The following is a 144,179-nucleotide window of genomic DNA, read 5'->3' as shown; positions in this document are numbered from 1 at the left end:
TGGGAGAAAAAAGAGGATGAAAAAAGAGAGAAGTCATGTGTATGGGGTAATGTGATAAAATAATGGAATTTGGCAGACGCCCAGGGGTCCCACCTGATTGATTTAGTATTGTTTGAATTGGGTGATAATGAGAAACTGACTAAGTACCTACTTGGGAATGATTAGATATAGGTCACACCTGGCCTGCCCTGAGTGACGTATACTGCTGACATCAGCACGGGGACCACTCTGAGCCATGCAACTTAAAGGACCTCCCTTTTGGGGGAGGGAGAGGAAAAAGTAAAGAAAGGAATAATTGCTAAGAGGAGCTCTCTCTTTCCTGTTGGTGAGCTTCCGAGAGTGGACTGGAGAGGGGCTGACTCCCATAGGAACTATGGACCCTGGGTGGTGAGTTAATAGAAACGAGGCCAGCTCTTCGAATTAGCTGAGCTGGAAGCAAGTTTGGGGATTGAGTTAATCTTTGCTAGAGCCAGGGAGCTTATTCATTTTTCTCTTCCCCTATTCCCTTGCCACTGGCTTTATTAACTTCACCTGTGTTGTATATTTTATTCCTATTAATAAAACCTGATTTGTTTGTGGAAAAGAGGCTGTTAATCTCCTTTCTTACTAACCTGGGAGAAATAACTAAAAAACGCAGTTTGGAAGAGAGGAAACTTTGGACCTAGAGGTCCCTCATTATTTTCTGAACCCCAATATTACGCAAGCCACCCAATTAACTCTCCCCATATTAAATTTGGCCCTTACAGTAGACAGGGTGCTAACTCACATGAGAGAGAAGTCAAAGCTTCTCAGTGTTTATTGTCTTTCTGTTTTCTCTACAAATAAGGACCTTTATACAAGAAATAGCAAAACAACAATGAGTCAGTGCCCAAGATAAGTTGGGAAATCATAAGATGAAATCTAGCTATGAATGTTGTTCCAAATTTCAAAAAGGATACAAGCACAGAATCTGCAAACTAAGCTACTGAGCTTGACATTGATTTGTGCAAAAATTCTATAATAGAATATTTAAGAGATGGTTATCAAACATCCAGAAAGAGAGGCCTGATGGTATAGACCTATCATCCTTGTTACTAGGATGACTAGGGATGGTGAATCTCTTAAGCTCAGGAGTTCTGAGTTAAAGTAGGGCTAAAGGTCATCAGATGTCTGCATCAAGTCCAACAACAATATAATTAGGCCCCAGGAGCAAGAATTCACTAGTCTGTCTAAGGAGAGGGAAAGAGGCCCAGGTTGGAAGCAGAACAGGTCACAACTTCCATGCTGATCAGTAGTGCTATCAGGCTCTTGAAGATCTGCTATACCTCCAACCTAGGAGAGATAAGGGGAAGAGAAGGGAGGAGAGGAAGTAGGAGGAAGAAGAGGAAAAAGAAATCAATTATAAAGAGTCAATCAAAACATGCCACACTAACCTCATTTCCTTTTTGGACAAGGTTATTAACCTAGTATATAAAATATTATAAGTATATAAGTACATAGATTTTTATCAAAGCTTTTGCTAAAGTATCTCATACTTTTCTTTGGGAGAAGATAGAGATGTGGATTAGACAATGAGACGAATTCAGAAAGGTTTGAATGTCCAGACTCAAAGAGTAGTTGTTAATACTTCAATGTCAGTGTGGATGGAGGTTCCCAGAAGCCCCAGGGATCTGTGCTTGTCTCTGTGTTCTTTAACATTCTTATCAAGGATTTGGATAAAGGCATAGCTTGTTAAGCTTATCACATTTATAGACGACACAAAGTTCTGAGGAAGAACTAACACAGTGGATGACAGTTAGGATGCAAAAAGACCAGTTTGAAAGATTAGAGCAATGAGCAGAATCAAATAAAATGAAATTCAGTAGGGATAAAAGGAAAAAGTCTAACACTTGGATATAGAAATCAGCTTCACAAATTTAAGATGGAAGAATGCATAGACATCAGTTCCAAGAGGGATCTAGGATTTTTAGTGAAGTACAAGCTCAATGTTAGCAAGTAATGTGAGATTGCAGGCAAAAGAAAATGAATATGATCTTGCACTGGATTATGAGACAGAACCTCCAGAACAAGGAGGTGATCATCCAACTGTTTTCTATTTTATTAGATCTCATATGGAATGCTGGATTCAGTGCTGGTCACTAAATTAAAACTGGAAATTGTCCAAAGGAAGTCAACCAGGACAAGTGTTGTTGTTTGTCCATTATTCTGGAAGAGGACCGTGACATCAGGAGGTGATATGCAAAGTCACCAGCTTCACTCTCTCCTCCAGAGTCCTCTGGATCCAGTGGCAAGACATCAAGATGACTGAAGATGACCCCAATGCAGTGGGAGACCTAAGGCCTTTCACAGGTTTGCCTGAGGCAATGCCTGCTCAGTACTTAAGTCTAGGTAAGAAATGAGGCAAAGAAAGACCTCTTTTACCAAGTGGGAAAGAAAGTAAATAAATAAATAGATGGTAGGGGAGGGGGTGACTCCTTAGGGTTTCTGGACATAATAAAAACCATTGACCTTTAGGCCCACTCTGAGGTATCAAGAGGCCAAAAGATGGCCAAATGAGGCCTGGTCTGAGACCTATTGTTGGTCAATCAATGAGAACAGGAGTTATTTGGGTTTAATGAGTGGTCTTTAAAAGAAATCTAGCACTCAACCCCAAGACATTTTGTGGGCTTTTGATAAAGAAACATATTTCTTTGGGGAGAGGATGGATGGATGGATGGATGGATGGATGGATGGATGGACGGATGATGGATGGATGGATGGATGGATGGATGGATGGATGGATGGATTTGTGTTGCCCAACTGGACCTGGCCAGTTGGGTCCCCAGTGGGACAGCTTATTACTCACAGAATATTGGTTGTTGCTTGTCCTTCATTCTGGAAGAGGAACATGACATCTGGGTGATGTCATGACTTGCAGTGAATTGGATTTAAATGAGGTAGGGCTGATGAAAGGCCTTGAAACCATGAAATATGGGAATCAGTTGAAGGAACTGGATTTCTTTAGCCCATAAGAAATAAGACCCAGTGGCACCACGATAGTTTATTTTTCAAGTCTATAAAGGGCTGTCATGTGGAGGAGGGACTCAATTTATTCTGTTTGGCCTCAAAAGACAAAACTAGGATTGATGCATAGATACTGTAAAAAGGCAAACTTAAGCCTGATGTCAAGAAAAACTAAGAATTGGAGTTGTCTAAAGTGGAAAGAACTGCCTTGAAGGGGAATGGGCTCCCCCTCCTTGAAGGTATTCAAACTAAGGATGAAGGATCACTGTCTGGTATTTTAGAATAAGGATTCTTTTTTTTTTTTTTTTTTGGTGAGGCAATTGGGGTTAAGTGACCTGCCCAGAGTCACACAGTAAGTTGTCAAGCATCTGAGGCGGAATTTGAACTCAGGTCCTCCTGACTCTAGGACCAGTGCTCTATCTACTATACCACCCAGCTGCCCCCTAGAATAAGGATTCTTTTTGCATATGGATTGGACTAGATGGTCAATGAGGTTACTTCCATCTCAAATGACATAATTCTGTCATTCAGTTCTACAAGTCCTTTGTTTGCTGATAGCTTCCCATTTATGCATCTTATCTTTAAGCTCCCAGAAAATGGAGACCATGTCTTATTCATCTTTGTTCTCCTCAAAGTGCCTTGAATAGAGTCTTTCACCTAGGATCATAGAATTGAAGATTCAGATCTAGAAGGGACCTTAGAGTCCACCAAGTCCAACCCCCTCATTTTACAAATGGGCAAACTGAGGCACAGAGAAGTTAAGTGATTTGCCAAGGGTCATTAATGTCTGAGGCATGATTTTAACTTTGGTATTCCTGACTGCAAATCCAGTGCTCTATCCACTATGCCATGCTGCCTCTTAATGATATTTGTTGAAGAGCAAATGGATGGAAAAAATGAACAGAGGAAGTATGCCCTCCCCATAAAGTAGGTGGAATAAATGGTAAATCCTATAGAAGAGAGGTTCTTAACCTTTTTGTGTCATGGACCCCTTTGGCAGTCTGATGAAGCAAATAGACCTCTTATTAAGAATAATATTTTTAAACATATAAAATAAAATACATAAGATTACAAAGAAAACTAATTATGTTGAAATCTAGTTATCAAAATATCTCAAATAAGTTCACATACCCCCAGGTTAAGAATCCTTGCCATAGACAGATCGCATTATTTGAAAAGATAATGGTGCCTCTGTCATGGTTCCATGACTTTTGGTGACAGAATTCGATATCTCTTGCACAGGAACAATCAAAATAATAAGGGAGGGCTAAAAAATGTTGTCAGTGATACAGCTGTTGCTGACACACACAATAAAGGGAAGAATATCAGCACAGAAACACAGGAAAAGAATCATTCAAGGACAGTTTCCCTAGAACCAAGGCAATCTACCACACACAAATTTCACTTAGGGTTACCAAAATAAAAATCCTGTCCATAACATAAAGTATCAGGAAGAAATAACTGGCTTTGGGGGCAGCTAAGTGGCGCAGTGGATAAAGCACCGGCCCTGGATTCAGGAGGACCTGAGTTCAAATCCAGTCTCAGACACTTGACACTTACTAGCTGTGTGACCTTGGGCAAGTCACTTAACCCTCATTGCCCAGCAAAGCAAACAAACGTAGAAAGAAAGAAAGAGAGAGAGAGAAAGGAAGAAAGAAAGAGAGAAAGAGAAAGAAAGAGAAAGGAAGAAAGGAAGAGAGAAAGAGAAATAAAGAAAGAGAGGAAGAAAGAAAGAAAGAGAAAGAAGGAAGGAAGGAAGAACTGGCTTTGCCTAAAACAAGCCAACACTAGTCATTTGACGACCTTGGTCTCAGCTGGCTCTCAGCCAATTAACCATTCTCCTTTCCTCTGTTCATTCCTCCTTTTAAGACAATCATTTCTGAGACCACAGTAGAGTGGACCAGACAAAAAACACCAAGCACAGTGTGCTTCTGTCTGTAGGCAGCTCCAGAATAGGAGAAAGTGTGGTGCTGTGTTCAGGGCCATTACCCACAGCCTCCCACTTGCTGGCCCCTCTGTTCAGCTGCCCTGGCTGCCTTAATGAGATAACAGCCTCTAATAAAAATCATTTAACATTCAAAATTTAAAATATTTCTGTGCTTTCTGTCTTGGTTTTTCCTTGATGTGTAAATTGATATTTAAGCAGCAGATGGTATTGTGAATCACAAAGCTAATCAAAGGCAAGATTGGATAATTTTAACATTTCGGGGGAAAAAAAACAAATCAGTGAGTTTTGGAAATGTTGTGCTATTTGTAGAATCTTAGAGTCAGAAAATAACTTAAAATTTTAGTCCACCCTCCAGCTCAATGAGGGAATCCCCTCTATTCAACAACAGGTGTTCATCTAGTCTCTGCTTAAATTTTTTCATTGGCAGAAAGTTCAGCACCTTATAAAGCAGCCCATCCAATTTTGTTGTTGTTCAGTCATTTTATTTGTGTCCAGCTCTTCATGACCCCATTTGGGGCTTTCTTGGCAAAGATCATGAAGTGGTTTGCCATTTCCTTCTCCAGTTCATTTTACAGATGATGAAACTGAGGTAAACAGGATTAAGTGACTTGCCCAGGGTCACAGCTAGTATCTGCAACTGGATTTGAACTCCAGTATTCCTGACTGCAGTCTCTTTGCTCTATCTTCCATTCACTTTAGAACAGTTTTAATGGTTCTGAAGGTCTTTCTTAGGCTGAATAGAAATCTTCCTCACAATAAATTTAAAAAGAAAAAACCTATCCATATGCCAATGCAATTTTCAATACTCTAAACACAAAACCTGAAAGGGCATGTGGGACTCTCGTGTGGCATTTTGCATACACCTCCAGGGAGGTCAATTCTACTCATTAATTCTAATCCTTCTCTCTGGAGCTATGCAGAATTAGTCTAATTTCTCTTCCATATGACTGCCTTTTAAATGTTTTCAATTCAATTCAGGAATCAATTTAGTATCTACCATGTGCAAGGGGGTTTACAGGTATTCAGGGAAGATGAGTACCTCTGACATGAGGGCTGCTGGGCCCTTTTCAGGGCTGCTCATCCACCTTTGGTGTCTACCTGCCAACCAACTCTCACCTGTAGCTTTAAGAAGCTGTAACATGTACCGCAACCACATGCTGCTAAACCATTTCAGCAAACAGGCTAAACCCCGCTGAGCATAACCAACAGACCTCGAACCCTTTGGTGAGTTAGGGGGGTGTCTACCCAAGCATGTGAAGACTTCTCCCAGCAGAAGGGGAAGGTGAGAACAGCTTGTCCTAACAGCCATGAAGGCGGCTGAAGCAGCAGCTGTGGAGCTCTTAGAGTTTGGTCAGACATCAAAGACACCAAGGTCACCCACTGCATCCTGGGCCATTACCAGTCATCTTGACTTTTGTCTGGCCACTGGCCTTTAACAACTCTGGAAGAGAGAGTGAGGCTGATGACTTCACACACCTCTACCTCACTTAAATCCAATTTATGCATGAGTCAAAAAATATCACCCATAACTATTTTACCATTCTTTTTTATATAGCTTTTTTTTTTTTTTAGTGAGGCAATGGGGGTTAAGTGACTTGCCCAGGGTCACACAGCTAGTAAGTGTCAAGTGTCTGAGACTGGATTTGAACTCAGGTACTCCTGAATCCAGGGCCGGCGCTTTAACCACTGTGCCATCTAGCTGCCCCCTATTTTACCATTCTTAAAAGAAACAGATATACAAATTTAGAGATCTCCACATCTCCTAATGTTCATATGGGCTGTTTGTGCCCGATCTGTAGTAGAGTCTTCTAAGCTTATATTGGTCTGATCAGCCACAATCAGCCACACTGTACCTTGACCCCAACACACTGATATCATTTTGGTCTTCAAGTACAAAGGACAACAACCAACCAACTATGTGCAAGGTACCATCAGTCAGCCAGTTGATAAACATTTATTAGGTAAACCTGTGTTAGACACCATGCTAAGCACTAGGGAATACAAAAACAAAAACAAAACAGTCCCTACTCTCAAAGAACTTGCATTCTATTTGGGAATTATTCTGGGTTGGGGGTGAGTAACCAGTTTCAAAGAGATAACCAATAGCAGACACCCAACCACTGTAATTCAGATTGTTTATGTGGTAAGCCACATCAGGGAAGTAAAGACTGATCATTCCTACATGCAACACATCCTGAAGAAATTTTACTTAGGGATATTCAAGAATATCATAGCCTTGCCAGATCTTGAACAAATTAAAAGTGCAGGGACACAGCTGAAGGACCAAGGCCAGTACAGGTGCTTCCAGGACAGGGGCATGTTCTGCCCTGTCCACTAGACTGGTCACACACTGATGCAAGCACTAACATCTGGGTGAGATTCATAGGATAAAGCTGAAGTGCAGGCTTACTGTCCACATCTGTCATGTTCTACTCACTTCTAGAATGTTAGTTCTGAACTTTGCTTCAAGTTCTCCAGAATTCTAGGTAGTGAAGATATAGGTTTCTATTTTTTGCCTTCATTTTCAAATCTATGTCTTGGAACCTTTGGAGAAATTATAATTAGTTGAGGAGATAAAAAGGGAATAAGTAAGTGCAACCCATGATAGGGCTTGAATGTTTTCCATATACCTCAAGGAAATGGGCATCTGCTTACAAAGCCTTGTAGGTAGATTCATAAAATCATGGATTTAGATCTGGAAGACACCTTAAAGGCCATCAGATCTAGGACTTCCTTTTAAAGATAAGAAATCTGAGGCATAGAGTGGTTAAGTAACTTGCCTAGGGTCATGTAACTATTAAGTGTCTAAAGCAGGATTTGAACCTAGGTTTTCCTGACACTAAGACCAAAGCTCTATCCATTACCTATACAACATAACAATTTGGGAATCTTGAATAATACAATCAGGAATGTAACAGACAAGAAAAATACATCATTTGAGATTAGAATACTCTATGTTGGGGGCAGCTAGGTGGTGCAGTGGATAGAGCACTGGCCCTGGATTCAGGAGTACCTGAGTTCAAATCTGGCCTCAGACACTTAATATTTACTAGCTGTGTGACCCTGGGCAAGTCACTTAACCCCAATTGCCTCACCAAAAAAAAAAAAGAATACTCTATGTTGGAAGAGTTGTGGAAAGACGGGCCTGCTAATATCTTATTGGTGGAGCTGTGAATTGGTATAAACAGCATAGAAAGCAATTTTAAATTGAGCAAAGAAAATGACTAAATTGTTCATATCCTTTAGCTCAGATATTCCACTGCTAGGTATAGACTCCAAGAAGACCAATGAAAAAAAGAATAGCTTTATATACTCCCCAAATCTTTAGAGCTGAATTTTTCTGGAAGCAAAGAACTCAAAACAAAATAGATGCCTGTCAATTGGGGAATAGCCAAATAAATTGGGTCCATGAATATAATGGGATGTTACTGTGCTGTAAGAAATAATGAACGATGAATACAGAGAAGAATGGAAAAAACATATGAACTGATGTAAAGTAAGAAGAACCTGGAAAAAAAATATTCACAATGACTACAACAATGTAAATGGAAAGAACAATAATAGCAAAATAATCAAAACTGAATGCTGAGAAATTATATTGCCCAAGCTTGGTCCCAAGAGATGAGAAAAGGTACTTCTCCCCATTTCTTGACAGAAATGGGGGAACATAACTGTGGAATGTTACATATAACATCAAGCTTTTTTTTTTTTTTTAACATGATGGCTAGTTTTGTGGAAGTTTTTTATCTTTTGAAAATTCATTATTATAAGAAATGGCCTTTCTAAAAGGAGGAAAGGAAAAAGATACAGTGGGAAATGTAGATGATACAAAAACAAAAGCTGTAAACAAAATTATTTTAAAATGTATTCTATTTCACATTTAACAAGGTGAATATCTTTTATTTGAATACCTGTTATTATTAATACAAATAACTCTTACCTTTACTTGAAATCTATAAATAAGGTTTTACTCCTTGTTCAATCATTTCAGTCACATCTGACTCTTTGTGACCCCATTTAGAGTTTTCTTGGCAAAAACAAAAACCCAAAAAACAAAACAAAAAAACCAGAATGATTTGCCCTTTCCTTCTCCAGCTCATTTGACAGATGAGGAAACAGAGGCAAACAGGATTAAGTGACTTGCCCAAGATCACACAAGGTGTCTGAGGCAGGATTTGAACCCAGGAAGATAGGTCTTCCTAACTTCAGGTCCAGAACTTTAGCCACTGTACCATCTAGCTGCTCCTGCAATTCTATTACATACGCCTAATAATATAGTGCCCAATACAGGATATTTATCTTACACAACAACTTTATGTATATTTCTGTAGAATCCCCTATAAGGCTGCAGTTTCTAAGAAAACAGACTTAACAAGAAAAAGATTTTCAAACATTTTTTGCCCAGATGAGTACCAGACCTGGAGTCTGAAGTTATAGGAATTGCACAGTGGTTTGGCTTAATCTTAGCTACTACTTCACTTTGGCAGAAACACAGAGAACGTAAAGGGGAACAATATGAAATATCTAGAAAGGTAGGTAAGAGTCAGATTGTGGAGACCCTTAAATGCCAGGTTAAGAATCTCCATTCAATTCAGTTATAAAAGCACTAATTACTCCAAGCAAGGGACTGTATTGAGCTCTGGAAATACAAAAAGAAAAACTACTTGTCGAACGAGAAATTCTAAAGAAAAGAAATGAGATGTCATCAAGGAATTGTATAGTGGTCCATTAGACTGAGAACTTTGGGAGCAGGGATTGTCCCTTACCTTTCTTTTTATCCTCAAAGCTTAGGGCTTAATAAGTGTTTATTGACTGACCACTGACCAAATGATTGGAAAAAAAAAAAGACAGGCTGGTCAGGTGGCAAGAGCGAGGATTGACAGATGGACAAAAAGACTGCTCCACTAGTGCCTATTGAGATGTCCAGAGAAAGTGAGGAAGGTCCCCAGCATGAGGAGAGCTCTTACCCTCAAGGAGGTTACCTTCTATGGGGGTTGAGGGGAGGAAGAAGAAGGTGAAATACATACACTGAACTCAGATGGATCTATGATTTCATAGTTTTGGAAGTTCCCTCCAATAATGTGGAACTCAATCCATCCATGCCTACCTATCCTATGCAACTTTTGTCCGTGTCTTCCCATCAGTCCGCCACAGAGGGTTGATCCAATATTCTTGAAGCCTTCTTCTCTTTTTCCTAACATCCCAAGGGTACCAATAGAGCACTTTGACCATCCATCTTGTGGAAATTTATTTTGATTTGAGGACTCTACCTTTGGGCTGAGATTAGAAAGCCTTAGGCCCTCAGGGTCTCTTCTGTGTGGGAGGTGCTGGTGCCCCTCCCCCTCTGCTTCAGCTGAGCTAAAAAGCTCCATGGGCTGTACAAGATGCCAGGTCAGACAGCTGGGGGAGGGGGCCACAGCTCCCTCCAACCTGAGAGAATCTACCCTAGAGATCCTGGGCTCGTCCAGGCAGGGCTCTGGCATAGCCCGTGCCGAGGTCCCAGGTGCACAGCAGGGGGCATGGGCCCCTGGAGTCCTGGGTGTGGTATGCACAAGAGGCTTGAGCGCCACCCCCCCCCACCAGCCGCAGCTCTAGCTGGCAGATTAGCTTGGTGTGTATGGGGGTGCAAAAAGCCCCAAGATTTGAGTGGACAGAAGTAAGATATATATAGACCTGGGAATCAGGAGGCAAGGGTAGCCAAAGGACAAGATTGAGGGGGGCTGACAAGATTAAGAGAGCAGAAAGCCTGGAGCACTAAGAGACGGGGGAAGGAGAAAAAACTAAGAGCAAGAAAGGACAGGGGCCAAAAGACAAGATTAAGGGGGGGACTGACAAGATTAGAAGAACAGAGGAGAGGCCAGAAGGTTAAGAGGTTGGAGAGGAATGGACAGAAAGGGGCTACAAGGAGGGAACGGAGACTAGAGATGCTTGGAAGGAAGCCAGAAGATTAAGAGGAAAGTTAGAAGAAAGTAGCTGAGCAGTGAAAGTGAAACATACCCTAAGGCAAGAGGTGGCAAGGGCCCTTATTGTATTAAAAAAGTTCCAGGCTCAGCAGGTAGAAAGAGCTGCGCCACAATGCAGTCAGGTTGTACATTTTATTTCCCTGTATTCTTAATTTTAAATAGTATCTCATAAATAAACTCTGCTTTGATTATTTAGTTAAGAGGCTTCTTAATCTTTTGCTTATCAATTTGGGAGCAGTGTGGTGGAACTTTTTAAACGGCCCATATTAACTTAATAGCAGTCAGATAGCCCATTAGTCAAAAGTCCCCAGATTAGTCCTCCAGTCAGATTAGGCCCCCTAAATTAGCCCTAGTCAGTCAAAATATTTCTACATTTGAATGGCAACCCAGATGGGACTTTCAGCCCAATTATAATTTTTCTAAACTTATAATTTTTTATATAGCACACAATTATAAATCTTCCAGATTAGATCAGCTAGTTATAATTAATTTTTTTACAACCTGTCATTCTTTGTTGTTGCCACATGACCAACCCATGTTCTTTTCCTATCATACAGTTCTTTGATGACCTCTTTTATTCCTGTTTTCTTCATATATTATTATACGTGAATATATACTCATTATATATATATGTATATATATATATATATATTTCAGTCTGCTCACATCTACCATTTGCCTGTCCATTGTCTTTTGTATGATATTCATTTATAATTCTACAGAGACTATTGTGTGCCATGTCTCACTGGAATATAACAATACTGTTAGAATGCTGGTATTAAAAATATGGGGACTAATATGTGTGAGATTAAAATTGGATATTAGATCATAAATCTACCCTACTTAACCTTTCCCTTAATTTATCTCCCAGACTAGTAAATGGAAGAAGCTTCTGGTTTTCTAGATAGAACTTTTATTGTATGGTAGTCACAAGGTGATGTTGATTAGAAGGATAGGAAAGTAGAAATACAATACAAATTGTCTTAAGTCTAGGCTTAGTCTATATTCCGTATAAAACTCACCAAAAGCAGAAGGCCACCTTTGGGGCGAGAGACCGAGTCAAGCGCGTGCTGTTAACCGAGAGCCGGGCCGAGTCAAACTCCAGTCCGCGTCTGTCTGTGCAGCACAGCCGGGAGACCAGCGGAGCAGGCAAAAAGGCCCCACTTCCGTTCTCTTCTTGCCTTTTAAGCTCGCACCCCAGAAGTGAGTGCTCAGCAGGCAATCTGGTGTGCGTCGCAGGCGGACTGGTGTTCGTAGCTCATGCTGTTGGTCTCCTCCCCAAAAGGGTGGTCCTAAAAAAAACTGGCATCTCTCCATTATCTAACCGACTGTTAAAACTTTTTACCACATATGGAAATGTTTTGTGTGATTATACATGTATACCAAATTGCTTGCTGTCTCAGGGAGGGGAGGGGGAAAATTTGGAACTCAACATTTTTGTTTTTTGCAGGGTAATGGGGGTTAAGTGACTTGCCCAGGGTCACACAGCTAGTAAGTGTCAAGTGTCTGAGGCCAGATTTGAACTCAGGTACTCCTGAATCCAGGGCTGGTGCTTTATCCACTGCGCCACCTAGCCACCCCCTAGGAACTCAACATTTTAAAACAACAAATGTTAAAATTTATCTTTACATGTAACTGGAAAAAAAATATTATTTGAAAAATAGGACAAAAGACATCACATTCTTGGTGGTCTTTTAAAAGCAAGATACTCTCTCTAATAAGGAATAGTGGCAGGAGATACAATTCTGAGTAGGCCTTCTGACAGCAGAGAAGAGAGGCAACTATAGGAGGAAGAAGTCAGCTCTTGACAGATGTAAGCAGCTAAAATTCTGGCTAGGCTGTCTAAAAATCTAACAAGTGGTTGCCAATAAATTCGAAGCTTTAGCAAGAGTTTAGACTTTTAAGCATTTATTAAAGAGCATTAGGATCTAATGATCAGAGAGAAAGGTAAAAATCTAACTATTTCTGTTTTTGTTTTTTGGGGGTTTTTTGGTGGGGCAATGGGGATTAAGTGACTTGCCCAAGGTCACACAGCTAGTAAGTGTTAAGTGTCTGAGGCTGGATTTGAACTCAGTTACTCCTGAATCCAGGGCCAGTGCTTTATCCACTGTGCCACCTAGCTGCCCCTTTTTGTTTTTCTTTTAAAATCAAACTATTGGGGCGGCTAGGTGGCGCAGTGGATAAAGCACCGGCCCTGGATTCAGGAGTACCTGAGTTCAAATCCAGCCTCAGACATTTGACACTTACCAGCTGTGTGACCCTGGGCAAGTCACTTAATCCCCATTGCCCCGCAAAAAAAAAAAAAAAAAAAATCAAACTATTTCTAAGAGACCCCATCATCCAACCTGCCATGACAAGGTCAAGAACAAAAAGGACCCAATGCTTCCTTCCTCCTCCCAGAAGCCTCTTGTCTGAACCAGACACATCAAACGTTACTTCCTGACGCCAAGGAACTGACCTTTCAAGCCACATGGCTTGCCCTCAGATGCCTTCTCCTCATGGCAGGGCTTTCCAACAGTAACTCTCCAGCAGGTGGCATCACTCCAATTGTCACACAGAGAATCATTTTCTCTGGTGGAAGGGAGGTGATTTCTTTCTTTCTTTCTTTCTTTCTTTCTTTCTTTCTTTCTTTCTTTCTTTCTTTCTTTCTTTCTTTCTTTCTTCTTCCTTTCTTCTTCCTTTCTTCTTCCTTTCTTCTTCCTTTCTTCTTCCTTTCTTCTTCCTTTCTTCTTCCTTTCTTCTTCCTTTCTTCTTCTTCTTCTTCTTCCTCTTCTTCTTCCTCTTCCTCTTCCTCTTCCTCTTCCTCCTCCTCTTCCTCCTCCTCTTCCTCCTCCTCCTCCTCCACCTTCTTCTTCTTCCCTACAAAAGGCCATGCTGCAATACAGATACTAGCCAGGTTAGAGACAACATACCTAGCAGGGAGAAGATGAGTCAGGAAAGACAGCTCCAGTGACCCTACAGTGCTAAAGGTTGTGTGTTAGTTTCCTGGACTGTGTGTGTCTATATTATTGTGTTTTATGTGTCTACCCACTCCTCCCAATGATGCAGTATACATTTGTGTAGTTGTGAGAGTGTATATCCCAGTTTTATTGAGAAAAGTGTTTTTGTAGCTACTATTCTTTTTTTTTTAGCTACTATTCTTATGATGTCATCTGAGTAAATACCTTTCCTTGGAGCTAGTTGTACTTTCTGACTAATAAAGGTAAACACATCAAGGAGAATCTGTGAACTATAGTTTTAGGATTGCAGACCCTCAGAATACCTTGAACTTGAAAAGAAAAGACAAGGGGAGCCTAAGTGAGTAATGGTGACAATAGGCGAGAAGAAGACTTGGAGGTTTTTGTCCTTATCTTGCCCAGAGGAGATAACAACCAAAGACCAGAGAGTTCTAGAAACTCACTCTTTTTGCCTGAGAAGTTGTTTGGCTAAGAAAGAACACTAAGTGGGACAGCTAGGTGGCGCAGTGGATAGAGCATGGGCCCTGGAGTCAGGAGGACCTGAGTTCAAATCCAGCCTCAGACACTTGATACTTACTAGTTGTGTGACCCTGGGCAAGTCACTTAACCCCAATTACCTCATCAAAAAAAAAAAAAGAAAGAAAGAGCACTAAGCAATAGCACAAAATTGGAGAGACACTAATAATTGTCATCCTGCCCTCAAACCTTTGGGAGGGAGTATTAAGCCAAGTAAAGCTTATGAGATTGGGCTGGACCAGTCAGAAGAGCCTTCATATTCAGGATTGTTCTTGACTCTGGAGACTCAGATATGTCTTCAGGACTAATGGTTTCTCATTTAAGGGTATCTATTGTAGTTTACTTTCTTAATAAAACATTCTTCTCTAAGATTGTGAACTGGGAGTTCGCAAGTAAGGAGTAGGTTTCAGTACACTGAATGCCATACATATATTTCCCCAGATTTCCTAGGTAGAGGCCATGTGAGAAAATGTCTCATAGGGAGCACCCGAGCTTTTGGGGTCATTAGAATCTTTTGACACAAGTGTTACTCATTTATTGTGAGGAAAATGCAATGTAAGCTTTAAAGTGCTATAAAAATGGGAACCAGGGGTGTTGTTTTTATTATTCACTTTCCCCACAAGTATGAAGTTAAACAAATAACAATCTTGCTAGGCTTTAGTTTAAGTAATATGTACCTACCTCCCATGGTTGTGAGGAACGAACTCTGTGCAATGTTGAAAGACTTCAGAACTTTAATCATTGTGAAAAATGCTCTCCACATTCAGAAAAAGAACTGCTGGAGTCTGAATGCAGATCTATGTAGGTTTATTTTGCTAAATAAAACAACTTTGAGAGGGGCAGCTAGGTGGCGCAGTGGATAAAGCACCAGCCTGAGTTCAAATCTGACCTCAGACACTTGACACTTACTAGCTGTGTGACCTTGGGCAAGTCACTTAGCCCCCATTGTTCCCCCCAAAAAACAAACAAACAAACAAAACCAACTTTGCTAAAGTTGTTAATATTTTCAAGTGGCTTTTTAGTTGATTCTTTAGGATTTTCTAAGTATAACATCCAATCATCTGCAAAGAGTGATAGTTTTGTTTCCTCATTAGTGATTCTAATTCCTTTAATTTCTTTTTCTTCTCTTATTGCTAGAGCTAGCATTTCTAATATAATATTAAATAATAGAGGTGACAATGGGCATCCTTGCTTCACCCCTGATTGTATTGGGAAGGCAGATTGAAGCATACTATTAACTTTCTTCAGTTTTTTGTTTTTGTTTTTCTTTTGGTCTGTCTTCTTTCACAACATGATTAATGTGGAAATATGTTTTACATGATTGCACATGCATAACCTATATCAAATTGCTTATTTTCTCAGGGAGGGGGAAGGGAAGGAGGTAGGGAGAAAATTTAGAACTCGAGATTTTTTAAAATGAATGTTAAAAATTGTCTCTACATGTAGTTGGGAAAAGATAAAAGATTATTTAAAAAAAACTTTAATCAATGCAGTGAACAGTCATGACTAGTGGACTGGTAGTAAAAGATGTCTCTTGGAGAAGAGGTAGTGGGCTATAGGTACTGAATGTTGTCTACATTATCTGTCATGGGCAATGTGTTGATTTGTTTTCTTTGACAGCATGTACTTGTTAACAGAGGGCTCTCTCCTGGGGGAAGGTCATTGGAAAGCAATAGTAATATATTAAAAAGAAAGGAGCATTGGGGGCAGCTAGGTGGCACAGTAGAAAAAGCACCAGCCCTGGATTCAGAAGGACCCGAGTTCTAATCTGGCCTCAGACACTTGACACTAGCTGTGTGACCCTAGGCAAGTCACTTAACTCTCATTGCCCCACCAAAAAAAAAAAAAAAAAAAGGAGTATCAATGGAACACTTGAAAGGGGGAAAAAAAAGTTTCCCTTGAAGAGCTATAGAATTGTTAATGGTTGCCCAGAGGAGGAAGCTGAGGAGAAACACCAAGGACGTTGGCCATGGACTCTACCTTGGAGATACCCCTGCTGCTCCTTTTCCTGTTGATGGCACTGAGAGCCTTGCTTTCTGTCTATCCCATCCACCAAACAGACAGTCCCCTCTTATACCATCTAAAATTCTTTTTCAGAGGCTGGCAGAAAATTTAAATTTGCTCAGGTCCTTGAACTGCTTCCATAGAGTTGATGAAGCCCAGCAAAAACCAAAGCTCTGCCAGTTTGGAGGGCAGAGGGGAGAAGCCGATTACCATTTCCCACTCTAAGGAGAAGGATTTCAACAAGGCAGCGGAGGTTTCCTAGGCAACAGTGACTTTGGGGGCACCCAGCTGGCTTCTACGATAACTGGCTCTGACAGCTTTGATTGCAATGAGAAGGTTTATGGCCTCAATTGGCTTCCTCAAATTGAACCCTCCCTCCTGGAGTTTCTTTATTTAGAAGTGTTGCTTTGGATGCAGAGCCTGAAATGCTGTGGGTGCTGAGATAAGAGTTCATTGTGCTGTTCAATTTGTTGGGGCTGCTCACAGAATCCCAGAAACTAATAATGGAAGCACCTCAGCTACCACGTAGTCCAACCTGTATCAGAACAGGAATCGTTTTAAATGTTTGAAGAGTGTCCATCCGCCTTCTATCTGTTTCAGTACTTCCCAAGCTAACTCCAATGGTGAGGAGGGTTTTCCTTATATAGAGGTGGTTTGCTTTTCTGTAACTTATGACTATTTTTCTTAGTTCTTCCTTTCAAACATTTGAAGGCAGTGAGTACCATGCAGATCAAAAAGAAATTAAACACCCCTAGTTCCTTCAGTTGCCCTTTGGTGGAGCTTCCTCCAGTCACATTGTATGAGTTTTTGGTCCTCAGGATACAAAGAGGTCAGAATTAAGAATCAAAGCAAATATTCTTTTTTCAACAACCCAAAAGGCGACTCTATACAAGGACATCAACAGATGGTCAATATCGAAATCAGATTGATTATATTCTTTGCAACCAAAAGTGGAGAAATTCTATGCAGTCAGTTACAACACCACCTGGAGCTGACTGTGCCTCAGATCATAAGCTTATTGTAAAATTTAGACTTAAATTGAAGGAAATAAGGAAAACTATCAGACTACACAGGTATGTTATAGGTAAGGCATATCCCTTATGAATATGAGGTGAAAGTTATGAATAGATATAAAGGATTAATTCTGGTAAATCTGGCACCAACTTGCTATATGACTTTAGAGGAGTCATTCAGTTTCTCTGCACACTAAATGATTTAAAGAATTGTGGTGGGGCAGCTAGGTGGCATAGTGGATAAAGCACCGGCCCTGGATTCAGGAGTACCAGGGTTCAAATCCGACCTTAGACACTTGACACTTAACTAGCTGTGTGACCCTGGGCAAGTCACTTGGCCCTCATTGCCTTGCAAAAAAACCAAAAAACAATAAAACCCCAAAGAATTGTGGTGAACATCATAGAGTGCTAGAGATCTTTCCTGGCCCAGATGTTAAATGATGTTAAAGGTCACACAGGTCCTCTGACTCTTCCAGGGCTCTGTCAAAGAAGGCCACACAAATCCATTGTATATATGAAAGCATCTTGCAAATCGTCAAAGGCTGTCTAAATGCAGGGTGCCGATATTGTGATTGTCAGCTACTTGACTCACATACACTCTACCAGAACCAAGTCCTGGATGAATGAGCCGATGAATGAATTAATTCATTACTTTGCCTGCCGAAAGAGCAGCCAGGGCCTCTTCAAGCCCCAGACTTTATTTTCTTCAAGTCAAATCTTGAGACAAGCAACCACAAAGACCTTTGCATCATACCCCTGACCTACACGGCTGCTCTGAGAACTGACTGGCATATATGTTTAAGCAGAGGAGGCTGCTAGCAGTTTCTAACTTGCCCCAACACCGCCACCTGGTGGCCAACAGAGAGGACACAGTAAAGAATATCTGTAATTAAGGGAATGAATTAGAAAGGACTTTTCAGACACATAGCATAGTATAGTAGAGCTGGAAGGGGCCTTAGAATATAAAATACCTATTGGTGGCATTGGCAGACGGATTTAAAAGGTAGAATGTTGAAAGTTGGAGTGACCTAAGAGCAAAGAATCTTAGAGATGGTAAGGACCTTAGAGGTCAACTAGTCCACCTCCTCCGTTTTACAGAGAAAGAAACTGAGATCCAGAAAGGGGAAATGACTTGTCCTAAGGTCAACCAACTGGTAACAAGCAAACCTACCCCTCAAATCCAGGTCTTCTGATTCTGAGTCCAATTCTTTGTACTACACTGTTTTGTGCTAGGGCTGAGAGGTCCAGGGTCACATGGCTAGTAAGTGTCTGAGGCCAGATTTGAACTCAGGTCCTCCTGACTCCAGGGCGGGTGCTCTGTCCACTGCGCCAACTAGCTCCCCCGCTTTCTTTTTTCTTAATAGGATAGGGGGAAGTGGAATAAAGAAAAGGTAGATTTTAAAATAAAATTTTAAAAGGTAGTTTTAAAATAAACTAAGATTTCATTTTCAAAAAGAAATGGTATAGGGTATAGGTTTAGAGAAACCTGTGCAGACTACCCACTTGGGTTGGACAGGAAAAGGAGGAGACAGTGAATGAACAAAAGAAGTGTAACAAAAACCAAAAGCATCAATGCTTTCTCTTGAGTTTCCAGGCAGATCAGAATTTCTCATCCAGAACCACTGACACTGGGAGGTTTGAACCAGTCCTTTAAGACAATCAACTCCCGCCGTTAGAAATATTTATTTTGTGACATCACTGCAAATGACAAACACAGGTCTGAGTCACAGGACTTAAAGCAAGCAAAAACAAAAACAAAAACACAACCTAGAAATAAACAAACAAAGGTGTTGGCTAGAATTCGTTACCCCAAACAATGCCTGGTACAGACTGAAGAGTAATAATCAGTTTCCTCCCTAACCTCAAACCTGCCCAGCTTCATTCTAAGCTCAGTTCAGGTGCTACCTCCTCCACAAGCCCTTTCCTCATATATACCCAGCTGTTAGTCTTCCCTCCATTTTAAAATCTCCTTGTATTTACATGTGTAGACATGCTGAAACAGGGGTACAGTGGAAAGAATGCCATACTTGCAGTCATAGGAGTTGCACAATTTTGCAACCTTTCTGGGCTTTTGTTTTGTAATAATCTGCAAAATAATGAATGAATGAATGAACAAACAGACAGAGACAGACAGACAAATAGATACACAGACATGATAGATAGATAGATAGATAGATGGAGGAATGAATACACAAATACAGAATAAATAGATTATGAAATAACTAAATAAATGATCACCCATAAAATGAGAGGGCCTAACTAAATGGCTTGTAAGGGCTCTTCTAGGGCAGCTAGGTGGCACAGTGGATAGAATGGTGGGCCAATGTCAGGAAAATTCATCTTTGTGAGTTCAAATCTGGCCTTAAACACATAGTAGCTGTGTGACCCTGGGCAAGTCACTTACCCCTGTTTGCCTGTTTCCTCATCTGTAACATGAGTTGGAGAAGGAAATGGCAAACCACTCCAGTATCTCTGCCAAGAAAACCCCAAATGAGGTCATGAAGAGTGAAACATGACTGAAACAACTGAACAAGGGTACTCGTATCTCCAAATCTATGGTCCAATGATACTGCAGCCTTGCCCTTTGAGGGCAAGGATTCTTGCTTTAGAATAGCAGCATCTTGCCCGTTGTAGGTACTCAATGCATGTTTGTTGAGTAGAAGGAAGACATTTTTTCTGCCCCTCAGAAACTTTGTTTACAACCTAAGAAACACAAGCAACCGATTTCCTAAGAAATCTCTTAAATCATCAGCCTTGGGAGCAGCTAGATGGCACAGTGGATAGAGCACCGGCCCTGGAGTCAGGAGTACCTGAGTTCAAATCCAGCCTCAGACACTTAACACTTACTAGCTGTGTGACCCTGGGCAAGTCACTTAACCCCAATTGCCTCACTAAAAAAATTTTTTTTAAATCATCAGCTTTTTTTTTTTTTCCTTTTAAAAATGAATCTTTGCTGAAATTATCCTCCAATGCCTCAGACTGGCTTGGAAGTGACCTTGGTTTTCATAGGCTATGGTTATTCAGCTAGAATATGGATCTGTTATGCAAGAACCAGCTTGGGTAAATTGACCACCAGGTGATGGCTTTTTTCTTTTAACCACAGCCACCCATGTAGATGGTCTACTAAGGTAAGGAAGGCTTACAATCTGTGTAAGTAGCAGGAGGTTCCACACTGATGAAATCAGTTTTAATCTTTTATTTTAATAATTTCAATAATTAAGTTTAATCTTATCATCACTGATGAAATCAATAACAAAAATTATTTACTTACTTCAATAATACTCAATCCTCCCTCTGTCCTGGGAAGAGAAGAAAAAAAAGTAACCGAAGAAATCCGACTTCATGGTCTATCCTCTCCTCTACCTTTGAGGGTGCAGGGGTGGTGAGCAGGATGCCCAAGTATACTAGCAAGTATGTGTGGAGGTCTCTAACCAATGACCAGGGACTTTGAATCACTATCATCATTTTTTGGGGGTGGGGGGCAGGCCAATGAGGGCTAAGTAACTTGCCCAGGGTCACATTGCTAGTGTCAAATGTCTGAGGCAGGATTTGAACTCAGATCCTCCTGAATCCAGGACTGGTGCTTTATCCACTGCGCCACCTAGCTGCCCAGTCACTATCATCATTAGCAAGCATTTACTGAGCAGCCCCTTTGTGGAGCATCTCGAGATTCACAATTATTTTGTCTTTTGGCATTTGTGCCAACACCTAACACATTGCCTTGGCACATAGAAGGCACTTAATAAATGCTTTTGACTGGTCGATTGGTTGATTGAGGGATCTGTAGTAGGGGCAGAATTATCTCTTCTAACAAGCAGTATTTACTTTGGGGAGTATTTACTTTGGGGATCTGAGGTCAAATCTCACTTGACACTTACAAGCTATGTGACCCTGAGCAAGTCACTTAACCCCAATTGCCTTAAATATCCCAGGGCCATCTCTAGTTGTCCTGATCTATATCTTGCCACTGGACCCAGATGGCTCTGGAGGAGTGAGGTTGGTGACCTTGCACAACCCTCCCTCATTTAAATCCAATTTGCTGCAAGTCATGACATCTGTTACAGTCGTCTTCAAGAATGAAGGCCAAACAGGGCAGCTAGGTGTCGCAGTGGATAGAGCACTGGCCCTGGAGTCAGAGTACTTGAGTTCAAATCCGACCTCAGAACATTGACACTTACTAGCTGTGTGACCCTGGGCAAGTCACTTAAGCCCAAATTGCCTCACCAAAAAAAAAAAAAAGAATGAAGGCCAAACAACAAAAACAACAATATATAGTTGTGTGTGTATTGTAGGGGCCAGATTTAATATGTGGAGAGTTAATTGGGTGGCTCACCAAATATTGGAGTTCAGAAAATAATGAGGGACCTCTAGGTACAAAACTTCCTGCCCTCTGAACTGTCTTTTTATTTATTTCTCCCAGGCCAGTAAGAAAGGAGCTTAACAGCCTCTTTTCCGCAAATGAATCAGGTTTTATTAATGGGAATAAACTATACAACAAAGGTGAAATTAATAAAGTCATGGAAAAGGAAATAGGGAAAAGGAAAAATGGATAATCCCCCTAACTCTAACAAAAGCCTATACAATCCCCAAACTCGCTTCATATGTATATTTGTAGTCCAGAATGTATATACTACTAGATAAGGATACAATATACACACATATGTATTTTATATATATATATATATATAATATACTGAGAAAAAATTATGAATAATCAATGATTTGGGGAGATCAAAAGTTTCCTCTTCTCCTAAAGTCTTCATTTCAAATCTCAGTCTCTGAAGGATGAATTAACTTTCTCCTCAAACTTGTTCAGACCCCACCCAACCTTATAAGGAATTTAATCTAAGGTGGAGAAGCCCATTGTGCTCTGCTCAGGTTTGGGTGGCAATAAATTCTCTGATTGCCCAAATCTGGGTAATTTAGAGATAAATGACATAATCAAAATCACATCCCCCAGCCCTTCATTAGAATAGGTCTAGCTCATTAAAATATTCATTCTCTCATTACTTGTTAACCAGAGTCCACTGTCACCCTCATGAACACCCACTTTTCTAAGTGCATATAAGCACTGAGTGGGTTCCATGAAGGGTCTCTGGCATTTGATAGTATTGCTGAACCTTTTATTAATAAAATGCTAACATTATTAATAAAATGATTAATTACCTAGAAATTATCTCAAACTTTTAAAACTTCACAATACACATACATATATTTGAGTATACTATATACATGCATATATATGTATATAGATGTGCATGTACTACATATATTAGATATTAATGTGTATGCAAACACACATCCATACATGTATGTGGGCCCCTAGGCTGTGCAGTAGAGTGAGCACTGGGCTTGGAATCATGAAGAGTCATGTTCTTGAATTCAAATCTGGCCTCAGATACTTACTAGTTTTGTGACCCTGGGCAAGTCATTTACCCTGTTGGCCTCAGTTCCTCACCTGTAAGCTGGAGAAGGAAAAGATAAACTATCTTTGCCAAGAAAACCCCAAATGGGGTCACAAAGTTGGACATAGCTAAATAACGAAAATGTTGTGTGTATACATATATGCACATAAGTATACACACAGAGCCAGTGGCCTTATAAATTCAAACTGATACTAGAATTGAGTATTAGAAATGGGATGGGACCTCAGAGACTTCTTAGCTGAACCCCTTCATTGTACTTGCCCAACGTTATACAGGATGGGAAACCACCTTTGCTCAGCCATTTGCTTCCTATCTCTCTAAAGCAATGATATTAGACTGGTTATATCATCCCTCCCCTCCCCCTTCACTGTCTTTCTCTGAATATTGGCTTCCTCCTTTGTATGGTCAGGGACATTGAACTAAATGTATTTTTTTAAGGCTCCTCCCTCCTAGTTTTCTAAATTCCAGGAAAATCTTTGGCTATATTCAAGATTCACTCAATTCATAGCTTAGCCAAGTGCTGCATTTTCTAGAACACCGTCCAGTGGTTGCAAAAGTAGTACCTGAGACCTGGCACATGAACCCAGTTAATTACCTTCTGACTTCCAGGTGTTAGAGCAATAACTAGAAGTAGGTGGATGGTGGTGGTAATGGGAATGAGGAGGTGGGGGGAGGGGGAGAGGAGAAGGAGGAGAGGGGCAGTGGACGTGAAGGGGCTTAGCCAGATGACATTAACACCAAGAAGAATTCATTAAAATAGGAAGCTACCTTTTTGAGTTTATTTCTTCCACTCAGTACGCATTAGGCATCTCCCACCATGGGGTAATGTCCTGGAATGTCTCCCCACCCCCAAAATGAATTTTGTTTTAAAAAATAAGACTACCTAGCTTAACACAGGGCATATTTTTGTGCCTGACAGGAGAAAAAATTATTAGTTCCACTTCTGCTGCATTTTATTTCCACTCTGCCAGGAGGCAACTTTTCCTGGTCCCCTCCCCCTAATACAATTCATTTTAATGCCCCAAATAAACCAGCAAAACATTTTGAAGATTTTCAAAATTTTATTAAGAATACTTACTTAACACATTGTACAGGTAGTTTTAAATAGTTATTATACAGAGGACAACATCTTCCCTGGGTTAACCGTGACACAGACAGGGCCTTGGGATCACATTCTGTTACACAGAATGGTTCATTCAAACAGAATTCATTGTAGCTCTATCAGCAAAGCCGTATTAGTGCAGGCTGTCAGCCAGAACCAGGAAATAACATCCTTAAAACATGAACACCTTTCCAAGGGTCTTGTATTTATTTTAAGGACAATTTCATTCTTCAATGTTGATTTAGGCAGTCCACAGTGGACTGGTTTTTTTTTTCCCCCCCAGAATAATTTATAAATGATTCCTAGCTTTCAAGTGAAAAAGAAATGATCATACTGGTCGGAATACAGGCTGGTCTTCTCCCTCAACCCCCAAACAGAGGTCACACCCCTAAAATGAATTATTTTTAAAAGCAATAAATCCATAGGTATACACTAAAAAAGTAACACCAAGGGGAAAGTGGGCTTATATTTGTGCCAATACAGAATCTCTCCTGTGAGTAGTCTTCTTTATACAGCACAGGACAGAATAATCTTTTTAGCAAAAACATCATATTGAATGATCCTATTTATGACTATCCAATGCATGATGGAGAGCCCAACAGGCCAGACCAGCAGAGAGGGGGACATAATGCAAGTCAACCTCTCTCCCTCCTCCAGAGCTCCCAGGTTAAGCTGGGTGGCTGTGGCCATGAAAGTTTCTCATGGGCAGGGACACCAGGTTACGGGGACACCTTTGCATCTCCATCCTAGCACAGCATGGATTATATACTTGGCACTCAAAATGTTTTGTTGATTTACTGCTACAGGGAAAAGTGAAGAGTCAGCTCCTTCCCTAGACAGCATTGCCTCAATCTCGGGCCCTTGGGATAGCTGGGGAAGAGACCCTAAGAAACCCTTGCATAACAAGGTCTTCTGATTTGGAAATCCTTTGAACTGTGCCTCTTCCCTGGTGACTAACTTCCAAGTGACAGGGTAGGAGCACCAAATTCTGAGCTGTGGAGTTCTGGGAATGAACTGACTGGATTGGAACACCAGAGGAGATTAGCTAGGACAATTCACAAAGCCAAAGGACACTTCACAGTTGGTCAAAAATTATATGCAGTTTCCCCTCTAGGCTTCTCCGGGACTTTTCCCAGGATGTCTGCACACCCAGCAGAAGTCAGCCCTGGCCAAACAAATCACCAACTTGCTATCATAGCCTTTCTACTTTAAACAATCAAAACACATGTACTTTTTGGGTTGGTTTACTCCTGGGAGACAACCTACTAGAGTGGGAAGATCTGGAGAGCGAGAAGACCTGGTTTCTGGTCCTGCTACAAAATGTGTTTCCTGACTTTGGGTAAGTCATTTCCCCTCTTTTCACTGGGCCCATTTTCTCTAAACTAAGTGGGTGGTGGTTATACTTGGTGACCATAAGGTGTCTTCCAAGTCTAGCACTCTACCTTCTAAATGCTAACATTCCCTTCCAGCTCCAATGATCTATGTCCTATTACCCCACCCCACTATATTTTAATTTTGTTCATTTAAATCATCTACAATCCCACTAAATTAGTTTTTTTCCTGAAATTACACTACTAGGATTCTCCTATCTACTTAAGTTACATTTTCTCAAGGTCATTCTCTATTATATATAGTTTCAGCTTATAAAAAAAATAAGCATTTCAGAGATTCCCCCCCGGAAACAGGCTTCTAGATTTGTGCCCTTGCAATGCAAAGCACACGGAGCAGCATCTCTTGGCACCCTCATCGTGCCCAGCAGCTTGAAACAAAGACTTTATAAAAACATACAAAAAGTACCAATGGAGGCCGGACTGATAGGGGCCACACACAGTGCTACAGAGATTGCCAGATACCATCTCATGTGACGTATTTACAAAATAAAGCCCAAATACAATCTGCTGGCAGCAAATGGCCCGACTGGTTGCCCCAGAGATTTGGGTATGGGTTTTTGCCTTTTGTTTTTAAGGTTTTTATAATGTTTTATAATATGACCAGCGAGTGGTCATATTATAAAACTGAAACGTGCCTCTGGACCTCTCTCCCCAAGAGCTGTGTATGACATGTCTTGCTGACTGCACAAGAAAACTGATGGGAGTTAGTTGGGACTCAGGGGAATGAGTCTAGTTGAAATGGCTTCCCTTCCCTTTGGCTCTTTTTTCTTCTCTGCTGGATGTTAACTGAAGACTTAATATCTTCTTCCTACCTGGTTGTGAGCTGTAGCAGTAAAAGGAGGGCCCATGAGAGTGAGCTGAGAGGCTCATCAAAGCATTCAAAGCTGAAGCACTCAGATCAAGCTTCATGGCTGTGGTTTTGGCTCCCCCAGGAAAGAAGACAAGACAGCCACTCACTGTGGCTGTGCAGTGGGTTTGCTACCAGTGTCTCCACCCCATGCCCAGCTACTCCCAAGCATCCATACCACCTCAAAGAAGGAGAGAGGGAGGAGATAAGACAAACTAAGACACAGTCACTGTGTCCCTACCTTCATTCATCCTCCTCTTCTCCCAACACATTATGATACCATCCCCAAGGAGCCCCGTTAACTCTGCCTTTCTGTCTTTGTACTATAAAATTTTATTCCCATGGACAGTCTGACCAGTTTTTAGGACTATATACAGAAAAAGAAACTATATAAATACAACACATACATTTCACAAATTCCCTACAATATCAGGATGAAGGTGCAGACTGACTTCACAGACTAAATAAACCTTGCTCTATAAACAGAGTTGGAAAATACAGTATTTTCACTTCTAGAGGAAGGGGAAAGGAAGCCGGCAAACAGGCTCATGGCTTGCGGGTGGCTGAGTATACAGAACCAGGAGAGGCAGCCACCTCCCCATTCCCATGGCTGGGCCTCCAGGTCACTAATTCGAAGCCAGTCCTCTTTTCATTTTTCTGGAGATGCCCAGGATTTCGTCAAGGCTCAGCTGCACCTCAGGCCACAGGGATGTCTCCCGCCTTAGGCCTGGGGTTTGAGGTAGGGATCCAACATTCCCTAGCTTTTGCTACCTCTATATAAGTTGTAGAGGCTAATAGCCCCCTCCACTAAAAAGGTGACACAGCACTGTCAAACATGCAAATGTGAAAGACCCTACAGACACACTGCATGCAGACTGGAGAGGAATCCTGGAGCCCTTGAGGGGCACTAGTATTAATCTTCTTATTCAGTGTTACTATATCATGGAGAGGTTAGTAAAGACTAATGGGTTACTGGCTGTTGTGGGAAAAGATGGAAATTGACTGGACTTGTGAATACAGCCACATGACATTTGGCTTAGCCTTTGAGGGTATGGGTTCTGGGCACTCAACAGAACTCTAGAACAGGACAAAACTTAGGACCATGATGTCCTATCAAATAAAAAAAAAAGGCAAGGGAGTCTGTCTGTGACACAAGGGGATGGAGATTCTGCATGGTGCAAGTTCACTTACAATTTACCAGGTTTTTTCTTCTTTAAAAAAAAAGAAAAGGAAAAAGGAGGTGGCCAATGGCCAAGAAAGCCCCCGACACCTCTTCCCTGGGCTCAGCTGTTTATCGCTGTCCAGCATCTCGGATCCTGCAGGCCACGGCAGTAATGAGAGCAGCTCCCTTCCCACTGCCATCTTCTGACTCCAAGAAGGAAACATCACATTTGGGAGCCAGCTCCTTCACTGTCTCATGCATGACTTTGGCAAAGCTGTAAAAGAAAAAAAGGCAATGAACATCTTAGTCAGGCACTGACCCAGGACACATGCACTGACCAAACAAAAGTAGCAAGGCCCAGATTCTAGTCAATTCCTAACAATCAGCTCTGAGAGCAACAGATTTATCCTGTAAATCTGCCGCAGTGATGCCAACTCCCTATCGTCTCTGGAAGGAGCTGGAGACTGATTGCATAACCTGCTGAGGCATAGATCACCAGGCCTGAATTTAATCTGCAATGTCCTTCCAAGCAATGATGTGCAGACACGAGGGGAGGACCATCGTCCATCAGGGACGACAACAAACGTCTAACAGTGGCTGCTCCACCTCACAACCAAGGAAGCTTCATCAGCTTTGCCTGGGTTATAGGAAAAAGGCTTCTGGCCCATCCAGATGAACAGTGTCACTGTGGTTAATCTGTAGGGTTGTCCTCAGAGAAAGGAGGAAAGCAGGACACTCCGTGGTGCCACCACAGGCAGAATGGGCAAGGGAAACCAAGAGCAGAGCCTGATTTCAGGCCAGGGAATTGACAGTCCCCGGCACACAACAACAACAAAAAAAAACATGAAGAGAAAGTGACCAAAGGCAGAAAGGGAGAGTTCACAAGTACGAGGGAACATTTTCCACTTGGTCTGGTAATTCTCAGGATCCTATGAGTACTTGGAACTGCAGCCACACAGAGACAGGGATCATGAGCCATTTCTGTCTGCATTGCCTTTTTTTTTTTTTGCAGGGCAATGAGGGTTAAGTGACTTGCCCAGGGTCACACAGTGCACTGTCTTTCCTGTTAGAATGCAGTGAGGTCAGAGACTCTTGTTGTTCTTTCTTAATATCCCAGGGCTTAGCACAGAGCAGGTCCTAAATGAATAAAAGGGTCCACCCTTATTGATTGTGGGACAAGGCGCGTCACGGGTTCTTGGATGGTCAGATTTGCCGACACTTCAACCAGGCACCAACTGGCTCCAAATATGAGACAGATAAAAACTTTGGTGTTTGAGGGACAGAAGGGTGAAGGTGGGGGCAGTGGTGAGAAGAAAGGAGGAGGCAAAAATGAAAGAGGGAAAGAGAGGAGAGGAAACATGGGTAGGGAGAGGAGCTTACTGAGGATGGAGCTTGTACAGGGTCCCATCGACACCCACGGTGACTTTGAGAGAATCCAGCTGGCGGTTCTCCCGTATTTTGTCCACTACCGCTGCCATGCCTGCTCCACAAAGCTGGGCGGCCCGTCTTGCCACTACGGTGCAGACCTCCTTGACAATGATACTGTCATCACAGGTGCTCTCCAGGCCCAGGTGCCGCAGGATGGTACGGACTTGAAGCAAGGCCAGGCAATCGCTAGGGATAAGGACACAAAAGGAAAAACGGTTGGGCTTTATTTAAAATTAATAATTACATTAATAACAGCAACAGCAATAATGACAGGAAATTAAAAATAACCATAGGTAATAGCCAGGCATTTATATAGCACTTTAAGGTTTGCATAGAGCTTTACGAATTTTAACTCATTTGAGCCTCGAAACAATTGTAGGTGGTTACCCCCATTTTATAGATGGGGAAACTGAGGCAAACTGACGTTCAAGAAGTGATTTGCCCAAAATCACAGAGCCAGTTAAGTGTCTGAAGTAGGACTTGAACTCAAGTGCCTTCACTTCTATCATGTGAAGCAGCACAGTACAGAGTGCTGTATTCTGAAGACCGGCAAACTCTAACATCAAGGACCTGGGTTCAAATCCTACCTCTTCGACTTACTATGTGTATGACCGTAGGCAAGTAAATTAACCAGTAGAAGCCTCAGTTTCCTCATCTGTGAAATGAAAGGGTTGTATTAGATCTAGAGCTATGACCCTAGAAGCTCAGCAGAATTATCAGAGCTAAATAGCATCCCAGAAACCTACAGATTGGCTCTAATATCAGCTCCCTTCTTTTCCTGCTTTGTACACTGGAGCAAGTCCCTTAACCTCTTAATTCTTATTGTCAAACCAGAGTCCTTAAAGGGCCAGTCACTATAAAAATACAGCCTATTTTAAAACTCAGACACAATAGAATTCCAAAGGAAAGATCTATTTTTCCTTAAAGTGGTTTCCATTTGCATTAGAGGGGAACTTCTAAGGCAGATAATTAGCAAACTAAAATCAGAGAATATTCTCATTTGTTTAAGCAAGTTCCCCAAAGATTCACTTTTTTTCCCCCAGCTTCATAAAATGATAAATCTAGAAGAAAACTTCTGAAGTCGCCTCCCTAACCTTATCCCCTCTCTGATTTTTCAGATAAGAAACATAATTTGCTTGCAGGCTTCCCTGGGGGGTCAGACAACTTAGAAGAGCCTGTGACAAATAAAACCCAAAATTTCCTGATGCTCAAATCAAGATTTCCACTTTACTGGGTCAGCCATCAATAACTCTTGGGTTTTCAAGTATTTTCTAACTGATATTTGACAAATTCTTCTCAATAACTCAATGAAACTTTGTTGAATTGTGGATTTGCTTTATTACTCTATTACCAAAGTTAAAAGAAAGAGTTGCCAATTCAAGCCCAATGAGTAAAATGTTCAACTTGTAGCCAGGAAGAGCTCAATTTAAATCCCACCTCTTTGACATTTGCTAGCTGTGTGACCAGGAGAAACTTACAACCCCTCTGAATCTCAGTTTCCTCATCTATAAAATCGGAATAATATTACCTGTATTTCCTATTTCACAGGGTTATTCTGAGACTTAAATGAAGTAATGTACATAAAATGCAACCTGAAAACTCTAAACCACTATACTGTATAAATGCCAGTTGCCATCATCATTTCTGCATGATTTAAACCACAATACACCTATTTTCTGGGTCTGACATGCAAGCTGAAATTCAAGGATGTCACTCTGACTAGCCTAACAAGTCAGCACATGTAGTGAAAGTCAAACTCACATGATAATAGTGTTCTAAGGTGCTGAACTCATCTTGTGTCTCTTAGCTATGAGACCAATACATAGGTGTGTGCTCAGATGAACTATAAAAGTTCATTCACTTATGAGTTCAACCCCAAAGAAAGCCACAATTACACTGTGAAATCAATCCAGTCTGCCTGTCATTCTCCTGTTCAAAAATCTTCAATGGCTCCCTATCACCTCTCCACCTGCCAATCTTCCTTTACACTTAACACAACAAACTGATTCCAAACTAGCTTTTTCTAGATATAGTTCTTATCAGTCTCCTTTACACATTCCATGTTTCAGTCAAGCAGTCTGTTCCTCTAAACAGAAATCTGATCTCCCCTCAATTTGCCTTTGAAAAGGCTGATCCCTCATGCTTCCTTGTCTCTAGAATCATTCATCTCCTTCTGCTCACCTGTCTCATCCCCTATGAAATCTTCCTTTGTTCTCCCAGTTCTTAGTCCTACCTACCTCCTCCAATCACCTGGCATTTGCTTATATACTGTACCACTGCTTTCTGGTAGAATGCAGATTCCTTTGTATCCCCAGAGAGTAGTTTTAAAAAACTGCACTGAATCAAATGGAAATAAATAAGGACTATGCTTTGGCTAAACTGTTTATCAACTTGAACGGTTGTCCTCCAAGCCAGAAAATGGATACTCAGCCATACCCACTCTTACCTCTCAATCTGAGATAAGAATTTGGTTTCAAATATCCCCCTTGTCTTCAGTCGTTCTGAGATCCGTCCACGGAAGAGCAGCCCCCGTTTGGTGAAGTTGATGAGGATGTTGCGTACAATCTCCCCCAGGTACATGCCACTGATCATCTTCTCAAACCTTCAGGAGGAAAATAAGGTAAGGGAGGTTGAGAAGTTCAGTTTTCAAAACACTATGGTAGGGGCAGCTAGGTGGCGCAGTGGATAGAGCACTGGCCCTGGAGTCAGGAGTACCTGAGTTCAAATCTGACCTCAGACACTTAACACACACTTACTAGCTGTATGACCCTGGGCAAGTCACTTAACCCCAATTGCCTCACTAAAAAATAAATAAATAAAAATTTAAAATTTAAAAAAATTAAAAAAAAAAAAAACCACTATGGTAGTGGCTTCAGTGGGGAATGGAGGTGGAATTCCTCCCAGTTGCATGGAGATGGTCTGTCAATATATGGGAGAGTAGTTACTAAGCCTGCTTTCCCTAAAGCAAGAGGATACTCTATCTGGTTCCCGCTATCCTCCCCAATTTGGGGGCTAGGTTTCTTCCCAAAGACCATAGCTACCAGCATTTCTCTTCAAAATCATTACCACATACCCAGAACCCAACTGATAGCCATTCTGGATGTTCAAGTTTACCAGGTGGTGTTACTGCTCATCTTTGTATGCCCAGCATCTAGTAGAGTATCTTAAGAAATGAGTGTTGAACTCCCTTTGGCTTTTATTATCCACCCTTATTCCTCATAACCTCATTGTTGGGTCAAATTATTCAGAACCAGGATAAGTTCCTGTGTCGTGGACACCATCATTAAAAACCATCACCCAAACCAGGCAACAATCTGGACTTTCAGAAGCTTACCTCTGTCTTCCTGGGTTGAGTGAAAGTTCATCTACAGCCAAGTCAAATTCAGTTCGCATGTCATCCAGGCAGCCATCATCCCCAAAAGCACCCCACTCCATGTTGACACACATCCGCCCCTCATCTCCTTCCACCAGCTCCACATTGTGCATCTCCTCCATGTAACAGGCATTACTACCAGTACCTACAAAAGAAGCAGTGAAAAAAGAAATGAGCCTGAGCTCTTTCCTCGCTTGGCTTTCCCTACACAGGTCTCCATTGGAAGGAATTGTATATTTTGGGATCTTACCAACTATGAGTCCTACTTCACAGTGAGGGTCTTCATAGCCACAAGTCATCATGGTTCCCACAGTGTCATTCACAACAGCAACAACATCCAGATCAAATTCCTGCAGAAGTAAAGTTAGATGTTCAGTCCCAAAGGGTCTGCTATAAAGTTTATCTCCCAAAGAAATGTTCCAGAGATTTTTTTTTTTATGCAACATCAAACCATATCTGTCCCTATATTGCTCCCTTTTGGAATACATTGGAGTTTCAAGCACTAAGGCTGTCAGTACTGAGGCCCTGCACTATCTATATACCTTTACTGCTATTTCCCAAGACCACTATAGCCAAGTTATTCATTCCCACTACCCTTCTGACCTTCAGCACACCATCGTAAAAAGTAAGTTTATGCTCATACAGAATGTAAAATTTAAAAAAGCTGCTAGAGACATTAGGTTATAGAATAAAGAATGTCAGTTCTGCATAGGACCTTAGAAAACAACATAAAAGCTAGATCAGACCTTAAAACAAATAATAAACAATGTGAAAGATGGAATGGCCCCTAAAAGACAGAACATGAATTGTTAAAGTCAAAAGGAACCTTGGAACATAGGAATGTCAAGATATTAGCTTAAACCATTATATAAATGCTAGCCATTATAATTAGGAATAGGAGTAAATAATCATCATCATCCAAGCCTTTATTTTATAGATGAAATAACTTGGAGAGGGAGCTATGCCTCAAGAGGCAGGATCTGAATTCAAGCTTGGTTTCTTTGAACCCCTGACCATGATCTTAGAATGTCCTCCTGTCCATCTCTAGTCTGTTGCCTGTTTTCTGTCTAAATCCTAGTCCTAACAAGGGTCAGTCCTCCTTCTCTTCCCTGATTCCCATGATCTATCCTGTTCCTGAATTCTTTCTTTCTTTTTTTTAAAAACAAGGCAATGAGGGTTAAGTGACTTGCCCAGGGTCACACAGCTAGTAAGTGTCAAGTGTCTGAGGCTGAATTTGAACTCAGGTCCTCCTGAATCCAGGACTGGTGCTTTATATACTGCGTCCCCTAGCTGCCTGCTGAATTCTTAAATGTATGGCATATACATGCTTTGTTAAATACTTTCTTACTAAAAAACAAACAAAACCCCCTTTTTTACTTCTATCTTATAAGGGTGATCTCATTATTGCAATATGAGAGTGTCTTAAGGACAGAAACCAGTGTGGTATAATGGCAACGATAATAAAAAGTTTGTTGTTTTTCAATAGATTCAGTCGTATAAAATTCTGTGACTTCATTTTGGGCTTTTCTTGGCAAAGATACTAGAGTGGCTTGCCAATTCCTTCTCCAGCCTATCTTACAGATAAAGAAACTGAGGCAAACAGGGTTAAGTGACTTGCCCCAGGGTCACACAGCTAGTAAGTGTATGAGGCCAGATCTGAACTTAGGAACATGAGTCATCCTGACTCCAGGCCAGGCAGCCAGGCACTCTTTCCAAGCTGCCCCAACAAAACAAAACAAAACAAAAAAAGATGACATTTCTCTCTCTCTCTCTCTCTCTCTCTCTCTCTCTCTCTCTCTCTCTCTATATATATATATATATATATATATATATATATATATATATATATATATATGGAGTCTCCAAAGCATTTCCCTTAGTGCACCCTTACTTTTTAATATCTTGAAATTGCACTGAGCTTTCTGGGACACCCTGCATATAGTTCTTTATGATCTGCAAAGTGCCTTACATGCTATTTTATGAGATCCTAATACTTTACAGATAGCATGTAAAGTGTTTTCCCCAACAGAACAGAAGCTCCTTGAGCATAGGGACTATTTCTTTCTTTTCTTTGTATCCATCGCCAGAGCCTAGTGCAGGGAATGACACAGCAAACATGTAAATGCCCATTGATTAGTAACAATCCTTGTAAAGTAAGTACCATGGGTATTATTATGCCCCTATTAACCACCCCCTCATCCCCCATCCTCACACATCATGTTTCCTGACATAGAACCCTTTGGAGAAAAAAAGGTATTTCCAGAGGCTCGAGCTAGTTAATGGCCTTAAAAGTTAGTCTCAGGGATAGAAATACTGAAATAAGTGCAGCTCCTAGTGCTAATTTCTCCTGGTGACTTCCCAGCTACCTAAGGAAAAAGTGAGAAAACCAAGAAAGGAAAATGTGTCCAACTGGAATGTTTCTTGAAATTTACTTCTTATAGAGCTGGACCATTCCAGGATCAAAAAACATAAAACAAAACAAAAATAAGAAACACCAAAATCTATTCAGGTAAAAAGCTCTAGAAAGGATGGAAACAACCCTGTAGAAAATTGAGATGACGGAATCTGTTATAAACAGAAATAATCTTAGCAGGACTTTTGGTGATAGAAAAAACAATTGGACACAAAGTAGTTGCCCATTGTCTGAGAAAAAGTTAGACCAAATGTGTATGTGAATGCAATGAAACACTTTCATGAAGTAAGAAATGACAATTATGAATTCAGAGAAACCTGGGGAGATTTATTTGAACTGATGCAGGTGGAAGTAAGCCAAATCAAGAGAATAATATACAAATGGCTATAAGCATTAAAATTACAACCAGCCATTTTCTGATTCATTCATGACTCAAGACACCTCTGAAACCTGGAGACCAGATCAGGAAAACACTCCATGCCTCCCTCTCCTCTTATTTCTGAATTTCAAGATACGGGATTAAGGAATGTATAAGATGACATACTATTAGACACACTTTCTTAGTCATATCTAGAAGTAAATAACTGTGGTGGAAGAAAAAAGGTACCGACACAACTTAAAAAAATTTTGAGTAGAAACATAAATGTGCTGAAAATATCACATGACTGTTTTTAATCTTTTTAGTGACATCCTTTTGTTTTATTGCCTAAATTTCTCGCTTTCACACAGAGAGGCCATCCTTCATCATGAAGAATTTTTGTAAAAAAGAAAAAAAAAAAAACCTCAGCAAAACCAGTTAACATATCAGAGAATAAAAAATCTAACATTACAGGCAATATTCTATACCCATGCTAAACAGTAGGGGTAGTTATTTTTGAGATGACACGAGAATCGTGGCAACTCTTTATAACTTTGTATCTTATAACTCTGCAGTTTTAAACTATCATTTTTTATTGATTTTTTTTCTTTTATAAAAATGCAAATAGGAAGGAGGAATGCAAAGATCCAGCCCTTACTTCCTCATCCCATTTAAAACTATAAGCTTGGGGACAGCTAGATGGCGCAGTGGTTAAAGCACTGGTTCTGAATTCAGGAGTACCTGAGTTCAATTCCGGCCTCAGACACTTGACACTTACTAGCTGTATGACCCTGGGCAAGTCACTTAACCCCCATTGCCTGCAAAAAACCAAACCAAAACAAAACAAGACAAAAAAACCTATAAGCTTGATAGCAGAAAACTATTGGATGCCGTAGGAATCACATAACTTGCATTATATTACCCAGGGGTGATTAACATGTGATAGTAACTGGACTAATCCCTAATGTCTAAGAGAGATCCCTATTCTGGGGAAAAGAGAGGAAAGGTTCAAATCAATTTCCTAAGGGAACATTTAAGTAAAAGGCTGAGCCACTGAGCCAGGTCAGGCAAGAGTCAAGAGTTTCTCAGCACTCTAAAACCAGCAGACTAATAGAGAAATAAGGAATCCACTGATAGAGTGGCTGGAGTGGACATTTCCACTGAAGCCAGGGAGTCCTGAAAAGAAGACAATAAGGAAAAATGAAAATGTAAATAAGGGTAAATGACTGTATGATGAAATTTGCCTCCCCAAATCTTTAGCCTCCTGTGGTGGCAAGTTATTTCCCAAATCCCTCTTTTCTGTGAGCACAGTCATGTGTTTAGAGCAAGCTGTCCTAACTCAGCTGCACCTGTACAATCAATCAGTCACCCACACAAAGACTGTGGAACTTACTCAAGGGTAGCATGTGCTTGCAATTAGCTGACAACAGAAACCCTTAAGGTTCATGAACCCACATTCTTTTTATGTGAGACGGCTTTCTTCATTGATCTCTACAGAAAATGTCCTGGGAATTCCGGTATAAATATGATCACGTATTACAATGCCCAGATCCATGCTTGCCTGAGTGTGGGTGAGTGTGTGGGCATGGGCCCAGCCACTCATGATCCGATTCCTACCTCTCGCCGATGAATAGCTTCCTTCAGTAGGCTGACCACATCCTCTCCCTCACAGCCAGTTGCTTTGAAGCCCTTTGTCCATTTCAGAAGAATGCTCTAAAGAAACAAGATGAACATGAATAAGAATAGGAGAATAGCCTTAATCAATCAGACCCAGGGACTATCCAGGCCAGGATTCTGTCTTCTTGCCCTCGACCTCCCAAGTTGAAGACTTTGTCCCTATAATAGCTTCATTTCCATTTATAACCCATTAATTTTTATTATCTATTCATCTAACTTTACTTGAAAGCATATTTTTAACTTGGGCTGACTCAACAAATAAGACATAACTTCCAAAAGCTGCAGTATTTTTATTTATCCTTTAGGATGAACACCAGGAAGCAAGTTTAAAGCTCTGTGATGAAATATGTTGTTTTCTCTCTAATCCTTTTTTTGTTTTCTAACCATAAAGCTCCAGCCAAAAGTACTTTTTCATCTCTCCTTTTAGCCTCTGGCTTCGGAGACTGAAAAGAAGCAAGATTCTGTGTCTGTGGTCAAATGGAAACCTTTCCACTATCTCAATCTTTATCAATGGTATTCTCTTTGGCTTGTAAAGACCCGAAGGAAACATATTTGAAAGTCCCACACTCAGTGGGAGCACTGATTAAATACCTAAATAGAGCTTTTGCAGGGGCTGCCTGTTATAAAAACCTGACCATTTCAAGTCAGGAAGACCTGGGTTCTGATCAATTCTGACATATTCTTTCTTCTTCCAGGTTCTCCCAGATGTTCTCTTCACTGCCCAAAAGAAATCTCTTTACCTAGTACTACATTGGAAATTCCTCAACCCCTGCAGCCTCTCCCTCCAATTGGCTGGTTCCTCCCAGAACCTCCATTTTAAGGAGGGTGCCTTGGCCAACCATGTCTTCATTCTTCTCCAGGCTTCAATTCTGACCCTCTGGATTTTCTCTACAAGATTCTTCCCACTCAAAAGGCATGTATCTTCATCTCTTTTACATGTAATAGAGAAGACAAGCTCCTTGAGGACAAGGATTGTTGAGGTTAGGGCCTGGCTTTCTTTAGGTATTTGCATTCTCAGTGATTGGTACAGTGTCTGGCATACAGTAAGCACTTAATAAATGCTTGTTATCTAACTTGACCCATCCTGGTTGTGTGACCTTGAAGTGTGTCACTTACTTAACCTTCAAGTGCCATGGACATCTCTATAAGACTCAGTCACATGGCATTAGTAGAGTTTTGAGCCAAATTTAAAAAAAAAATGAAACAAACAAAAAGACAAAAACCAGAGTGCCTGCAGCAGAAAGCTACTGTTCATAGGAAACTGGCCAACATCCCTCCACAGTAGCAATATTAGGAGCTATTCAGTTCAAGGCAGCAAGATGGTATATAGAAGTTAGAGCCCTGGACCTAGAGTCAAGTGAGATCTGAGTTCAAAATCTGTCATTCATACTCAGTTTAACCTCCATCAGCTTCAGTTTCCTCATCTGTAAATTACAATAATAGCACCTATCTCATAGGATTTTGTTGTGAGGACCAAAATGAAGTAATGTATGTAAAGCAGTTTTCAAACCTTAAAGAGCTATATATATATATATATATATATATATATAAATATAAATCCTCTTCCTCCTCCTCAGATGAATGCACTGGGACATTCTACAATACCCATGGCTGCCTCTCCACTTCTTGTCTCATGAATCCTTTGGGATCACTTCTCTACACTGATGGGTAGAGTAGAGGACCCAGTTAGAGAGAACAAGAATCTTTTCTAAGCTTTACCTAAAGGAACGATTACTAATGACCTTCTCCTCTGATGCCTTACTCTGGTGTGAAGCCCTAGGTTCTCAAAGACTATGCCACTGGGGCACCAGCACTGCCAGATGGGTTGGAAAGATTTAGAATACTGGCTGGAGGAAACAAACGAAAGGCCACACATCTCTCATTAAATAGCCAGAGAAGGCTCATCACCGGGTGACCGACAATGAGCACCAAACCACAGCAGCCCATGGAGAAATGCTGAAGGCAGCCTGCATCAGGAAAGAGAGGAGCACCTGACCCACCAAGAAAAGCACTCATGTTTGGAAATATATTCATGTCATAGAAAATATAAGTCACCAGAGAGCCAAAACTTGTAGGAACAAAGACAGCCTTAGGTACTGGTGCTGCTCAGCCTGGGGAATTAATTCTCATTCTCTAAATACAAACTTTCCCCTCTTAAGTCTATTTGGAATTCATTTTTCCATAGAGGACAAGTCATTGGAAAACCCATCTTTTGGCCCCACCCTTGAGGTTTCTTATATAACAAGCACAGGCTGAAGAGAGCCCATGGCCCTTAGCTCTCTGGCTAACTATGACCACAGTTGGGGCTATAGCAACGAACATGACTCGCAAGCTCAAGACTAACATCTAGCTGATTACTTAATTACTGCCTATCTGTAGGTAAGACAGTATTTGGAGAATTTAATCAAATCAGTCAATGCAGAAAGAGATGTCATTAAGTGTGTTCCACAGCCTTAGGGGAATTGCTTGTCAGGAACTCTTCTGTCAATGTGCACAAGCTACATCGCCACAAAGTTGCTCTGAGCATAGGTCCTGCTGATCTGAATGGACCCCAGCTGGCCTGCCATGAACCAAAGTCTGTCACATCCACAGACTTGGTTGTAAACAACAGAAAAGGCTTTGAAACCTCCAAACACTCAGGAAAATGTTTGTCTTGACATCAAAAAGCCAAAAATCTGAATAGACAGCTGATTTAGAAAAAAGAAGGAAAAAAAGAGAGAGGCCAGATAGCAAGCTGTGACCTAATGAAAAGACCCAGGAGGCTACTTGGTTTGCTTCTGTATTTTTAAAGGTGAGGACCACAGGGTGCAAATGATTCATGGCAGGGGGAGTTTCAGACAGCTGAGTCTATGCCATGAACAGACTTCTCCAGGGAGGGAATGTAAAGAAAGCAAGAATAGGGGGGCCAATAGATGATAATTAAGTGTCTTTCATCTCCGGATGTCAAAGCCCTTTACAAACCTCAATTAATGCAACCAGCCCAACCCTCTCTTACCAGGGAGTTTCCTTACTTACTTTAACAAAGGGTTGGGGCAACAAGGAGGGCAGAAAACGAACTGAGTGCCTTGCCCAAGGCCACCCACAAGTCAAGGGCAGAAAGCCAACCAAATCCAGCCTCCTTCCCAGGAGAGCTCTGGAAGTTTCTGAGGAGCTGAGTTTCAGGTGTGGGTGAGAAAAGTGCCAGTACAAAGAAGCAAGGAGGACCAGAAGGAAGCTGGAACTAGGGCATCTTTCTGCTTAAGTTAATGAGTGTGTGCTGATTGATTGGTTAAAATTTATTGCGGGGGCAGCTAGGTGGCACAGTGGATAAACCACCAGCCCTGGATTTAGGAGTACCTGAGTTCAAATATGGCCTCAGACACTTGACACTTACTAGCTGTGTGACCCTGGGCGAGTCACTTAACCCTTACTGCCCAGCAAAAAACCAAAACAAAAATTTATTGCGGCTCCTTGGATTATCAAATGAAATCTAAACTCAGATTCTACTCAATCTGCACTTTCTACCTTCTATCTTTCTTCTTTATTTCAAGACCATTACTATACCTTCTGAGCACATTGCTCTGCTCTACTTTTTTCTCAAACTCTCTTGGCTGATCAGGCCTTTTATGTGGCCTCTCCCCTTTAGAGTGAATGCTTTCATATATCCATATCTATAGTCCCTATCCAGAGGTGGCAACACTGGTGTGGGTGTGTATTGGGGGGGGGGGGGCGGGGCCCGCGGGGAATAAGATTTTCCATGATATAAAGATTTTTTTTCGAGGTAGGTATGAAGTACTTCACTGTACTTAGTACAATGACTAGTACACATAGGAGGCACTTAATAAATGTTTATAGATCAAGTACTGTTACCCTCATTTTTTAGATGTGAGAACTGAGGCACAGAGAAGGGTAGTATCTTGACTCGGCCTCAACCTCAGCCAAATTAATCTGTTGACAATCCCGTGACTTATGGAACCCCTGAATATTAGACCAGAAGACATTTTAGAGAAATCTAACCCCCTCATTTCACAGATGAAAAAAAATGAGTCCTAGAGACACAAAAAGAGTTGGCCCAAGGCTCCTGACCCATTTGCTTTCATCTCCATTCCTTGTTATATGACATTTCCTTCACTTGACTGCGTCCATATGACTTCAAAATATAGCTTCCAATGTACCTTCCCCTAGTAAAGCCTTCTTCTTCTCCATCCCTGAAATCATTTATTCTAAAATGTTACTGTCTTTATTCAATTTAATTCAACCAATACTGGCTGCGCATTTATTCTGATGCCTGGAACATAGCAATCTAATTAATCAACACTAGTTGATTATTTTCAAGAAACTGTACTAGTTATTGAGACTACAAAGAAAACAAAACAAGATAGTCCCTGTTCCTCTGCAAGCTTATTTTCTACTAAGGAATATGCTTTGAGCATTTCATCTTTCCAACTAGTCTTTAGGAAATCTTCAAAAAAGGAATCACACTTTGAACCTGGATTTCCTTCCATGGCATTTAGTATAATGTTCAGATATCAAAGGCTATCAGTTAATGTTTGCCGATAACTTTTGATCAGGTCTGTTAGAACATTTAACTCAAATAAATTTAATTTAGCATCTCATCAATTCTGGACATGAATTCAAATTCTAAGAACAGCTTAAGTGAGTTTCCACTCCTCAATTCCCCCATTCTATAATATGTGAAGCACACTCACACAAACACGCATACATGCCCTTGTGGGACCAGATAAAAAGGCATATGATCCAAAGGGTGGAGTGACTGCAGAAGGAGCCAGGCCACCCCAGAGAATAGAAAAAAAAAAAAAAAAAGGAGAAATCTTCAATGCCAATAACTAACAGGTAGTTTCTTCTGAGCTTAAAGGTTCACACAGATCATTTTCCATCATGACTCTGGGGAACAAAAAGCAGCATTTTAAACAGAGGGTCAGAGAGGTGATGGACATCAGCTGGGACTGAGATACAGGTCTCCCCCTTTCTAACTCATTCTACTACATTCTGTTAGAACTCTCATTTGGAGACTCACCATTAACTTCATAAGGGAAGCAAAGTAAAGTTTCCATGGGTCACACAAAAATCACTGGGGAACACATTACCTCATCCAGACTGTTCTGTTGGCAGGGGAAGGAGAAGGTGAAGCCCAAAGGTAGAGAGACCCCTTTCATTCCCATGTATTCCAGGAAGTCCGCAATGCACTGGACAATGTGATCGAAGAGCTGAAGGCGAGAAAGGAAGGAGCATGTGGGAAAGCATCATAGCTAGCTAGCATCACAGGTCTCCAAAGTTCCTTCCAGATAAGAGACCTCAAGGTGGAAGTGACCTTGGAGGTCAGTCAGCTAGTCCAAACCTTTCATCTTTTTTTTTTTTTTTTTTACATTATGAGATATTTTATTTTTTCCGTTACATGTAAAGATAGTTCTCAACTTGTTTATACATGCTTTACAATTTCAGATTTTTCTCCCTCCCTCCCTCCCCTCCCCAAACCTTTCATCTTATAGATGAGAAAATCAAAGTTCATTGAGGTATAGTGATCTGCCCAAGGTCACATAACTAATACATAGCAGAGGTGAGATTCAAACCCAGCGTCTTGAATATAAATCTAGTGTGGTTTTCCCACTGTCCCACAGGTCAAAGAACTACAGGTGATTCTAGGATTCAGAATTCAAGGGCTGAGGATGAAGCTGCTGGAACACCAGCCTCCTTCTGGGCCCACCTTCTAACTTGAAGAGCCAACCTCACTGGACAAAGTGAGAAGAAATAGCAAACTTAGGAGCCAAACTCTAGGGCAGCCACCTCCTCTGATGCCATGCAGGTAGCACCGGATGTCAAGGGAAGAATAACTGCTTGCTTACACAAAATTTAACCTGGGATTTGTTGGAGTTGGAAGGGTCTCCCTCACCTCATCCCCGGTGCCATGCATGACCTCCTGAGGAATGGCATAGATCTTGTTATGCATCTCTACACCTCGTCTCATCCCATTCCGCACACGCACTAGCAGTACACGGAAGTTTGTCCCACCAAGGTCTAGGGCCAGGAAATCACCTTTCTCTGAAATGAAAAATAATAAATGATGCTCATGACAACAATAATGGGGGAAAAACAGACACTTGGCAGTGGGACAGTGCCTCAAAGCACTTTAACCTCTAGCTTTCTATTTGATCTTCACATCAGCTCTGCAAGGGAGCTAAAGCTGGTCAAATTACCATCCATGGACAGTCAAGTCGCTTGAAGTGGTTCAGAAAAAGTAAACAGCTTTCCCATGTCACTGGCTCAGTTCCAGAATGGGAGCAGGGGGGGATAAGGGCAAATAACAAAGGTTTGAAATAATCAAATAACCAGTAGCAGAAACTTGTTGGAATAAGTGAATACATGGACACTAAGGAAACACCGAATAAGTATGGGAACCTAATAAAAGCTTTCTGGAGAAAGTTCATTTAGATCTAGATCTTGAAGCAAGGAGGTATAGCCTATTGTTGGAGAAGCATAGTCAGGACCAGCCCCACTGGGTGGGGGAAGCACCAGGGACATCACACTTTATTTAAGGCAATGGTTTGCAAATATTTTTGCCCAGGTTCTACTTCTACAGCCAAATCCTGTCTATCCTTCAGCCTACTGTGCACTCCCACCTGACAAAATGAACAAATACTTATCCCCTACCTGTACCATCAGGTGTTGCACACACATAAGTTGGCAGCATCTTGACAGTAGCAGCAGCATGTGTCTCTTTGCCCAGGCCCTGCTCCATTGCTTTTTTCATCCTCTTCTTCACTTCCAACAGCTGTTCGTGGCTCAGCTTTAGAGCTTCCAGGGTCTTCTGTCGAGCCCGGTGTTGGTCTGCCAGACGGTACGCTACTGCTGTCACCATGGCAGCCCCCTTGCCACTGCCATCTTCTGAGCGGAGAAAGCGGACTTCACAGTCTGGCACAAGCCGTCGGACAGTCTTATGAAGACGTTTGGCAAAACTGCAAAGGACAAGATGGAACAAAATAATTTGGGGTCCCTCTGTCTTTTGGCATGTCATTAGAAATGCACCTATGAAAGTTGTTTGGGGTTTTTTTGGCGGGGCAATGGGGGTTAAGTGACTTGCCCAGGGTCACACAGCTAGTAAGTGTCAAGTGTCTGAGGCCAGATTTGAACTCAGGTCCTCCTGAATCCAGGGCTGGTGCTTTATCCACTGCGCCACCTAGCTGCCCCACCTATGAAAGTTTAGTGAATCCTAACATGCATACTAAAGACTGGAAAGACACCATGCCCTCCTCCCCAAGAGGAGAAAAAAAAAGTCACCCATACCCAAGAATCAGTGGCTGGCTAATTGACCAGGATACAGAAGCTCATCCATTCCATTTCGTATGCCTAGAAGATCCACCATGACATGAAAAGGAAGGTGGATATCACCTTCAGAGAGTCTAGAGTTAGAAGGTCACGGTGTCCAGTTTCCTCATTTTGCAGGCCCAGGGAGGAAAAGGTCATGCTCGTGGTCGTGTAGGCAGACCTTGTTGCAGCAGCCACGTTTGACCGAGGCCCTAACTAAAGACCCTAAACTAAACATTAAAGTGCTGGCCATAGCATGCTGCCCTTGTAACACGACCACTTTTCACTAAAAATCAGAGATGGCTTTTTTACCACCTCGGCCAGGGTATTCAGAGTCTAAAGACACAAAGCCAATCTGAACCAGAGAAATGAAGAGCAAACAAACAACAGTCTTATAACAATCTGTCGCCCATACCTGTCAAAGAACTCATACCCAGGAGGGCTCATCTAAGCCATACCCCCTCACTCTACAGAAGAAGCTAAATCTCTAAGAAGGAGGAGAGGGGCAGCTAGGTGGCACAGTGGATGGAGCACCAGCCCTGGAGTCCAAATCTTGCCTCAGACACTTAACACTCATTAGCTGTGTGACCCTGGGCAAGACACTTAACCCCAACTGCCTCACCAAAAAAAAAAAAAAAAAAAAAGGAGGGGAACTTGCCCAAGGGTAGATCTGAAACTCAAAACCAGGGCTTCTGTCTCTGAATCCAATGTGGTTGTTTTGCTATAATAGCAAATGCTTGGTACAGGGGCTGGCAAACTATGGCCCAAGGGTGGAATCCAGCCACTGCCTGTTTTTGTACAGTCCCAGCTTAACAATGGCCTTTACATTTAGTCTAACCTCTCATTTTATAGAACAAAACTAAGGCCCAGCAGAGGATGTGATTTGCCATAAAGATAAACAGAAGCAGAGTCAGGACCAGAGCTTTCCAACTCCTAGTCCAGTGCTCTGTCCTCTCCACCAGCCAGCCTCAGCCCCAAGCCAAGCCACCCAGCCCCAAGGTGCAAACTCACTGTGGATGCTTCTTGTAGACGGAGCCATCCACTCCGATGGTGGAACGAAGACGGTCTTCCCCTTTGTTCTCCTTGAGGCGTCGAAGGACGGCGGCCAGCGTGGCTGCACACAGGTTGGCTGAACGGGTAGATACAATCTGGCAGATGCGATGTGTGGCCACACAGTCTTCCTGGGATGGCTGCAGGCCCAACCTGGTCAGAACCTCAAGGGCTTTCTTGATGCCATCTTTTTCCCTGGAGGGGATGAATGAATAGTCATGGAAGTGAAGATACTGCTGTGGCGAGGGCTATATGTGAAAGGGGATGAAATAAATGGTAGCCAGGAAGGAATAGGACTTGGAATCACAGAAGCACAGATTTGGAACTGGGAAGGATCCTAAAGGTCACCTAGGCCAACCCCCTCACTGGACAGATGAAAAAACTGAGACCCAGACAGGGCAAGGGACTTGTCAAAGGTCCTACAGTTACTGACTATACTACAAGTTATCCCCATACCACACAGTTCCTACATTATTTTTAATTTTGTTTTTTTGGTGAAGTAATTGGGGTTAAGTGATTTGCCCAGGGTCATACAGCTAGTAAGTCGTTTGAGGCCAGATTTAAACTCAGGTCCTCCTGACTCCAGGGCTGGTACTCTATCCACTGTGCCACCTAGAGTTCCTTCATTATTAAAAAAGCAGATGAGGGTGCCCTCTGGTAATGAAACTGTCGCCAATTAGCCATGCAGACAGAAACACTCTTGGGGGTTCCTACTTAATACAGCCAGACTTATACTTGAATCCTCAGCTTGAGAGAAACTGTCAGACCTTGAACCCTCAATGATGCAGCCTTGGGGAATGAGGGGCCAGAACCAAGCCCAAAACTTCAGATGGTATCTAACCAGAGGGTCTAGAATTTCCAATAAAAGGCTTATAACCACCTATGGAAGACTGAAAGCTACAAAACTTGGGAGTGAACAAGTGAAGCCAGTTAATTAATTAATTAAGTTAATTAAGCCAGCAAATTTAAAACCCTTCTGGTTCAACTGAAAATATTAAGAAATAAATTACTTCACAAGTCTACAAAGTCCTTCCCAGATATTTGCCCAATGGGAAACTGGGTAAAATGAGACCTAAAGCCTTCCTCTTAAATCAAAGATTAGTTAATTGAATGAAGAGTGTTCACCAAACTTATTTCTTATCTTATTTGACATTTACCTTCCCCATCTCCTACTGGTCAGTGACCCAGCCAAGGGAAATGCCTATTGCTGTTATTCACAAGGGAAAGCATGAAGAAAGCCTTTCCTTTCAATATTTTCAAAGAAGGAGGTAAGAAGAGGACTGCTCAAGGATGGAAATAGTAGTGACTTAAATGTTCACCCCACCCCCCAAATTGTATTTTAACACATTGTTTTGTTGTTATAGATATTCTGGTATGTTCATCTCAAACTATTTAACACATTACAATATTTTCTTTGTTTAAGATTTCTACAAATGTTCCTTCAGACCATCTTGGGGTAGAGGAGAAAAAGGTGTCTGGTTTATGCCAGCTTGCAGGGGGGTTTTTCCCTAGCATAAAAATGCTTGGATTTAGAAAACTACTAACTCAATAGAATATAATTGTTTCAGAAAGACATACCTAAAACTCAGAGAATGGTATTAGCATTTTTTTTCTTCAACAACAGTCAGGAGACCTAAATATACATTGTGGAGGAATAAAAGAGATAATAGTAGCAGTAAGGCTATAGTATCAACTTGTCTGGACAGCATTTATGTGATCTCACTCTATAGCTGCCTACTCTGGGAGAAGTTACTCTCAAAAGCAGAAGAGGAACTGGGTGCAGAGTGGGGAAAGCTTACCCTTCGATATCAGAAACGTCTTTGGTCTCAAAGCGGCCTGTGGTGAGGAGCTCAGGACTCAGTTTCCCACCAAAGAGCATTTCCTCCTTGGCCATCTTCACCAGGATGAGTCTGACAATTTCTCCCATGTACATACCACTGATCATCTTCTCAAATCTGCAAGACATCCCATGGTATGAATTTATTAAAACCATATCATTTCTAAATTACTTGTAAAATTCCAAAAATGAGTCATGTCATGATCAAATTCAAATAGTATCAATTATAACATTATGATTTGTAAATATAACAATATCAGAATTGCAAGATATCTAAAGATAAGATCATCTGGTTCTATTTACAAATGAGGGAACTGAAACCCAGAAAGTTTAAGTAATTTACCCAAGGCCAGAGTACTTGCCCAGTGCCCTTTCCATACCTTGCTAGCAAGTATTTATTCAGTACATAAGACATACTCAAACCAACATTTGAGTATTAAACTGCATAGTAATAAAAAAAGCAACAACCACCAAACAACAGAAACTGAATGCTGGAAAGGATAATGGCCAAGTTTGGCCCCAAAGAAAAGAGATCTCCTCCTGATTCTTTGCAGGTGTGGAACACTATGACTTTTTCAATTGGTCATTTTTGCTGAACTTTTTTTCTTTCTCTTTTTAATTCTTAACGACAAGAGATAGATTTCTGGGAAGGGCTGAAGAAGGGATACAGTAAGATATGTAAAAACAAAAGTTATAAAGACCATGGAAGGTGACAAAGGTTGAAGTTAAAGATAACTCAAGCCTGAGAAACTGGGAGAAGGAGCAAAAAATTGGGAATTTGGGAGATGGGGATAGGCTTGATGAGAAAAGACAATGAAATTGGGCACAATGATTTTGACATATCACTATAACATCCAGTTGGATATGCCCTACAGGACAGATTAAGGTGCACAGAGATGTGGGTCCGAAGGTAGATGGAGTTGAGGAGGCTCCACTGGAAATAAAGATTTAGAAATCATTTCAGCAAGTGAAAGTTAAAATCTTAAGGATGGATGGTATCTAAAGAAGAGATCACTAACTGAGAGAACTCTGGAACTTTTTACAGTTGGAGAATGAAAAAAAGTCAGTAAAGAAAATCGAAGTATCAGACGTCTGAGAACTATGCCATGAAAATCAAGGAAGGAGTCAAGAAGCCAAGGAAGGAGTCCAAGTCAGATAGCCATCAGATTTTTAGCTACTCCTTCCCTCTCCTGCATATAATAGGGCAGACTTGGAAGAAGATTAACTAGTCTAGGTTAACTAGTCTAAACCCTTCAATTTGCAGTTGACAACACTAAGGCTTGGAGGTAAAGTGACCTGCTCATAGTGACACCGATAGTAAGAAGTAGAGCTGAGATTAAAATCTCTGGTCCAAATCAAATGCTTCCATTAATCTACACTGCCTCTTCTGTAAGCCATGCCACTCGAAGCACACCACCATCACTGACTGACCTTTGAATCCCACAATAAGAGAGAACCAGTGTCACCTAGAGCATTTAAAATCCCTGACATTTGAGTAAACTAACCTTTATGACCTAACAGTAGTCATTGAGCAAGGAAGCTAGTTAGAGAATTTGATTTCTCAACACTAGGTGCCACTGTTTTCTATGCCTTAAAAACATTCTATTCCAAGCAAGAATGACCTCTCTTTGAAGCTGGAGAAAATGCCAAGATGTCCAGAGTTCTCCAATGGAGAGGACACGGAAAGAGAATCCTCAGAGTCTGCTGAAGCTTGGTAGGAAGAGGGAGAGATCAGGGAACTGCTCAGACAGTAGCTCCCATAGGTGTGATTCTGTAACCTTTTCCCTTCTGAGCACATCGTGTTTCTGGTTCCACTGGACCAGAAGCTGCCATTTTTCACAAAACTCAAGATGGGCTGTTTCAGAAGGAATGGGGCGACATGGAAAAGAGAGCACTGGAATTGGCAGGGGGGGGGTGTTGAAAGTGGGGGGTTTTCAATCTATCACTGTGGCTATCTCCATGACTTTGAAGAGTTCACTTCCCTATCTTGTTCCTCCTCTTGAGAGATGAGAGTGTTGTGCCAGCTGATTCCCAACAATCCTTCTCCCCATCTCAGACTCCTCTCCATCTCTAAATTTAAGGATTGTATGATAGGTGTTGCAGCAATCTTAGTAGATAAATCTGTTGGAAGGGAATATATAGTGAACCCTGCTATAAAAGAAAGAATCCATTAATATGACAAATAACCACACACGGTTGGATGTTTGTTCAGTCGGAATATTTGTATAATGGGTTTCCTTAAAAAACAAGATCCCAATGGTATTCTCCTCAGAAAGCTTCCCCCAGGGGTGGCTAGGTGGCAGGGGCAGCTAGGTGGTGCAGTGGATAAAGCACCGGCCCTGGATTCAGTAGTACCTGAGTTCAAATCTGGCTTCAGACACTTGACACTTACCAGCTGTGTGACCCTGGGCAAGTCACTTAACCCCCATTGCCCCGCAAAAAAAAAAAAAAAAAGAAGAAGAAGAAGAAGAAGAAAGCTTCCCCCAAGCAAAGATATAGGTTTGAAGCAACACTGGTAGCAAGCATATTATTAGGGATAGGCCAAATATGGGGCCAAGACTATGAAGTTAATTAAAATTTTTCTTCCTAAACAAGATACCAAAACAAGGCAACCCTTGCTCAAAATATAAATATATAAGTACATATATAATAAACACATTTACATGTAAATAAGTAAATATATTCATATAAAAACAAATATAATATATAAACATATATATTTAATTATTCCTCTGGCATTGACTCCATAGACTGTAGGACATATCTTAGAATATTCTCTATGCTGGAAAATCTCATTTACTTGAGTGGGGATTTGCTTTTTGGCCAAAAGTCACCACTGGATCCAGAGACAGAATCTAGTCCAACCTTTTCATTTTACAGATAAGGCAACTGAAGGGAGAAGGCAAATAATTAGCCTAAGGTCACACAGGTGGGAAGGCAGATGGTCAGGATGTAAACCCAGTGGTCTTCTGATTCTCAATCTCATGCTTTTTCTATTGTAACACACTTGGGCCTTTCAAAGAATTTAAGGTGAGTGAAAGGGCTTAGCAAACTTCACAGCCTGATATAAATGTGACTGGTGCTCCGTACCACAGCTGGGTGGATTTTTAGTCAAAAGCAAGTGAATAAATACAAAGATATGGGACCATTTTTTCCCTGGATTTGGTAAATAGGCTCTGAAGATAATTCCAAAAGGAGCTAATTTCACAAATATTTGGAATATACTTAGCTCCACAGAAAAGTAGTTGTTTTTTAATGCCCCTTCTCCCTTCATTAGAGAGGTAGAAGACTAGGGATGGGGCATATAGCTGTCAGAACTGCCTTTTCCTCCTTTCTCTTTTAATCCTTCTTGCAATTCTGGATGTATAATATTTAAAAATGAATGTAATGGGGGCAGCTATGTGGCACAGTGGATAGAGCACTGGCCCTGGATTCAGGAGGACCTGAGTTCAAATCTGGCCTCAGACACTTAACACTTACTAACTGTGTGACCCTGGGCAAGTCACTTAACCCCAACTGCCTCACCAAAAGAAAAAAAAGGAAAAATGAATGTGATGTAAAAACAAAATGCATCAATTTTTAAAAAGATAAAACTAAAGAAACAAACATTTGGGAAAATGGCAGCTTTGTTGGAATACATAAAGCACATTCTCAGGGAGTAATATAAAGGGTACAGGATATAGGCAGTTTAGTCCATCCATCATAAAAGTGGCTTTACAATCACATACCAAACAAAGGGGACTGGTAGGCCCGTGGCTGAAGGAAAGGTGGCCTGCCTATCCAAGCAGCAGTGAAAATACCAATGGGCAATACAAACTCTTTTTGGGCCATGTTTTCTTTGTACATATCATGAAGCCTTGGAGTATAGTCAATGTGCTGCAAGCCCACACCACATCACCCAAAACTACATCACACTAATGACCCAATTGTGAATCCACCCCCCTTCCCCAAACTGGAAGATACAAAGAAAGCTCCTTACAGTTGCTTGCCCGGATTGAGTGAGCCCATATCAATCTCCCTGTCAAACTCTGTGCGGATGTCATTGAGCACTCCGTCATCTCCAAAGGCACCCCATTCCATGTTGATGCACATCCTCCCTTCATCTCCTTCCACCGTGTCAATGTACCTCATCTCCTCCATGTAGCAGGCATTGGTACCAGTCCCTTAGCAGAGAGAATCACAGAATGTTAGTGCTGGAGAGATCATCTAGTTAAACCCTCTCGTTTAAAAGAAAGAAACTGAGGTTTAGAGAGAAAGGACTTGCTCCAAGTCATAGTTAGTAAATGCAAAACCAAAGGACTGTGCTTAGTACATCAGGTTTTCCATCCCCTCCAACTATGATGTTTGCCACTTGGCTAAGAGTGGTTCTCTATCATGTTTAATATCATTTTTTTTTGTATCATGTTTAATATCAAATGCAAACTCTTTTGCTAGCTACTTAAAACTCTTCACAACTGTACACGTTATTTACCACAATGAAATGGGATTTTTCCAAAAGTTTTAAGCTTTCATGGCTTTTCACGCACTGACTCCTAGAACATTCCGTTTTAACTTTTGTTCTTGTAGTCCAAGCACATACATATAATAGTGCCTAGCACACAGAAGATACTTAATAAATGCTTGTTCATTGACTGATTATAAAAATATAAAGAGAATGAATGTCACAGGAGGATCTCTGCTGCTCCCTCAGCTGCTAGCAGCATGTTATCCTCTGAGATTAACTTCCATCTTCTCTGTATATATCTTGTATGTATACCTAGTTATGTTGGCTCCCCAATTAGAGTGAGAGGTCATCAGGGGCAAGGATTGCTCTTTACCTCCTTTGTCTAGCACAGTGCTTAGCACTCAGTAAGCTCTTAATAAATGCATTCTGACAGATGTGAATATATATGGCATATTCAGGATCTAAAGGAAATGTGGATTTTGGACACAGTAAATTACCAGGTGCCCCTGACATGTGATCAGTCACTTATTCTACTTCAAATATCCCCTATTAGATCTATCTATATGACATTAAGTATTCACATCTTACATGAGATTTACATGGCTTAGAAAAACAACAACAACAACAAAAAAAAAAAAAAAAAAACAAACAAACCTTATCCTTCTATCATTTTGCTCAAAGGCAAGGTCTGAAATACCCAAGGAAGTGTGGAGGATTTTCCAAGAGAATGGGAGCAATAGGATGTTTCTACTCCCTCATCCAAGTGAGTCCATCAGATCTTCAAAAAGGATAGTGAATGAAAGTTTGGAGACCAGATAAGAAGAATGAAAGACTGCTCCTATACTCTGGGTGAACTCACCCACAATGAGGCCGATCTCACAGTTCTGGTCATCATAGCCGCAGGTCATCATGGTCCCCACAGTGTCATTCACCACAGCCACAATATCAATGTCAAAGTCCTGCAATAATAAAAGAGAAAGATAGCTACCACAGTGACACCAAGAACCTGCTGAGATGGAGAGAGCATCTGTGCCCACAAGAGTGATCACTTAATCAGGAGTCAGAGGACCTAAGTTTGAGTTCTGGTTGGGCCAACTACTGCCTGTGTGACCTTCATCTTCTCTAGGCTTCAGTCGCTTCATCTGTAAAATAAGGAAGCTAGACACTTTGGTCCTTTCCAGGTCTAGATTATGAGCTTATCATCTTAAGATGTTTTTTCCTAACAGCTCCTTTCCTGATCTCCAATTCCCCTCACTTTCCCTGCAACGCGCACGCATGCGCACGCACACACTCATTCTCATTCATTCTCTCCCTCCCCCTCCTTCCTAGTTTTACAGGCAAGAAAGTTGAAGTGTTCCTCTCGTAAACAGATTCCTCTTCAGCCCTTCAACCCAACTCCCTCTTGCCACCAACTCTCAGCTGCTTTCCTGTCTTGTCACCTCACTGAGAGAAAAACCTTGCATGTCTTTCAGTCTCTCCCTTCCCAGGCTCAGAGCACCAAGAACTAGGAGGAACTCAAGCTCCTCATTTTATAAAACTGAGAGTCAGACAGGTTAAGTGATTTGCCTGAGGTCACCGATGTTTAAAATAGAGTTGGGATTCAGATCTTTCCTCTACACTAAGATGTCTTCATAAAAGCATGAGCATCACTAATCAAGTCTTCCGGTTGAAGGCACTTGGTTTTTCTATGGTATATAAACATATATTTATAAAATAAGTAGCCCCTTGAGCTCTCCTGGAAATACAAAATTTACTCTGTTTAAGTATGTCCTGCAAAAGTGAACACTACAGGGGGCTCTTCTGTTCATACCATGTGTGCGTGTGCATGTGTGTGCACGCATGCGTGCCAGAAGCAAGGGAAAAGCTATATTTCATGTTCCTTCCCCATTAAACTTCTTCAGAGGGCACTGGAAACTGTCTCATTCTTTCTGCCAACCTTAAACTCACCCCTCGTCTTTGGATGGCTTTCCGGATCAGGGACACCACATCTCTCCCTTCCACACCACTGGATTTGAACCCTTTAGTCCATGAAACCAGGTAACTCTGGAAAAAGAAAAAAGAATGCATGGACAAGAGGACAGAAATAAAGACTCCTAGGTCAATGTCCTAAAAAAAAAAAAAAAGAAAAGTTGAGGCAAGAGAGGCTGTTTTTAAAGGAAATGCTTTTCAGTAAACAGAATAAATAGGAATGGTGTCTTTTTCAAGGAATGATGGCCTTAGAAGGACAAGCAAGCTGGGATCCAAGAGGCACTGGATTGGAAAAGAAAGACAATAGGAAGGTGAGAGAAGGAAGGATTCCACTGAGTCTATCTTTTCATCTGGTATAACTCAGAGTGGACAGGTAACTAATACCTTATTTGTTTACTTTAATATTTGGATGGGTCTGTGATCTCAGTGGTGCAGGCACTGCTCTTCCACTCCTGCAGAGTACATCCCATTCTTGCCTTCTGATCCCTTGTGATTACTGTCCATGTCCTTCCATGACTCCTCCAAACTGGAGGCCTTCCTCTGGCTCTTTCAATATTGTGGGGATACAAATGGAGCACTCAAGGTATCCCATCCAATCCCATCCCTGAGGGATAAGCCTGCCTCCTTTTCAAGGTAACACACGTCTTTCTGCCTCTTCTGCCTTGGTGACGTCTTAGTACTTGACAGTAAGATCACGGACAGAGGAAAGTAGGGGGAGTGGGAGGAGATCAGAAACCCAGAAGGAAAAGAACCCAGACAAAAAAAATCTTGCTATGACTCCTGATACCCTTTACCTAGGGACCTAATCTATAGAATTGTCTCCCATTAGCCAGAATGTAAATTCCTAGGCTTTCAGGCAAACAAGACAATCTATGTATGTTACAGGCAGAGAAAGGCTGCTTGCCTTCTCCCACCCCCAACCATCTACCACAACCTCCTACTTCCTTTCCTCTTGGGTCTAGGGTCTCCTGATGGTTGTTTCCCTTCTTCCTTCTACCCTTTTCCCACTCCTGTTCCAACCCTCCACCCTGACACCCACCCTCATGCCCCCCCCCCCCCCGGAAAAAAAAAAACCCAACCCCACAAGGTAAGACATTCTAGAGCTTGTCTTACCTCATCCAGCTTGGTTTGATGACATGGGAATGAAAAGGTAAATCCCAGAGGGAGTTTCTTATTCTTGATCTGTAGCTTGTCCATGAAGTTGGCCAGGCATTCAGCAATATGGTCAAATAGCTGTGGATACATTGAGTTATCGGGGTGAGAAAAGGTCATTCAGGTTCACTGGGCTTCCATATCATTTAATTCAGTCTTCTCATTTTAAAGAAAATAATGGGACCCAGAGCAAAGGGTGCCCCAAGGTCACACAGAAGCAGGAAGCAGCACTGTGGTCTTTTGAGTTGGAAACCCAGTGCTTTTTCCACTACACCTTCTATTTCTATAATTGTCCAAACCATCCTTGTGAGGCAGAGAGAATGGTAGCTTTGCCTCGATTTTCTCGTTTTATACAAAGAAAAACTCTGGTACAGAGTGTCATGGGGTACTTAACTTCGGACATGTCAAGTTATTCACTGATTAATCTGGGCCATCCCTTGGTGCTCTTGTCAAAAATAACCCTTGGCTAGATGGGAGATTGGTCTGATATACTATGGCAGCTCTTTTCTTCTGCTAAATTTCTTGTTGCCCCATTCAATGAATTCTCTCAGTGCCACTAAGAAATATTCCGGGCAAAGTCCAGAATTGGCCCAACTGTTGCATAAGTCATTTTCTTTGTTGGCGCTGCTTTAGCAACCCATCAGAAGACAGTAGAATCAAGCATTTCATCTCTTTAGTTCCAAGACAAATGATTTCAAAGGTGTGTTTACCAAAGAGCAATCTTTATTCTTTAACTTTAAAATGCCACAATTGAAACATAAGGAAAAGACTCCTTCTGAAGATATCCTTATAGGCATGGTGCTGGATTATATTCATTCATTCAAATGTTTATCAAAGGATCATAGATCCAGGAGCTGGAAAGGATCTCAGAGATATCTATTCTAGCTGCTACTTTTCCAGAAGAGAAATGCGAAGCCCAGGGATAACTTATCTGAGATCGGAATCAGGATTAAGTTTCTATGGTATGCAGAGTACTATGGCCTGAGTCAAGAGATAAGTTTAGATAAGACAATCTCAAAACTCAGTCTAATAAGGGGAATAAGATATAAATAAATAACTATGATAAACAACATTCGAGGCCAGGCTAAGTAAAGGGGAGATGGCATCTAAGAAGCTAAGGAAGGAGTCAATTCAGAGAGGCCCTGCACACATGCTATGGAATTATGCCAGTGTCATTTAATCACTCAGATAACTACAACACACATATTCTGTGTTAATTACTTCATAGGGGAGCAGAGTGGCTATGACAGGGAAGAGAGCCGGAAATTCGCTGATTGGCAGCTATACAATTAACAATTCTTTCCTAGAAGAGCTGTGAGAAGCAGCACAGAAGGCCTGTCAAGAAGACCTGGGGTTCAAGTCTTTCCTCTGACAGTTCCACACTTAGCTGTCTGATCCTAGACAAGTTACTCTGAATGGTCCTGACTGCTCTTTAAGATTATAAATTACTGGGGTGTTTTTTTTTTTACTTCTTTGTGATAGATTTATTTTGGGTGCAGTTACCTACCACAAGAACTTAAAAAGGTAACATTTCTAAAGTGACATTTCCCCCTTAACATTACATGCCAATTGCTGATAGGCAACCACAGAGCCTAAGGAGAAACTAAGCAATCTCTAAAGTTCTTGAGGTTCCTCCTCAAAAATAAGAATGACTGGAATGCTCTGTGAGGCTTTCCCTGGCTTAAGACTCCCTTTTCTAGGATACAGGTAGAAGCTTAGCTTATTCAAGAAGATAAGAAGTTCTAAAAAGATAGGTATGGGTGACCCCTGAGGTCACTTCCCACACATGGTCTTGCAAATATCTATTTGCATTTGGGATAATGGATTTTGAACTGCAAGGATCCTCAGGAATCCTCTAGGCCAACCTCCTCATTTTCCAGATAAGTAAACTGAGGTATTCAAAGTCACCAAGTGGGGCAAGAGCAGGAATTTTAACCCAGGTTCTTTGACTCCAAATCCAGGCTTCTTTTCACTATACCACATGAACCCTCAGGTTGGATGCTGAACACTGTTACCTCTGCTGGGGTCTTCTTCCTCAAGAGGGAAGGGACATGGTCATATCTAAGTTTTATATGTCCTCTATGGCCCCACCACCCAGCTCTGCAAACAGAAGACACTTCAATGTGCGTTGAATATAAACTCTGAAAATCCATGAGCCTGAAAAGCAAGACTAAATTGAAGTCTCCCTTTTCCACCATACCACATACTCCCTTATAGTAGAAAGCAAAACATACCGCTGAATTGTGAAGCTGTCTCTCCCAGCAGCAGCCCTATAAAGCTCTTTTGGCCCTCCCAGCCCCATCCACCCACCCCACTTGTACACTCAGAGGGGTATAAATAAAATCCCTTAAGAAAGAGGATTAAGGATTCACCCTACCCAATGACATATGCACTTTAAAAGAAGAAAGGGGCGGCCCCCCCCCGGGGGGCGGGCAGGGTGGAGGGGAGAGAACAGTGGAAAAGATTAAGTGAGGGGAGAGGGAAGGCCTTAAGCTTGAGAGCTGGAGTTGGGAAAAGAGCCAAAGTTGACAGTTTTGTATATACCTTCCTGAAATAAAGCTCTATTTTTATTAGAAATATCATATTTATATTTACATATATTATAGGTCATTTATATTTGGACATCAATCTTGGCACCTGACCCACAAAGACCACAGAGTAACCCAGCTGGCACTAACTTTTCTTCTGGGAACATTGGGGTAGAGTGGATAGGCTGCTGCATTTGGAGTCAGAAATCCTGGATCCCACTTGATAATTGTGTGCAAGGGCAAGTCATTTAACCTAGAGAGGTTAGCTCATCTCTGCTCTAAGGTTCAAATGAGGTAACTGCATAAAGTTATCTTGCAAAGCTTAAGTACTTTATCAATCAATTGTCATACTTTTTATATAATTTTAAACATATAAAAAGATTTAGGACCACTTTTTTTTTTGAATTTTTTTATCTACATATTAGGACCACTTTTAAGGAAAAAAGCAGAGAGAAGCTATAGATCATTTGAAAAGTGACTGATAATTGTGGCTCATAAGAGAATATGATTATAATTATACACAAAAAAATATATACAATTAGAAGAGACTTAAGTGATAATTTAATCCAAATCCCTCCCTTTACAAAAGGGGAAAATGAGGCCATGGGATGGCAAAATTAATCTGCCCATGGTCCCACAGGTAATAGGGAGCAGAGTGGGGATTCAAACCAAGGTATTCTGGCTACAAATCTAGGATTCTTTCTACTATGTATTCCATGGTACTAGTGGAAGAACAAAAGCACCTCTTTTGGTTTTTTTTTTGTTTGCTTGTTTTAAATTGTAGACTTAGATAGCCAAGCACACTAGCAGCATGCTAGGAAGGCAGGCTACTGTTAGAACTAAATAAGATAGGTATTAATGAGATGCATATTTGTTTTGCTGAATGCTAATTAGGCACAAATGGTAGGCAATTCACATAAATGACTGTAATTAGCATTAGTCTTTTTTTTTAAGGTGCCCAGGAGGCTGGTTCAAAAGGAACTTTTGCAAAGTCAAAATCAGTTTTCATTCATTTCTTCTTGCTCTCTGAGTTCTCCAGTCTCTTTACTCGCATTAGTGATGAGTTTTCCTTCCTATCAAGGCCATTTCATAATTAAACATCATCTGTCCTTCACTTAGGCCTCATCCTGATCTTCTGGAAGCTGCCTAGGCCCTGAGGTTATTGACCCTCTCTTGAACAGGGAGTCTAGATTCCACTGTTAAACAGTTGCTGTCTGAATAGATTATCTGGTCTTTTTACCTGTAATAAATTATTTTAAAGCTAAAATCAAATTTGCCTTTATTTACTCTTCCTTACATTAAAAAAAAAAGGTTAAGAAACATTCGTCTTTGAAGAAAAATAAAAGTTTTAAACCAGTTTCCGCCCCCCCCCCTCACCACAAAGCCCCCATGGTACTCATTCCTGCTAAACTATACATTTCATGAAGGCAGGGACCAACCTAAACTTGGTATCTTCACCAGCCATAGTTTAGGACTTGGCACACCCCATTCCCCAAATCTCTTTTCCACTACCAGTTCAATTGCCAAAAATCTCTTTAATAAGAGCTAAAGCTTTTCATTCTATGGGGAATGATAAAAGCTTGCACCTTTTTGCAAATACTTGGGGTTGTTAGTGTTTGTTTTTTATCCTGTGTTTGGGTAGCAAGGGGAAATACTGAAGGACCAAGAAGGGGAGGGTGGTGACAATCCACTTTGGATTAGAGAAGGGAGAAACTGGAGGCAAGGAGACCAACTAGGACTATGAAGGAACCTGAAATAGACTGACAGTGATAGCTAGGAGAACGGCAAGATTGGGACAGAACAAGCTGGCTGGATGGGGAAGAATCAAAAACAGGGAAGGCCCAATCTACAAGCTGCCCCTTTGTTGGCAAAGAAACTCAAAAGGAAAGAATGACTTGCCCAGGGTCACAAGGGAAGGAAAGAACAGGTCTTTAACAACTAATTCTGTCTACTATACCACATTGTTTCCCATGAAATATGCCAGTGAGGAAGAAATGTAGCTTGAGAACTCAAGAGACCAGGGATGGAAAGAGATTAATGCTTTTTAAAAAGAAAATGTAGGTAACAGAAGCTCATGGTTTCATATACATTTATTTTACTTTGGGTTTTGTTTTTTGGGGGAGTGGGGGTTGGTATACTGGAACATTTGTGTTTAAGGATGATTAAGTTCATAATAAAACACTTGTTTAAAAAAAAACGAAGAAAGGGGGCAGCTAGATGGCACAATGGATAAAGAACCAGCCCTGGATTCAGGCCTCAAACACTTAACACTTACTAGCTGTGTGATCCTGTGAGGGAGGAAGGGAGGAAGGGAGGAAGGGAGGAAGGGAGGAAGGGAGGAAGGGAGGAAGGGAGGAAGGGAGGAAGGGAGGAAGGGAGGGAGGAAGGGAGGAAGGAAGGAAGGAAGGAAGGAAGGAAGGAAGGAAGGAAGGAAGGAAGGAAGGAAGGAAGGAAGGAAGGAAGGAAGGAAGGAAGGAAGGAAGGAAGGAAGGAAAATGATCCCACTCTCCTCTACCCCCAATATACAGATTGGTAAATTATATACTATAACTAATGCAGGCAGACACCTTGATTGAGTGGGCAGCAAACCGGCCCATTTAGTCCAAAGCTTAAAAACCAGAAGTTTGAGCACTAAAATCCTAGTCTCTCAATCCCTATTTAATGTTCTCCAACCTCTGTGATCTGAGGAAAAGCTTACAGAAGAGAACCTCATACAAAAGTTTATGCAAAGACCTATAGTAAAGAACTTAAAGGTTCTTCTCTGCCTTGAGCTCCAAACCCACACGTCCAACTAAGAGTAGGGAAGTTCTGCCTGGCTGCCCTCATTGGCGTCTCTTAGGAGGCAGAAAGGACACTGGGTTTGGAGACAGCTCACCTCCTGGCTCTACAGTTCCAAAGAGGCTATTTCAGAAAGCAGGCACTTCTGGCATACAGGGCCAAGCAGTGTGTCCAGGAGAAGGGACAAATGAGGCCCAGCAGCAAGGTCCTGAAGTACACACTCTTTGGCTTTCCCCAGAGAGAACAGCATCAGGTGATCCTTAGAATGGGGAGTTTGGGGACCTCCCTCAAGAGACCTACCTGGGTCCCACTGCCACGCATGATGTCCTCTGGAATGGCATAGATCTGGTTCTCCATCTCTACTTTCTGGAGGCCATTGTCTGTTACTCTCACTCGCAGCACACGGAAGTTGGTTCCTCCAAGATCCAGAGCAAGGAAATCTCCGTCTTCTGCAGAGAGGAAAAGAAACTGTATTTCTTGGCACCTTCCTCCGAAGGTCAAAGGGATTTGAGATTTGTTGATTTGATCAACTTCCTCACTCAAAAAACTTCATCAGGAAGGAGATGATTAAGTGGGGCTTCCCTCAGAGACAGCAGGAAGACTGGGAACATGGCCCCAGGAGTGTGTTCAGTGCAATGCTCTCTACCTCATCAACACCAAGGACCTCTCGGTCAATGTTTTCTAGTGAGGCTAAGAGATAGACCACTACAAATATGAGGAACCCTTAACTATGTAAATCCTCTGCCTCCTAGAGGGCTCCACTTTCCCTAGCCCCAGGCTCTCAGCAGCTCAAAGAGAGCTGGTAGAGACTGGAAACTAGGAAGGAGGTAGTTGGAATGGGAAGAACAGAGAAGAAAGAAGGAATCCGTTTTAGGCTTTTAAAAATAAAGACCCTTTACTTTTTAGGGAACAGTACAATTCATCCAAGGAACAATAATTGTTAAATACAGCTTTAGCAAATACAGAGAAAAAATAGAAGGTACAATCTGTGCGGGGTGGACACAGTCTTGTACTGTGGAAAGCCACATAATCTAGGAGGAAAGCCCACCAGATTAAAAAGAAAAAATGTTTATGTAATTGCACACAATGTGTTAAAAAAAAAAAAAAAAAAGGAGATGGGGGAAATCGCATCTTGCCTGAAAAGTCTCTGGGAACAAAGACTTCAATAACACCACCTAACTTTTTGCTGGGAAGAATGGCAGTGTTTGTGATGTAGTCAGGTCTCTACAACAGCCCTGAAAAGTAGGTATCTAGCCTCTGCTAGATACCTCTAATGATGGAGCTCCCAGGCAGTTCATTCCCTTGTTGGACAACAGCTCTAGTTATTTAAAAATGTCTTCTGTATACTGAACTAGAGATAAGGCTTCTGTAATTTCCAGACAGAGGTTCCAGCTCTGTCCTCTAGGGCCACACAGGAAACTGAATGGTTCCCCTAGAACCTGTTAGTAACTTTATCACGAGATCTGAAAAGAAATCTACAGCCATACACTGAAACATAATAGAATTTAGGCCATGTTCACAGTTTATAAAGCCAGTTTTGTTTGTTTGGGGTTTTTTTGTCTTGCAGGAGAAGCCTGGCCTATATTCAGACTAATTCAGAAAGGCTAATCCTGCTTACATGATAGCCCTTAAAATATTGGAATACAACGATTATGTTCTTCCCGTCTTCCAGTACAAATTCTTTAGGTGATAGTATGGAGGGATGAATGGAATGCTACATTTGGAGTCAGGAAGGCCTGGGTTCAAAAGCTTGCTTTAGATACCCACCCTTAACTTCTCAGGACCTCATCTGCTTATCTATAAAATGAGGTGGTGAAATCAAGTCACCTCTAAATGTATGGTCCTAGGACCCTGTAATAATGATTCTAGTTTACATGCACACAGCACTGAGGGTGTACTTTTATTTACACGTTTTATCTGGTCTTCACAACACCAGCCTGGTTGCCGTCCTCTGGACACAATCCAGTTTCTTAACAGCTAAATACAATACTCTAGAAAAGGAAGACTCACTAGTCCAGAATAACCATGGGATCTGTCTTGATCTGGACACCACATTTGTATTAATTAACACAACTTTTATATTAAATTTTTAGTAGCCCCTTTCCCAATGAACCTATAGTTAACTAAACTCCCTAGGACCTTTTTAGAGGGGCTGCACATTAATACCAGTTCTTCCACAGTCTCTAATTGTTCAACTGAGTAAATGCAGGGTGATGGCAGATTTCTTCTTCTAACATAGCCCATGATGCCAGCCTATGGAGATCTTGTTAAGCCTACTAAATATACTGTCAGGCTCACAAAGTTCCAGGTGAGCTCCTCTAACCAATTTCTGTAATCAACCTAAATACTTTAGCTGTAGGAAAAGCAATTCCCAGACTATCTCCCTCCCCAGTAACTCCACCTCTTGTGACAGAGTCAATACAGATTTCAGTGAGAGCTCTCCCACATCTGGGAATTCTTCAGGCCTTCCCTTTTCTGCCCCAAATTGTTCCCTACCCAGATGACCTCTTCAGACAGATGTTCTCTGATCCATACTCAACTAGCTTTGGATCACTGCACTATCAGCCAGCCCACATTGTGTCAACAGAAGTCATGTCAAATACTTTGTTAACACCACAATGCACTATGTCCACAGAATTCCTCTGATCTTACTTCTATCAAAAAGGAAACATTTACCCTGGAAAGCAAATTTCCAAATAGATGTGTTTGGCCATGCCTCTCTTTGGCCGGGCTCAAAGATAAATACTTTTTCTTTCTACTCCATAACCATCTCTTCCATGATACAATTTCACTCACCAATGCCACCAGATAAAAGCAATCCTCTTCAAATTTCTCTTAGCAATTTACAGAGACCTTATCCTTTACACTTAACTGACCTTCCTGTGTATCACAGTAATTAAGTAAATGTCTCCTTTCTCCCTCAAACTCTATGTTCCATAAGAACTCAGTTTGTTCTGTTATTCACATATTATATATATATATATATATATATATACATGCATGTGTATAAATGTTAATACATGGGGGCAGCTAGGTGGCACAGTGGATAAAGCACTGGCCCTGGATTCAAGAGGACCTGAGTTCAAATCCGACCTCAGACACTTGATACTAGCTGTGTGACTCTGGGCAAGTCACTTAACCCTCACTGCCCCATAAATAAATAAATAAATGTGCATGCATTATATATATGTACACACACATACACATGCACGCACGAACAGAAAGACCTGTGCATAGCAGTCAAATCAGTCACAGTCAAGAAGCATTTATTATCTATGTGCTATGTATCAGGCATGGTCCTAAGAACTGGTAATTTCCAGGCAAAGGTTCCAGCTCTGTCCTTTAGGGAGTCCCCCAGAAAATTAAGTTAGTAAAGGGAAAAAAAAAAAAACCCTTGCTCTCCAAGAGCAAGGATGCCCTTCCATATTCTAATATGGAAGACAACATGTAGATAACTAAGTACATACATACGATAACTAAACAGTCAATAGCACTCCCTTCCTTCCCCTCACCTTCTTAGCTGCAGACAATTCTTCATGCTTCAAAATTGGCCACTTGCCAATAGCCCCTTCTCTTCTCATCTCACATCACTGAGACATCCTTCTCCCATCATCTCCTTTATTCTGTTCACAGAAAGGGTAGTCTTTTTTCCCTTGCCAAGGCCAACCCTCTAATATGTTTTCCCTTCTCATTTTTAAAATTATTTTTTTTTGTTTTTGGTTTTTTTTCAGTGAGGCAATTGGGGCCAAGTGACTTGCCCAGGGTCACACAGCCAGTAAGCGTCAAGTGTCTGAGGCTGGATCTGAACTCAGGTACCCCTGACTCCAGGGCCAATGCTCTTATCCATTGCGCCATCCAGCTGCCCCTAAAATTATTTTTTTAATTAAGAAACTGTTCTCTCTATTTCCTTCACTAGAAAAGTGAAAATGGAAACCCCAAATAGGCATAGAGGCAGAGCAGAACAAATCCCCTTGTTGTCCATGTCAAAGAAGAAGAAGGAGGAGGAGGAGGAGGAGAAGGAGAAGAAGGAGGAGGAGGAGGAGGAGAAGAAGAAGGAGAAGGAGAAGGAGAAGGAGAAGGAGAAGGAGAAGGAGAAGGAGAAGGAGAAGGAGAAGGAGAAGGAGAAGGAGAAGGAGAAGGAGAAGGAGAAGGAGAAGGAGAAGGAGAAGGAGAAGGAGAAGGAGAAGGAGAAGGAGGGCTATCTGGGTCCATCACCCTTCTTGTCCAGAAGTGGGTGGGCAGCATTCTAAATCATTGTTTTTCTAGAAATCAATGCATTGATCAGAGTTCTTAAAGTCTTTCAAAAATATTCATGTTTATGATGTGGATATGGTATAAATTATTCTTCTGTGTACTCCCTTCACTATGCATCAGTTCAAGATGAAGTTCAAGTGACACCCACTCCCCCTATCCTTTTCTTGTTTATATAGATTTATATAGATTTGTGAAGATAGATTTATATACCTATAGAATTAAACTTGTACCACCAATATGCCTAGCTTCTTCAACTGATCCCCAGTTTCTTCAACACCCTGGTCACCCTTCTCTGGGCACTGTCAGCTTGTTAATATTCTTTCTAAATGTGGGGTCTTGAACCAAAAATAATACTGTAGGCAGCACAACCAGAGTTTTAGGAAGTGAGGGAAAGGGAACAGGAAAGGGAAAGGTGATAAGCATGTGTAGCTATTGTGCTAGGCAAGGTACTTAGCACATACAAATAGTATCTCATTTGATATTCACAAGGATCCTGGGAGGGAGATGCTGTTATTTTACAGATAGTAAGTGACTTGCCCAGGGTTGACACTGCTAGTATATGTCTGTGTCTGATCTGAACTCAGGTCTTCCTGACTCCAAGCCAAGTGCTCTGTGCACTATGGTGCTACCTTGCTTAGGAACCACCACTGGAACATAAAGAACTATGTTCTGGTATGAAAAAGGAGTGGAGAGACATTAAGTGAAGTCTTAAGCTTTACAGCTTTCTGGGCTATTCTGATCAGTATTGAAAGCTGTCCCAAAGTGGGATAGGCTGAAGAGATAAGTGCCCCATCTATCTCCTCCTAAAAAGAGATCTGTGACTTGAACTGAATTCGCTATACATTATTGACTAATTTTGGAGACCACCTATGGCAATGCCCCAAACACCACCCACATCCCTAACATCCTCCCATTTCATTTCTCTTTGTATGCCAATGCTTCGCACAGTATTTTTCTAATAATTGAACTGAATTACTAAAAGTACAATGCTGTTTTTGAAACGTCATAAGTAATTACTAATTTTCTTCAAGAAAGAAAAGTATACACTGTTGTTACATGAGAACCAATGAAATTCCAGGACAGTTCCGGGTATAGTCAATATATGAACAAATATTGATCAAGCATCAGCTGTGAGCAGTAGACCTTCTGCTATGATGAAAGAATGTGGGAGATAACAAAATTTAGATTAGATATGGAGCTTACAATCTATTTAGGTGTGGAAGACACTGATAACTACAACAGAGAATAAACCAAATAGGCCAAGTTTCTAGGCTCCATTCCCATCAATAACCTTTAAGACTACAAAAGATGTGTGGGGGCAGCTAGATGGCACAGTGGTTAAAGCACCGGCCCTGGATTCAGGAGGACCTGAGTTCAAATCCGGCCTCAGACACTTAACACTTACTAGCTGTGTGACCCTGGGCAAGTCACTTAACCCCCATTGCCCTGCAAAAAAAAAAAAAAAAAAAGACTACAAAAGATGTAGACAGAAACTCAAATGCTGCCCAGACAAATCTTTTGAAGAGCAGACAAGGAAAAGAGCCTGAGGATGGCTCAACGCAACACAACCCCACTACTGGAACTATTCAGAGGGCAATCACAGTACTAACTCTGACCACCAGCTCATGAGCATTTCCTCTCAAAGAGGAAGGAGAACCACTACTCTATAAAGGATAGACGTGCTGGCTGGCACTATTTGAGGGTGTGAACTGTACAGTGAGTCACTTGATTCCTCTGATAAGGAACTTCCAGAAGGGAGGTCCTGTCATAAAAAAGCCCTGGTGACTTATAGTAATGGGCCAGGAAGTTAAAATGGTTACTCTATTTAGTTTAAAAATACACTCTAGATTCCTAGAGTACCTGCTGAGGATGCCAGTAGCCTTGATTGAGAGTATTACGGGGGAGCAATCACAATTTGCCTCTTCATGAAATCAACCAATAAATAATTCTTAACTGCCATCTTTTGTTCCAAATGCTAGAGATACAAATGCAAAGAATGAAATAATCCCTCAGTGTTTACATTCTAATAAAGGAGATAGTACATAGGAAAATATAAAGAGAATAAACATGAAGTTAATACAAATATGTACAGAGTAGTTAAATACATGTCAAGGTGTTCTTCCCAAAGCCCAGATCTGATCACGAAATACCCTCTACTCCATAAACTCCAATGGCTCCCTATTGCCTCTCAGAACAAGTATGTAATACTCTGGAATTCAAAGCCCTCCATAAACTGCCCTGCTTTCCCACTTTTCCCATAGGCTTCCACCTTACGCCCCACCACCCATTCCATGATCCATCTCCCAACTCCAATGCCTAGCTTGCCAGGCTCCCTTCTAGTCTTGGCTAAAATCCCACCTCCTACAGGAAGCCTTTCCTAAGCCCCCTTAATTTTAGTGCTTTCCCTCTGCTAATTATGCTTGTTCAATTACAGCTTGTTTGTACCTAACTGTTTGTGTGTTGCCTCCCCCATCTGACTGGGCCTCTTTTGTCCTTTGTATCCCTAGCACTCAGCACAATGTTTGGACATAGTAGGTGCTTAATAAATATTGACTGACTGGTAGGTGGAGATATCAGGAAGGAAAGGCTTCATCCAGAAGATGGTGTTTGAGCTGCATCTTAAAGGCACAGAGGCAGAAATAAGGATACCTTCATGCAGTCCTGGCACAAGGGACTGACATTATATCTTGTTCCCTACTGCAGATTAATAATGTATTTGACCAATATCTGAGTGCCTTATGTTATTTAGAGCAGACACAAAAGAAGAGCCCCTGCAGTGCTAAGTACAATATAACAAAGTAGCTTCTCAATAAATCTTAAAAAAAAAAAAAAAAACAAAAAACAAAAGCCTTATAGAATGAGTTGGAGAAACCAGCTAGTCCAATTCTACCAAATGACAAATGCTCTCTACAACATCCCTAACAAGTGGTCAAAAGGACCTCCTAGGAGGAGAACTATTTCACTACACCTCCTCTCAAGGCAGCTTTATTCTCTGCTGTGTAGTCCCTACCAATGGCTTCTATGAGAAGAAGAAAAAAATCTTCAGTCTAGCATCTAAAACTCTTTACAATCTAGCTCTCACCCACCAGACTTATTTCCTATTGCTCCTCTTCACATGGAGCAGCTGGTGATGCAATGGATAGGGCACTAGGACTGAAGTCAGGAAAACTCATTTTCATGAATTCAGATCCAACTTCAGACACTTACTAGCTGTGTGACCCTGGGCAAGTCACTTAACCCTGTTTGCCTCAGTTTCCTCATCTGTAAAATGGGCTGGAGAAGGAAACGGCAAATCACTCCAGTGTCTCTGCCAAGAAAACCCCAAATAGGGTCACAAAGTTGGACGTGACTGAAGAACGACTGAACAACTACTTTATATCCTCTTCATTCCAGCCTTGTTAGTGGTTCTCTGTCCATGAGATTCCATCTCCTGCCTCTGTGACTTCTTTACAAGTGTCCCACATGCTCTCTCTCCTTATCTCTCAACTGAGGAATCCATCAACTAAGTTCCCATCAAAGAATAGCACAGCAACCACCCTACTACATGAGGCTTTTCTGGATGTCCCCTCCTGCCAGTTATCAACAGTCTCTCCCTCTCACTTTATCATTGCTCAAGGTCACTTAACTATCAAAGGGCCGAAGATTTAATGACGCCTGGGTCTTCTGTCTCCAAGACCTGCCATTCATGAAGCCTTTCTACTGGACAAGCTGTGGCAAACAACAACACTACATTAATATTGTACATTCCTGGGGCAGCTAGGTGGTGCAGTGGATAGAGCACTAGCCCTGGATTCAGGAGGACCTGAGTTCAAATCCAGCCTCAGACCCTTGAAACTTACTAGCTGTGTGACCCTGGGCAAGTCACTTAACCCCAACTGCCTCACCAAAAAAATTTAAAATAATGTACGTTCCTATAGTGAGTTATGGTTTAAAGAACACTTGTGAGGGTGGTTGAATCAGTATTACATATACATAATACAGATAAGAAAACTGAGGCTGTGTGGTTTGCTCAGTCACATAGCTAGTAAGTAAGTAATGGAGCTATGAGGGAAAATCAATCCTCTCCTCAATAATTCTCAGGAACTCAGCAGCGATGTGACAAAGGCTCTTTCATTTCCTTCTCATGAGAAGTAGGCACCCCAGTGTACAGCTAGTGGGTGCAAAGAAAGGGGGCTGGCAGGCCATTTTATACCCAAGTCCCTAACGTGCATGGACCTTCCCCTTTTTCATCATTGGTCTGATTACTCAAGGGTAACAATCTAAGCAAACCTCATTGAGACCAGGGCTCTGTGAACCATGTGATTTTGTTAGCCTGAGGGGGAGGAGGGGATCTGAGACCTCTGTCCTACAAACAGGTCAGGAGGAGTATGATTGACAGTTATATCCACATTGAGAGGAGACAACTTCCAATTTTCTCACAAGAGCACAACTCAAACCTGAGTCTTGGGGAGCTCATACCAGTGCTTTCCACTGTCCATACCGGTAGAGAATACAAGGGCTATGAATTTTACAGATGGAAGAGACCAGTGTAGGCAGACTGGCTGGGGGTTCTGTGAAGGGAGTAACCCACAAGCAGCTCTTGCCACGGGTCATCCAGTTCCCTCCAGCAGCATGTCTGGGTTCATGGACAGCTCCAGTCCTCTAGGGACATCAAAGAGCTTTCCCAAAGTATCACCTATTGGTTACTTCCTGGTCACCTTTAGCTAAGTTCATGAAGGACAATGGTGATAAGGTGAATTTATATGGATTTAGAGGGTCGAGCAAAAGGACTTTGATACAATAAACCAACAAGCTCATTTAGCATCCAGGCCCTACCTTTCTGTAGCTATAACACTGAGGAAAGGCCTTAAAAGTTGCCTCCCTCACCTCAGGCTAGGCTGAGGAATTTTACAGCTTGGAAGGTTCTCAAATCCAACTCTGAGTTGAGGAGTTTACTGATTGGCCTGTCTAGCTGATGGAAAAACTGGGACTAAAATCCAGATGCCTCGATTTCAAACCCTAGCTTTTGGGAGTTTGAAGAAACCCTAAAATCACCTAGTCACCTAACCAGAGTTTTCAGCATCTCCTAATCTGAGCTCTTCCCACTATACTATACTGCCTTCTGTAGGGAAAAAGCCAAAAGACACCCTGGCACCCAGCATCAAGGAATAGCAGGAGTGAATTTTGGGTTACTGGGAAACAAAGACAGAGAACATATAAATTCTCAGAAATGCAGCCGACTTTGCTCAGAGTGACTGAAATTTTACTCCTCACAGGTCTTGCCCTCCAGTGAACTGTCCACTCCCAGCTTTGGCATTTTTAAGACGCCGTGGAGGGCCCTTGCAATCCCAGTCTTGCTATGGAAAACTTGGGACTCACCCTGGTGTGACTTTTTTTTTTCTTCATCTCCCCCCCCCCACCCCAGTGGCCTGAGGCAACATTTCTGAGTATTCCAGTTCTGAGTTTCCCTGGGTAGTTTAGGCCTCAGTAGGATTCTAGGAAAGCTGCATGCTGGTTGATTAACTATCTGTCATGGGGGATGACAAATAAAAAGAAAGACAAACTGCCTCTATCAGCACTCTTAATTTCTGAACACATTCAATGCGCTGAGCTAGCTACTCTGTGGGGATTAAGGTGGCTGGGGCTGCCTTTGTCCTAGGGTGATACTCTCACGAGGACAGGGGTCCAAACTAAACTAAAGCTGGGCTGATTTAGGAGTCAAACGGTCCCCAGCAGGTTCTGGTCAGAAGTTATCTTCATGACAGAGGTCAATCTCCTTGACCTTCCTAGGCCAAAGAGCAGGGAATGGCTGCCTTAGCCTTTTTGCTGAATTACAGGTGCGAAAAACTAATGAAAAATTACTCTCAATAATTATCCCCAATGTAGAATTTGAACTTGCACAAGAAGGCTGAATGCGGAGTCAGGAGGTATGGGTTTGAAAGCTGGCCTAGGCATGAGCTGGGCGACTGTGGGCAAAGGCACTTAATGTTTCTGAACTAAGCCTCTCTCAGCTTCTTCATCTCTAAAAAAAAAGGAACAATAAAATTTGAAATTCTTACTTCACAGGGCTATCATGAGGAAAGCATTTTTCAAATCGTCAAGCCCTAAGAGCGTTTTTGATTATTCTTATTATAAAATCTGCTATCATATCCTCCTTATTACGTCCTTCCTCTGCACCATGTCGCCAAGATGGAACATTCCTTCCTGGATCTGGTCTAAAAGAAGGTAGTAAGATGCAATGGAAAGTACTTTAGGAGAGTCAGTTGCCCCTGAATGACAAGGTTACATGAGTACGTGACATTCTCTGAATGTCTTCACTTCCTGTCATCACTAAATAACTATTGGCAAGAGATGAAGTAATATTTCTCCACGGGCCTTAAAAGTCCACCTAAGTACTGTTAAAATGACATTCTAACTTTGTGCTTTAAAAAGTAAGATCCTCACCTTGGGACAGAGTTCAATCATCCTCCCTGACTCAAATCTGGATGACTGTAGCAATAAAATGATGAAAAGACAAAGTTAGGGTGTGACAGATTTAGATCACAAGGGCCCCAGTCTATGTAGTAGTTGTTTTAACATACGACAATTTGCAGAAATTCATTAAACTGATCATACCCTCTGACCCAACAATACCCACTATAAAGCCCATAAAGAGGTCTAAAAGAGGAAACAAACATATATAGTGGGTAGAGTTTCATTATTTTCTATGCCACAGTAGTATTCCATATGATCATAATTTATTCAGCTCTTCACTCCAGTAGTTGTGTATTCCCTTAACTTCCAGTTCTTTGCTACGAGAAAAGTGGCTGTTCTGTGTGTGTATGTATGTGTGTGTATACACACACACACACACATATATACATATATGAAAGAGGCAGATTAGGTCCTGGAAAGACTTGTGGAAGCTGATATAGATTAAAATAAGCAAAACTAGGTGAATAGTTTATACAATGACAACTCTATAAATGCAAACCACTAATTTCTGATCAACTAAGTCAACCATGATTCTATAAGAATGATGATATTACTAACCTGGGAATCAAGATGTGACAGAATACAGAACAAGACTTTTTTGGACACATCCAATGCCAGAATTTTTTTTTTTGCTTGAATATATACATTTGTTATATTAAACATACTTGTTTTTCTTACTTCAATGGTTTGGCAGTGCATAAAATTGATTTTTATTCATTGGAAAATACTAATTTAAAAAGATAAAAGTTGAATGTTGTAGATGCCTTTGAAAAAGGCCATGTCTTTTCTTTTAGAAATTATGGTTTTTCATTATTTCCAGCCTGCCCCAATTTCACTTAATAATAATAACAACAAATGACAATTACATATCACTTTATATACATTATCTTGCCTGCTAAGTTACTTTCCCTCTCTAGACCATAGTTTATCTATAAATGTAGGCTTTCTAGCTTCCTATCTTATGATTCCTTGCATGACAGAATTACAATTTGCTGCACAGGAACTACAAGGGATTTTTAAAGGTCGCCTAAACCAACTCTATTATTAGATGAGAAAACTAGAGGCCCCAGAGTAGAAGTCACTTGCCTACTATATCACACAGGCAGCTAGTTAATGAAAAAGACAGGACTGACACCCAGGCCCCCTGACTGCAAATCCATCTCTCTTTTCACTAGACCATACTTACTGTATGCTATTCTGGAACAATTTAGCCTATCCTGAATTTCCCCTCTAGTTAGAAAAAAGAAGTCAATGACGGGGGCGGCTAGGTGGCACAGTAGATAAAGCACCGGCCCTGGATTCAGGAGTACCTGAGTTCAAATCTGGCCTCAGACACTCGACACTTACTAGCTGTGTGACCCTGGGCAAGTCACTTAACCCCCATTGCCCTGAAAAAAAAAAAAAGTCAATGACACAGTAAATAAAGGCATGATGATGTAGCAACTGGTGAGTATGCTATAAAGAGGCTGGAATCGGTCAAGTTTTTTTACATCTATTATGGACCCATCAACGTGTATGCTTTGCATGATGAAGGAAAAATTAGTCTGGTAGGCTATATCCACAAGCCTCTGATTTAGGGAATCAGATAACTCTAGGAATAATTTCCTGAGGAAAACTGATATAGAGGCAGCACTATCAGACTGACTGTAAGGGATCATTCACAGGACCTGCATTTTTGTGTCAATTCTATATAAACAGAATTCCAGAATATTAAGACTGGAAGGGATAGGTAGGTGGTGCAGTGGATAAAGCACTGGCCCTGGATTCAGGAAGACCTGAATTCAAATCCAGCCTCAAACACTTGATATTAGCTGTGTGACCCTGGGCAAGTCATGTTAAGTGACCTCACTTCCCCACAAAACAAAACAAAAACAAAATGTCTGGCATACAGTAGATACTTAATAATGAATTTTAGGAAAACACAAGACAAGGCAACACACCCCCTTTTAAAGCCAGCTTTTTGGCGTATTATCCAGCAAACTCATGTCTTCTAATATAAGCTACCTAAAGCATTTTTTTAAATCCATAGGGACTCAGTCACATCACTCATGAAGGGCAATCTTCACAGTGCAGTGAAAAGTAAAAGAGAACCTGCTTAAATTCTGGCTCCAAAATCTCCAAGCTATGTGACCAAGGGTAAACCATTTAAACTCTCTAAGTTTAGCTTTCTCAGCAGTAACATGGAGATAACAGATACAATACTGGGGCAGTTCCCAAGTCTGTTGTAAAGGAAACACTGTGTGTATCTTCATAATGTGAGCTAGTAATGAAAACTTAGTAGCAGAGAAAGCGTTCTGAAGGACAAGTTCAGTGACGAGAAGATTGCATTTAGCATCAGAAGACCCGAGTTCAAACTCTGACTTAGACAAATTGCTTCCCCTTTTCCAGACTTTAATTTCCTCATTAGTAAAATGAGAAGGCTGCATTGACTTGACCTCAAAGGTGCCTTTCTGGAATGATATGCTATGAATGTCCTCTGGTAGGAGGAGTCTTGGAAGGAGAGTGTTAGGAGTAGTAAGGTGGCTCAAGGCACAATTATTTATGTAGACTGCATAAATGGTTTACTTCTAACAACAGGTAAGCCCCCAATTAATGAGGTCTCGAGAATATTACTCAGAAATGATCACTTAAATCCAATTCATTGCAAGTCGGGTCATCACCCTGATGTCCTGGTCTTCTTCAGGAACAAAGGACAAACAAGTCAGAAATGAGCATTCTTCCCCTTCCCAGCAGAATGGGCCAGCTAAGACAAATGCAAAATGTGTACAAGAAGTATACTACTTCATAGCTACAGGTTGGGATTTTTTTTTTTCTTTAAGAAATCTGCTAGGGCTAAAGTTAGTAAGAAGTGAGTACACCACTTCTGGGAATCCTTATATCATGAGCCAGCAACATATGGTACTCACACCATTTGTCCAAGTAATAAGAGGAAAAGATATAGAGGAAGCACATAGGTCAACAGAGAACCAACCAGACTCTTCTGGAACTTACAACTGGCAGGTGGCATGGGGTAGGGTAGGGAGGAGATAGAGGCAGGAAGGCAGGGAACCAGGCCAAATAAGAGATGGAGGCGTCTGTCCCTCCAAATCATCTCCTCTAAGCTTATCCTGCTTTCATATCTTTTCTGTGGAGCCCATGGTTTCTCTTACTATCATATGGAATAATAGAATTTGGGGGCTGGAGAGGACCTATTAGAGCTGATTAAGAAGATGATGTCCAAGAACAGGATTTGGATTTTTGGACCATGACTTAAATAAAATACAGGAGCACTTAACAAAGGCTGCTTAGAGTTTATTTGCCCAGAGTCTTGTAAATCTAATCAGAAAAGCTATAAACTAAAAAGGAAGGAGGAAGGAGAAAATTACCTGGGCATATGATACCACAGAAAGCGGCAAGATTATAGGATGAAGAATGTAGGAAACATCCAGAGGTTCACAAGAGATAAAATCCAAGAAAGAAGTCAGTAATAAAACCCTCACCTTCAGATGTCTGTACATAAGTGTATTGTGTATGTATGGGTAGCAAGCAAGATGAAATCAAATCGTAATTCAAAAAGGTGACTTTAACCAAACAGGTATCACTGAGACAGACATATGGGATGAGCCACATGACTGGAACTGGAACATAGTCTGTAAATGTTTCCCTAACTCAAAAGGAATAAGATCGAAGAGGGAGGAGAGAAGAGAAAGACAAAAATATAGCCACCCCTCCCAGTGGATGGAATGATGATTATGTGCAATAGAGAAAAGACAAACAAGAGTTGATGCACTCTTCTACTGCTTCTGTGCTTTCAGCCAAGGAGTGATCTTTGAAATGAAAAGGAGCAGAATAAAAATGACTAACAGAACTGCCGTTCAAGAAAAGTAGAGAAATATCTGGCTGCCTTTGATGAGTTCGAGTCACCTGGCCTAGATGAACTGTATTCTGAAAGAAGTAATTGGGGGGGGGGGGGGGGGGGGTTTTAGGTGGTGTAGTGGATAAAGCACCAGCCCTGAATTCAGAACCTGAGTTCAGATGTGGCCTCAAACACTTGACACTAGCTGTGTGACCATGGGCAAGTCACTTAACCCTCATTGCCCAGCAAAAAAGAAAACAAAACAAAAAAAAAAACAACGACAAAAACCCTAATGAAATGAAATTTCTGAATTCCTATCTTTGACCTTTAAAAAGTTCTGGGGAATGGAGGAGGTATGAGAGGAAAAGGCAAATTGTCCTAATTTTCACCAAGAAAGAAGAAGAAAGTGGAGTCTTTACACCACAGGCCAGTGAGCTAAATTTCAGCTGCTAAAGAAATTCTACAACACCCAGTGCTAATGGCTATCTAAAAGAATCAGAGTAGCTTCATCTAAAAACAATTTGTGCCAGACCGTTTCCTTTCTAGATGGGCTTATAAAACTACAATTGTGGGGGACTTCTCTGTATTGTTTATCTATATTTTATAAAAAAAAATTGGCAGTCAGTTATGCTATTCTTGTGGAACAAGATGGAGAGATGTGTGCTGGAAGACAATAAATTAGATGGATTTGGAATTGATTACTTAGGCAGACTCTCAAAGACTCATTAGGAGTTCAATGTCCAGGTGGAAGATAAAGGCAGACATATTATGCATGTACAGGTGGCACAAAAGCTGGGAGATACAATCAACACATTAGGCAATAGTCAGGATCCCCCCCAAATTTTGATGGCTTAGAATGGTATTGTCAAACTCTAAAAGAAATGGGGCCACTAAAACATTACATAAGAGATCCCTGTGGCTCCATATTAATTTAGGAAAACCACCTATTAATATTATCTGTGTTCTACTGTATTTTTATTTATTTTGTTAAATATACCCCAATTAAATTTAAATCTGGTTCATGCCACACTAAGTAGTGTTTGACACCTGGCCTAAAATACTGGGTCTTATTTATACTGGCTTGAAGTTTGAAAAAGCTGCTTCACAAAGGGCAACTAGGCATCTGGTTCAAGTCACACTAAGTAATGTTTGACACCTGGCCTAAAATACTGAGTCTTATTTATACTGGCTTGAAGCTTGAAAAAGCCACTTTGTAGGGACAGCTAGGTGGCGCAGTGGATAAAGTACTGGCCCTGGATTCAGGAGGACCTGAGTTCAAATATGTCTTCGGACACTTGACACTAGCTGTGTGACCCTGGGCAAGTCACTTAACCCTCACCATCCTGCCCCAAAAAAAAAAAAAGGAAAAGAAAGGACAGGAAGGGGCCACTTTGAAAAAGACAGCTAGGTGGTGCAGTGAACAGAGCACTGGGAGACCTGAATTCAAATCCAGCCTCAGACTAGCCGTGCGGCCCTGAGCAAGTCACTTAACCATCGTTTTCTTCAGATTCCTCATCTGTAAAATGGGAATAATAATTGTAGCAGGCACTTATCACCATGTCTGGCACATAGTAAGAGCTATATACATATTAGTAGTTAGCTATTATTATGCAAGATAGGGGAAGAACAGAAAAGGTATTTATTTATATGGCACCTACTATGTGCTCATTGTTTTAGAAATTTTATCTCATTTGATCCTCACAACAATCCTGCAAGATGGGTGCTATTATTATCCCCATTCTACAGATGAGGAAACTGAGGCAGGCAGAGACGAAATTCTTTTCCCAGGATAACACAGCTGTGTCTGAAGTCATATCTGAACTCAAGTCTTCTGACTCCAGTCCCAATGCTATCCACCAAACCACCTAACTGCCTCCAAGATACCTTGACAGCAGTATATCTGGGGGGAGGTGTGGACTGTAAGACCTACATGAGGCAACAACAGTATGGCATCCCAGCCCAGAAAGTTAATGTAAGCTTTGGCTGCAGTAAGGGGAGCATAGGATCCAAGGTCTAGAGAGAGATGAGTCTAAAGTACTGTGTTCGGTTCTGGGCACATTTACTGAAAAGGCTAGAGAACACTGAGGCAGACAGGGAAGCACCTCAGGTGAAGGCCATGAGGATGCGTTGAAGAACTGAGGACGCTTAGCCTGCAGAAATTTAAGGACAACCTGGCATCCCTCTACAAATATCTGAAGGTCTGTCACGTAGAAAAGGAAAAAGATTTGTTCTGTTTGGCCCTGGAGGAAAAGATGAAGAAACCATTAAAAGCAGAAACAGCTTAGGGGATGATGTCATCCAGGCCGGAAGCAAAATGAAGAATCTGCAGCTTTTTTTTTGTAAAGGTAAATATAATAAAAAAGTGTAACTGAGACCAATAATACAACAGGTGGCCACGTTTGAAATTCCAATCAGGAATGCTACCATCTGGAAGGGATGGGCAAGGGTCAAGGGGGAAAAGTGAAAGAAGAAAACCTGAACAAGGCCTGGACACTTCAACTTTTAGCTCAAAGCTCTACTGTGAGCCAGACACTTTAGAAGGTGCAAGGGAGAACACAAAACCCAATAAATCTCTCCTGAGTTAAGGTGTGTTTGGGCAGGGCAGTGGCCAGCCCAGCTCTCTAATGGAAAGATAATCCTCCAAGTGGCTGCAAAAAGTTAGGAGGCCCTTAAAGTTTGCAAAGATAATCCAAGTATTATCTCTGCTTTATTTGTTTTATATCAATATTTACAGTAATATCTTTTTGCATCACCCTCATTAGCCAATTCTGCCATCCAAGAAGCCAGCCCTTAGAATGAAAGAAGAAAGAAAAAAATCCTTCAGTCAAATTAACAAACACATCAAACTTAACCATGTTAATTATGCTGCATTATAGCTATCTTCTAAGTGAAAGTAAAGAAATAGAGAAAGAGTAGGTCTGGAAGAAGAGGACAAATCTAAGATACATTGCAGGTTATACTGACAGAATTTGCTAATTCAGTTCAACCAACATTAAGCATCTACAAAGTGCAAGGCACTCCATCCTGCTTATATGAAGACAAAAACAAAACAACCCCTTCCTTCAAAGTACCTATGTTCTAAACGTGAGGAAGAGATGCCACAAGTACACAAATCAGTACATTACAATCAGTATGGCGGAAGGGGGAGGAGAGTGTTATCTGATCAGAAAGAGGCATCTGAATAGAAGCCAGAAGGGAGCTGAGGATTCTCAGGCAGAAATGAAGAGAGAACCAATTCCAGGAAGGGGAGACAAGTCTAAGTGAATAATTTAACATAGGTCAGTTTAAAAATGTATCCAAGGGGCGGCTAGGTGGCGCAGTGGATAAAGCACCGGCCCTGGAGTACTCTGGAGTACCTGAGTTCAAATCCGGCCTCAGACACTTGACACTTACTAGGTGTGTGACCCTGGGCAAGTCACTTAACCCCCATTGCCCTGCAAAACAAAACAAAACAAAAAAAATGTATGTGGGGGGGGGGGGGGACAGCTAAGTGGCGCAGTAGATAAAGCACCAGCCCTGGATTCAGGAGGACCTGAGTTCAAATCCGGACTGAGACACTTGACACTTACTAGCTGTGTGACCTTGGGCAAGTCACTTAACCCCCCATTGCCCCAACCCCCCAAAAAATGTATCCAAGGTTTAAAATATGAATGTATGGGAGAATATTGGCAGAGCCATTTCAATTTGAAAGTTAGAAACGACAGGTTTGGAGGGAAACTGAGTGAGTTTTCTTTTAAACCTATTGAGTACAAAGTGTTGGTGGAACATCTGGATGAGAATGTCCAGGAGGCAGTTGGAAATCAAGGACCTTGATTTGCCACAGGTCAGCTGCTCAAGCTGAAAGTGCTGGAGCTAAGATATGATCCCAGTGCACTGGTCTCCAAATTCAAGGCATGCTCTACTCCATTGTGCTGCCTTGAGAAGATCTCATCATTGTTTCTGCTATGTTTCCTTCTATCTATCTTGAAGAGAGGCAATTTACAGGAGACACCAGCTCTATAACCTATCAGAAGGCAAACAAGTATTCAAAAAGATCAGGGAACCAGGCAGAAAGGATGAATTTCAGCCATAAGTACTAAAGCTCCCCTCCTCCCCTCACACTTGGATTTGAGAAACAGAATTTATCACTGGGGAGAGATTATCTACTCTATTTGCTACCATGATTTGCCTTTCTTCCCATTTTCAGTATCCACCTTTATCAGAAACACAAGGTCAGAAGAGATAAAGTAGTTTGTTTCCCCATACTCCTGGGAGTTCACATGCCTAGAAAATATTCAAATGGCATTTTATGGCTCTAAATAGTAACATAATATGGAAGGTAATTTGATACAAAGTAATTCAAAGATTCACAACCCAAACTAGGAAGAAACCAGCCTTGTTTAACTTATGATGCTTAAAAATTCTAACGGGTTTCTTTTTTAGAATAATTTTTTAAAAGGGTTCATTTTACATCAATAGGTGCTTGCTGTGGTTTTCCAGTCATGTCCAACTCCTCGTTACCCCATTTGGGGTTTTCTTGGCAAAGATACTGGAGTGGTTTGCCATTTCCTTCTCCAGCTCATTTTACAGATTGGGAAACTGAGGCAAACAGGGTCAAGCAACTTGCTCAGTGTCACACAGCTAGTTAAGTGTCTGACACCAGATCTGAAGTCAAGAATATAAGTATTCCTTACTCCAGGCCCAGCACTCTATCCACTTCACCACCCAGCTACCCTAGGCCCTTACTAGTTAATTTAAAATAGACTGCCAATATAAAACATGGAATGACAAAGCTGGAAGGGGCCTTAGAACAATGTTGAGAACCAACGGTTTCTTCCTTAGAAGAATTTCCTAACAGGGTCCATTTGCATCATCATCAGGCCCTGTCTAATTCATTAAAAACAGACCACCAACATTAAGCATCGAGCAATGTTGTGAGCTAAGGAGATCTTAGCAGTCTTCCAGTCCCCATATCATCTTCCAGGAGCCCCAGAGAGAGAAAGTAATTTACCCAAGGCTGGACTCAATGCTACAGTGATTTAGAAGAATGTCAGCTCCTTGAGAGCAGAGACGGTTTCATTTTTGTCTTTGTAACCCGTAGCTTAGCACAAAGGAGACATTTAATAAATAAACAAACAACCAAATAAATAAATAAATGCTTATTGAATGAACTGAATGGAATTTTGCTCTTCAACCTGCCAACTAAGTGTTTCAAGGACACTCTTCAAGGTCTCTCTGAAGAACTTTTGTGAGACACGGGAGACACCAGCACAAAACCACCCAGCATAAAGTGCCCACATCAAAGAAGGCACTTATGAACAAAGCAGAATTATAGTAGCTCAAAAAGAGGTGAGATAAACAAATTTAAAGACAACTCTGCTCCAAATGTTCACGTGTATTTGGGTATGTGTACCCAACTTGTGGTCTAGCCTTCCAAGCTCCTATCAGTCCACTCAGCCAGTCAAGACACTGTACCTTGACCCCAACATAGTGATGTCATTTGGGTCCTCTTCCAGAATGAAGGACAAGAACCACCAACCCAAGTGTTTCCAGTTTTACAGACTATGGCTCCATAGTGAGGCCTTTAAATTTAGGGTGTGTTACAGATACTCCCTAACGTGTTATAAAACAGCTACTACACCTTGCCTTGCCCAACGGAAGATGGTTATTCCTGCCTCATCCATTGTTCCAAAGTCACTTCTGAGGCCCTTTTTAGGTTTCCGACTGAGTTAAAGGAAAGCAAAGTAGGTGTGGAAAAATCCCTCAGGGACTTTGTCAGTGTAGAAAGAAGACCCAGGAGATATAATTTGGAGTTGGGAGTGGGGAAACCAACCTACAAAGAAAGAGGGGAATGGGTTGGCTCTGTCTTGGCCAGTGTTTGCAAGGCCTCAGTCTCTTCCATTTGAAAATAAGAACAATAATTCCTGTTCTATTTTTCTCTCCTAAAGATGTTCTGATGGGAAATGGTAGCTTTAAATTCATCATGAAACATATTTATGGTATTTATTGCAGGAATCAATCTAGCCTTTATACATTATTACCACTCAACTATTAGCCAAATAATGAGTCTTTTAAAATCCTTTATGCAATGGAATCCTTTATGCTTTATGGAATAGAGAAATATTCTACATATAAAAAGTATCATGCAGGACAATTTTCTAAATAAACACTCAAACTTTTTCCCCTTTTTTCAGGGCAAGTGATTCGCCCAGGGTCACACAGCTAGTAAGTGTCAAGTGTCTGAGGCTGGATTTGAACTCAGGTACTCCTGATTCCAGGGCCAGTGCTTTATCCACTTTGCCACCTAGCTGCCCCTAAACACTCTTAACTTTAAGATGCCTAGCCACTCTATTCAGCACAATACCAACTTCACTTTGGAGGCACACAGGGTTCCAACTCCTCTGTGAGGGCAATACATTGATAGAAGGCAGTGTGGTATAATTCAATTTACCACAAAGGCCAAAGACCAGCAATTTACTACCTGTGTTTTGGGGGAAATCTTTTATTCTTTCCTGCACTCATTCTCCTAATTTGTGGAATGAGGGATTTGGATTAGATGATCTCAAAGATCACTTCTAGCTCTTACTGCAAAACACTGGGTTTTATGTTCCTACTAAGTGCAGAATATTAAGTATCTCTTTCATATAACTTAAACAACAAAATACAGCCAACTCCTGCAGCTATGGAGATGTGTGCCTGCTAAAGGCCCCCACCAAAACCTTTCTGTGGTGTGGAAGTAATCCCCACTCTCAGCATCAGGCTAGAAAAAGCTTCTCATAGGTGTTTACACAGACAAAATGGGCTAAGTGCAGAGGCCCATCACCAAAAGAGAAGACCACCAAGCGATGAACCTTCTTTGTCCACAGAAGTTTACAATAACACATGGAGAGATTATGATCTAAAAATGAGAAGAGAAGCTTCCATAACAAAATAACCATATCTTCAAATACGGTGTGGTGGGATCTATTTATTTATATTCCCATTCTAACTACTGGTATGATCCTAGCAACATTAACATATCTCACAAGCTAACACACCATGACCCAGATAAAGACATTTCCCAATTAAATATTTTATTGTTTCATTTACCACTATATCATCTATACTATACACAGGGCCCCCAATTTAAAAAAAGAGAAATACAGGCTTGTTCATGAAGTCTATTTTATAGAGCCATCTTTGGGATAACCTTATATAATAAAATACACAACACCAATACACTACTGAAATAAATATCTCTTCCTTGTAGGGTTATCTTTATAACCATTAATTGTCATTCTGACTGATATAATACAGGATATAGCAGCTTTTACTTTATTTGGTCTGTGGACCAGAATGTGTTAATCTCTCATAACAGGTTGTTTCTTAATAGAAGTGGCTATTTGTCAATTCATTCCTGGTTTGACAATTATGTTACACATTGGAGCTAACTCCTGATGGATAACCTTAGCAACAGTATTGAGTTTGTTGGTATAATTAAAGGGTAGCAGCCAAGATAAGTCCATTCTTCAATTACCTATTTTATTGCTTCCCTGACCACAACAGACCATATGTACCTAGTATCAATCCAGTTTCCCTTTATCATCTATTACTTGCACTGAACCATCCTGTTTGATTCTGAGTTTTATTTATCTAAGCCTTGCTTTCACAGTGACCAGAAAAACTCTTGAAAGCAGGGGCCAAACCTTACTTTACACCTTATTTTCACTGTCTCCCTCTACTCCCACCCAGGAAGCCATGAAGCTATGGACTCAATACTGAACTTGACATCAGAAAGGACTCGGTTCATCTCGCCCACTTAGCTCTGTGATCCTGGGGCAAGTCATTCAACTTCCATGTACCAGTTTTCTCATCTGTAAAATGGTAACAATAATCACACCTGACTGGGTTGCTGTGAGAACCATACTGGGATAATACATATAAAAATATTTTGTTAACAGGAAAGTGCCATATAAATGTTAGCTCTCATCATTATTTTTAATTCTCAATCCAAAATCATTAGCCTAATTATTCCTCACAACCCTAGATAAGAAAGTACCCTCCTCCCCTTCAATCTAGTTAGGGAGATAACATACTACAATACATCAAGAACCTGCTTTTGTTGGCATACATAATCCTCCCTTTGATATTAATCATTATAAAAATGCTTGGCATTTATTATCACCACTTTTATGAGGGGGAAATTAAGCCTCAAAGAAATGAAGTAATTTGCCCATGGTCAAACATCCAAGGAAGTTCCAGAAGTGACATGTGAACCCAGGTCTTCTTCACATCCAATGGAACATTCCATTCTATCAGACAGATCACCACATCCCTTAGAAGATGATCCCTGAAATTTGCTATAATTTTAAAAATCCATCATCCTGTAGTATCAAAAGGGCTGCAAACATATAAACAGAACAATGCGAGACTATATGATAAATGCTAAATGAGTGGCACAGCAGGCTTTCAGGGTCACCCTACTCTAAATTCAACAGATTGTTACCTCTGCCATCTTGGTGGAGGAAGAAGGCAGGCTACCATGAAGCTACTTTTTCACGGGATCACAGGATAGCAATGTTAACAATGATGACGACACCAAGCATTTATACAGTCCCTTGTTTATATGCATTGTCTCATTTGATCTTTCACATCAAACCTGTGAGGTAAAGTGCTATGGATATTATCCCCATCTTACATGAGAGGCTGATCCAAGGTTCAAGTGACCCATTCAAAGTCATATTGATAGTTAAAAGGCCTCCAACCCAGTTCTTCCTCATTCCAAATCCCCGTTCCCCATCTAGTAATAGATGGTGTAAACCATGCTGATCTGCATTGGTGCTGGGAGTACACATACTCATGGAAGTGCAGATCTTGGAAGTTACGGGCTCTAAACCATCTCTATAGATCAATGGCTACTTTTTTTCTAAGCAGATTCATTTCCCCACAACAACCAAAACAGACATAAAGTCCCTAAAGTATTTTCCATTTATAGACCCTTCCATTTCCTTCATTATTAGTCATTACTCTAACTGAACAGGCAGTGCATACCAATAATTAGCTAGGCCTTCTAGAATTCACAGTTGGGAAGTGGTTTTTGCCTAAGGGACTCCAACTCCAGTGTGCATAGTGAGTTTTAATGAATATTTACAGATCTCAAGTAAAAATGATCTCACCTGGTAGGTGATCTCCAATCCTAGCTCCCAACACCCTGTACTAGGGACATGGCAAGTTGTTGCCAATTTTAGCCGTGAGTCTGCCTAAGCTACTTCAAAAGGTCTTGTCTGTTCCACAGTCACCATTCTTAAACTTCCTTACCCTTACAGGCCCCAACCTACTGCCTCTTCCTTCCTATTCATTCATTCTCTTAACATTTACTAAGCACCTACTGTGTGCATAGTTCTGTGCTGGGTGCCACACAAAGTTCAGATAAGAAAGGGTGTCCTTGCTCATAGTCTATAAGGCATGTACATACAATATTAAATAGTCTATAAGGCATGTACATACAATATTAAATAGGGGGTTTCATTGGAGAGGTCCAAAAAGGAAAATTCAAAGAGTAAGATCTGTAATGACTGGACAAAGAGATGAAGCGGGGACCCAGGAAGGCTTCAAAGAGAAAGTGGCATTTGAGTCGGGCTTGAATTAAAGACCAGGAAATAACTGAACAAGTCTGAAGAAGAGGAAGAAAGAAATGAAAAGAACAAGGAACAGTGTGAGAAAAGGCTTGGAGGTGACAGAACTAAGTGTGAATTTGTATTGGAGGGTGGGGGGAGGGCACAGTACTATGGAGCACAGAGTAATAAAGGCATAGTTTGACTTCCCTCCATAGATTTCTGCCATCACCAGGTCCTTCTGGACATCTACTGTAAGGGAAAGTCCTTTCCAGATTAGGTGTGTTTCATCTTCATTAAAAGGAAGAGAGATTTTTAAAATGAGAAGGATCTAAGTAAGCTCACTTATCTTTCTGGAAAGATAGCTGATGGGTCTCAGAGAACCGGAAACCATAAGTCAGCTGGGCCACGTCAGAAGGCAATCACAATGTCACCGGGCTTATGTGGAACCCAAAGGGTTCCAGTCTTTACAGAAGTTTACATCTTCATAACAGCAGGACAAAGGGAGGGATACCAAGCAGCGGGGTAACATGGAAGGGGGGTGGTGCAGCAAAGATGGGGAAAAAAGATAAGACGGCTCCCCATTGGGGGGTGAGGGGAGGGAGCAAGGTGATGGTAAAAATTGAATTCCTTTGCTTTGAGAACTGCTACACTATGAAGATAGGAGGGTGTGCTTAACTGCATCATGGTGGGTGCAGATGAGCCCTGGGCATCTGAAAGAGGGATATGATTAAGGGGGATCTGGGGATCTTCACCATCATCTTGTACCAAGCCTGGTTGCTAAAACAATGTGTGTTCCAATTTCTGGAATAAACAATTTTGAAGCTATGTTAAATTTTCCCTGATTTACTGACCTTTTCTACCTTTTTTGCATGTTAGAAAAATACATTTCTACAAAATAAAGGCTATTCATTCTTTTTTTTCTCTTACTGCAAAGCCAGAGTGGATGCTCAATTCTAATAATCAGGGATAGTGACCAATTTAAACTTTATCATCTCTACTAGCCCTCATCCCAAGCATTTGTATAATCAGGAAACTGAAGGCCAGAGAGGTTAAGTGACTGGCCCCTGGGGAAGTAAATGACAGGCCTCAAATTTGAACCCTGAACCTCTAACTCTAAATCCAGTCATCCTTCTAATACTATTATCTACACTATCATCTAGTCTGGAGGTATCCCTGAGAATGAATCCTCTCCACACAGCCCTCTCGAGCAGTCATCCAAATTCAGCTCTCTACTAAGGTAATCTGTTTTCATCGGGAGACAGCTAATTGCTGGAACTTTTTTTTTTCCTGACAGTGACACTAAAATGTCCTTAACCTTTGACCCAGAGATTACATTAGTAAGAAATAAATGACAAAAATGAATACAAAAATATTTATCACAACAAACAACTGGGAACCAATAGGTTAAAAAAAAAATCAACCAAAGGAACAGCTCAACAAATAGTGCTATATGAATTACTGTGCCATAAAAAAATGGTGAAAATTAGGATGATATGAACTGATGCTACAATAATGTAAATGGGGAGAACCACCACCACCCACCACAAAACAAAGGGAACTTAATGCTATGCTATGAAAGTTAAAATGACCAAAGCAAAAAATACAAAAAGGAACCTCCACAGGCTTCTCTCAGAGGCAGGAGACATTCAAGTTGGAACACAGCATATGATGTCAACCTTTTTCAATATCTTGATTAGTTTTGCTGAACTTTGCTCATTCTTTTTCTTTCTTTTAAGGGTTAACTGAGGGGGAAGCTAGGTGACTCAATAGATAAAGCACCAGCCCTGGATTCAGGAGGACCTGAGTTCAAATCCAGCCTCAGACACTTGACATTAGCTGTGTTACCCTAGGCAAGTCACTTAACCCTTACTGCCCTCCCCCAAAAGTCAATTTTTTAAAAAGGGGGGAGGGTTAACTGAGAATGGAAGAGATACATTGGGAAATGTGGGTGAATATGAAAACAAAAGACTGCAATACAAAGTTATTAAAAAAAAATAATTTCTATCCTTCCAACTGAAATCCCCCTAGCACAGTTTCCAGTTCCTTCGATATCCTGGTCCTCTGAACACTCTCCAGCTTGTCAAGTCTCCCTCCCCCCCCCACCCCCCAGGGTTCTGAAACATGGGACCCAGATGTCAGGAAGTCTCACCAAAGGGTCTATAACCACCACTGGAGCTCAGAGAGCTACAAATTGAAGGCTTCTTTGTAGGGGAAAGTAGTACACAGGAAGTGACATAAGTCTTTATTTAAATCTAACCTTAGGGGAAAAGATAATTAGACTACAAGGAAAAACTTTCTAATAATTACAACTGTTCTGAAAAAGTGACAGGCTGAAATGGTGAGCTCCCCATACAGAGACCTTTGGCACTGCCACAAACACCACCTCCACCATCCTCTAGTTTGAGGAAAGACTTTACTAGTCTCAGGAAACAGATTTCCACAGTTGGCACAGACCCCACACATGCAAAGGACGAACTGACAGTTTAGGATTATTTGTTATCTGTTGTTCCTTTAGGACCAACACCCCAAGTAACAGAAGGTGGAACCAGAAAGCCATACAATCTTGAGATGCAAATTTCAATGAAGTTAGGACTACTTCCTACAGGGCCTATCTGAAAAGCCTAAGATTTGGAAAGATGAGGTCATTTGGAAAGTACTGCACCACGCCCAGAAAACTGGCAAAGGTGACAAAATATGGAAATAATCAATGTCCAAAAAACAGCAGAAAATGCACAGTACTATGCTTTGTGGGGCTTTAACCACTGTGGGGCATTTAACCATTCTGGAAAACAATATGGTTTATGCTTTCCAAAAAAAAAAAAAAAAAAGACAGCTCTAAATGTCCAAGTATTTGGATCCTTTGACCTAAAGATATACCAAAATATTAACAGCAGCCCTTTTTGTGCTAACAAGAAGCTGGGAACAAAGTAAGATGCCCATTGATTTGGGGAACAGCTAAACAAATTGTGGCAAATGAATAGAATAATTAAAAGAGATTCTTAGATATCAGTATTAATTTTAAAATAAATTTTTAAAATTTTAGATTAATATTAATATAAAATAGTTGAATACTATTGTGCCTTTGGGAACAATATGAAAAATACAAAGATGCAGAAGACTTATATGAACTGATACAGAATAAAGTAAGTAGAACTGGGAAAACACAGTAATTACAAACAATGTAAACAGCTGGGGGCAGGTAGGTGGCACAGTGGTTAGAGTGCCAGGCCTCAAATCAAAATCAGCTCCAGGGGCAGCTGGTGGCACAGTGGATAGAGCACCGGCCTTGTATTCAGGAGGACCTGGGTTCGAATCTGGCCTCAGACCCTTGACACATACTAGCTGTGTGACCCTGGGCAAGTCACTTAACCCCAATTGCCTCACCCCCCAAAAAAAAATCAGCTCGATATTTACCAGCTGTGTGATCCTAGGGTAAAAAAAAAAAAAAATCACTTAACCTGTTTGCCTCAGTTTCCCCATCTGTAAAAGAGCTAGAGAAGAAAATGGGAAACCACTCCAGTATCTTTGAAAAGAAAACCTCAAACGGGATGACAAAGAGTTGGACATGACCGAAAAACAACAAAGCAAACAGAAAGAATGACTTTTTTTTTTAAAACCAAGAAAACAACTTTATTATAATAATGAACAAGAATAGCCAAAAAATCATCTCCCTCTCCTTTTTTTTTTTTGGGGGGGGGAGCTGAGAACCTATTGTGTACACTGTTTCATATATTGTCAGAAATAGTTGATGTGTTGGTTTTAATGAATGCTTTTGTGAAGAAAGCTTTTTCCTTCTTTTTTTTGTGGCAAGGTTATCAGTTGCTGGGAAGGAAGAAAGAATGTTATGCAAAAACAAAATATATCAATAAAAAATTTTTTAAAGAAAGTCTGGCACAAGCAAATTTTACTTCTGGGAGCTAAGAAGGAACATGGTGGGCAGAATGCTGGACTTGGGTTCAAATCCTGTCTCTGATACTAGCTAGGTTAATATGGGCAAATCCTTTAATCTCTCTAAGAAGCCTTCATTTCCTCATCTATAAAATGAGTTGGACTAGATGACCTCTAAGATCCTTTCCATCTCTACATTTTATGATCCTCAATACCTGCAACTTCTGACAGAATTTTCCCTCTGTTCTCACCTTTCTGTGAAACCGAACAAAATCTCTCCATCTAGATGATTTCCACCAGAAATATCATATATATGTTATCATCTGCCTCTTCCTCTCCCCTTACTCTTTTTATACTTCCTGCCAAATCCCGTATCTCTTATCCATCCCTCACCATTGCCACTACCATCCAAATTCAGGTTATCATCCTCTACATTACTTAGCTTATTATAATTAGCCTTGATTCTCGTCTTTCCTTTCTCTAACCAATCTTCCACAAGGGAAAAAAAAAAAAAAGGTCTGGCCATGTCACTCTACTACTCATAAGTCTTTGGTGTTTTCCAATGCCTTCTCCATCTGGAATTACGAAGCCCTCCAGAATCTGCCTCAAGCCTAATTTTTTTTCCTCTCTTTTTCTTTTTTTTTTTTGCAGGGCAATGAGGGTTAAGTGACTTGTCCAGGGTCACACAGCTAGTAAGTGTTAAGTGTCTGAAGCCAGATTTGAACTCAGGTCCTCCTGAATCCAGGGCTGGTACTTTATCCACTGGGCCACTTAGCTGCCCCTCAAGCCTAATCTTTCAGGCCTATTTAATTTAATACTATTCCTCCTTTCACTCTAATTGCTATGGTCTAGCTAAAATAGATTCCATTTTAATCCTGCCTATTTAACCTCTCTTCTTGGAACGATCATGTCATGAGTTCGAGAGCTCACTTTAACCTGTCTTCTATGCCTCAGTTTTGTCATCTGTAAAATGAGATTTGGCTAGATGACCTCTAAGATCCATTCCAGCTCTCAAACTATGACTTTATCATTAATCTCCCACTTTTCTACATTTGGACAATTTATCCCTCATGCCTAAAATATACTCTTTTCCTCTTTTGCCTGTTGAAATTCTTTTTTTCTTTCAAGACCCAGATTAGGTGCCACCTTCCCCATGAAGTCTTCCTGCATTGATCCACCTGACACTGACCTCCTCTCCCTCCTCAAATGACCTTAGGGTGCTCTTTATGTTTTCTTCAATGCAGAGTGGATAGAATACAAACACTGGAGTCAAGAAGAACTGAATTCAAACCCTCCCTCAAATACTCTCCATGTGACCCTGGGCAAGTCATTTAACTTGTCTACCTCAGTTTCCTTATTTGTAGGATAAGGATAATAAGAGTACCTATATCTTACAAAGTAGCAGGGAAGATCAAATCAGATAACATATTTAAGTCACTTTGCAAACCTTAACAACAGCTAGCTATTATTATAATTATTATTTGTGTGTATATGATTCCATTAGAATACAAGCTTTCTCAAATACCTTTGTATCTACAGTTCTAGGTACAAACAATGTCTTAAAATCACTACTTTCAGGGACAAAAGGCCCAAATAAAACAGCAAAAATATTCCAAACCCATGAAAATGTAACACTCACTCAAAGGAGATACTATATTATTTGCCAATATACAATACAAAAAAGAATCAGTTCCCCTTTTATAGGGGAAGAAACTTGAGGTTTAGAGAGTGAGAGGCTTGCCCCAGGAGACACTGCTGCGCCCCAACCCAATCAGACTAGAAGTACTTGGGAGTCTCCAGCGTGTTCTTGACATTGTCCTTCCAACAGGTGATATAAACCCAGCAGCCAAGAGCAAATAACACTCCCTCAGAAAAGCCCCACTCCATTTAAAAAGTACAAATCAAAACTGATAAAAAGGAACTTTGGGTGCCACCTGTTCTTACATTAAATTCCCAGGTTTCTGAAGAGGAGGAAGTAGGAGAGAAAAGTCCTGAAATTTCTACATGAAATTCTGTTCCCTTCCTTCCTACAGAGAAAGCAAAGTGTTTGGAATTGGGAGGGATGTGGGGGAGAGAAGACAGGCTTAGGAATGAGATGATTCACTCCAACCCAACCCACCCCGCTGAAGCCCAAGGCCCTAATGCTATTCCCTTGCTTGCAGGCACAATGTGGGTCAGATGGGAGTTGGCAGAGACAGAGGCAGCTAAAGTATATAAGGTGCTTTGCAAACCTTAAAGTGCTACATAAATAAATGCCAGCTGAGACAGAAAAAGCAGAGAAAAACAGAGCCAAGACAGAAAGAGACAGATAGAGAGCATGAGATAAGCAGACAAAGGATCAAGGCAATACAGGACAATGGAAAGAACAAAGAAGTTAGAGTAATTATTTAATATGTAATTATTTAACTTAACTGGTGCTTTAAAGTTGAAGAGCACTTTCCATTTTATTTAATTTTCCTAACAACCCAGTGAGGTTAGGCGCCACATTTCCATTAGGAAAATTGTGCAGAGAGAGGTTAAGTGATTTGTTCAGTAAAGTTTCTTGAGATGGGAATCAAACCTAGGTTTTCTGACTCCCTCAAAAAATAACAATCACATATATACTCTACCCATTAGGCAACCCTGCCTCCCATATTCTCCCCTATAAGTTAGAATGACAGCTCTGCTATGTCCTGGCTTGAGTTAAGCTCACTAAACTTCCTTCTATGAGCTTAAGTTTCTTCATCTGTAATTTTTTTTTAGGGCTAAGGGAGGACAGGGATGAAGCAGTTTACAAGGTGGACGAAAATGAAAAGTTCTTTCCAGCTTTAAACTTTATGACCTTAGGAGTGTTAAATACTGCAAATGGCTCAAAGCCCGTTCGAGACTCTCACAGAGTCCTTCCTTGTGCAAACACTTGTACAAAGTAAAGAACCCCATCCTTTAAAAGCACATAATCAGACTTTAGAGGGTTAAGGAATGTTTAATAAAAATATTCCTTTAAATAAGTACACCAACCTTCCTAGACCATTTCTCCTGAGGGTCAGAGCCCAGAAATGGCTTTTGTTGACTTAACAAGATAGCAGGTTCAGAGCTGAAAGGCACTGTAGAGGTCATGTCCCTGAACACTGTTTTATAGACAGCCCTAAAGACAGAATCACAGCTTCTAGAGGTCAGCCAGGCCAGCCTTCTCATTCTGGAGGAGGAAACGCAGGCCTGGAGATTCAAAATGACTTGCCCAAGGTCACATAACTAACAAGATTTGACCCCAGGACTGACTCCAAATCCAGTGCTCTTTCCTCCATGCCATGCTATCTGCCCTGTGAAAAAGTAGGTTCTTTTTAATTACTTCAGAGCTTTGGATGGAATCCAAGGTGAAGCACTTATACAGAATTCTGCAAATAATGTTACAGTGAGGTTTCATTAACTTTAGGCTATATGGAAAAATCCCTTGTTACTGAAGATAGCCCTTACTCATCTGCTCAAGGGAAAAAACAGCACCCTAGACTAATTAACCCTTATAGAGTACACTAGAAGCAGGCTCTTCTTATCATTCTCTGGCTCATTTGTTACCTGTTCCATCAGGTGTAGACCTCACAAATGTGGGCAGCATTTTCACAGAAGCTGTGGGGTGAGTGTCAGCCCCAAGCCCTTTCTCCATCTCCTTTCGGAACCGTTTAGAGACCTCCTGGAGAGTTTCATCTGAGAGACGCATGTGATAGAGGTACTGATCAACCTGGAAGAGGAAAACAAAACCAAGATGGCTTTAGAAGCAGCCCTGTCTGTGCCTTGCAATATTTCCCATCCTTCATGTTCTTACATTATTAAATGTTCTCTCTGCTTTCCAGGAAACACTCTCTCTCTCACTCTCTCTCTCACACACACACACACACACACACACACACACACACACACACACGCACGCACGCACGCACGCACGCATGCGCGCTCTCTCTCTCTCTCTCTCTCTCTCTCTCTCTCTCTCTCTCTCTCTCTCTCTCTCTCTCTCTCTCTTTCTTTCTCCCCCTCCCCAGCCCCTCTAATTCGACCCTACCCCTACCAAGCCCACAGACAATAATCAAAGCCTGGAAAACAGGCTTTGTCTTTAGTTCTCCGGTGCTTTTCATATAAAGCTTACTGATCTGAAAATAATTGGCAAATAAACAAATGAAAAAAAGCATTTATTAGGCACCTCCTATGTATGAGCCAAGTCCAAGAGAAGACTCCTTATACAAATAAGAATTTTCCCAAGGTAGAAGCAACAAAGAAAGGGCTGGTTCTCTTTCTCTGGAAGTCTTCAAGCAGGGACCCAATACGTCCAATGTCAGAATTGCCATTGAGGGGATTCCTGGTCCCCCAGAGCAGCACCTCTGACTCTTCAACGTCATTAGCTGGAATATGAAGCAGTATGCCTGCTCCCTTCTGATCCTGTCTTGTCATCAAGGAACCTCGCTTGTTATTGGCTCTGACCGCTGCTTTTTGTTGATCTAACAAGTGAGACCCAGAAAAGTTAAGCAGCTTACTGAAAATCCTAAAAGGCAGTAATTCCCCATCTGTGTGCCACAGACCCATGAAGAGACTTCAAGCTACTTCAGGATCCCTGGAACATGGAATTTTGAGCTACGATAACATTTACCTAGTGCAAAGTTCTTTATATATATTAGCTCATCCGATCCTTATACAACCCTGTGAGGTAGCCACTATTCTCCCCATTTTCCAGATGGGAAAAAAATAAGGCTGAATCATAGAATCATAGATTTAGATCTAGTAGAATTTAAAAATAATCTAGTCAACCCCCTCAGTTTACAGAGGAGAAAACAGAGGAGTCTGAAAGAAGATGCCCAAAGTCACATAAAGTAAAAAGATAAAGAGAGCCTGGCAGCTCTGATTCCAAACCCAGTGCCTTTTCTACAGTAGCTCTTCATGTTATCATATGCAGGGCACTGGAGGTTTTTTTTTCAACATTGAAACAAGAGTTTCTTCATATTGAAAATGTCAGGTTATGTGGTAATATGACAAAGCTGGGTCTCCTGATTTCCTATCAATTGTTCTTTCACTCCAGATTAAGTTATTTTATGCCATAATTTTCCTCATGATTGAAAGACCCAGGAAAACATTTCATGGAGTAGTTGGTGATTTTAAAAATACATTCCAAATGACAAGGGCTCAAAAGAGGGGAGACCCCCATGACACACTATGAAAACCCAGCACATATCTAACCCAATGATTTACTGTTTCCTGTTCTCTATTGTATAGCGTTGTAGGCCCAGGGATCTGAGCATTTCACAGATACGGTGGTTGTTGTTCAATTGTGTCTGACTCTTCATGATGCCATGGACCAAGCACACCAATACTGTCCATGGAATTTTCTTAGCAAAGATACTGAAGTGGTTTGCCATTTCCTCTGGTGGATTAAGGGAAACAGAGGTTAAGTGATTTGCCACAGATCACAAAGCTGGTAAATGCCTGAGGTCAGATTTGATATCAGGTCTTCCTGACTCCAAGTCCAGTGCTCTATCCACTGAACCACCTCACTAAGGTAAATAGGGACAAAAACAATCTTAAAGAAACAGCTAGGTGGCACTATGGATAGAGTCCTGGATCTGTAGTCAGAAAGATCTGAGTTAAAATCTGGCCTTGTATATTTGTAACCTATGACTCTGGGCAAGGCATGTAACTAACCTCTTTCTGACTTAGTTTCTTCAACTTTAAAATAGAAATAACAGTACTTCCTAGGGTTGTTGTGAGGATGAAATGAGATTACATTTGTTACAAGGCACTTAGCATAGCATCCCAACACATAGTAGGTGTTTTAGTTCCTCCTTCTTTCCATCCTTCCTTCCTGTACAACAACCTAAGGACAGAGGGCCAGGAGACAGCCACTATGTTAAGGATCAGAAGATTTTTTTTTTTTTGGTGAAGCAATGAGGGTTAAGTGACTTGCCCAGGGTCACACAGCTAGTGTCAAGTTTCTGAGGCTGGGTTTGAACTCGGGTCCTCCTGAATCCAGGGCCGGTGTTTTATCCACTGTGCCACTTAGCTGCCCAAGACCAAAAGATTTTTGCAGAAAAGAATAGGGAAATCTCAGAAAAGGCCTCAACAAATCAATGATAATAATAGCCTGTCCATGATGTTTCAAAGATTCATAAAGCACTTTCTTCATTCTCATCAGCTCTATGAAGTAGTGGCAATACTATTGTGCAAATTTAGAGATAGGGAAACTGATGCTCAGAATCCACTTTGTTTTTTGTCATTGTGTCAGAAAAGCCACAGAGCTGAATCCAGGTCTCCTAGCCTCCAGATGTCCAATATTACACCACTTAAATCATGATTAGAATGATGCTATGGTGAAAATCACATGAAGTTTTGTTTTATTTTATAACTTCCCCTTTATAAGCAGCAACGGATTCCAGAAGGACCCAAGAAATAATAGCACCAGGCTAATTCTCCTTATGAAATTTTTTTCTGGTTCAGGAAACCAAAATCCTTTCCAGCTGAAATCCATCACACTCTCCTATGATCAAGCCTATCCAATTAAATGTTACTTATTAATTGGGATCAAATTGCACAAACCAGCCCCTTGCTTTAATCTTATTAAGGAGCCTTCACTCCCCAGTATGAAGTTATAACAGCAGAAGGCTGAAGGTTAGGAAATGGCTAATCTTGCAATCGATCCCTTATCCAACCCTCTGGAAAGGATTCAACCAGAAATGACAGAAATGGGCAGGTAAGAGCACAGAGTAGACATCTAGAATCAGAGAATTGGTAAAACTGGAAAGGGCCATAGAGCAGAGGACACAGAATCTTCAGATCCAGAAGAGTCCTTAGAACAGAGAACATGAGACCCAGAAAAACCCTTGGTAAGGTGAAAAATATTCAAAGAAAAAGGGGAGGGTTGGGGAAGAAGGAAGAAGAGAAAGGAAGAAGCATTTAATCAGTGCCTTATAGCCCTGATTCTTAAACTGTGGGTCATGGCCCTATATGCGGTCAAGTAACTGAATGGGGAGGTCACAAAAAATTTGGCAATAGTAAAAGGTTATATATAACTATTTTATATACCTATATACTTGGATCACATAAAAATTTCTCAGGGGAAAAGCGGTTGGGAGTGGAAAAAAAGTTTTCAAGAAGCCCTGCCTTAAAAATAAAAAAAAATTTTTTAATTAAAATAAATTTTTAAAAAATTTTAAAAAGAAGCCCTGCCTTATAGCACTTTATAAATATCATTTCATTTGAGCCTCACAACCCTGTGAGGTAAGTGCTATCATTATCCTCATTTTACAATTGAAGAAACTGAGGCAGAGAAAAATTAAGTGACTTGCCCAGCATCACACAGCTAAGTGGCTGAGGTCAAATTTGAACTCAGGTTTTCATGACTCCAGCCCAAGCTCTCTTTATCCACTGAGCTAGCTACCCACCTAAGAAAAAAAAAAAAAGGGGGGGGGGTCCTTTAGAGTCTGCCACATGAAGATCTGTTAAGCAATCCAGGAAAGAAGAATCAGAGAAGTGACCTCAAGTATTTGAAGGGCTTTCCCTTTGAAACAGGAACTAAACTTGCTCTGCTTCAGATTTTTTTCCACCATAGCTGACAAATACCTGCACTGAAGTTTGGACCCAGGAGACCTAGATCTTCCTGGACTTATCCAGTCACTTTGGAGTGATGCATGTAGACAGAAGCATGAGACGGGCCCTGCTCTTTAAAAGTACACTGTGGGGGGCAGCTAGGTGACGCAGTGGATAGAGCACCGGCCCTGGAGTCAGGAGTACCTGAGTTCAAATCCGGCCTCAGACGCTTAACACTTACTAGCTGTGTGACCCTGGGCAAGTCACTTAACCCCAAATGCCTCACTAAAAAAAAAAACAAAAAAAAACCCAAAAAACCCAAAAGTACACTGTGGGAAGAACACTTTATGCTCAGATCAAGGCCTTGGCAGCTTACTTCAAGGCCCTAGCCCAAGGTCTTGGTCATGCAACCTACAGGCTGGTATCTTGGCTTTCCTAGGCAAGGCCTCCTTTGTGACTGCACGAATAATTCTCATGGGCATATTAAAGCTTGTTAAAAGACTTGTTGCATCAGACTACCTAAAAATTATTTTATAGAGTCAGAAAAAATAATAACAAAATTCATCTGGAAGAACAAAAAGTCAAGACTATCAAGGGAACTAGTGAAAAAAATGCACAGGAAGGTGGGCTAGCCATGCCAAATTTGAGGCTATACTATAAAACAGCAGTCATCAAAACTATTTGGTACTGGCTAAGAAATAGAGTAGTGGATCAATGGAATAGGTTAGGCACAGGAAAGACAGCAGTAAATGACTCTAGTGATCTATTGTTTGATAAACCCAAAGACTCCAGCTTCTGGGATAGGAACTCAGTCTTTTGACAAAAACTGCTGGGAAAACTGGAAGAGAGTATGGCAGAAACTAGGCATAGACCAACATCTTACACCGTATACCAAAATAAAGTCAAAATGGGTACATGATTTAGACATCAAGAATGATACCATAGGTAAATTAAGAGAGGAAGGAGTAGTTTACCCCTCAGATCTATAGAGAGGAAAACAATTTATGTTCAAACAAGAGATAGAGATTATGAAATGCAAAATGGAAGACTTTGATTACATTAAATTAAAAAGGTTTTGTACAAACAGAAGCAATGTAGGCAAAATGAGAAGGGAGACAGAAATCTGGGAAACAATCTTTACAGCCAGTATTTCTGATAAAAGCCACATTTTAAAAACATATAGGGAACTAAATCAAATTCACAAGAACAGAAGTCATTCCCCAATTGAGAAATGGTCAAAGGATATGAACAGGCAGTTTTCAGATGAAGAAATCAAAGCTATCTATTACCGTATGAAAAAATATGCTCTAAATCACTATTGATTAGAAAAATGCAAATTAAAACTCTGAGGTACCACCTCACACCTATCAGATTGGCTAATATGACAAAAAAGGAAAATAATAAGTGCTGGAGAAGCTGTGGAAAAAATGGAACACTAATGCATTGTTGGTGGAGCTGTGAACTGATCCAACCATTCTGGAGAGCAATTGGGAACTATGGCCAAATGGCTATGGGACTGTTCATACCCTTTGACCCAGTAACACCACTACTAGGTCTGTAACCCAAAGAGATCATAGAAAAGGGAAAAGGACCCACATGTACAAAAATATTTATAGCAGCTCTCTTTGTGGTGGCAAAGAATTGGAAATCAAGGGAATGCCCATCAAATGGGGAATGGCTAAACAAGTTGTGGTATATGAATGTAATGGAATACTATTGTGCTATAAGAAACAAAGAGCAGGAGGATTTCAGAGAAACCTAGAAAGACTTACACGAACTGATGCTGAGTGAGAGGAGCAGAACCAGGAGAACATCTGTCTTGGAGAGGGGGGAGGGAAGGGAGAGAGGGAGAAAAATTGGAACTAAAAGTCTTATGAAATAAATGTTGAAAACTATCTTTACACATAACTGGAAAATAATAAAATACTTTTATAAAATAAATGAATGAATGAATAAATGATTAAAGACCTGTTGCAACTGAAGAGGTCTCCCCCATGTGTCCTTGGAAGATGCATAATAATAATGCAGAGGCCTACAATGCCAATGTCCAAGAGAATGGGTCCATCAATTTATGACCAGAGCCTTTCCTTTGATCCCCCTTTTGGTTGTTGCTGCTGCTGTGGTGGGCTAGACGAAGTGTCGCCCAGGCTAACAGAAGGTCAAGAGGTTATTAATGCTCTACTTCCTAGCTTCTTAAACTGTGGGTCACAACGCCATATGAGGTCACATAACTGAATGTGAGGGTCGTGAAAAATTTGGCATATACCCCGGGGTAGCAAATGGAAAGTTTAAGAAGCCCTGCACTACCAGACTCCTAGAGAAGTTCCCCATTCACAATACCAGGCTTTTGGGTTTCTGTGGTCTACTGTTAAAAAACAAACAAACAAAACACCTTGTATGTCTGTATACTTTACCATGCTACTTCAATTAACATACAACAGTTCAATCTCAATGCTCAACAGCAGTCCATACATGCTCAGTGCTCAGTGAAAGGTGACATTGGAGGCAACCAAGACTAAGTTCAAGGCTTTCTACCCACACCCTAGAAAGGGAAAGAAAGGAGTCATCCATCTAGGAAGGAGAAGGAAATTCTTCAGATTTTAGTGATAACAGAAGCTATGTATATATCCTATTTAGATGAAACCTCTTTAGCAACCCAGAATAGATAAGCACTTCCTGGTTGGGTAATCTTGGTCTTTTTCCCCATAGCCATACCCCTTGGACTATGCTACTTCCTCTATGGTAGGGGAGGGGAAGGTACGGACACTGACAGAATTACCACTGGAATAACACTAGGTAAAGATCTAGATTTTCACAAGAGGTAAACTAATTTCTATATTCTCTTGCAAGATACCAGTTTTCACCAAGAGCAAGAAAAGTGATACATAAATGAGTTATTTGAATCATACTGGTATCTTGGTATCTTGGATAGGAAGCTTGAAAGTGAAGACCTGGACTCAGATCCTGCCTCTGTGACACACCTCTGGCCCTCACTTGACCTCTGGGTGCTCTAAACCAGTGCTGTCAAACTCAAATAGAAATGGAGCCACTAAACTATATACTGATTTAGAAAACCACCTACAAGTATTATCAACATTCTAATGTATTTTTATTTATTTTGGTAAATATTTCCCAGTTACATTTTTCTTTTCTTTCTTTTTTTTTTTTTTTTTTGGTGAGGCAACTGGGGTTAAGTGACTTGCCTAGGGTCACACAGCTAGTAATTGTTAAGTATCTGAGGCCGGATTTGAACTCAGGTCCTCCTGAATCCAGGGCCAGTGCTCTATCCACTGTGCCACCTAGCTGCCCCTCTGGTTACATTTTGTTTGTTTTTTGCAGGGCAATGAGGGTTAAGTGACTTTCCCAGGGTCACACAGCTAGCAAGTGTCAAATGTCTGAGGCCAGGTTTGAACTCAGGTCCTCCTGAATGCAAGGCCAGTGCTTTATCCACTGTGCCACCTGGCTGCCCCCATCTCCAGTTACATTTTAATCAAGTTTGATCTCACTAGGAGTAGGGTTGCCAAGTGTTTGACAGCTCTGTTCTAGAACAAAGATACCAGTGTTGAAAGAGTCCCTTTTGCCAATGAAATCACAAGTTTAGTCCCTACCCTACCCCAGACCACACTATTATGTTCACTTTGCCCAATCTTGTCTTAAACATCCTAAAAATCCTACACTTTGAGCATCTTCAGAGGTTCAGGATGGGTGATAATGAAGGGCAAAATATTTGACCTCTACTCTGATCTAACTATCTCATTCATTCAGAGAATCAGTTCTGGAAGGCACCTAAGAGGTCATCTGATCCAACCCATTCATAAAACGAAAATCCCTCTATGCAGCATCACCTACAAATGGTTGTCTACCCTCCATCCAAAGACTTCCAATAGGGAACTCACCACCACTTTTGGATGGCTCCAAATGTTAATGTGTCTTCCTTTATATCAAGTCTAAACACACCTCTCTGCAGTTTCCCTCTCCAATGACCTATTCTATAATACAAGTTCAAGCCATCTTCATTTAACTTACTTATTGTGTACAAGGTGCCATGGCCAAGGCAAATAATTGTAAACTGAGAACTTCCCTTCAGACATTTATAATATAGTTAGTGAAATAAGACAGGTACAACTATAGTGTAAGTCTTTAAGTGCTATGTGAGTTGTTCAAGGCAGTAAAAATTATATAATGATCAAAGTTTAAAGGAAAAAGAGGAAAAGAAATTTCTCTGGCTCCATAGACTGGACTAGCTTTTTCTAAGTCCCTTTTCCTTATAGGCCATGATCAATTTTTCCTTAAAATATATTGAAATCACCCTTGGGCCTTAAATTGGCTCAGGGTACTAAGGTCTGAACCACTGGCTTAGCTTCCTCTCTAGTGGCCTAGGTACAAAAAGCTAGCCATAAGGTCACAGAGGTACTATGTGGCAGAATCACAATTGAAACTCAGGTCCTTTAACTCTAAAGTCAGCACTCTTTCTTTTGACTGGAACATTCTGGTTGTGGTGAGTTTTATGTGAAATAAAGATCATAAAACACTTTGCAAACTTGTTTAAAATATTAAAGGGAGTGGCAGAACAAATTCTAGCACATGAAGGGAATGGGATGCATTCTTACATTGTGCTGTAAGAAATGAGGGGGAAAGAGCATTTCAAAGAAACAAGGGGAGACATGCAAAATGATGCAGAGTGAAGTGAGCAGCACCAGGAAAACAATTTTTATATGACATTAATAGTACAAAAATAAAGTTTTTTTAAAATAATAAACATTTTTATTTAAAGTTTTGAGTTCCAAATTTTATCCGTCCTTCCCTCCCCTCTCCCCTTCCTGAGGGGGTAAGCAATTAGATATAGGTTATATATGTACAATTATGTAAAACATTACCATATTAGTCATTTTGTATAAGAAAACTTGAATAAAAGAAAAATGAAAGAGTGAAAAATAGCATGCTTCAGTCTGTGTTCCGTCAATATCAGTTCTTTCTCTGAAGGTAGATAGTATGCTTCATCATTAGTCCTTTGGGATTGTCTTGGATCATTGTATTGTTGAGAATAGTTAAGTCATTCACAGTTCTTCATCAAACAATATTGCTGTCACTGTGCACAACGTTCTGCTTCTGCTCACCTCACTATACATCAATTCATAAGTCTTTCCAGGCCTTTCTGAAATCATCATGCTTGTCATTTCTTATAACACAATTAATATTCTATCTGATCAACTAAACAACCAACCATGATTCAAGTTTTGGGAAGGCTGACCACTTAAGTTCAAAGAATTGGCTGTATAAGATGGCAGCCAAAAAAGCTAACACAAATTTGGGCCATTGCATCAAGTCATAATAATGACTTACACTTACATAATCCTTTAAGTTTTACAAAGGACTTTGCATGCCTTATCTCACTTGATCCTTGCTATAACACTAATAATCTATTGGTATTATCCCCAAATAATTAAATTGTAATTTAATAATTATTACTTTTGAAGTAGAAGAAACTGAACATCAAATGTTAACTTTCCCTTTCCCAAGTTCACATAGCTAATAAGGATAACAAAGCAGGATTTAAACCCAGAACTTCATGACTCCAATTCAGACATTCTTTTTATTACACCAGAAATCCTGGTGAGGCCACGTCTATCCTCGTATGTCCACTTTCTGGTGTCTGTCCCATTTTAGAAAGAAAACTAACTGGCTAGAATAGGGATTCTTAGCCTTTTTTGCATCATAGACTTCTCTCTTGCTGTCTAATGTTTTAAAATATAATAAAGTATATAGAAAAATAAAGGAAACCAAGGAAAATAAAGATGTGAATTTTTCCTATGCAAGTTCACAGACCCCAGGCACTCAGAGGTGCTAGAACATGTCCAGAGAGGGTGACCTGGATGAACAAGGGTCTGACAGAAGGATCCATTGAAAGATGGACCCTGTAAAGACCTGTAGTCCAACCCCCTTGTTTTTACAAATGAGGAAACTGAGGCCTAAGGAGGCTAAATAGCAATAGATGTAGAATTAAGAAGACCTAGGTTTAAATTTCAGCCATGGGGCAGTGGGCAATTAAGCCTGTCTCTCTATTTGTGAAAAGGGAAATAATAATAGCACCTATCTCCCAGAATTGTGAAGATTAACTAAGATGAAATATATAAAGCACTTAACAAACCTTAAGTTAGTATATAAATGTTAGCTATTATTGCCCAATGTTACTTAGGTGCTAAGTAGCAGAGCTAGACTATGAATATAGGTACTCTGTCTCCAAAGCCAACACTTTCCATTGTACCATAATGTTTACAAAAAGCTAGGGATGTTTAACTGGAAGAGAAGTCCTAAGAGGAAGGAGGGGTATTAGGGGAGAGAGAAAGATTACACTCATTCTGCCTGTTGCTGGAGATTAGAGTTATAATCAAGTGTAAATTACAGGGTAGCAGATTTTTTCTTGACAAAATTAAAAAAAAAAATGACCACGCAAAATTATCTCACAGTAGAACAAGTTGTACTGAAGAGTAGAGTAAGCTCCCCATCACTGGAGGTCTATAAGCAGAAGCCAGATGACCAGTCATCAAGGATACTGTAGAGGGTACAAATACTTTGGGCATGAGTTAGAAGACTTGACCTCTGAGGTCACTTCCAACTCTGTCTGCTAGTCCATCTCTATGGTTTTGTTTTTTATAGAGTCTATATATTTAGAACCTCAAGGAAGTAGGTGGGAGCAAAGATATCATAAGATAGTATATAGTAGTAGTCCATCTGACCCATGAAATGCTATAAACCATATCCTTTAAAATATGGGACAATGTGGCTAATTATCCAAGCAAAAAGCCTGAAACTGGGATCCCAGAATCATAGAATCTCCATGTTAGTTCATCTGGTCCAATCTGTAAGCAATAAGAATTCTCTCAAAATACCCAACATAAGTCATTGCTTGAAGACTGACTGCTATTATTTTCTTCAAACACACACCCACTCCTTTTTTTCTCCTCTTTAAAAAAGAGAAAACTCAGGAATGCTTTGTGAGGGTTAAATAACATAAGACTGAACAGTGAATAGCAGTGTTTGGGGCTGGTTTTCCTAGCTCCTTGCTGTGTAAGCCAGTAATCCTTAGAACTCATACCACTGCACAGGTGGGTCCATTGTACCATCCCCCAGCCACACCCCTCAGTTTATAGATGAGAAACCTGAGGGCTAAGAGAGAGGGGGTGACTTGCCCAAGGTTCCATAGCTAATAAGTGGCAGAAGGTAGATTCAAACTCAAGCCTCGTGACTCCCAACCTACTGTACCATTGCAGCCACAAAACTGCTCTTTCAAGGTAACATTTTATCTGTAACATGTGAAGAGGCGCTCAGCTGGACCAGGTGGCCATTGAGGATGTTTCCAATGCTGACATTTTAGCAATGGAGGAATGAATGAATGGTCAGGAGATTCTGGTTCTAGATCCAGATCTGCTAAAACTTGCAGATGCTGTAAAGAGAGCACAGGATCTAGAATTCAAAGATCTGCATTCAAATCCTGAGTCTTCAACTTATTAAGCCATTAATTATCTTAATATTTCTGAATTCTGTATATGCCTTAAAAAAATAACTTAGAGGTAACATAATGTGTGAATCAGAAAAAATGCTTAGCAGTTTAAATCCAAATTTACCTATGAACATGATTTCCAGAGCTTTCCCTAAATGTAAAATGAAAGATCAATTCCATGGTTTCTATGGTCCCTTTCAGCTCCTTATACAGTAGCCCAAGGTTTCCTAAGGTTCAGTCTGAGGAAGTTCTGGTTTATTTCTCCAGTGACTTAGGACAGATGTTATTCATTGTTAACTCTCTCCTACCCTAAGTATCTCAGTTACAGTTTCTATTTAGATAAAAAACAAAACAAAAACCCTAACAATTAGTGTAAATAAGAAAGAATGCTTTGCAATTTAAATCTAAGTTCAGCTACAAACACCAACTCTGACTGCTTCCTATATGCTAACATATAATATATATTTACAGTTTGGTTTTTAAAATGTTCTCAGAAGAGAATTCTGCCACTGAGAACAGTTGCTGAAATTTAAAAATACATTATCTACACAAATATAAATATATATTTAATAAATTAATATACTAAATAGATAACATATTTGTTATATTTTCTAATTTAATATTATTATTATTTATATTTAGTTTAGCATCAGCTAGAGGGCGCAATGGGTGGAGTGTCAGGCCTGTAGTCAGACATCTTACTGTGTTCAAATCAGGGCTTAAGACACTTACTAGGTCTATGACCCTGAGCAAGTCACTTAATCCTGTTTGTCTCAGTTTCCTCATCTGTAAAATGAACTGGAGAAGGAAATGGCTAACTCCAGTATTTTTGCCAAGAAAACCATAAAAGGAATCAGGGTCATAAAGAGTAAGACACAACTAAAAACAACTGAAGAACAAAAGTATATATCTATTTATGACATATTGTACATAATTGTGTATAATTACATACTGTACATTACATTTCATTTAAATAAATGCTAACATTCTCTAATATAATTATACTAGTATTTATATCATATATGTTGTATAACATTTAATGTATATGTCACACATTATATAAGATTTATCACATGCATAATTGTATAATATATTCTATTATATAATATTGTGTTATATTAAATGTTATATTATATAACACTGTAATATACACAATATGATACAATTTAACAAATATTGTGCTATATATTATAATTCTCAGGGATCTGAGAGTCTATGAGGCAACATAATGCACACACAATAGGAATATGGGCTAGTTTGCTGATCATTTAGGGCAGCAATGTATTCTAGCAGATAGAGAACCAACCTCAGAGGCAGAAAAACCTGGGTTCCCACATCTGACACATACTGTGTGACCCTGGGTGAATGATTCAACCTTTCAACATTTCAGGCAACTCTCCCCTCACAAATACAATGGAAAGACTGCTAAAAATGGAAATCCCAAAGTTAACATTGGAGTCCTGATTCTGCCACTTATTACCTGTGAAGTTGAACAAGTCACATTTACCCTGTCTGAGCCAGAGCTGCCTCACCCTTAAAATTAAGGGGTTAGAGGGGCAGCTAGGTGGCGCAGTGGATAGAACACCGGCTCTGGAGTCAGGAGTACCTGAGTTCAAATCCAGCCTCAGACACTTAACACTTACTAGCTGTGTGACCTTGGGCAAGTCACTTAACCCCAATTGCCTCACTAAAAAAAAAAAAAAAAAATTAAGGGGTTAAAGTGTCATCTAGAGCTTCTTCTAGGCAATAGATATAGAAGCCTGAGAGTCCAAATTCCCTTGAGTCCTTGGAAGAAAAAGGGAATCCAAAAATCTAAAAAAAAAAAAAAAATGGCATCTACTTAGAGTTTCCAAGGGATTGATAATGAAACTCAGGTTGATATGCAGGTTTTGGTTTGCTTTTTACTACTGATGTAAGCTTTCATAGAACTCCTTCAACATGTCGCTTTTTATGGACAGGGAAACTAACACAGGGAAGAGCTAAGGGAAGCTCAGTGCTAAGTCCCTGGCAGAATGGAGAACATTCATTAGAACTTCTGTTCTGGGCAGCTAGGTGGCACAGTGGATAAAGCACTGGCCCTGGATTCAGGAAGACCTGAGTTCAAATCCAGCCTAAGACATTTGACACTTACTAGCTGTGTGACGCTGGGCAAGTCACTTAAGGCCCATTGCCCCGCCAACAAAAACTTCTGTTCTAACCACAAGGCTGGAATGGCCCATTCAGGATAATGGCTGGCATTTCTGAGACAAGGTACCCCCCCTTTAATGACACACAGGGACAAACTCGGTCTTTAAGAGACAGGGCTATGCAAAGAGCAGCAAGTTTGTACTGCCAAGAGAATACCAGATGCTTCTCATAAAAGAGGGGATGGGATACACACACACACACACACACACACACACACACACACACACACACACATACCATGATGTCTTAAGCCCCTTGACCTTAAGACACCAGTGTAAGAATTCTAACTTTAGTCTCAATCACCTTCAGATGGTAAGGCTAGAAATGCTTTATCCTGGGCTAATCCCTCCCCTCATCTTCGTGATTCCAACTCTGACATACCACATAGGTCATACGCTTAGCCAGGGTGGCTGTTTAGGTGTGGGGATGACAGGGCTGTAATGTGGGGCAGTCCTCCAAGATCCTATTACCATCCATGAGTCACACAATTTCCTGTTAATCCAGTTCTCACTGTCTGCAGCGTCATGTTTCATACAGATCTCATCCAGTAGCATAAGGAGGAAATTAGGGGTCTAGAATGGAATAGTCTAGAAAGCCTTGGACCATGGGGGGGAACCTGAGATGCTTAAAGATGCAGTCCCTAAACAGTGTACTATGTGTACTTATTGGCCCTGAGTAGAAAAAACTTAAGCTGCTGCATGATATGTAAAACACTGAAAAATGTGAATGATATCACACATGTGACCCTGCCAACCAATTGATTGGATTTTATGAGACTACAACAGAATAGTCAAGATGAATAAGGATTGAAGAACAATGGACAGGCTAGGGATGAAGTTTTTTTTTTTTTTTTTAAAGCCACTTGGGCTTCATAATGACCGAACTAAAAGGAAATTCTACTCTGAACCAACCACAAATATTTACTGAACTATGTCCAAGAAAGGCAACTTGTGAGGCACTGAAGGAGGGTGTGTGTGTGTGTGTGTGTGTGTGTGTGTGTGTGTTTTGGAGGTGGGGGTGGGCATGGGAAAAGAGCAGGTACGTATAGAAATAGAAATGTATAAAGACATGAATCCTTCCCTCAAGGAGCTTACAACCCCCTAGGTTTAGGAGAGAAAAGGGAGGGGCTGAACAAAGATCAGTCAAGGGCATATTCAGATGTCTCAAACAACTGAGCCGCTATTGTGTAAGGAAGCTTGTAGGAATTGTTATGGCATAAAAGGAATTAGAATTCACTTTACATAAGAGGAAACCGAGGCCCATAGATAGGAGGTGACTTTTTCAAGGTCACATTACTAGTGAGCCAATAAACAAAACTTAGATTTGGACCCAGTTTTCTGACAGTAATCGAGGAGGCACAATGCTTCTTTTGGCTAAGTAGAAGACATCCTCTATAATAACTGAATACCGTTTTTCCTTAATAAAAATAAATAAATAAGTGAATGGCTGGGCGGGGGCCAGGCAGAGACTAATATATACTCCATAGGAAAAAGGATTTGGAGTGTAGTAGGGAGGGGACAGAATTGGGATAATAAACCCACCCTATTAGCTATATAATGTTTTGAGTACAGTCCTTTACCCTCTCTGGGCCTATTTCCTCATTTGTAAAACATGGTGGAGAGGATGGATGAGAGATGATCTCTAAGGTCCTTTCCAGCTTTAGATTCTATGTTTAAATGACATAAACTTAAGCCAATGAAACTCAAAGGCAAACACAACCTCCTGGAGTTATCCCAAGCATTACACATAACTGGTCTGGGGGTGTGTGAGGGGTGTGTGGGGGTGGGGGGGAAAGGAGGGGATGTTTTCTTGGAAGAGGCGGATAAGAAGGGAAAGAAAACCAGATGTTACTGGAATAAGTTGGATGTGGCCATGTCTGGAAAAACCAACTGGATGAGTTGAGAACCAAGCACAGTTGGAGGGAAGTACAGCCAAAAAGGAAAATAGCCAATATAGAAAAAAAATACAACCTAACAGGGTAAAGGAAAATGGCAGCTTTAAACTCTGATGTTACCCCTCATGAAAATTCTAATAACTTATCTTCTTTCCTTCACCCAACAGCTGGGCTGGCAATCTCAAAAAGACTATTTTTTTAAAAGTTCGCTCCAGCTAGAGAATTCCTACAAATCTCCTGGAATGAGGAACCATTCCCAGTGAAGCAGTGGCTCCAATGGGGGTGACCAGCTGGATTAGGCCCAGGACATTAAACAACCCCTGCCTCTTTTCCCCCAGCTCTGCCAATAACCTGCTCGATGATCTCTGACACTGCCACTCATCTACTCTACCCTCCCTACAGGGAGAAGCTCACAGGATTGGTGCTTGGCAGGTGGAAATCCACTGATAAAAGTGCAAAAAGCTTCAACACCCCTGAATCAGAGCAGAAGGCAGCACTTTAGGTGAACTGAGACTCCTCCTGCCAATCCCCTAGGAAAGAGGCCAAGATTCCTGACTCATTCATTGCACAAACTAAATGCTGTCTGGCCAGGAGTAAGTAAGGAGTGACCTAGAGCCCTGGGGTTGAGGAGCCACTTACTTGGGCTATTTAACTGAAAGGGCAGGTTACAATCAACCATATCAAAAATAGGAAACCTTCCTCCACTCTTAAAAGCCCCTGGTTAAATAAGGCAAATGATAAAAGGCTCCAAACCCCTCCTGTGCACTTAAGCATATTCTAGGTTGGAGTGCTTTGTACAAGTACATGTCACCCTCTTCTGTTACATTATAAATTCCTTTGAAGGCAGGAACTGTACTGGGTACACACAGAACTGGCACTTAAACATTATTGAATTTGTACTAAAATGACGGGACAGGAGGTATGATACACCTGCCTAGTCTACAGGGGGATGAGGCCCAAGTTAAACCTGGGAGCTCACCTTAGCCTTAAGGTGGGGCAAAAAAGTCCTGAGATAACAAAAGCCTAAAAATAGCAGGACCATAACCAGCTAGCATAACACAACCCATCCACAGATCTCCATCGGGCTGCCTCCACAAACACCTTCTAAATGGAGACAATGGGAAAAATTAGCCTAGAGGTAACAAGCATGACCAAGCAAATCCTTGGAAAATCCAAAGGACTAAGTTAGGTTTCTTGACTGCTGCTGGTCCCTTGGAATCAGACGGTTTAGGTTCAAATCCCAGCTCAAAGCTGTGTGACCTTGGGGAAAGTCATCTCTACTCTGTAGGCATCAATTTCCTCAACTGCAAAATGAGGGGATTGTTATACTGGGTCATTTCTGAGGTCCACACCAGCTCTAAATCGTTTCCTCCTAAGGATTCTCTGATCCCAGAACTTTTCCCACTGTTCCATGCATGTCACATCCTATTTTAGGAAGACTGAATACATTTATATCAAAGAGTAAATTCCAATCACCACATGCCTTCTTTGAGCCTATTTTTTGTTCTGATTTTAATCACTGGATTAAATGAATTCAAATCTGACTTACTACCTAATATATAGTGCCAATAGATGTGTTACACGGAAGTCTGATAACAAAGAAGAAAACCTCACAGATCCAAGGGAATAGAAAACACATTTCTAATAGGATCATCCTCAATGTTAGAAAGGACCTTAGAGGTCCTACATTTTATAGTTAAAGAAAATGAGGAACAGCCAAAAGTAGCAGGGACTTGCCCAAGGTCCTGGAACTAGAAAGTACAAGCAGGTTTTGAATTCAAGTAGTTTCCATCATTGCCTAAATACACCAAGCTGGGATTGATTCTGAGTTTGTCCTTTGTGACAGTGCAGAACTAAGAGTGCTGAAAGGAAACTTAAAGAGATTTACCTGGTCTAACCGGTTGTCTTACCACTAAAGAAGCTGAAGACAGAGAGGGTTAAATGACTTACCCAAAGTCATACAGCCAGCTAGTCTAGTTAGTGGCAAAGCCAGGGCTAGGATTCCAAGATCAGTCAGTACCTCTCCCTATGGCATCACATCACCAACTATACCACACCCTTTTGAAAAGATAAATGAAAAAAAGTGTTAACATGCAAACCGATTTTGATGATTTTAGTGACACTGAAGAAGCATGTATTGGACTGAATTCAAGGAAAAAAAGTGTTATTAAAAAGCTATAATTATGGTAATCAAGTAACTGAAAACAAAACAAAAAAGAATGAATGATCCTGATGGGACAGCTAGGTGGCACAGTGGATAGAGCACCGGCCCTGGCGTCAGGAGTACCTGAGTTCAAATCTGGTCTCAGACACTTAACACTTACTAGCTGTGTGACCCTGGGCAAGTCACTTAACCCCAATTGCCTCATTTAAAAAAAGAAGAATGAATGAATGAATGATCCTGAGACCAAATAATGGAACATGTGTCCTCTTCTGGCAGAGAATAAAGAGACCATGTAATGTAAACTGGTGCATACTTCATTGGATTCAATCTTTGTTTCCCTATTTTTCTTGAAAATATGGGAGCATTCAAACTAGGCAAAGGGTCTTTGGGGTCTTCCCTCTCCAAAGAAATCACTATGATATAAAGACAGACATAAAGGAAACATTTTCAAAGTAACTAAGGGCACATAAACAAAGTCAGGTATCTTTATTTGAGTTCCCAGGTTTATCAGCAGTTATTAAAAGTTTCTTCCCTCAGATGCTGGATTTTTCTTCAGGACTTTCAGTCAATTAGATTGGGAATAACTGATGCTTATATAGTTTTTAAGGCTTACAAAGTACTTTCACATCAGCCTCTTATCCCATCTACACAGTGACCCTGTAATGTAGGTAGTGTATTGTGTTGTTATCCCCATTTTATAGATAAGAAAACTGAGGTTCTGAGAAAGGTTTCTTAATTTACCTAAAGTCACATAGATAATTTGTGAAAGAACCAGAACTGGAAACCTCAATTACCTAATTCCCAAAGATCCTGAACAAGCTCAATTTTAAAAAGCTATTTGTCATACAAAATGTTAACTTTCAATTACGGGGCTTCTAAAAGTTCATTTCTAGCTCATGTCTAGGAAGTGAAACAGGAAAGTGAAGCTCCTTCAGTTCACCCTGAAGATGAAATTCGCAAGGGACAAGATTTGAGGAGCAATATAGTGCAATAGAAATAGCCCTGAATCAAGTCAGAGGACCTAGGTTCAAATTCAAACTATGTGGTTCACCTTGGGCAAAAATCACTTTCACATATCTTTGGGACTCAGTTTCCTGAACCGTAAAATGAAAGTTGAACCGGATGCCCCCAAAATGCTGTAAATCTATGATCCTGAGATAAAAGCCAATGAAGGGTCTACAACTACCAATGACTTTCCTATTTCCTAACAGAAGGGCAGCACAATGTAGCAGATTGAGAGGTAGCTGTGTGGTCCTGGGTATGTCATTTAACTTTCTCAATGCACCAAAGCAACACTCTTTAAGACTCTTACAGAACAATCAGCGAAGTGTGATAGTAGAGGGAGTTTCCTTTCCAGGAGGTTCAAAATACCAATAAAACTACATCTCTAGTTTAAAAACAAAAAAGTCCTACATGACATAGCAATGAGTTAAAAGAAATACCCAGGAGGTACTACACCTCCTCCCCCCAAGCAAAAAAGGAATCCTACTTAGAACTCATGACTAAAGTCAACAAATAACATTAAGAGTCAACACTGAACAATGTTAAATGCCTATGAAGAAAAATGAAATGATCCCAGCTCCTAGGCTTCGAGATATCGGGAATTCACTGCAATGTGCTTTAGCCATTTGTGTGGATCCTTTTGACCAGCCTTCAAAAACGCTGCTCAAACACAAGGAACATTATTACTAATAGAGGTTTAAAAGAGAGGTCCCATTAAAGGATTTCTTCAGTACTTACCTCTCTCTGGCACTGGGCCAATTGGGGATAAGGAAACAAAACTGAAACAGCCCCTGGTCTCAAGGAGCCTGTACACATTTGAATATATACACAAAACACAAAACAATTGGGGTGAGGAAAACACTAACTTCTGGGAGGATCAAGAAAGTTTTTCACTGGCATGAACACTTCTCTAATAATATGAAGCAATGTATTGTGCTATGTCAAATGGATGATACTACTGCTAAGTACCATGAAACAAAAAGGAATTTCAGAGTTTACTGGTTAATTATTTGATTATATTATTTAACTCTTTTACTATCAAGAAAATTGTGTCCATAAAAAGTCCTATCAGGAATCTTACTATGCTGTAGTACAATCTTGGGTTCAGTCTACTATCAGTTTTAAATATGCCTTGGTTCTTGAAGAAGGTTGCTTGCCAAATGGATTCTATTCTTTCCAAAGCTACTGTATCTAGCAACCAATATAAATTATGGAACTATGGGAAGTTTCTATATGATTATATTTATTAAGCTGTGCATTTGAATTTTTTCAGTGGATAAATAAAAGGGAATATGAACCACAACATTGCCCAAAAATGAAGAGCTACCAGATGATATCCTGGAAATGTTCTGCTTAATCTATTCATTCTAACAGGGGCAATTTTTTTTTTTTTTTAGTGAGGCAACTGGGGTCAAGTGACCTGCCCAGGGTCACAGAGCCAGCAAGTGCCAAGTGTCCGAGGCCAGATCCAAACCCAGATACTCCCGACTCCAGGGCTGGTGCTCCATCCACTGTGCCACCCAGCTGCCCCTAACAGGGGCAATTTTAACAGAGCTGGAGCCCTGCTGGAGGAAATGTTTGGAAGCCCAGCCTTCAGAGCCAATATCTGGAAGAGCAACTCCTGTGGACAAATAGGCCAGCCATCCCCACCAATTGCTAACCAACTTCTACCCACAAGGCACATCAGCCAATCTAGGCAAAGAATAGCAGGGAACTCTAAGGGAAAGGCAGAAAGCAACATGTGCCAGGCAACTGAAATCACCACAGTCTCTCCCTCCTCAGACCCTGATGGAGACAGACCAGCACCTTGAATTCAAGAGTCTTGGGAAGAGCAACTCTTACAGCTCAATAGCAAAAGCCATCCTTCTAGGGAACAAAGGCTATGGAGATAGGACCTGCAAAACTGCTCCCATACATGCTACAGATATATCTACTGAAGACCCAGAAAAGAGTCAGTCCGACTTGCTATCGAATTCCTCGGCGCTGTCAAATGGCTCAACATCAGAAACCAATGATTTTATTATAGGTGAAAATGGCATTCAAGAAGAGCTGAGATTAACATGTGCTTTGCCCCTGCTTCCTCCTAGGTAAGCTAAAGCCTGCCTGTATGAGTTGTCCCCTCCATTAGAATGGGAGCTCCTTGAGAATAGGGACAGTCTCTTTTCTATTTGTATCCCAAAGCTTAGAATGGTGTTTTGCACATAGTTAAGTCCTTAATAAATGCTTTCTTCATTCATTCAGATAGTCCTTTTGTGAACCTTTGGGAGAGAACAATGGACTTGGGAGTCAATAAGAACTTGGTTTGAGATTGACCTTTGATAGTGGTGGATGAGTCATTTAGCCTCTGAACCTCAGTTTCCCCCCATTTATATACAGAGTGGGATTAATAACAGTTGTGCTGTTAGCTTCCTGTTAGGAATGTGTTTTATAAATGTTAAAGCCCAAAGAGATACGGGCTATTAGGTCCTTGCCTGTAGACCAAACTAGTCAGTCTGTGTTTTCAGGCCAGCTCTCCTACCTCCATTGCTATTTATCTTTTAACAGCAATATGAAGTTGTCACTGAAGGAAGAAGACACACACTTAAGCTTCATTTCAGTGACTATAAGCCAAAGGACACACACATACATGTGTGTATGCATATAAATTTAAAGAGCACTTTAAAACTTTTAGTCAGGCGAGCAAGAGCTATCTGGAAATGTGGGGGGAAGGAAGAACATTTGAACACATATGAAATGTGGTTCCCTGCAACTACAGTTCCCACTGGAATGTAGCCCCAACTGACACGGCTGCTGAAATAATCACTTGTTGGAAAGAAATTTGAAAGTCTGTGTTCTTTCTCCAGCACATGGAGATCAAGTAGGGCCCACCAGATATCACCCCCTACCCCCACCTTCAGAGGTCTACTGAGAAGCTGAGAGGGATCGGTTATAAGACTTAGGGAAAAAATAACAATATCTTGGTCTGATGCCACTTAGGTCACTTACTGATTTTTAACTTAAAAAGTGAGAATAATTTCTTTTCCTTTAAAAATAAGTTTTCCCTCCCATTGACAGTATTTTAAAATTCAAACTCAACAATTAAAATTCCGTATTAAGAACCTGTTGTGGGGCAGCTAGGTGGCGCAGTGGATAAAGCACCGGCCCTGGAATCAGGAGTAACTGAGTTCAAATGCAGCCTCAGATACTTGACACTGTGTGACCCTGGGCAAGTCACTTAACCCCCATTGCCCTGCAAAAAAAAAGAGAACCTGTTGTGTATAGGCACTGGAAACAGTTTAGAGAAGATGATTTTCCGATTTTCATTCAATTCAACAAACATTTATTATGTCTCTATTCTATGTCTAGGTACTGTACAGGGTACTGGGGGTAAAAAAAAAACAAAAAACTCCATGCTTCATGGATGTAACAGGCCTGTAACGATTGGAATAACGCCACCTGCTGGATACTTACTGTAGAAGAGTTCTGCCCATGAAGGGAAGGTCTTTGAGGGCAAGACCAGGAGTCAGGAAGTGACGCGAGCTAGTGGGAGGAGGAAGGAAGAGACTGGCGCTCAGTCTCGCTTTTTTTTCCCTGGGGACGCTGGCAGAGAAGGGAGCTAAAAATGTGCTCTCCCTTTAATAGATAGAAATCTAGGCCTTTCTCTCTCTCTCTTTACCAAATTCTTATTCTCCTTAATAAATGCTTAAAAGTCTAACTCTTGCTAAAGCTTATAATTTATTGGCGACCACTCATTAGATATTTTAGACAGTTTAGCTAGAATTTTAGCCCTTAACAGGCCACTGGGAAGAACATATACACACAGATACTCTCTCTCTCTCTCTCTCTCTCTCTCACACACACACACACACACACACACACACACACACACACACACACACACACACACACGGTGCTAATCAAATGCTATGCTACATGAAAGCCGAAAGGTGAGAAAGTTGTTGTCAACTAAGAAAACCAGGAGAGATTTCATGAGGCAGCTGCATTTATAATCCAGAAAGGAAGCATTTAAGGCACTGACTGAGATACAGGAACTAGGAATACAAGACCAAAAATGAAACAATCTCTGCCTTCAAGGGGTTTATATTTTCCAGAGGAGACACAACACAAAGATAAGTGAACAGAGAGTAAATGCAAACAGGTTTCCAAGATGAAGCCTCAGGTGACCAGATTCTAGTTCTAGCTGTCAGCTCCTAGTTAGGCTTCCCGAGCTTGGACAAATCATTTGACCTCCTGTAACCTTAGTTTGGGGGAGGGGAGAGTGTTTGGTGACAGTTTTTGAAGGACTTTGAATACCAGGTCCTTCAATTTAAACTTGAATGGGTTGGCCCTATGGAGCCAGGAAAGACTGTTCAATGGAGGAGTGACATGCCCAGACCATAAGGACATCAAAATTGGTCCAGCAGCATCCTACTGCCCTAGTCAGAACAAGTGTAATGATGTAGTCATGGTGGCCTATACTAGTAAAGTAGCGGTTCTGGGACCAAAGAAGGACAGAAGAGACTGAAAAGGACTTCAGAGATTCTGGAACCCTAACATCACAAAATTTAGAGCTAGACTTGAGAAATCATTTAATACAATGTCGTCATTTTTGAGATAAAAATCACAGGATCATAGATCTAGGGATGCAAAAGACATCAAAGGTCATCCCGTCCAATCCCTTCATTTTACAGAGGGGCTAAGAGAGCAACCCAAATAGAATAATAATTATATATTTATATTTATATAAATGCTTCTGTTTTCAAAGTACTTCCACATGCTAATTTATTAGCTCATGTGATTATCACAAAAACCCTAAGAGGGAGAATGGGTAAGTATCATTATGTGGAGATAAGGACATTGAGGTTTAGGAGAGTTAAAGGGAAAGTCGTATAGTGAGTGACACAGCCCAGCCTAAAGCCTGGTCTCTCTAAACTCTCATTCCCATGCTCTTTCCACTATCCCCTATTTGGAATACAAATTCATTTATATTCCCAATGGGTAGGAATTTAAATAAAGTAAAAGGCACTCTAAACTCTGCCAAATTTGGAACTGGGAATATTCCTCAAGCTGGAGAGACTTCCAAGTGGATAATATTTCTTCCCTTTTTCTACTTTGTCTTTACCAATTCATTACTCAAAGCAAAAATTACAGGGGGGAAAATTCCTCCAAAAGCTTAACTCCAAAAGTTCCTATCCTTCCCAGGCAGACAGTCCTAGAGATCTTGGCCAGGGCAAGTCTGCTCATAGACTTTGTTTCAATAAAAGGATATTAAAAGAGCTGAGCAGGGGGTGGAATCACTGTTTTCCTAAAGCTACATTCCAACATTGAGTTGTGGGCAAGTACTACTTATAAATACAGAGTAAAACTCAGCAAGAACACTCCTTTCTTCTGTTGCTTTTCCAAACTGAGGCCCTGTAATAGTGTGGTTTATTTGCAGGATTATTTTTGTCAGAGTTCCAGGAACATGATTTTAACTGATCACATTTTATTTTGCTTTTATACTCTCAGCTGAGTGCCTTTCACCCACCTGCTCTCCAGAATATCTGATATGGGATTTCTAACTACAGTCTCTCTAAAAACTGCCACCCAGGCACCAGGGTCAGTTTCACTGATGCTAAACGAATGTCATAGGTAGACAAACCATATGATGAGGAAAAGTTTGTATTCTCTCCCCCTCCCCTTCACTAAAGAGTGTGCTCTCCAGTCACTAGATTGCACTTTTAAGCCAATGCTTTCCTCTTCATTCAGTCCCTGCATACATCAATCACTCCACTCATTCCACATCCCTACCCCCAAGCTCTAGAGGGAGACAGTCCAAGTCATCCCTCCCATTAGAAAAGCCAAACCAAGAGACAGTTTGGGTCCAAGACATTTTAAATTCTTTCCTGAATGGGGGGGGGGGAGGGGGGGAAGGGTTATGTCACCCCAACAGGCCTGGTGAAGGAGAGGCCCAGCAAGAGAGTAGAGGTTAGCAAAAGGGCTTTTTTCATATTAATCCATCGAAACTCTACAAAGGGACCAGAGCCAATTCTAAAGAGCCTTAGCCAGGTCCACTGCTGGGGCTGCTGAGACTGCCAAGGTGCCAAGAAAGCATTAAAGATTTTAACTCTGCAGTCACAAAATTCTTGGGGGGGGGGGGGAGAAGGGGGACAAGGCCTTCCCTAGAAGCTTTAGGAGACTGACTTTTATAGCTTCTTTTATGTCCTGCCACTGCACTTCCCCACCTTTACAGAGGTGAAATGATAAAAAAGCAAAAAGATGATGAGCTGAAGGTAGGGTTGGAGGGGCTAGGCAGAAGGGGCAGTAGGGAAATATTTCCCTTTGGTTCACTCCCACTCCCAACCCCTAATCCGATAGTCACTACAGGGGGCAAACTAGTCCAACTTAGAGCTTGTCCCTCTTTTCGTCCACTTAGTTTAAATAAACTAAAGGGCACTTAAATGACGCCAAATTCTTTGACTCTGGGAATACCAAGCTGGAGAGACCTCCCAGTGGAGTAGAGGGGAACAGCTAGAAGCGGGGAGGAGAAAGATACACCAGACGCTTAGAGGAACTTAAAAGGGAGAAGTTTCTTTCCCTCAAATCCACACACGCTGAAGCGAGTCCCCGTCACGTCCCACCCGCCGACGCAATCCGCCCAAGTTCCGAGTCAGGCTGGGGCAGGCACGGAGATGTTCCCTACCTATTCTCGAAGTAGGAGTGAATTAAAGACCTCACTGAACTTTTTCTTTACCAACAGCATACGCCAGAGGAACCGAGGCTTTCTTTCCTAATCCCTCCCGTAGTTCCATCTGTGGGCTCCCAAACCACGTGCGCAAAGACATGGCCCTCCAAAAAAGTGAAAGAGTGTGTGCCTGAATTTCCTGGCTGGGCGCAGCGGAGGAAAATCCATCCATGCTGTGTACGTACGTGTACACGTACACACGTATACACACACACACACACACACCTACCTAAATCACACGCGCTTCCGTGCAGACACACGCGCTCCCTCCCATTCACCCAAGTGCGCGCACACCCCCGGACTTCGTTAAGCGGACGTGGCTTCGGCGGAGGAGTTTCCCAGCAGTGAAAGAGTCTTTTTCCGGCTCTCCAGGGCAGGGTGGGGGGGGGAAAAGAAGGGCTGGAGGGGTCGGTCCGCCGCCAATCGTCCCGAAACTGGCCGGCTGCCCCGAGTAAAACGAGTCCCGGACAGGGTTAAAGCCCCAAAGCCACTGGGGGCGATTAGAAAAACCCCGGCAACCAGGAGTAAAAGAGGTATCTCTCGGTCCCCGGGAGATTGGCGGGCCTGTAGGGAAAGAATGAGAAGAGGTAGATCTATTCTTCTACCTGTTGGGGGGCAATCCCTCCCGGCCCTGGCCTTACCTTCTGTACTTGATCATGGTTGAGTTCCGTGAAGAAGTAAGCGAGCAGATGCGAAGCGATCATGTTCCAGCTGTTGCCGACAGAGCTGGTCGGATCCTGTTTTAGGGTAGAAGTGGGGTGGATGCGAAGGCGGCGTGGATCTAACTGGGAAGGGGGCTGCGCGTGAATGAGGCCGATTGTGGAGGCAGTCGAGTCTTAAGAGCTCAACCGCAACTGGACCAGAGGCAAAATACGCTTTCTGGACGCCTCAAATCGTAAGAAAGACTCGGTGCAACTTAAATGATGGAGCCGACGGATGGAAGCAGAGGGGGACGAGCAAAAAGTTTAAAATCTGACCGTCTCACCCCCCCCAGATTTGTTGTTGTTGTTTTTTTTTTTTTTTTGCCAAGTGGGTAGCGTTCACTAAACAAGTAAATTATTTCAGTAATAAGTAATGGATCGCCACCAAATAATCTCGACAAAACCCAAGCTCAAACGGAGCGCCTCTGATTTAGCAAACTGCAACACTGGCCCGTAAGAAGCACGAGTTACTCAAGGAGCAACTGATCAGATGGTGAAACTCAGGATGGGCGGTGCGACTAATTAATTCATCGAATGCAAAACTGCCGCTCTGGGCTCTCCGCGTGTCTGGATTCCCCGGTGCTTCCCGCCTCTCTTTGCTCTTCGGCTCAGCTCTCTCAGGTCCGGTGGCCGCGGCGTCTACGGAAGAGGGTTCGGGAGATCCTCTTGCTCTTGCTGGAGTTTCGCGCAACAATGTGGCTCATTGAGAGGTGAGCCCGCCCCTCGGTCTTCCTCTGACGCGCCCGCACCCTGCCCGCCGCCCATTGGCTGCCGCTGGAGGGTGTGTGTTCCCTGAGGCCGGCCGGCATCTCCACCGCAGCCAATCCCCGTCCGCGGGCTCCTGGGCCCCCTCCCTCTAGCCTAAGGCGGGCAGTCTCATGTGATGCCCCAGCGGGGGCCCCTTGCCTAGCTCTGCAGCCAGCATCCCTCTGGGATGGGAGGCGGGGAGAGGGGCAGGACACGTGGTGGGGTGTGAGTGTGTCTGTGATGGAACGTGATTGTCCATCCCAAGGGGTGAGTGAGTGAGTAAAGCTGATGGTGCGGGTGTGAAAGGCTGGTGGATTATGGGCGTAGGGCACGGGAAGTGGGGGGAGGGGTAAATGCATATTGGGTGGGTGGGTGGAGATCCCGGCTAAAGGTGAAGAAGGAGGAGTGTGGGTGACTGGAAAAGTACCCAAAGATGAGCCATCCTTGCACAATTAATTAGAGAGTCTAAGATCTTTGTAAACTGAGTCTTGCCTGTTGGAGTTGTGTGTTTATACGTGTGTGTATTACATACACATATATGCCAGCAGTTGGGAAATGGAGTTTCTTGTTTGGGGAACTGCAGGAAGACCAGAATCGGATAGCAGAGTACATGGGGGGCTATAAGGTATTAGAAAAGATGGGAAAGGTAGGAAGCCACCTTGTTGTACATTGTATTCGCGTATATACATATATATATAATTGAGAATCAAGAGAGGCAGTGTATTGTAGATAGTGGATGGAGAGATGGACTTAAAGCCAAGGAAATAAGTTCAGGTTCTGTCTCTGACACACACTATCTGTGAGTTATTTAACCTTTCCGTGCTCAAAACAACTTTCTAAAATTGTAAACTGAAGTGAAGATGGTGACCTGCAGTCATTGATTAAATTCCAGCTACTGTGCTAAGAGCTGGGGATACAGCTTTCAAGGAGATCACAAATAGGGCAGAACTTTCCTCACCTGGGAGTTCTCCGTACCAATGAAATCACAGGGCCTGTCTTCTATCACCATCTATCTTCTATCAGCATGTTATCAGCACTTAATAAATAAGAATGGAATTGAGCTGGAAGGTCTTCCCACCTGATCTAAGCCAAACCTATAGGAATGGAAAGTCTTATTCTAACATTTTCAATAGGCAGTCCTGTAGTCTCTTCTCCATTACCTCTCAGGAGAAGCTTCCTCCTCCCCCACCCCCTTTCCATAAATATAGGAGCGGCTCATTCTGCTTTTGAAGGGCTTTGTGTGTACTGCTTTCAGTACTCTTTCCCCAAAACCCCAATAATACTGTGAAGTAGGGAGTGCAGATACTATCACTTTCACTCTACAAATAAGGAAATTGATGTTCCCAGAGATTGAGTATCCTGATAGGATACCATGAAAGGAAATCAGCCCCTATGCCAGTCACATAGCATGAGATTCCTCCCTGCGACATTTTGAATGAGGATCATACATTCCATAAATCTACTCATCTCCAGGCTAAGCATCCCCAGTTCTGTAGCTTTCTGGTGCTTAATATACTTTTTTTTTTTCAATTTCGTTTTGCATAAAACTAGGGAGTTAGACTAGATAGATGATCTCTGAGGTCCCTTCTACCTTGAAACCCTGAAAGATCCATGTGGAGATCAGTGTTCCAGGAAGTGTAATGAATGTGGGTGAATGAGCTCCGGGTGTAAAGACCCATAGGTAAAAAGGAGGCGTTAGATAGGCAATGCATGTAACAGTATGTATGATTTTTGATGTTCATGTCTTCAGGGTGAACGGGATAATACTGCTGAGAAACTAGAAGCAGTAACAGTTTAGACAATGCAAAGCATATAGACTTGAATGCTTGTTTCACAGGTTTGCCTAGAATCAGACCTAGATTTCAATATCTGCTAAAGGTATTAACAATGCCCTCCTAACAAGTCTGTATGTCCCCACTTTCCCCCCTTTCAATCCATCCTTGTGGGTCTGCTCATTTAATTCGGAGCTTTCTTAGCTCCATAATCCCCTGCCAAAGAGTTCCTTAATCTGGCACTCACAGCCATGTACAATTTGGCCTAATCCTAGTGCTCTTTATCTCATACTATTTATTCTTCTCCATCTCCACCAGACTAGATCAGTTGTCATCCCCTATACCCTCCCTGTGCTTTCCTAGCTCAAGGCCTTTGATCACACTGTCCCCTCTCTAATCTTGGGGTCTCTTCTCTCTTCTACTTCCATACTTCACTCATTGAATTTCTACCCATCTTTATCACAGATATCACCTCCAGGAAGCATTCCCTGATTCTCTAGTTGGTAATAACCATTTTCCCTCAGAGCCCACTTTATAATACTTTTTTTGTTTTTGTTTTTGTTTTTGTTTTTTTAGTGAGGCAATTGGGGTTAAGTGACTTGCCCAGGGTCACACAGCTAGTAAGTGTTAAGTGTCTGAGGCTGGATTTGAACTCAGGTACTCCTAACTCCAGGACTGGTGCTCAATCCACTGTGCCACCTAGCTGCCCCTATAATACTTTTTTTGCATTTCTCTAATATATACATGTAATATCAATATCTGTGACTTATCTCCTACTAGACTGTGATCTGTAAACTATTTCTCCTTATGGTTATTATGGTGCTCTGCATGCAGTAGACACAATAAATATTTGCTGAGGGTAATTGAATGTGTCAGAGATTGACACGGACATCTACTATAGAACATGATCTTAGGAGAGCTTATGTCCCCCTCTCCCCCACCTCATCTGTTTGCATGCTTTTTGACGGAAAGTTCTGTATAGATGCTCAAGGTCACAGTAACTGATTAAAAGCAAGAGAGGAGTCATTTAATAAGTGAAGAGAGATGAAGTCTGGTGGCATTCATCCTCAGGGCCACAGGTGATTTGTTGATCCCCTGCAGGAGGTATATAGGCTAGGTTTGTATATGTTGTCACCACACATCTCCTACCCAAGGGTGTGTTTGTTTGACAACAGATGACACATAGGCCAAAATAGGAGGGGGTAGCAGAGGGAGCCAGCAAAATAAGTTTAAATATTCTTGTGGCTATTTGGGTATTTCATACCTCCCTTGTTCCAAAATGGCTACCTCTTATATTGTCTACCTGGTAGCCTGACAAACTGGCTTCCTGCCTTAGGCTTATAGCCTGGCTGTCATCCTTGACTCATTCTCCCATCCCCCATAGCCAATCTATTGCTGAGGTCTGTCAATTTTACCTTTGTAACATCTCTCCCATTTGTACCCCTTCTTTCCTTTGATACTTCCACTACCCTGAATTATTGCAGTGGCCTCTTAATTGTTCTGTCTGCCCCATTTCTCTCCCCCCTAATCCAATCCATCCTCCACTCAACTGTCAAAATACTCTTCTTAATGTAGTCTGGCCATGCTATCCACTACTCAGTGAACTGCAGTGGCTCCTCATATCACCTCAAGGACCAAATACAAAATTCTCTGTTTGGTATTGAAAGCCATTCATAACCAGACTCCCCTTTTAGCTCCCCCATGTACTCTGCTATCTAGTGACTCGGGTCTCCTTGCTGTTTCCCAAACAAGAAACTCTATCTCCCAACTTCAAGCACACGTGTGCATATGCATGTGTGCATGTATATGTATGTATACATGCACATGCATACATAAAAGCACATGTGTGACTTATTTGTGTATGTGTACCTGCACACACATATGGGCACACTAGTGCCCATAGACAGCCCCATATTTGGAATACTATCCCTCCTCATCTCTGCCTCTTGGCTTCCTTCAAGTCTCAGCTAAAATCCTACCTTCTTCCAGAAGACTTACAATGCAAAATGCTCTCCACATACAGAGAAAAGACTATGGAATCTGAATGCAGATGGAGGCATACTATTTTCACTTTTTGTTGTTGTTGTTTTTCTCTTTCATGGTGTCGCCCTTTTGTTTCAATTTTTCTTTTGCAACATGACTAATGTGGAAATATGTTTAACATGATCGTACTGTGTAACCTAAAAGATAATAAAATAAAATCCTACCTTCTACAGGAAGCCTTTTCTGATCACCCTTAATTCTAGAGTGTTTGCTCTGAGATAATTTCCAGTTTATCCTGTACACAGCTTGTTTGTAAATGGTTATTTCCATGCTGTCTCCCCCATCATCCTTGAAGGCAAAGATTTTCTTTTGCCTTTTTTTTATATCCTCAAGCACTTACTTAGCAAAGTGCCTGGCACACAGTAGGTGCTTAATAAATGTTTATTAAGTGAGGTTGGTTTGTTTATTTTTTAAATACCTTTACAATCTGCAAGGCAAAGGTTTTGGCTAATCCAACTCCTTCCCTATTCTTGCCTCCTGAAAACTGGTATTTGATTTTTTTTTTCCCTGACATGTTCGTTGTAAGAGCCACTCTGTTACTTGACTGGAGGGAGGTTCTAAGGATTCACATTATAGACACCACAATCCCTGGGCTGGTTTTTGGTTTGGATTTTTTTTAAATAGGGGATAAAGACATATCAGCTTAGTTTTTAGTTCAGATGCACCCTCAATGGAATTCAAAAATGTGAGGAAATGTTTATAAAACCCAATACTATGATGAAAGGAAATAGAGAGCTATAGCTCTCTTCTATCTGGGGACCTCTTCCTTTGAACACCTAGAGAAAGAAAGACACCTGAGAATGGGAAGATGCTGAAATCTGTGGACACCCCGCTCATTCTCTGGCTTCAATTCCCAATTCAGGTCTTACCTTGTCCTTAACAAGAATCATAAGTTTTGAGTTAGAAGGGACCTTAGAGGTTATGTAGTCCAACCCCACCTTTTACAGTTGAGGAAACTGAGTCACAGAAAGGAATGTGCGAGGCACAATGTGTTTTGGGTTTTTTTGGTGAGGCAATTGGGGTTAAGTGACTTGCCTAGGGTCACACAGCTAGTAAGTGTAAAGTGTCTGAGGTCAGATTTGAACTCAGGTCCTTCTGAATCCAAGGCCAGTGCTCTATCCACTGAGCAACCTAGCTGCCCCAAAATAATTCTAACTATTTTTTTTTTTTTGGTGAGGCAATTGAGGTTAAGTGACTTGCCCGGGGTCACACAGCTAGTAAGTGTCAAGTATCTGAGGCCATATTTGAACTCAGGTCCTCCTGAATCCAGGGTCGGTGCTTTATCCATTGCGCCACCCAGCTACCCCCTCTACCCACTGGATTCTTACCAGCTATTTATTTATTTTATCTTTTTTTCCCCAAAAAGCTGGAACACTGGGGCAGCTAGGTGGCACAGTGGATAAAGCACTGGCTTTGATCCAGCCTCAGACACTTGACACTAGCTGTGTGACCCTAGGCAAGTCACTTAACCCTCACTGCCCTGCAAAAAAAAAAAAAAGAATTAAAAAAAAAAGCTGGAACACTTAGCTCTTTGTCTTGAGCAATTTTCATTTATGATTTCTTGAAATATAGCTCTGAAAAAAACAGGCTTTGAAAAAACCCATTGTGATTCAATTGGAGCTATTTGACTATGCCTTTAAACCCAAATTATTCCTGCTCTAGGTGATTGGCCAAGAATAGATCCCAGCCCAAGCCTCAAATGATCATTGTTTGAGTTTGGATGGCTCAGAGTGAGTATAAAGTGCAAATGGCAATTATTTTCTGTTCTGGCCAGAAACTTTGAGCCCCTCCCAGATTGTTTTTTTTGTGATAGCAAACTAGGCTATCTTTTTGTCTCAATTCTTACCTGTACCTGAAACATTGAATGGGTGTTGCCTCAGACAAACTGAGACCTGAGAAAGACATTAGTTTAAAAAAGCCAAGGTCATCCATTACATCTAGGGCCTTCAACATTCATCTTGACTTTTGTCTTGCCACTTGACAGATAACTCTGTCTGTGCTTCTCACAGGTGAGGAGGGAGTACATTCCCCCATTCCACCTGGGACAATCCCTTTTCAGCATCCTTGAATTGTTCAAGCACTTTTTGAACAGCTCCAATTGTTAGGAAGCTTTTTCATATATATATGTTTATTGGGGGGGGGCTGGGCAATGCGGGTTAAGTGACTTGCCCAGGGTCACACAGCTAGTAAATGTCAAGTGTCTGAAGCCGGATTTGAACTCAGGTCTTCCTGAATCCAGGACTGGTGCTTTATCCACTGCACCACCTAGCTGCCCCCCTAGCTTTTTCTTATATTGATTTGAAATTGGCTTCTTCATAAACTTTACCCAGTAGCCTTAGTTCTATCCTCTGGAAATATATTCCATTCCCTTGATCTCCCCTTTCTCTGTACTTAACATGTTGCCAATCCAGGTTCTACTTATACACTGTCAGTCATTGGATAAATCTTTTTACTCTTCCCACTATATTGTAGGATGTGAGGTCCTTAAAGACTGGGCCTTAAAATGTTTTTGTATCTTCCCCAATTACACACATCACATAGTTCCTAGAACATCATCCATCATTCATAAAGACTACTTCATTGATTTGCATTAACACTTTGGGCTTCTCAGAGTCTCCAGTTAAAATACAGATACCCTTGTGGGAGATAACACATTAAGCTATTATTGCCTTTTTGTTGTTGTTCAGTTGTTTCAGTCTTGTCTGACTCTTTGTGACCCCATTTAAGGTTTTCTTCCAGAAGATACTGGAGTACTGCCATTGTCTTCTCCAGCTCATTTTACAGATGAGGAAACTGAAACAAACAGGGTTAAGTGACTTGCCCAGGATCACACAGCTAGTAAGTATCTGAGGCCAGATTTTAACTCAGGTCTTCTTGATTCCAGGCCTGGTGCTTTCTCTATTATACCACCTAGTTGTGGATATTATTGACTAACAGCAGCTTATCCTAAATTTGTTTCTGAGACTCCCTTCTAAGAGACAACTAGCAGATAGAAGGACTCTGAGTGAGTGGTACATAGAATATGGTTACTTTTGATGGGGTTAAGGGGTAGGTGCTAAACAGGAAATAGTGATGGGAAGGCAGACCCAAGGGAAAGGCCTTATAGTGAGTAGTTTGGGGCAGTCAGAAGGCAGTGCATGCTATAGTAGAAAGGATATTATCTTTGGAATAAGAAGACCTGGGGCAGCTAGGTGGCGCAGTGGATAAAGCCTTGGATTCAAGAGTACCTGAGTTCAAATCCAGAGACCTTTCTCAGTTTGAGGTGGAGAGTAGAGAGGAAGAGCAATCTTTACCACTCAGCAGTCTGTTCCCATCATCTATTCATCAAGTTTTAGAGGAAAGGGGAGGAGAGTTGGTCACCAGAGGTTGGACACCTCACTCAATCCTGTATGTCTTCCTCCCTGGATAGTGAGTAACAGCAGGAATAGTGACACTTACTAGCTGTGTGACCCTGGGCAAGTCACTTAACCCCCATTGCCCCACAAAAAAAAAGGAATAAGAAGACCTAAATTTGAATGCCACTCTGCCTTTCTAACTCCTGAGGTCCAGCTCTAAACCTCTGGTCCAAGACTGGCCACACCACTGCTACTGCCCCACACAGGGCTTTAATGGTTATTGAAATTCCATCCCCCTTTATTGGGTTCTGTGTGTACAAAGCTACTCAAATGTGACATGAAGGAGTTGGGCTAGATGACATCTAAGGTACCTTTTGGCCCCAAAAGCTGGGCCCAAAGAAGCTTTGAGAAGATAATGTCTAAGGACTGGGTGCTATGGAACAAGGTCCCCCGCAGCTTTCAAAGCTGGATTCCCATGAGGACACTGAGTACTTGGGGGTAAGGGTTGAAGGGAGGTTGGAGGACATCAAAGCAGATTTCACCCCCATCATCATTTTGCCGAGAGCTAGCTGTAAGGAATGTCTCTCTAGACTGGATGGCTTCAAACACTGTCAAGATAGAGCCCTTCAGAGCCTGCCAAGTGACACAGTGGATAGAGAACTGGACCTGGAGTCACTAAGACCCAACACCTAATAGCTGTGTAACCCTAAGCAAGTCATTTAACTCCTGTCTGCCTCAGCTTCCCCACTTGTAAAATGGGGGTAATAGCAGCACCCACCTACCAGGGTTGTTGTAAGGATCAAATGAGACAATATTTGTAAAAACACTTTACAAACCTTAAAGCACTACATAAATGGGCCTCCATTTCCCCATTTGCAAAATGAGTGGGTTGGACTAAATGACCTATAGGCCCCTTCTAGCTGTAAATCCTACAAGCTCCCATTGCATAAAGGGAAGAACTGTTTGTATTTTGAACTGTCAAAGTGATTTACAGTTGAAAAACAATACCGTTTCCAGTGGAGAGGACACATAGAATTCTCCAGGCTCTCTGACACAGGAACATTCAGAGTGATAACTGAGCTCTGTGCAGACCCCTGACAAGAGCTTGTGAACACAGAGGCAAACTTAGTCAACTGGGAGGTGACCAGATGATTCACTCATCCTTTCCTGGTATCCAGTACTACAAAGTGCCCTTTGTAAGAAAAACTCTATTGTTTATTGCCCCCATTAGAGGTGCAAATCCAAGACTCAGAAAGTCCCATGAAATTCTCTCTCAATATCTATGTGAAGTTCTTCTTTTGGGAAACTCTGCCTTTTTAGGTGATGATTAGAGAGCTGTAAATTGATGATTTTTTTCCCATAATTTCATGGACAAAGCAGGATTCTTTAAAGACATGACAACAGTCTTTCCCCCAGACCACCAGCATTTATGGATTTAGGGCAATTCATTTTAAAACTTCAGGGCCTTGGGGGGCAGCTAGGTAGCATAGTGGATAAAGCACCAGCCCTGGATTCAGGAGCACCTGAGTTCAAATCCAGCCTCAGACTCTTGACATTTACTGTGTGACCCTGGGCAAGTCTCTTAACCCCTATTGCCCCCACCAAACAAACAAAACAAAACAAACAAACAAAAAACACCAAAAAACTTCAGAAAATAAGGATGCTATCTCCCACAGGGGCAGCTAGGTAGTACACTAGCCCTGGAATCAGGAGGAGCTGAGTTCAAATCTCATGGCTTACTAGCTGTGTGACCCTGGGCAAGTCACTTACCCCTAATTGCCTTAAACATCTGGGGCCATCTCCAGTGGTCCTGATGTGTATCTTGCCACTGAACCCAGATGGCTCTGGAGGAGAGAGTGAGTTGGTGACCTTTGCACATCCCTCCCTCACTTAAATCCATGATGTCATGATCCTCTTTGAGAATGAAGGACCAACAACAACAATATTCCTTAGTTCAAATCTGGCCTCAGACACTGCCTAGTTGTGTGACCCTGAGCAAGTCACTTAACCCTGTTTGTCTTAGTTCCTCATCTGAAAGAGGAGGAAATGGCAAATCACTCTAGTATTTTTGCCAATAAAACCCCAAATGGGATCATGAAGAGTCAGACACTACTGAAAAGACTAAATAACAACAACAATCTACCAAATCTTGTGACTGTATATATATATATATATATACACACACATATATATATATATACACATATATATGTATATATAACCTATATTAAATTGCTTTCTGTCTTGGGAAGGGGGAGGGGAAGGAGGGAAGGAGAAAAAAATTGTAATGCAAAATCTTATAAAAACAAATGTTAAAAACTATCTTTACATGTAACTGGAAAAAAATACTATTAAGATTGAAAAAAATAATTAAATAAATAGATAACAATCTACCACTGAGATTTTTTTGTTTGTTTGTTTGTTTGTTTTTTAAGGCAGATACACAACCAACAAGGTGCTTCCTGTATGGGAGGCACTATCTGTATAGAAACTGTACTGTCACTGCTAGGTGGAGAAGTTGATAGAGTGCGAAGTCCAAAGTCAAGAAAACCTAAGTTCAGATGCAGCCTCAGATACTTACTAGCTGTGTGACCCTGAGCAAGTCACTTAAACTTTATTTGCTTCAATCTCCTCAACTCTAAAATCAAGATAATAACAGCACCTCTCTCCTAGGATTGTTGTAAGGCTCAGATGATGTAATATTTGGGGGTTTTTTTTAGTGAGGCAATTAGGGTTAAGTGACTTGCCCAGGGTCACACAGCTAGTAAGTGTCAAGAGTCTGAGGTCGGATTTGAACTCAGGTCCTCCTGACTCCAGGGCTAGTGCTCTATCCACTGCACCACCTAGCTGCCCCAATGAGGTAATATTTTAAAGTGTTTAGCACAGTCCCTGGCACATAGTAGGTACTATATCAATGTTTATTTCCTTTACTTCCATCTTCACTGTCCTCAAGGAGGTTATAGTCTACTGCCAGAAGTATGGCAGGGATGTACTTAACTACATAAATCATAATAAAACCTGAAAGTTATATAAACCTGGATAATTTAAATTCTTTGAGACTAAACCTATGCTATCATTGATCTCTAAGAAGCTCCCTCTAGTAGTGCAGAGTAGCTGAAGCTCTTCAGTGTATAGTCTTTGAATGTTTGGGGGTGGGGGTGGTATTGTTCAGTTGATTCAGTTATATGCAACTTTTCTTTACCCTATTTGGGTTTGGGTTTTGTTGTGGTTTTTTTTTTTTTGGCAAAGTTACAAGAATGGTTTGCCATTTCCTTCTCCAGCTCATTTTACACTTGAGGAAACAGGCACAGAAGGTTAAGTTACTTGCCCAGGGTCACACAACTAGTAGTTCTGAGGCTGAATTTGAATTTAGGAAGTTAAGTATGCCCACCCGATGCTCTATCCACTGTGCCACCTAGGTGCCCCAGTTTCCTAGGGTACTGACAGGTTAATTGTCATGCCCAGTGTCAAAAGTGGGGCTTGAGTCCTTGGTCTTCCTGAATCTGAATAACTCTCCAGCCATCACAGCACTGCTGCCTTTCCCTTACACAATTTACAAAACCCTTTCCCATCATTAGATTCCCAAAATTACTCTGTGAATTAGATGGTGCCAGTGTTATTACTCTCATTTTACAGATTTGAAAACATAATTAATTCCTATTTGTATAATGATTACAAGGTCTTGATCTACATTATCTCATGCAAATTTTACGACAGCCCTAGGAAATGTGTGTTATAGCTATTATCCCCATTTTACAGATGAGGAAACTGAGGTACTTAATAGTACATGTTGATTGAAGTAGCTTGCCTGGGCTCATGGCTAGGAAATGTCTGAGGCAGCTATTTTACAGATAAGAAAATAGTGGTTTGTGACTTTTCCATAGTCACACAGCTAGAACTTTCTGAGCTGGTGCTCTAACCAATCTTCTACCTCCAGCTCAAGGGCTCTTTCCTCTAGGCTAACCCACCTTGACCCATCAAGGAGTGAAGCCAGGCAGGATTCCATATGAAAACCTACGGGGCTGGGCTAAAATATCAATGGAATTCAAGGACCAGGTTTTATAATCTCTCCCTCATGGAGCTTTGTATATCATAGACACTCAATAAATATGCGTTGAATGAAAGACTTGGTTTTTTTCATTGAAGATTATAGGTACTTCTTTGGAAATAAAATAATCTTTAACATTTTTTTTAAGTGAGGCAAGATTTGAACCTAGGTCCTCCTAACTTCAAGTGTAGGTAGCACTCTGTTAGGAAACTGAAGTTTCAAGAGATGAAACAATTTGTACAAGGTCAAACTATTAAGTGGCACAGACAAATCCAAAGCTATTTCTAAGCCACAGATGCCTCAGGGTTAGAAAATGATTAAGTACTTAGGAAAGGTTAAACAGAGTGACCTCAGTAATTCAAAGAGGGAGAGAGCACCTATAGCAGACAGGAATCAAAGAAGCACTCCTGAGAAATTCTGCTATAGCTGTGACAGGAAATGAAATGAGATGGATGGATGGATGGATGGATGGATGGATGGATGGATGGATGGATGGATGGATGGATGGATGGGTGGGTGGGTGGGTGGGTGGATGGATGGATGGATGGATGAATGGATGGGTGGGCGGATGAGTGGGTCTATCGATTGATAGATGATAGATAGATGATAGAGATAGATGGATGGTAGGTGATTGAATGACAGAGACAGACAGTAGATAGAAAGACAGATATGTTATAGATACATGTTATAGCTATACAAATACACATGTATATATGTGTGTGTGTATATGGTACACATGCATCTATATGTATATATATAAGGCTGTATAATTATTGTATTGTATACATGTGTGTGAAAATGTATATATATATATATATATATATATAGTAACCATAGTGTGTATGTTTACGTGTGTTTATATACATGCACACACACATAATCACATATATAGTAACCACACAGCCTTGTATTTTCCAGGATAATCTAAAATCCAAGAAATAAGAATCTTTGAAGAGGCTACAAAGCAATTCTTTTTCAAAACACATATCCTTTTGTTGTGTTAAGAAAATATGGTCGCCATAGCTGATAACCTTCTTTTCCCACTTACATAGTGAATATTGTCAGAATGAACAGCACAGTCCTTCCAGAGGTCATCATTAACTCAACCCATACACTGGTAGGATTTAGGGTCATAAGGGTCCTTAGAGAGACAGCATGGTAAAGTAAAACAAGTCAGTGGATCAGTCCTACTATGTTCAAGGCACTGGGCTATGTGATGTTAGACTAAATGTTCTCTAAAGTTCTTCCTAGCTAAAAATCATAGACTCTATAAGTAACCCCTTGTTCTTATAGATGGGTGTAAAGAATTAATTGTGATTTAAAATTTGGCCCTACATGGGGAAACTGAGGTGCAGAGAGCTAGCTCAAGTGATATTTCTCCCAGTTGATAATACTTCCCCCTCCCACCAAAAACAATCACTTAGTGTATACTTTTCTGTATGCATGTTCCTTCTCCCCACTAGAATGTAAGCTTCTAGAGTAAAGTGACAGGCTTATTTCATCTCTGTATGCACAATGCTTGGCAAATACTAGGTCTTTAATGAATGTTTATTGATTGATTAATTGATATAGTCCTCTGACTCCAAATCCAGTACTAATTCCATGATACTATATTGGTTATATATGGGGGGGGGGAACAAACCTACTATGTGCTAGGCACTGTGCTAAGCACTTTACAAATATAATCTCATTTGGTCATACAAGGCGTCAGTATGACCATCAATCCGCCTATCATCTACTTAGCAAAGAGCCACTATCTCTACCATAGACACCCAAAAAACTGTCTCCAAATTCACAAAGTGAATGTGGATGGCTGGAATGCCATTAGTGGAAAAGATACTCAGAACACACGTGTCCCTCACCAGGGTCATAAATCATAACAGCTCCCTTTTATATAGAACCCTGTGATACCCTATATGCACCTTGGGCATCATTCAATTGTAATCCACACTTGAACAGGATGCCCCTCTCACTGCTCCTCAACAAATAGTTATAACTGCCCCCTTCTCAAAAACCTCTGCTGTTAGAGAACTTGCTACCTCTCCAGGAAACCAAATGTGAACAGTTCTGGATGTTAGGTGGCTTCTCCTTAATCCAGTTCATTGGATTTCCTGGACCACATTTGTGAAACAGTGCTTCCTGTGTGCCAAGAACCATGCTCAGCACTGAGGATACCAAGACCCAAACCAAAACAATTGACACCTCTTGGAATGTTTTGGCAAGGGAAAGAACATGTACATAGAAAATGAAAATACAAAATGGACACCAAGGATCTCTCCCTCCAGGGAGTGGGCACCCACACAGTTCCATGCAAAACTGAAATTTGCCTTTCTGAAATGTTCTCTCCCTAGCTGCTACTTCTGCCCTTTGGGGCCAGGCTGAACAAGTCTAATCCTTCTCTGGTATGACATCCCTTAGCATACTTGAAGACAGTTATCATGTGCCCCTTAAATCTTCTCTGCTCCAGATTAAATATCCTTAATTCACTTAACCCATACTTATAGGCCACCCTGGCTGTCTTCCTCTGCAAATGTTCTTGTATGTCAGTGTTCAGTAGGGAGGGGTCTGGCAAACCAGCTGAGGGAGAACTGTACATGTGGCACATTTTAAAGCTTAATCTGCCATATTAACATTTTCTCCATCATTTTCTTAAATCTAGACAATCAACAGAACCATAATGAAACCCTGAATTGTAGCTTTTGCTGATTTTCAAGATATAAAGGCTTACACTGAAAATTTAATAACTGGCTCTCAAAAGCCTTTCTAGAACATGGCACCCAGAACAGAACTTGATATTCCAAATTTGATCTAACCAAGTAAAGTACAGCAAAGATGATCACACCTCTTGCTTTACACAGTGTTCTTCAATGCAATTAAAGATTACGTTAGCTTTTTTGCCTACCCTATCACATTGTTGACTCACACTCACCTTGCAGTTCACCAAAACCTCAGGTCTTTTCCACAGAATCAGTGATCTAGTCAAGTCACTACCATCCTGTAATGATGTAGAATTGAGTTTTGGAACTTCACATTTACTGGATTCACTAGGTTTTGAGTTGGAAGACCTGGGTTAAAATCTTAGCTATAGGGGTAGCTAGGTGGCACAGTGGATAGAGCATCAGCCCTGGATTCAGGAGTACCTGAGTTCAAATCTGGCCTTAGACACTTAACACTTATTAGCTGTGTGACTGTGGGCAAGTCACTTAACCCCAATTGCCTCACTAAAAAAAAAAAAAACTTAGCTATGACACCTATTACCTCTGTGACCCCAGATAAGTACCTTACCCTCTTTGGGCCTCAGTTTCCTAGACTCTAAAATTAAAAGATTGGATTAGATGACCTCAGAGGTCCCTTCCAGCTTGAAATGGATGATCCTGTGATTTTTATATTGTCCTGAAAAGTAACCTAACTGTAGTAGAAAGAAGGTCAGCTTTAGAATCAATAGAACTTAGATGTTAAGAACTAGGGTCCATTCTCTGACACATATTGACTGTGTCAATTGACAAGCAATCCACTTAACCTCTCAACACCCCCCCCCCAACTCTCTAAGAAAATAAATAATGGTCAGGGTTGGAGAAAATAAATTATGGTCATGGAGATCCTGATGATTCTAGGATCTGCATCCATGAAGGGAATTTCTGAACTAAGAGTTTCCCACATGGTGCTACAATCACAGGTCCAGAGGAAAAAATTCAAAATTATTTCACATCTTTTAGGACCTCAGGTTAGCTAGCCCTCTTAGCCTGGCACCATTTGCACATTTAATTTACAAAGCATTTTATCACAATAACCCCACAAAATGGATAGTGTGAAGTATTCTTATTTAAAGATGAGGAAATTGAGCCTCATTTGAAGTGGCTTGCCCAAAGTCATTCAACCCATAAGTGCAGGGAGGGAACTTGAACTTGGGTCTTCCAACTTAATGAGACAGGGTGTTTTCTGTGGTCTAACAGACTAAATACAGGACTCAGAACTTGAATTCCCGCAATTTATGCCCATGGAGAGACAAGTAACTAAACCCCTCTGAAATTCAGTTTCCTCATCTCTCCAATGGGATGATGGATGATATTTAACATTTTCTTCCCCATAGCTCTTCATGTGTAAAGAATGTACTTAGTTCACCACAAAGTGATATATAAGAGGCAGTGGAATGGAACAATGGGTTTGGATCAGAGGACCTAAGATCCAGTCCTGTCTTTGATGCTTAACGACTTGTGTGACCTCCCTGGTCCTCATTTTCCTGTTCTGTAAAATGAATGGGTTAGACCAGATAAATCTCTCAAGTTCCCTCTCCCTAGCCAGAGTCAGCTAAGTGACAGTGGATTAAATGAGATAATATTTTAAAGTCCTTAGAATAGTGCTTGGATCATAGTAGGTGCTTAATAAAATCTTGTTCCTCTTCCACCACCACCACCCATTTCTCTCCGAGTTTACAATTAATTTACGGAATTATGAAAGGGAACAGGGACACCTGGTTCTTTGGGTACTCCCTGGGAAAGACCACAATGGCAGCAGGAAGTAAGGCTCCAATCACACTTTAATGAGTCACAGAGGGGGCAGAGGTAAATAGGCACAGAAAGTACAAAGACAATTGAAAAGTTGCTGGGGGACTGGGATAGGGACAGGGTAGTGAAGGACGGCAGGCAGTGTGGAGAAGAAAATGGAGAAGGATTGGGGCATATCGAATCACTCATGGAACCATGGATTTAGAGTTGGGACCACCGGACAACATGGATCCAAATGGAAATAAAAGCACACTCACAGGGGGCAGGAGTTTGAGGTCTCATTTGTATAGGGGTTTTGCTGGGGAACAGACTAATTTTTCTCCATGCCACCTTGGGTTAGTTCACTAACACATGCAAATCATCTCAAAATTGTTGCTTAAACTTTAAAGCTAACATATCTGTCATCTCAGAGTTATCAGTAGCATTTCTTGTTCTGCTGGTTTTATTGAGGATATCTGGAATTTAAATGAGATTTACATATCATAGGACCAAGAGGTCCTGAGAGTGGAGCCTTCCCTTCATTTAACACATTACCAGGATGTTATTTTTGGTTAATGTATGATACAGTTTGAAAATTACGCTCCTCTGATTTTGGGATGTTCTACCCACAACTTCCAGATTAGCCTTTGAAATCTTACTTCCTGCAAATGTTATTTTATATTGGCTACTTATAAACTTTCTTATTATACTGACCAAAATGGGGGAAGGGCAGTCAGGGGGACCAGAGCAGGATACAATTTTAACAGACTGCCCTATTAAGAATGTCAGCTCCTTGGGGGCAGGGGCTGTCTTTTTTTTTTTTTTAATTTTGCACAGCTCTGCCTCACTTAAATCCAATTCACAAACAAGTCAAGACATCACCCATGATGTCATTCATTGGTCCTCTTTGAAAACAAAGAAAAAACAATAGCAACAATCTATATCCCCAGCTCTTAGCATGGGGCCTTACACATTAGTAAGCACTTATTAAATGTTTTTTTTAATCTATTCATTCTAAATCCAGGGCTCTGTGCATTCCATCACATTTATAATAGGCATGATTTCTGGGTTATAAATCCAACGTTATTTCAATAAGGAGATTATCCACAAATCTTAAAGATGGTACAGGACCTTGATGATCAGCTTGCCCAACATTGTTACTTTATAAATGTAGAAACTGAGGCCCAGGTCACCCACCAAATTAATGACAGATCTGGAAATAGAATATGGGTTTCCTGTCTCCCAATTTGGAGTCATTTCCATCACACAGTTGTGACTCAAGAGTCAAGTCTAGAGTTTCAAGCATAGAAGAAAATTAACTTGGGCATAAAGAGACCTGTAAGTGAGCATGCATAATGGATGGATTTCAGGGGAGACAAGAGCACAAATCCTCTTTTGTTGCCTTTTCTTGGTATGCAAAAAACTTATCAAACAGCACAAGAGAATGCTAAACAGTAGACACAACTTTCTGGTTGGATCATATCCAAGGAACAAGATTTTCAGTATCTCTTTTCGCTCAAAAAATTTCAACTCATTGGAGTGTTATTTGGAAAGAAAAGACTAATAATTCTAGGGCATCAAAGTTTTAAACAATGAAGGGAGAAAGGGTCAGTTAGAATTCCCAACTAAGGAACAAATGTTTCAAAATGTTTCCCATTTTCTTCTCTTCTATGTACCATAACCTCCTGATGGGAAGAAAAGAAGTAATTGGTTGGTATATCCTCCCCCTGAGAGTTCAAAGACAAAGAAAGGTCCAGGATGCACCTACATATTCATAGCCTCCCTGTGAATGTGACAAGGCATGGAGAATGGGATAGGACACATTATGTAAGGAAAATCCAGAAGGCCAGTTTGTCCAGTTCTGGACCAAAGAGTTCCTAAAGAGAAACAATATTAATAAACCTAGAAAGGTGGAATGGAACCAGGTTCTGAAGAGTTTTTAATGAATCACAAGAACTACTATTTGATCCTAGAGGTAATAGGAAACCTTTGGAATTTACTGAGAATGGGAGTGATGTGCTCAGATTTATGGTTTAGGAGAACTACCTTAGTATCTGGGTAGAATATATAACAGAGACAGACTTGAATGGAGAGAAAGAGGTTCCAAGCAGCAAGGTGCTGTCAAGAGGCCAAGTGAAGCAAAGCTGGAGATAGCTGAGATATAGTCGGACACAGGAGACTCTTGGCAGTCAGGATGGCAAGATGAGTTCTAGAGCTGAAAGGGTTAAATCCTTCAGGGCAATGTCTCTGGTCTAGGCAAGGAAGCCACACATGGAAGATGACTGAGGTTTCAGTCCAGATTCAAAGCTCTCTGACCTCCATTCTTTCCATACTGCCACAGAATCACAGAATTTGGGTGTTGGCACAAAGCACGGTAAGCTATCAACTTACAACATACACAAAAGGAATCCATCCCCACTAGGACACAGCTGATAACTGTTCTTTCAGCCTCTGCTCGAAGACCTTCAAAGAAGGAAATCCACCACCTCTCAAGGAGTCCATTCTACTTGTGACTATTTTGAATTGTTAGGAAGTTGCTCCCAAAATCCAGTTTAGATTTTCCTTTTTGCAACTTCAACTTTTGCTCCTGGTTTTACCCTCCAGACCAAACAAAAGGAGTCTTTTTTTATGACAGCCCCTCAAATATTTGAACACAGCTATCATATACATCCAAAGTCTTTTTTTTTTCTAGGCTGTCTCACATCACACCAGTAGGTGCATATGATCAAGTTGTAAGTATTGGCAATTTTTTAAATGAAGAGCCAGACAATTATAGACATGTGGTCCTAGCAGTCTGTATTCTGTTGTTGTTGTTGTTTTATTTTAATCATACATTTATAGATTTTATTTCTTTTTATTACTTGAGTACCTCAAGGTGCCACAATTTCACCGATGCAGACACTGTGTACCAACATTGGTCACAGCAATCCCTATCATGAGTTACTGGGGGGAAAAATCATCACTTTGGTCTCTCCACACTTAGACTGGTCCAGTACCAATGGAGACTCTGGCCATCACCACTCAAGCCCTCAAAGCCTTTGCTGCTAGAAAGTAACTGCTTCTGCTTCCCTGGGCCATCCTTGAAGGGGTCAGTACCTTGTCATAGTGAGGTACTGGGAAAGGCCCTTAGGAGAAGTTCTTTTCATTCATGCTCAAAAAGTAGTTATATATATATATATATATATATATATATATATATATATATATATATATATATATATATATATATATATATATATATATATACACATGTGTGTGTGTGTGTGTATATATATATATATATATACATATATATATACATATATGTATAAAATTATTTTTTTTTTTGGTGGGGCAATTGGGGTTAAGTGACTTGCCCAGGGTCACACAGCCAGTAAGTGTTAAGTGTCTGAGGCAAGATTTGAACTCAGATAGTCCTGACTCCAGGGCCGGTGCTCCATCTACTGCACCACCTAGCTGCCTCCAAAAGTAGTTTAATTTTATGGGAGGCAAAGTGGGGAAGCAGATAGAGCTCCTGCCTTGGAGTCAGGAAGACCTGACCTCAAGCCCTGCCTCCAGTACATACTGGCTGTGTTACACTAGAGAAGTCCCTCTCAGGGCTCCCAGCAGCTCTTTGAGACAAGTGGGAGCTAGAGACGGTGTTGATCTTCATTAGGAGAGGGATTCCTCCCTAGAAATTCCCCATAGCAATAAGTCAATAAACATTTATTAAGTACATACTAGATGACAGTGCCTGCCCTCAAGGAGCTTACAATCTAAAAGGGGAGACAACAAATAAATATATACAAAGCAAGTTATATATAGGATAGATAGGAAAAAGTTGACAAATGTAAATTACTGGAATTAAGAAGGGTTGGGAGGGGCAGCTAGGTGGCACAGTGAATAGAGCACTGGCCCTGGAGTCAGGAGTACCTGAGTTCAAATCCAGCCTCAGACACTTAACACACACTTACTAGCTGTGTGACCCTGGGCAAGTCACTTAACTCCAATTGCCTCACTGAAAAATAAAAATTAAATTAAAAAAAAAAAAGAAGGGTTGGGAAAGGGAAGGCACTTGGAATTAAGAGGGTTGGTGAGGTTTCCTGAAGAATGTGGGATTTTAATTGGGACTTAAAGAAAGCCAAGGAAGTCAGTAGTTGGAGGTTAGTAGGGAGAGCATCCCTGGCATAGGTGACCACCAAAGTGAATGTCATACCAATAAAATCATTGCTCTAGTCTAAAGTAATAATAATTATAACTAGGGGAGCAAAATGAAAGTTACAAACCCTAACAGTACAAATTATTTTATTATTTGTTTAGGGGTAGTCCAAAGGAGAACTGTATGCCATATTGCCTTCTCTTCTCCTTTGATTGTAAACTCCTAGGGGCCACGCACTGAGTTTCATTCACCTCTGTGATTTTCCCCATTCACCATCACAGTGCCATACACAATAAAATTTGTACACAGGAAGGACAGTGCCTTCTTCTACCCAGAAATGTCTTGAACTGTAGAACTTTATAGCAAATTTCTCCCTCCTTTTTTTTTTCTTCTCACAATTACCTACTTGTATATTTGGTTGTTGTTTCAGCCAAATCAGTCTCCCCAAGTATGCTTACCTCAATCCTTTTGATCTTCTGCTCTTGCCATTCCACCGGTCCTGAGAGCCTTTCTCCTCTTTAACCATCCAGTCTTCCCATCCTTCAAAGCCAACCCAACTCAAGTCTTTTCTTCCCCATGAAGTTTTCATTGATCACCTGAGCTCCCAGTAATTTCTCCTTCCTCTAAACCCCTATGATACTTTACCTATGCTATTCATCGAACAATTGTATTTTATTACTAGTATTGTTGACTATTTAAGTGTTAGTGTTGGCTTGACACAGTGTAAAGACCATGGATTTGAATCATGACTTGGCTATTTATTACTTTTATATTTTATTTATAACTTGTATGAGCAAGTTATTTCCCCTTATGGGCATCAGTTTCTTCATATGTAAAATTAGGGAGATAGACAAAAAGCTTACTAAAATCCCTTCCATCTCTCAATCCTATAAGATTGTAAGGCCCTTGAGGGCAGTAGTTGTTTCTGGCCTCCTGGTACAGAAGTGGCCTTACCACCCTGCCATTTTCCTTGTTCTTTTCATAGGGGTATTTCATACTTGTTTACATATCAGAGGATCTAGACCTGGAAGGCCCTTTAGAGATCTTCTAATTCAACCTCCTCATGGAAGAAACTGAGGTCCAGAGATGGGAAATAACTTGCCTGAAACCACCCAACAGAAAACAGAGGGAGAATTCAAACCCTATTATCACTTAGGACTGTTCTCTGAAGTCTCAAGTTCAGTTCTTTGTAACTCTGCAAATAAGTCATCAGAAGAGACATAAAAGCAAAGATGATCATGATCACTCAGAACCAAAGGTATTGATGAATCTAGGAGGTAGGAATCTCAGAACTAATCCTCATGCACTCATTTACTATAGATATACCACTGGGTGGAAAAAGATCTGGAATTAGTGTGAGAAGCCACCTGGGTTTGAATTCTACCTCGAACACATACTATCTGTGTCACCACTAACAAGTCACTTCAACTTTCTGACCTGAGTTTCCTTATCTATAAAATGGGGGAAATAATGCTTGTAATACCCACCTTATAGAGTTGTGAGGATCAAATGAGAGAATGTATATGAAATGCTTTATAAAGCTTAACGTGTTATAGAAATATTAGTTATCATGTTATACCTTCATTCTTTTGCTATGTAAAGTGGTGATAATAGTAATATTTGTTTAACCTATCTCATAGGGCTCTGGTCAGGATCATGTATAGAAACCATATACGTACTTAAAAGTGCTTTGTAAACATTAATTGCTACTATTTACTCCAATTTCTTCAAAAGCCTCAGTTTCTCCCTGTGTAAAAGGGGATGATACACTATATTCATAGGGTTGTTGTGAGGAAAGCACTTAGTAAACCTTAAAGTAATACAAATGAAAACCATATCATACAAAGAAAAGATTCAAAACATTTAACCTGGAGATTTTCCTTTTTCTACTTTTACTGAAAACAAAGTAGATGTCCATTGATTGGGGAAATGGCTAAACAAATTATAGTAAGCGAATAAGAAATGACAAACATGATGAAATCAGAGAAGCATGAAAAAGCTTAGGTGAACTCATGTAAAGTGAAGTAAGCATAACCAGGAAAGCAATATACATAATGACTATAATAGTGTAAATGGAAAGAACAACCACCACAAAACATCCATTAACTGATGTAAAATAGTAAAATTACAAAGAACAAACTTGATTCCAAAGAAGGGACATCATACCTTCCCACTCCATTCCCATTCCTTTGCAGAAGTTGGGGTCCATTGAGAATGGAATATTGCATACAATATAAGATCATCTTTCTCTTAAAAAATTTTTTTGTTTTGGTCATAAGGGTTTGCTTTCTGGGAAAAGGGGAGCAGAGGATACAGGGGGAAATCTAGATGATATAAAAACAAAAGATACCAATAAAAACCTATTTTTTAAAAAAAATCCATTCTATAGTCCATGTTGTAAAGTTCCAGCTAACTCTAATTGTATATATTTCTGTTTCTCTCCAGCTAACCAAGAGCTCATCAAGCACACCTGAAGGAATACAGTCTATTTTCTTTATTCACATCCCAGTTCCCTATAGCCAAGCAAATCAAGTTTAGAGTCTCCTCACCTTTATATAGTCATCAAGATCATCTTTCCAATTAACGAATTGCTCCTCAGCCATGGGTGTATCACTGGGGCTGACAAAGACAGTGCTGGTTTTGTTGTTGGAGTCCATGGCCAAAGGCAGGCTGAGAGGTCTATCTAATGGATCAAAGCAACTTCCCCTCTATGCTACTACATTCAAGAAGCTGAATCCCTGACCACCAAGCAGAGGTCAATGACTGCTTATTTGGAAAGATAAATATGGGATTTGGCTTCTTGGGGTTTAATCTGCCAGTGTGGATGAGCTCAGAGATTTGTGCTTTTTTAGGAAACCTAGAGACAAAGTGTCAAATCCAAGGCCAAAGCAAATTCTCTGGAAATGTATAAGACAGATACTTCTTATCTCAAATAGGAAACTTTGAAAGAAATATCCAATGACAATTTGGTTGGACACCAAATTGTCAAGTAAGCCAGAATTTGTCTTAGAGAGAACCATTTCTTCTATCAGTACCATCTTGTAATTTGTAGCTCCTCTACCTGTGTGACCTTAGATAACTCTACTTCCTCAGTTTCCTCATCTACAATTTACAGTTATTGAACTAGATGATTTCTAGGTCTGAATTTTATGATCAGTGGTCCATGTCCCAGTTTCTCCTGCTGAGGCCCATGGTCCTTTTCTGTTGGTAGTTCCTTCTGTTATCCAGGGAAGTATAGAGATTTGTTTAGAAAATAGGTAGCGGCTGTGATGGACTATATTCTTCTCACCAATGCAATGGTACAGAAGAGTTCCAGGGAAGTCACGATAGAAGAGGATCTCCAAATCCAAGGAAAAAAAAAAAAAGAACTGTGGAGTACAGATGCTGAATGAACCATACTATTTCTTTTGTTTTTGGTGCTGTTGTTTTTTTCTATTTTGAGGTTTTTCATCATTGCTCTGATTTTTTCTCTTATAACAGGACTAATGCAGAAATAGGATTAATGTTATTATGTGTATAGATATATATCTATATCTATATATATGTATATGGATATGGATATAACCTATATCAAATTACCTGCTGTTTAGGGGAGGGGGGGAGGGAGGGAGAAAAATCTGAAATTGTAAAGCTTGTATAAACAAAAGTTGAGAACTATCTTTACATGTAACGGAAAAAATAAAATACCTTATATGTAAAAAAAAAAAAGACAAAAAGGAGAAAAAAAATTAAAATTAGTTTAAAAGAAAAAAAAGATAGGTAGTGGTAAAAGACCCTAGGGTTCTAGTGGACAGAAAGCACAGTACATATCAATAGTGTTATACCACAGGCAACAAAAAAAAGATGCTGTTTTAGGTAATATAAATAGATATTTAGTAGCTAAGATGAGTGAGGTAGTGAGTGGACAGGGTAAGACCATCTGCTCAATATCTTCAGTTCTGAGTTCTGCATGTTCAGGTAAATAGTCACAAGGGAGAGGGTATTCAAAGGAGGGCAGCAGAGATGGTGAGGAGATATGAAATCATGCCATACGAAGAAGGAGACTTTTATTTTTGGTGAAACATGTTTTTAAATGCCTGAATATCAAATAGCTAGAAGCAAGATTAGACTTGTTCCCTATAACTCCAGACAACAGAACAAACAGTGGAAAGACCAGGGAGGTAAATATTTAATTTAAGCTAAATATAAATAAAAACGTATTAGCAAGCAGAACTATTCAAAAATGAAATACACCACCTTGTGAAGCAGTTAGATCTCTGTCACCAAAAGGTTCAGGCAAAGTATAAAGGATTACTTTTAAAGGATATTGTGGAGGAAATTTATGATTTGGGTAAGACAGAGTAGGTGACTTTTGAAGTTCCTTCCAACTCCCAGTATTCCTGGATTCCATGATAAACTCGTTCATGTGAATTTGTGACTTAATTAGGGATGACAGTTCATCTTCCCTAAATATTTACCTCATAATTTCTTACAACATTTATTTAATACTCAGTTTTTGCAGAGTACTTGGTATATGATTATGATAGACCACTATTGTGCTCTAAGAAATGATTAGAAGGATATTTTCAGAAAAACCTGGGAAGACTTACATGAACTGATGCAAAGTGAAATGAGCAGAACCAGGAGAACATTATACACAGTAACAGCAATTTTGTATGATGATTAGCTGTGAATGACTTAGCTATTTCCATGAATACAAAGATCTAAGACAACTTCAGAGAACTTATGATGGAAATTGCTATCCACCTCAAGAGAAAGAACTGACAGAGGGGGCAGAGCCAAGATGGTGGAGGAAAGGCAGTGAGCTCTCGAACTCATGACACGATCACTCCAAAAAACATCCAAATAACGCCATAGGAAAATGCCCAGAGCAGCAAAATTCACAGAAAAATGTGCTGAAATCATATTCTTTTTTTTTTTAAGTGAGGCAATTGGGGTTAAGTGACTTGCCCAGGGTCACATAGCTAGTAAGTGTTAAGTGTCTGAGGCCGGATTTGAACTCAGGTCTTCCTGAATCCAGGGCTGGTGCTCTATCCACTGCGCCACCTAACTACCCCACTGAAATCATATTCTAACCAAGAACGGCTTGGAAGGTCAGAAGGAGGGAGCTGCTGTGCTGATACAGGAGTCGGGTCCAACACCACAGTCACCCTGACACAGATCCAGTCCCAGGAAGGCCTCACCAGAGAAGGAGACCCCCAGAGCCTCTGAATCAGCTGAAGCGCCAGTGTCTTCTGGAACTAAGCTCACAGTCAGGTGAGAGGGAAGAGCCCTAGGCAGGGGGGAGACTACAGGGGTCTATGCTGCTGCTGAGGCAGAACTTGGATTTTTCACCCCTGCTGAGAACCAGGAGGTAGGCTTGAGTAGCAGTGGCCCAGGTTGGGGAGGGGCACAGGCTCGTCAGAGCTAACAACCACAACACACAAAGCTGGTTGATTAGCAAGTTAATCTGGGGTCATCTATGAACCAGGGAATAGGCCAGGTGAGTGAAGAACCTGATTCTCCTTAAATCATATCACCTGCGACTTCTTAAGCTTGGGATACTGCAGCCTGGAAACAGTGCCCCACTTTAAGGAGCTAAAAGTCAAGTAAAAGAAAGGCAAGATGAGCAGACAGAGAAAGGTGAGGACCATAGAAAGTTTCTTCAGTAACAAGGATAACCAAGGGGCACCCTTAGAGGAAGATGTCAACATCAGGGCCCCTATATCTAAAGCTTCCAAGAAAAATATGAATTGGTCTCAGGCCATAGAAGTGCTCAAAAAGGACTTTGAAAATAAAGTTAGAGAGGTAGAGGAAAAAATGGAAAGAGAAATGAGGGTGATGCAGGAAAGATATGAGAAAAAAGTCAACAGTTTGAAAAGTCAAATTGGCCAAATGGAAAATGAGGTACAAAAGCTCTCTGATGAAAATAATTGCCTAAGAATTAGGATAGAACAAATGGAAGCCAGTGACTTTATGAGAAACCAAGACACAATAAAGCAAATCCAAATTAATTTTTTAAAATAGAGGGCAATGTGAAATATCTTCTGGGAAAAACTGCTGACCTGGAAAATAGATCCAGGAGAAATAATTTGAAAATTATTGGTCTATCTGAAAACCATGATCAAGGAAAGAGCTTAGACACCATCTTACAAGATATTCTCAGGGAAAATTGCCCTGAAATTCTAGAAGAAGAAGCTAAAATAGAAATTGAAAGAATCCACTGATCACCTCCAGAAAGAGATCCCAAAAGGAAAACTCCTAGGAATATTATAGCCAAATTCCAGAGCCCTCAGGTCAAGGAGATAATATTGC

General features: G+C 41.0%; 1 protein-coding gene across 2 annotated transcripts; it reads right to left on the bottom strand.

Annotated features, from left to right (window-relative positions):
* Positions 1-24,297: 24,297 nt before the first annotated feature.
* HK2 (hexokinase 2) lies at positions 24,298-117,998 on the bottom strand. 2 transcript variants are annotated; one of them, XM_043987077.1, is made up of 18 exons: positions 117,259-117,998; positions 91,177-91,339; positions 59,920-60,068; positions 54,275-54,394; positions 53,141-53,236; positions 52,053-52,152; positions 50,729-50,912; positions 46,712-46,867; positions 44,874-45,107; positions 43,209-43,513; positions 42,451-42,599; positions 41,648-41,767; positions 36,501-36,596; positions 32,363-32,462; positions 32,074-32,257; positions 31,186-31,341; positions 28,692-28,925; positions 24,298-27,585 (listed from the first exon to the last, which is right to left on the bottom strand). In XM_043987077.1, exons 1-18 carry the CDS (start codon positions 117,319-117,321, stop codon positions 27,441-27,443), a joined length of 2,754 nt encoding a protein of 917 aa, XP_043843012.1. In that variant the 5' UTR covers positions 117,322-117,998; the 3' UTR covers positions 24,298-27,440. The 2 variants fall into 2 exon arrangements, with proteins under 2 accessions (XP_043843012.1, XP_043843013.1); XM_043987078.1 differs by lacking the exon at positions 117,259-117,998 and adding an exon at positions 91,424-91,485.
* Positions 117,999-144,179: the final 26,181 nt, after the last annotated feature.

This window comes from Dromiciops gliroides, chromosome 2, assembly GCF_019393635.1.
Source record: "Dromiciops gliroides isolate mDroGli1 chromosome 2, mDroGli1.pri, whole genome shotgun sequence".
Classification (NCBI taxonomy): domain Eukaryota; kingdom Metazoa; phylum Chordata; class Mammalia; order Microbiotheria; family Microbiotheriidae; genus Dromiciops; species Dromiciops gliroides.
Note: the sequence above shows the minus strand (reverse complement) of the source record. Positions and strands in the feature narration are given on the sequence as shown.

Coding starts and splice junctions, on each gene's coding strand:
- HK2 (XM_043987077.1), bottom strand. CDS start 117,321: ATGATCGCTTCGCATCTGCTCGCTTACTTCTTCACGGAACTCAACCAT. Junction 46,868..50,728: donor CTCAATCCGGGCAAGCAACT/GTAAGGAGCTTT, acceptor GATGTCTTGCAG/ATTTGAGAAGATGATCAGTG. Junction 45,108..46,711: donor GACGTTTCTGATATCGAAGG/GTAAGCTTTCCC, acceptor CATCCCCTCCAG/GGAAAAAGATGGCATCAAGA.